Source organism: Syngnathus typhle, linkage group LG14 (genome assembly GCF_033458585.1).
Source record: "Syngnathus typhle isolate RoL2023-S1 ecotype Sweden linkage group LG14, RoL_Styp_1.0, whole genome shotgun sequence".
Classification (NCBI taxonomy): domain Eukaryota; kingdom Metazoa; phylum Chordata; class Actinopteri; order Syngnathiformes; family Syngnathidae; genus Syngnathus; species Syngnathus typhle.
This window is the reverse complement of record NC_083751.1, coordinates 7742663-7885673: the sequence shown is the minus strand read 5'-3', so window position 1 is coordinate 7885673 and position 143011 is coordinate 7742663. Positions and strand designations below refer to the sequence as shown.

General features: G+C 41.4%; 8 protein-coding genes and 2 long non-coding RNA genes across 18 annotated transcripts; 5 read left to right on the top strand and 5 right to left on the bottom strand.

Moving 5' to 3' along the window:
• Window positions 1-252: 252 nt before the first annotated feature.
• On the bottom strand, window positions 253-16829 carry tsc22d2 (TSC22 domain family 2). The gene is made up of 3 exons (XM_061297262.1): window positions 14711-16829; window positions 2447-2498; window positions 253-2237 (listed from the first exon to the last, which is right to left on the bottom strand). The coding sequence occupies exons 1-3, from the start codon at window positions 16159-16161 to the stop codon at window positions 1953-1955; spliced, it is 1788 nt and encodes a 595-aa protein (XP_061153246.1). The 5' UTR covers window positions 16162-16829; the 3' UTR covers window positions 253-1952.
• Window positions 16830-28233: 11404 nt separating this feature from the next.
• LOC133166942 (profilin-2-like) lies at window positions 28234-34212 on the top strand. The gene is made up of 3 exons (XM_061297360.1): window positions 28234-28534; window positions 30604-30793; window positions 32801-34212. Exons 1-3 carry the CDS (start codon window positions 28409-28411, stop codon window positions 32896-32898), a joined length of 414 nt encoding a protein of 137 aa, XP_061153344.1. The 5' UTR covers window positions 28234-28408; the 3' UTR covers window positions 32899-34212.
• A 253-nt stretch (window positions 34213-34465) lies between these two features.
• On the bottom strand, window positions 34466-56082 carry rnf13 (ring finger protein 13). Of its 5 annotated transcripts, none has more exons than XM_061297355.1 (10): window positions 56005-56082; window positions 52401-52588; window positions 52230-52310; window positions 49828-49950; window positions 40669-40756; window positions 39831-39921; window positions 39649-39754; window positions 39450-39543; window positions 35516-35596; window positions 34466-35232 (listed from the first exon to the last, which is right to left on the bottom strand). In XM_061297355.1, exons 2-10 carry the CDS (start codon window positions 52512-52514, stop codon window positions 34883-34885), a joined length of 1128 nt encoding a protein of 375 aa, XP_061153339.1. In that variant the 5' UTR covers window positions 52515-52588; window positions 56005-56082; the 3' UTR covers window positions 34466-34882. The 5 variants fall into 5 exon arrangements, with proteins under 5 accessions (XP_061153339.1, XP_061153336.1, XP_061153338.1 ...); XM_061297352.1 differs by lacking the exon at window positions 56005-56082 and adding an exon at window positions 53423-53658; XM_061297354.1 differs by lacking the exon at window positions 56005-56082 and adding an exon at window positions 52917-53057.
• Window positions 39860-46605, top strand: LOC133166943 (uncharacterized). Its single transcript, XR_009717879.1, has 3 exons — window positions 39860-42879; window positions 44065-44126; window positions 44608-46605. It is a non-coding gene; the product is annotated as an uncharacterized LOC133166943 (long non-coding RNA).
• ppp1r2 (protein phosphatase 1, regulatory (inhibitor) subunit 2) lies at window positions 54518-59623 on the top strand. Its single transcript, XM_061297359.1, has 6 exons — window positions 54518-54931; window positions 56675-56782; window positions 56957-57040; window positions 57743-57852; window positions 58080-58253; window positions 58494-59623. Exons 1-6 carry the CDS (start codon window positions 54801-54803, stop codon window positions 58511-58513), a joined length of 627 nt encoding a protein of 208 aa, XP_061153343.1. The 5' UTR covers window positions 54518-54800; the 3' UTR covers window positions 58514-59623.
• Window positions 59624-59807: 184 nt separating this feature from the next.
• Window positions 59808-92017, top strand: LOC133166939 (arf-GAP with coiled-coil, ANK repeat and PH domain-containing protein 2-like). 2 transcript variants are annotated; one of them, XM_061297350.1, is made up of 24 exons: window positions 59808-60888; window positions 65273-65330; window positions 66332-66451; window positions 66682-66735; window positions 67499-67557; window positions 68090-68273; window positions 69664-69708; window positions 69794-69889; window positions 72558-72632; window positions 75567-75679; window positions 75934-75985; window positions 76180-76280; window positions 76373-76478; window positions 76566-76777; window positions 84126-84195; window positions 84355-84449; window positions 84595-84797; window positions 85340-85441; window positions 86047-86139; window positions 86326-86567; window positions 86634-86743; window positions 86812-86922; window positions 87289-87350; window positions 90973-92017. In XM_061297350.1, exons 1-24 carry the CDS (start codon window positions 60836-60838, stop codon window positions 91074-91076), a joined length of 2520 nt encoding a protein of 839 aa, XP_061153334.1. In that variant the 5' UTR covers window positions 59808-60835; the 3' UTR covers window positions 91077-92017. The 2 variants fall into 2 exon arrangements, with proteins under 2 accessions (XP_061153334.1, XP_061153335.1); XM_061297351.1 differs by lacking the exon at window positions 85340-85441 and having other exon boundaries at window positions 60440-60888.
• Window positions 77115-84001, bottom strand: LOC133167269 (uncharacterized). Its single transcript, XR_009717934.1, has 2 exons — window positions 83395-84001; window positions 77115-78759 (listed from the first exon to the last, which is right to left on the bottom strand). It is a non-coding gene; the product is annotated as an uncharacterized LOC133167269 (long non-coding RNA).
• Window positions 92018-96332: 4315 nt separating the features above from the next.
• Window positions 96333-114450, bottom strand: psmd1 (proteasome 26S subunit, non-ATPase 1). The gene is made up of 25 exons (XM_061296564.1): window positions 114263-114450; window positions 113825-113868; window positions 113671-113744; window positions 113080-113249; window positions 112750-112958; window positions 112517-112660; window positions 112170-112393; window positions 111977-112037; window positions 111759-111887; window positions 111502-111590; window positions 111305-111383; window positions 111010-111183; window positions 110813-110924; window positions 110496-110692; window positions 110307-110402; window positions 109852-109916; window positions 103107-103221; window positions 101983-102099; window positions 101295-101397; window positions 98463-98632; window positions 98214-98306; window positions 98027-98113; window positions 97387-97584; window positions 96593-96744; window positions 96333-96481 (listed from the first exon to the last, which is right to left on the bottom strand). Exons 1-24 carry the CDS (start codon window positions 114276-114278, stop codon window positions 96598-96600), a joined length of 2913 nt encoding a protein of 970 aa, XP_061152548.1. The 5' UTR covers window positions 114279-114450; the 3' UTR covers window positions 96333-96481; window positions 96593-96597.
• htr2b (5-hydroxytryptamine (serotonin) receptor 2B, G protein-coupled) lies at window positions 104833-109204 on the top strand. The gene is made up of 4 exons (XM_061296566.1): window positions 104833-105123; window positions 105422-105970; window positions 106970-107170; window positions 107620-109204. The coding sequence occupies exons 2-4, from the start codon at window positions 105712-105714 to the stop codon at window positions 108591-108593; spliced, it is 1434 nt and encodes a 477-aa protein (XP_061152550.1). The 5' UTR covers window positions 104833-105123; window positions 105422-105711; the 3' UTR covers window positions 108594-109204.
• A 1423-nt stretch (window positions 114451-115873) lies between the features above and the next one.
• Window positions 115874-135393, bottom strand: LOC133166574 (uncharacterized). 4 transcript variants are annotated; one of them, XM_061296568.1, is made up of 7 exons: window positions 135257-135393; window positions 134038-134162; window positions 131488-131555; window positions 119885-119968; window positions 117431-119232; window positions 116899-117003; window positions 115874-116446 (listed from the first exon to the last, which is right to left on the bottom strand). In XM_061296568.1, the coding sequence occupies exons 5-7, from the start codon at window positions 118074-118076 to the stop codon at window positions 116355-116357; spliced, it is 843 nt and encodes a 280-aa protein (XP_061152552.1). In that variant the 5' UTR covers window positions 118077-119232; window positions 119885-119968; window positions 131488-131555; window positions 134038-134162; window positions 135257-135393; the 3' UTR covers window positions 115874-116354. The 4 variants fall into 4 exon arrangements, with proteins under 4 accessions (XP_061152552.1, XP_061152554.1, XP_061152551.1 ...); XM_061296570.1 differs by lacking the exon at window positions 131488-131555; XM_061296567.1 differs by lacking the exon at window positions 135257-135393 and having other exon boundaries at window positions 134038-134358.
• Window positions 135394-143011: the final 7618 nt, after the last annotated feature.

Below are 143011 nucleotides of genomic sequence, written 5' to 3'. Positions count from 1 at the left end.
CTCACATGTTCCCTGTGAAACCAAAGGGCTAGCAAGTTCAGGACAACACATAAAAATACTAAAAGCAACTTCAGGGCAAAAACAAAGACAACATTCAGTCAGAGTGGTGATCCGGTATTAGGTAATACTTTTTGTGGGTGGCCCGATGCCATTTGGTGTTTTTACTCTTCCATGGGGAAAATCCTCAATATGCTGTGTGTTAAGAGGTTTTTATGCTCGGTAAAGCGCTCGGTCAATAAATACATACACACGTTCTTAATAAAACAGTCATTTATTATAGTCTGAAAATTAAAATGTCTGAACAGCACATTACAAGGGCATCGTTAAGATTCTTCTCCAAGGCTCAGTGATCACTTCCGTACAGTACACTTGGCATGTACGCGAGATCTCCTTCAAATTAATCACAAGGAAAACAAAGAGAGGAATAAATGCATTTGTGGTTTAATAAAGAAAAAAAAAAGGCGTTCATCTTGTAGTAAGATAACTCGTACAATCTCCAAGTATTTTGGTTTGGTTCTAAGCCACATAGACCGCATCTGTATCACCTGACGACAGCAGGTGACGCAATGAACATCCCAAAATGTCACCGCTGTCTGGGTTCCAGCTTCAAGTTAAGAAATGTTTCATAGTTTCCTTATGGTCTGTAAATGATGTAATTATGGAAGTTATTTTAAGGGCGTGTTGGTATGCTACAATCAAAATTGAAATGCTAACTTTGTTAAATACATTAAACTCTGTAATGTAACAAAAAAATGGCGCATTTTCTCTCTTCTCCGTCAATTCCGCTGCATTTGTTCCCTTTCATCACAACTACAGCCACAGACAGACGCGCTGACAGAGAACACAAATTGAGTGCTGAATTTAAAAACATGACTTTAAGAAAGTGGTTTGCGTATAGGGCATGCAGGTCATGCAAAAGAGCCAAAAAATAAAGGGGGAAGGTGTGCCTTTTAAAAAATAATAATAATAATGATGATAAAGGGGTGAAAACAGAAAAAGACTTACACAGCGTTGCGTCTTTGGTTATAAAATAGGTCCAACAATTTCACAGCTTTTCATCCCCCAACCAAGCCCCTAATCTTTTGTTTGTTTCTACCCATTTAGACAAAGAAGAATTAATAGTTCACTTTATCAAAAACCTCCCAGCACATATTTCATTTCTTGGCAGATTTTCCTCTCCTGTACTGTACATACCGTGTTCACTCTGAATACGTTACAAAATATACATTCAACCTGGATTTCAACTCATGCGAGTTCTGCTTTAGTGTTTCTTTCCTACCCTCCGCTTCACTCACTGACACTTTGCTTGTTTGCGAGAGACTACCAAAACGTCCAGACGAGATTCTAAAAAAAGACAATAGACTTTTTTGTCTTTTGTGACATTGTTCGTGACATTATGAAAATAGCAGCCCTGAAATAAATAAATGCAATTACTAAACGTGAACTAATAATGAAAATGTTACATGCCAAAGGATGGTGGCTCTGAGGAAACAACAACCAAAGTAAGCTTTATGTTGCAGCATATCTTGAAGGAGGCACTGGACTTGCTCCGCCGGACGCCTCTGCTGATGATGACTCATCCCTTGGTCACTTCCGGCCCCCGTGAATGATGTGGCGTGTGGACGCTGACATTGCAGGAGCTTCACTTGCCACTGGGGCCATCCCACATGTCTTGCACTGCCCTTTTGGACCACTTGTTGCCCCACCGCCACCGCCGTGCTCCTGCTTCCTTGTGCCACCATCTCACTTCAGCTTGTCGCTTTCAATAAGACTTTGCAAGGAGTGACGGTGGCTCTCTTTCAAGATGATGTCCCTATTTCCCTCAAGTGGAGCACAACAAACGCAGCGCAGCGTTGTAGGGACGGTATGCTTTTGTCTATGCTCGACAGAGATGTGGAATTGAGCGTATGGATTGGTGGATGCGTTTGGGTGCGAGCCGGGTAGGGAGGGGATCACGCCGAGGTGATGTTGGGCTGGTGGGGGATGCTCTGAGCCCCCTCAAGGTGTGTCAAGGGGGTGTTGTTGTTTGTAACGGCTGCATGTTGCTGCTGCTGCTGCGGGGGCGACGTGCTACCGTGGCTGGAAAGATGGTTGAGCTGATCCGAGTTGGCCAACGACTTAAGCACGGCGTTCTCGCGCTCCAGCATGGAGTTGCGCTCGTACAGCTCCTTGATCTGCTCCTTCAGCACCTCCACCTCCTCGCGGACGGCGTACATTAGGTGGCTCTTAACCAGATCCTGAGGAAACAAACATTGTTATCATCAGGATTATAAATACATTTTAATCAAATTTGGACCAACGGGGTATTTTATTAAATTTGGTACTACAACCGACATCTGGTTTGTGACAATCACCGAAGATATTGTTGTACTTCTCGTAAGCACATGCGTGGTAATGTGTTAAATATTGAAATAAGCACAACCCACTCACACTAGGAAAAACTCACCATGGCCTGTTCAATCTTGTTGTCGATGGCAACTACGCTGGCACCGGATGCACTGTTGAGAAGAAGAAAAAAAAAGCACATGAGAACCACACATCATACCACATGCTTCACATCGACACACCACGCAATTCACAATCATATCACTTCCGTTAAGCAGCTCGTGGCAACCAAAGAGTGACACAAATTTCATCACTATAATTTCCTGGAGTTGTTTTACATGCTGTCTGGCAGTGGCCACCAAGCAGCTGGAAACTAAAACGTCAAGCCAGGCCATGTGATGTGTCATAATCACCAATTCCAGAGCCTATCCCAGCTAACTCCATATAGACCCATATTTAATCACATTTACATTGACAATTAACTAGTGTTGTGCTGTTAGAGTTGTTGTCTATCTGTGCTTAGGCTCAATAAAGAGAATATTTGCTTTGAGCAAACTATGGAAAAGCCCATTATAAATTCAATGCGTTTTTATTATTATTTATTTGCCCACTAGGGGAAGCTGTAATGGTGGTGATAGTTTAAACAACTAATGTAACAACACCTTTGGGGAAACAAAAAAAACGAATTTAAATGAGTGGCTGTGAGCATCGTTTAACAACAACAACAACAACAACAACAACACGCGGCGTGCAAGCGCACACGTTCAGCACGCTGGACGACCACCGCACGTAACGCACGTAGACGACCCTCGCGCAAACACAGAAAGACTCGGGTTACGTGACGCGCGGTACAAATCGGGTGAAGAGAAGAGTCACACACACTTAAATCCAAAAAAGTTTCAAATGTAACGTTTCTTTTTACCTGCCGCATCTCGCTCTGTAAGGCATCAAGCGCCCGGAATATGTGGCAGAAGACCCCGGCGAACACGAAAGACTGTAGCTCATTGTGCAGCGCATCTTAGCAACTCTCCACACACAATAAATAAGTCAAGTGTCCAGGTAGTTTTCAGCTATGACTGTTTCTACTTGGCCGTCCCGTCGCTATGTATCCAACAGGAGAAAACAAGACAAGGACTGTCTTAAAAGGCAGCTCGCGTGGTCACATGGGAAGCCATCACAGGGGAGGAGTTGAGCAAGCAGGACGCCTACTTGTACAGCGAAGCAGATTTCTTTGCAGGCTATATTTTTAATCAGGAGCCTGACAGAAATAGTCCACTGAGACTCTCGAGGCCAAGAGTGAATTATTATTATTTTTCCCCCATTTCAAATGACTGCTTTATTTTTCTTATTTCCATAAAACAAACAACGTTCTAGGTGAACAATTAGATCATTCACTTGACGTTTAATTTCAGATGACATTGTTCACAAGAAATCTTCTGAAGCCCTTTTAGACCATTCAAAGTTTGTGACCCATTTCAGTCTCCTAAATGCCACTGTCGTACAAACAACCCACTAAAATCACATTCTGCTGAATTCATACACTATACTTGCATTAAATACAGGTCAAATCTTTTTTTATATTTTCAAATAATGTAAATAGGAAAAAAATCTAATCAATCGCCTAATCATGAATTACAAGTAGTGTTTCATCTCCCCTGAGGTTTTTTATTCAGAGTCCATGAATGCTGAGAACATTTTGAATTTGTGGCATTCCACAGTAGCCGTGTGATTTGAGGCCCTGATAAACAAGGCGAACACATTCCACCTTAACACATTCCCTTAAAAAGACCAACTGTTCACAATGAGAGGGAAAACTTTCAAATCCGACTTTGCTTGAAATGTGTTTTTGTTTTGTTACACCGGCGAGAGACAAGGCCGGCTGGATTCATATTAGTTTACTGACTGAGATTCTTCTTGCGCAAAGGCAGACAAAACCCCCTCATCTAATTTGTTTTCATTCCGTTTCCAACAAAAACAAAACACCCGGTACATCTTATTAGAGAAGAAAGACACGTGGTGGTTTATATAAGGACCTCTTGCTGCGCTAACCTCCACATGGGCCTGCCCCTACAGATTGCAACGACGTCCACACGCGCATCCTCCGACGGGACCTTCAGCACATTCCATCCACGGACACCTCCGGCCTCGAGGCCAGTTTTTCCCGAGCCAAACATCTGTGTCAGAGCCAACATCATGCTGTGACACGACACAGCAAGAACGGGAGGGTGTCCAGGCAATTTGTTTCTACAAGCTTTTGGGTTCAGTACCAACTTTTCTGTGGAACATCTATTCATGGGGGGGGGGTCCTACAGGCACGCCCCAAGTTCACCACTGTAAATAGACTTCACCTAAAGATGGCATGAGACAACAAGCACATGTCACCACATCACATGACTCACCATGGCGTCACATAAATCAATGAGCTCGCCACTCGCACACAGATGGACCGGCACACGTCCCTGTCCCAAATCATACAAATACTCCCAGTGGGGCGTGGGGGGCAGCTGGACAAATGAGACCTGAGTGGATTTCAAAACAATAGTTGGGAGCGAGAGGACTACAACGCTCACCGATGACTTACTGTTGCTCGACAAGTTCTGTTTTCTTCAGGGTGCAGTTTGGCGTCATCACCAGATGGTGTCAGCAACGTTTCCAATTTCAAGTAATAAGTTAAAGTACTAGAGTACAAGTAGTGGAGAAACATGCAACGTTTCCACAAAGTTTTTTTTAGGTTTTTGGGTTTTTTTAAGAAGAGGGTTTGGTGGTGTGATCTAACTATGCTTAAGAACTATGTTTTTTAATTGTGCATAAAAAACAAATTGTTTTTGCAAACAAAATAGAATCATCAATTGCTATTTGAAATGGCTTCTCGTGTTTTCAGTCATGACTGACAATTTATTCTTAATTGGCAGAAAATAGCACATGAAAGACAAGTTTCAGTTTATTTGATTTCAAATCAGATCTAAAATATGTTTGAGTCTTACAAAACATCATTAAACACAATTCAAATCCCCTGACCTTTGTTGAATAAATAACGTGGACAAATAGTTGCTGTCCTCATTGTATCATGAGGTCAATGTTGACAATTGCAGGATGTCGGAATAATGTGAATATGTGCCCAGGCACAAAAAGATTGGAGGATGTGTTGTCTACCAATAGGGAGGCTCGCGTAAAGACAACAAAGACTAAACAAAATCTGACTTGGATGAGGGACGCCTTGTCTGTGGATTGATGTTTTATTTTCCTAACATGAAACTAAGAGTCATTAATAGGTGTGTGTGTACAGCCCCCATAGCTTCCTCAAAAACATACAGAAGGAACAAGGCCTGATACTCATTACATAATCCCCAGACTCAGGATGGCGGAGGTCATGAGAAATAATCAAAGCCCTTAAGCAGTCCACGATTTGCTAAAAGTCAACATTTTTTAGCTTGAGCCACTTTGTTGATTGGGATATGAAAAGTCTTATTTTTAAAGCCCTTGCGTAGGGACAGCAATGTTTGCAGTTAGCACTCCACCACTTGGCTGCTGACGACATATGCGAGGTGTTGTGTGACAAGGCTCAATTTGCCAACACACCAGGAGTCCATGTTTATGGTTGTTCAGTCCAAAGTCATCCGAGTCAAAAGCAGCTCTTAGCATGTATCCATGCAGCGCTACACCACTCTGCTCCTCAAATCATTTGGGGGATTTAAATATGCCCCACTTACTTGTTTTAATGGTTTAACTGGAATGCAAGTTTGCCAGGGTTCATGGTGAAGGAGCATCTGTATTCCACAGCATATGCATCACGAGATCAAGAAGGTTCTCTTTGAGTATTGAAGAAGATGCTTTGAGTCCATCTAATATCAATGGACACGGCGCTTTTAAAAGCTTGCACTGACACGTCAGCTGGGATATTACTTCATCGGTCACATTTTGAAATGGAAATTGTTTTGCTGCCGACTAATTGCCTACATCTACAGCTTTAGGCAATTTTTTGTTGATTTCTACTTGCCCAGTGACGGAGTTTGCTGAAAGCTGAATAGAAACATTGATGCTTGTGATAGGAAATTCCTGAGCATGACAAGCCTTTAACTGACCAAGTGTGAAGCAACAGGACGCTGGTCAAAGGAGACATGTGTGCTCAGTAAACGCTCGTGGTATTAATATAGGTCAAATGCCATCCAAGTTTCCAAAGATAAAGTTGACAAGATGCAAATGTTACCTTTAGAATAGTAGGAACTTTAAGACCTGCTGGCAGTTACATAAGAGGACCACGTTGGGGAGGAGTTTAAGATAGCGCCCCATCAATTCCAAATGATGTACTCAAAGTCTTTGAAGAACAAAACAATTGAATTGGGTTGGGTAAGGTACTTTATGCTCCACAGCCTATTGGTTAACGTGGTTTTGATTTTTGGTCAACAATGTGATTCCAATTGATTCTGTGCCAAAGACAGTATTTTGGGAGGGAGAAAAATAAAGCTTCAAAGGGTGTTACGTAAACGGTTGGTACTGTTGGAAACATTTAATTGAATGTTAGTGACATCACTTATTCCAGTCACATTATTAGTAACACTATGTTTAAACAGTGGGGACCTCAGCTCATAACTCTAAAGGTACATTTTGTGACTTTCTTATTGAAGCGCATTTTAAGCCCTTTTCGACAACATTCTCAAATCCCTAATTGAGTTTATGGGAATGAATTCATTTCATACAAAACAGGAAAAAAAAGAGGTGGCTGAGAACAAATGTCCGTCCCACTGCAACCCGCGTACTTTGAGGCATACATTATGAACATTTGGTTCGACTCTGCTAAAGTGGACACAACTCAATCAACACTTCCAACTGCCACAATGTGTTTCAAGTTTCCCAGAGGCGTCTCTCCGTTCTGGTCCTTTTTAAAAACACGTGCCCTGTCTATTTATGATGGCAGCCGTACCCGAGCAGAAAGTCAATCAAAGCAATGGCCTATAGCAGAACTATGTAAACATCAAGGACTGGCAGCAGTCCAAAAATCAACTGCTCAGGTTTTATTTTTCTTATCAACACAGCAGCAATTATTCAACTTATCGGTCATTCATAACACAACTTGAGTGTGTGCAACTATTCTGCAGGCTCCACCCTCACAGCTTCAGTTTAATTGTCTTTTATACGACGCAAAGGAACCTCGGCATAGGTACAGGCTGCCTCACTCAACAGGCCAAGAATGCAAAATGAATACTAATCAGATTTGCGTCGGAGAATGTAAATGACAGACTTCAGGGGGAATACATCACCTACCATAGCCTGGTTGTGTTATTTTAGTATGATCTGCTCTGTGCGGTGCTAAAATCTCTTGACCCTCAGCTATCCCGACCACCAGTGGCTTGTGACTGACAAAACGTTATCACTGATGTCTTAAAAGCTGCCAGGACAGTTACCAATTGCATTGACATTTACGAGAGCCTAGTGCTATTTATCCATTTATCTCCAAGCATTATAACAATTCAGTGACTGAAATACCCACAGTGACAAGTCATTTGATTTGGCAACTAGCCCTTCAAATAGACCTGAAAGTCTATTAGGGGAATTAAAGGATTGCTCTGTTCCAAACAGTGGCTGAGTTCCAAAAATTATGAATGTGAGTTCTAAGAATAACTGTCCGTTCATTCATCGGGTAACAAGAAAATACATATGTACTTATGTGTTGTTGCTATTCGCCAAAACTAGAACCCATGGGCATGTTGGTAGCCAATGCGCATTGTTAAAACTGTATTTGATTCCAGGTGAAAATGACGCAACTGTTGACATGTAGCGTGATACTCCCAGTTCAACGATTGCCGAGTGTCAACAAATTACATAACCAAGATTTATACTGATCTGTCCTCACGTCATCAAATAAACTGAACTACAAGTTGGGAAATGGCACCTTTGCATCACATAAATGTCAATGTAATAAAAGAGGACTGATGGACTAATTTTAGTAGGTTACTTGAGTGCGTCGACTGGGTACTGAGGCAGCCACTCCAGGCCACACAAACAAACAAGCAAACACATCCTAGCTCATACCTATTGTTGATAGGCTTTGACCCTTGTTATCCGCGAGGCCGGAAACCCTGGTGGAAAGTAGTGGAAGGGTTTCTGCTTTTTTTTAGAAAGTGAAAAAAGAAAAGAAATATGAGGTAAAGGAACGGAACGAGATATTCTTTGAGTGGGAAAGCGAGGAAATGTCAATAATTGAGGGTGCCAGAGGTCAGTGGGGTGATCATTCAACCAGAGCATGGGTAGTCAAAGAGGAACAAAAAACCAAAAGCAGGAATCGAGAGAGAACTGTTCTCGCTTTCTGAACTGCCGGTTGGTTTACAGAACCAATGCAAGCGTTATCTATGCCTGAACAATTGTACCGTGACCAGCCCCGGGACCTTGTCCTCACACATTGGTGAGGCATGTCAATGCTGTGAGTTTTAAGATCTCCCTAACTGCAACTGCTGTGAGCTTAGCCATATTAACAAGGCAAAACCTTGGTTTTATTGCTACAGTGGGGGAAGTTTGTAAGCACAATGACTTGTTTGCAAATGCATCGGTGGAATCTCAGTTGAGGATCTTCCAAGATGCTTTTCATACACTGAAGCAAGTTTTGCAATTAAAATGATTAACAAAAATGGAATGAATGCATTGCAGTCAGAGAATCAAGTCATCTTGCTGGGGCAGCTCCGATGAAAGACAAAGAGCAGACATGAATATGAAGTCTACTCTGCTAAACCGCAGAGTACCCTCAATGTACGAGCCACCCCAGAAAAAGACAGCCGTGGGGATAGAGTGAGATACTTGGACTAAAATCCGTCCAACAATATACTATGAATACAAGCTTAGTTACCATGGTGCAACAGGGTGTCAAGAATGGGCCTCTTGCGAGATGCCAGAAGCTACGTTGCACCCAACTGTCACATGTGAAGGACCGATCTATGGTCCTATGATGTGTGCTTTACAAGGGATTGAAATTAAAATGCCTGTCAATCAAAAATTCCATGTTTGTATTGCATAACAAACCTTTCCAAACAGGTTGTTAAGCAGAGCCTAAGGCACTGTAGGATTAGAAGCAATATCTAATTTGACATGATAATGGGGTTGTACGAAGTTTTAACATCAGGGGTGCTAATAATTGTGGCACACACAATTTTTTTCACTGAATAAAACAACTTGGATTAAAAGTTGTTTTTTCCTCTTTCTTTCATATTATTTGGGGGGGGGCGGGGATTTATTAGAAACTCAAGACTACATCTTAACAAGGGGTGCCAATATTTATGGCAGGATATCAAAACATGGACATGATGCTATGTTTGGAGTTCTCATCCTGTTGTGATTTGAGTACATACCACAAGATGGGACTGAGACCCCCCCCCATAATACAACTAAAACAAAACAAAAAAACGGACGTGACCCTCTGCAAGGGTCCAAGCTTACAGACCTGACTAAGTCTAAGTGCTTGTTATGCAGCTAAGGATGGAAAAACTCAATCTTTCTCATTGCCCTAGATTGCACCATGACAAAATGCTTCATAAAGTGGTGTTGTTTTGGTCATCATTTATAAATAAGCAAAGAAACAAAATAAGCTTGGGTTTGCAGGAAAAGTAGAGTGAAAAGAATGTAGATGTAAATCTGAGCATTGTCATTCAAAAAGAAAAAAAAAGAAAGGTTTTCATTACAGCTTTCACATAATTGTTAATGTGACTTATGATGAGTCAGTGTATTACCATCAAGGGTGGATCATTTAGCAGAATGCCAGCCTGAGGCAGCAAAGTCACCCTGATTGCTCAATTTCCCTAAACATGGTGAATATTATTGAATTATTTTTATTTGAAAATATTCTAAATACTACACACAACAGCGACAATCTCATGTTTACAGAATAAGCAGTAAGGGCATAATGAAACGTGATTTGAATCAGAAAACAGCTTTTGATTGATTGATGCATTGGTACACAAACAAATTAAACTAGCTCGTGGCCCAACCAAAAAGATCCAAATGGTGCGGATGATTGGTTGTTCCTTTGATTTTCATTACCTTGAACAGATTGAAACTTGACATGTTGGTACATGTTAACCACCGCTTAAGTGTGACGAATCTCTTTGAAGGAATTGCCACATTTACAATACGGAAAAGTTCATCACTATTGTAAGACGTTTACTTTCAACAACAAACTCATTGCATCATACCCTATATAAATGACCTGTACCATATCAAACAGAATTGAAATCAATATTCAAAACCATTTCCGAGTTCCAAACTTCTAATGTCTAACGCCAGATCCTGGCTTTGGTGCCGTTTCTTGCAAACAAGCCGTCTTCTTACTGGTTGCCTGGGCATTCGTATATCTAGGTCAAGTCCAATACTAGCAACTTCCTGTGACAAATTGCAGCCAACTCCTTTGACACTGGGTGTGTCTTTTGGACATTGCATTAATGACCAAAAGTTACCTTGGCTTCAAATACGGCTTATTAAGTCTTCGTGACACTCTCCTTTCTTTTGCCAGAGTGATGTAGTGTATTTGGCAGCATCTCAAGGCCATAAAATAAAGAGTAATAATACTGAAACCTGATGCCCGCCAACAGAAGGTCATTCATGCTTTAAGATTCTTTGATGAAACGTGCTCCTCGATAATAATGGTAAAAGGACAGACAACGTGCATTTTCAGACTTTCAACGTCAGTCGAAACCACATTGTAAATGACGGCGGCTGACAAGTTAGAAATAAACAGATGGTTTGGTTGGTGAGCAGTAAGCGTACCATCTATTTGAGGTCGCATTTATAGATATCAATCAAGTGTTAGTAGGTCATCTAGCCACAATGAGTCATATCCACTTACTCACTCAAACTTACATTCTAAGAAAAAAGGAGCAGAAATTGTGAAATGCTGATGACTGGAGATGGTTTGAGAAAAAGGGGAAGCGGTTATTGAAAGAACCAGTTCACTTAAATATGTGTCTCTTATAGGTAGAGAGAGCTTTTGACTTGCAACATGTTCTTAAACAAAAATGTCTGTGGAAAATCCCACACTATTCTACACCGCGAGCAGTCATAGTGAATCAGAACAGTGGATGACACCCAACGAAAGGAAGCGAGCGAACAGAGAGAAGAATGAATGACTCAACTGCAGCTGGCCGCCATGCTTTCTTCACATCCTCATTAGTAACGATTGAGACATCTCGAAGGCACTGTAACGTCCTTGTTCCAGTCTCAAGTCCCACTCTCAAAAGAATGCATGGTTACGACAACTACATATTTCAAAGAGAGATGGCTTAACCGCATTCTTCATTAGACCTAACGAGGTGAGGCCCAAGACCAGATAGGCGGCCATCCTTTAGAAGTCTTAAAAGAGGAAATCATTACTTTGACACAAAATCTATCATCTTGTTTTCAAACATCGAAAAGCGCATGCGTCACAATGCTGCAGATGCATCAGGCACAACAGTAGCAGCCACATGTGAGTGACACCAAGGCAGAATGGCGGTGAGCTACGGGTGTGTCGGGTGCTAACAATTGATCACCCGACTGACTGTGACCATACCTTGGAGAAACTGTGACACGCACAAACACACGGGAACGTCACACATGGCTCAACATAGCAAGTACAGGCTGGTAACAAGCAGCTGTCAACAGGTTTGAAATGAGCTTTGAAATGAGCTGTGCATACTTAACATACTGGAACTCCTCAAAAGATGGGTCGAACCAGTTCGGCCTTCAGAGTACTTTGGAAAACCCAATAAACACCAGCAGTTTACGCACACTTCTCATTCCTGGAACAGATGCAACCTGCCACCATATCTTATCCAACCACTAACCTGTTTGGAGTTTGACTGTGTACGGTAATTCCATACAGGGGACAACCCTACCAAGCGTGTTTTTGGAATGTGGGAGGAAACCAGAGTACCCAGTGGAAACCCACGCAGGTATGGGGAGAACATGCAAACTCCACACAGGAAGGCCGAATCCGAAATTGAACCCACAATCCCTGCACTGGGAGACGTCCTAACACCTGAAAAAATGTAAATTTTGATATGCTTTTTGGTTGTATCAGCCAGCCCTATTTTGCAACTTTATAGTGCCATTCTTAACAGTTTAACCTCTATTATTTTGCCCTTCGACTTATTCTGAAAGAAGACATTTCATTAATTAATTAATTTTTTTTAGCAATTCTTCCTAAATTAGAGTGAACTGTGTTTTCTTTTGAAATTAAATTCTATACTGCACAATATGTGTTCAGCCTTTAGTTATAAGTATAAAAGGGATTCCTTTGAAAGTTTGTCATTGGTTCTACAGAAATTAATTGTTTAAAAGTTTTAGTCACTTGGTATTTTGCATACTTGAGCATTGATCTCGGTCTGGAAAAAAGGTGGCATTGAACATCCCTAATAAATATTGTACTAAGCACCAACTGGAGTTAAGTAGGGACTGGGGGTGGTGAGATATTTCCATGAACAGCTAGTGAGCGGTCCAGTGGCCCAAAATCAAGCTGGCAGAGAGCCAGATGCTCAACATGACAATCCAAGCTATTCAAGGCTCCAAGAATTTCCCCCTTGGAAGTTAAGGCAGCCCAGCTATCAGTGGAAAATAAGCTATTCCCTTGTGTCCAGGCCATGGCAGCAACCCATTTGCCACCAGCAACACATGGTCATTGGAGCCGAGACACCCCCCCCCCCCCCCCCCCCCCCCCCCGACTGTCAAACTGCCAAGTGGGAGAATGGAGGGAGGAGCACCGCGACACTATAAATACATAACACATGTGCACATCCTGATATCTCACAATTGTGGAAGTCTTTGTCTGATAAAATATGGAAAATATTTTTCGGGGGTTTACTGGGAGTCTTCTTCTAGCTTAGAAGATATAATCATCATAGATAGAGGGTTCTTGTGAACTTGAATACAATTCAATTTATTTAATTCAATTAAATCGTTTATTTCTCAGATGTGAACTGTTGTAAAACATTTTAAATGTATACACAAATAATTAATGGTAGATATATGACAAGAATTAAAAAACAAATGAAAATCATTGGAGGGACACTGGATTCCTTGTGGCCATATTAGTCGGATGCTGCCTTAAATATAGCCATAATAAAAGATCCCAATGTTTTCTCCCTGATCATCATTCCAATTAATTTCCCGTTAAACTCACAATGGTGACAACCTGGCATCTGTGATGCAGCCCATCTTGCAACATGACATTTGAAAGTCCGCAACTTTCCCTGACATCAAGCACATGTATGTGTGCAAGTTTTCCATGTGACAACGCACGTCGACTATCACATATGTCTGGGCCCAAGTTCATTGGCTTATTTGCTTAAGAGGTGGCAGATTGTCAAACTAATCTCAATAATGTAAATGTGATTGTGCTGATTATAAATTCCATCCCACCTTTTAGTGAGAAGGACTCCACACATATTGATAGCGCTTGATAAATAGCTGGCCAAACACGTGCTTGCTGGGACACTCCATGTTTAAATGAGTTTTTAATTATTAATATAACTAATATATTCAGTGTAAATAAATTGTAAAACTTTGACAAGACCGGCAAATTACGACAGCTAGACAATTTAAAAAACAAACAACTGAGTCAAGAAACAGGTCAACACCTAGCTACGCTGTCGTGTCAACAAAGACACTGAAGACTTCAGTGCCAGACCAGAACACACAGTCATCCTGCCATGTCATCCTACACACACGCACACATACAAACACACACGCCTTAAAGCTCTCTGTGGTCCTCATAGGTGTGTGCATGTCTGTGTGACTAATGCAAAAGTGACCTTCTTCATTCTACATCCATTAAATGTCCTGCCCTGCTGCCAACATCGTCATAGCGACACGGGCGTGCAAAGAAGTCAGTCCACTTTCCATCACTTTCGTTTCTGTCTTCCCAACTAAGAAAGAGGCTGTTCATTTTGTGATTATCGAGGACAACGAGCGCACACGCACTGTTCCTTACTTGTGCACATTGACAAGCCAATTGCAGTGTAGTTCAAGCAGTATGAGAGCCTGCTGACATGCCCCTAAAAATCCTTGTTTTGTGTATGTGAAGGGGTACTGTAAGCAAGACTCAACATTCACATGGTTTTGGAGCTAAAAGGGGCAGAATGGTGTGTCTCATAGTCACACTCGGGAAATAAAAATAAAAATCAGGCTCTTACTTAACACCTTCCTAACGGACACCCTTTCATGGCTGAAAAGACTTTTGTCAGGGGGCGGACAACATTTAAAAGGATATATGAACCCCAGGATGCTTCAAACTCCCCAAATAATGTAACTGTCCATAAACAGCATCTATTCACATTCACACCATCCTCGAATGGGAATTGAACTCACGCCGGCCACAACGGACAAAATCGCTCTTTAGAATAGTAGCGACTGCAAAACATCCTCTTACCTGTCCTCATCACCATCCATGGTTATATGGATGCCAAAGAGGCTGTTGACAGCAGGACTGGGAAGGCCGAAACCTTCTCTGATGAAAGGCTTCATACTGTCTTTCACTGGCATCACACTGCCACTGGGCTGAGGTAGGACTTCAGATTTGGGCCAACCATCTTCTGTCTGCTTGCTGAATCCCGGGAGAAGGCCTGTGCTGATTCCTCCGGTGCCAGGAATCAGACTCGTCCCAGCTGTAGGGGTAGTGGTGGTAGTGGCCACTGTGACAGGCACATTCAGGCCACCGCTGGCGGCAGAGGAGGTGGCGGCAAGACCTAACCCACCCGAGGGCTGTGTAGGGTTGAGCAGGTGCTGCTGTTGGGCACCTCCTGTTGCCATGTGGAGCAGGAGGCCCTGGGCGGCGGGTGCATCGACACCTAGCCCCTGGGCTACCGAACCAGCTAGCATGATAGGAGACAAGGGGCCCACAGAGTGAGGCGTTATGAGAAGAGTGCTTGAACCCAAGCGCTGGTAGTCTAGCTGGCTTGTGGGATGGTTCGAATAAGGAAAGTGCTGGACTTGTGTAACGGGCGGCACGATGGGAGACTTCTGCTGCAGGGAACTTTGCTGCACGCCCTTGAGGTTATTGGAGAGAAATTGGGGAGCAGCAGGTTGCATATTGACCTGAGCGTGTTGCGTTTGTTTTGATGCTGTTGAGTACCCTGTGGGCTGGAAGGCACTAGCTCCACTCCCAATCTGGGGGACCAAGCCAAAGCCTTGCTGCACAGTCTCTAAAGAAAGAGTGGCATGAATGCCGTCGTCCACGGCATTCTCCAAAGCCTGTGAGGAGGAAGTGCTGGTGGAGACTACGGTGTTACTGTTGGTCCCTATTCCACTGTCCCGTTCTGTACTGTGATCGACGGTTACATTTGGCTTGATGCTATCCACAGTCCGATTACCATTGGAATCAGAGTCTTTCTCATGGAACTCAGTGCAAGTCCATCTTCCTCTTCTGAAAGGCTCACCCGTACCATGGTCGAGTTTAATGACCCTGAAGCGAGAGCTGCAAGTATTCGCAGGTGCAACACTGGTAGAGACAGTGGCAGTGGGGGGCGGAACAATGGGCACACTTGTTACCGAATGCTGTGGGGTCGCACGACCGTCGCATGCATTTTTATTATTGGCGAGACCCCCGTTGACAGGAGCTGTCAAAGCAGCCTGTGCATCCAGCGTGTCTCCCACGTTGTTTAAGGTTTCCTCGGACGAGCTCCTATCGCACACAGCAAGGTCAGCCCGTGACACATCTTCTGTTCGGGACTCGTCCGGGTCGTCCAGACTCTCTGTGTCGTCTGCGGTGTTGTTGGCCGCTACCTGAGCCTGCGTCACACTCGTGATCTGGAAACAACTCTTCTTCTTCGCTGGCATTTTCGACATGTTGGCTTGCTCCGTCGAGTCAGTGTATTCCCACATGAAACGAAGCGGCGCACGTCCCGTCTTCTACTGATAAATTCACTGGAGGTGGACACAACACGGAGACGTACCACCACAGCACTTTTCCATACCATTTACCTCTCGCTCAGTCCACTCGGAGAAAAGTCACAAACACGGTCCAAGACTGTCCCAAACTCCTGAGACCTCACGCGGTGTCCAGTCACTCCACTCCTCCCCGGCCTCTCTGGCACCCGGTCAGCCGTCCTTGTGTCCTTGCGAGCCCCGCAACAAGCAGGCCCTTGTCCGAGATGTTCAGCAGCTGTCCCCGGGACTTCAGTCGGAGGCAGGCCCGGCCCGGTTTGTGAGCCCACTTCTCTCTCTTTTTCGATTTGCCGACTAGCCGAGTTAGCTCAAGTGAGCTAGTTTCGCCAACAGGTGTGGAATCATAATGTAAACATTCCTCTCGGACCCTTCAAGTAGAAAAGTACAGTCCAGCGGCGGTGAGAGAATAAGACGTCAGGAGTCGTTGAAGTTTGGCCTCTGAGTGTCGTAAGTTACTTGTGACTGTTAGATGACAGATAGCCACAAGAGCACCGCAACTGGAAGCTCGGGTGCTGGCTGCCTGCTAGCTGAAGCTGCTGCTGCGTGCCTGCTTGCTTGCTTGCCTCTCTCCCACCAGACAAGATGGCAAGTGCCAAGTGCATCCTGGGTAAAGAGGTCAAACACGTTACTCCAAGCGTAAGAAATATTTTTAAATAATCGAAATAAAAATTAATATCGTACTTTTACTCTGAATAATTTCCTTTCGTAGGGATTTTGACAACAAAACGATTCAGCATTGCTCATACATTACTAATATGGGAAAGTATTTCAGAGGTCGTCACTTCCGTTTTGTTTCTTAAAGCGTACTCCGGAGAACTTCATATTCCGGGATAATATGGAGTTGCCCTGTAATGTGTGTGTTCTTTTTTTCTTTTTCCCCTGGTATCGTGTATGCTTTATTTATTTATTTATTTATTTATTTATTTATTTATTTATTTATTTATTTATTTATTTATTTATTTATTTATTTATTTATTTATTTATTTATTTATTTATTTATTTATTTATTTATTTATTTATTTATTTATTTATTTATTTATTTATTTATTGCCTGTCTGTCTGTCTGTCTGTCTGTCTGTCTGTCTGTCTGTCTGTAGTTGATATGTGCAAAGGGATGTATATTATATCTAATGTGTTTGTGTAAAATAAATGTTTAGTAAAATAAAATAACAAGAAACGTAATATTAACAGTATTACGTGAAATAGAGTGTTTAAAAACGGATGGTGCTTTCAAAAAATGTGTAAGGGTCAATTCTGGCTATGGTTATTATTACGTCCCGACATTATTTTCTTACAATCAACGAATTGTTTATTGAGAAAATGTTTTAACATTGATTGTTTTTCTTTTAACATGATCACAAAATGTCTGTAAAAATTTGTTTGTTTGTTTTCTTCACTAAGAAAATGTAGATATTAAGTCCGGATGTCCCTTTAAATGATGCCCCAAGGCAAATGTTCAAAGACTTCTAGACACATGCGATTGTAAATCAATAAAAATGCAACTTCATTATTATGTACATCCGTTTTCGACATCACTTATTTTCCTGAGGGCCAAGGCTGAGCTGGATCCAAACCCCAATGATTTTGGGCACATAAAGCCAGACAACAGTTCACACTTATGGACAATTTAAACCTACCTACATGCTTTTGAAAATGTCATCCAGCCATCCATCCATTTTTTTTATTGCTTATCCTGTTCAGGATCACGGAGAGCTGGAGCCTAAGCTGTTATATTGCATTTTTGTATAGAATTGCAATTGTTTGTTTAATTGTGAGATGGTAGAAGTTGATTAAGGTGCAAGTAAATAGCTCAAGTTATTCTATACTAGATTATACTAGATAGTTATACTAGATTTCCCTATGTTTGAATTAGTTGGTAGGGTGATTGTTGCAATCGTGTTTGGCTGGTGGCCAGTGTTCATTCAGTCACATCCAGGAAATTCTTCATACATGGCTCATGATGACCCTTGAGAGGAAGGAGCAAAATGAAACAGGCTGAGGTCTTGAGAAAAAAATCTAATATTTGTTCATAGTTTTTGCAGTATTTTATGAGTATACTTTTGTATTTACATATGTTTTGTTGACAACATTGCTGCTTACTTACAGTCACATTGATTAATTTGAGACTACACGGGAGCTAACAGTTTATTATTTTATCATTCAACATATATTACAAAAGCCTCAAGTCATGACTCTCAATCCAAGACAAAAAAAAAAGGCAGGAAGTGGAACATAGTCCTCTTATTGAGCGTCTGTAAGGTCACCATGTGGTGATTTCACAATCAATACTTACATTTGTGTGACCATACCATCATCACCATCATCTTTCACTATCACAACTGGTTTAGAACAGCACCATATGTTATTGCTGGTATTTGGGCATATATACATATACTGTATATATAGTATTTTGGTATAGACAACCGGCTCTTGACTGCTGCTAGTTTATTGTGTAACACTTGACCGCAGAACATTTTGACACATGATGGGGGCATGATATACATAAAAAAAAAAAAGGAACGGGTCATACTGTTGGATTCTGGTTGTGATCGTCATATGAATAAATTTGTTGTTTATCTCCACCACAAAGGTCATGTTTTCATTCCCCTGTCTCTTATTTCACAGGGTTCTGTTGGAAATACATGAAGGTTTTATATTTTACAGTTTATTTTAACATGAATATGCATTTGATAACGATGATATTATGAATATTTTTGGGCTATGAAGTGGATGTGGGGTTCAAATCTTACCTCCGTCCTTCCTGTCTGCATTTAGCATGTTCTCCCCTGTGCCTGCATTGGTTTTCACCGGATCCTCAGACTTCCTTCCACATCCCCATGAATGGATAATGAGTGTGGGTTTTGTTTTTTAGGATTGTGCCAAATTATTAAAATAGTCCAATGGATGTTCATGTAAACACATGCCTCATGAATCTGAATTACTTCACTTCAGCCAGTTCAAGGGTCCAGAGGGTTCATTGTCATCTATCCATTTGACAAGTGGATACACTCAAATACAGCTATTATTAATTTTGCCAGTATGAGGCAATTAACTATATTCTAAATGCTGTGGACTTTAGTTGAAGAAGAAATTGTTATTATTACCCGACATGACTCACTAATCTTCAAATTACATGGTTACATAAAGCCCGGGTGGCAACTCACAAGGTCTGTCTTGACAAAAAAAGAAATTCATGCAGTCCTCAGATGTGATATTGGAAACTGAAAACAACTATAGACTTTTTGAAAGCCCATTGTAAAGAGATCTAAACAGGCATAAGCAAAAGAAAAACAAACAAGATTTACATGTAAGTATTTGTTCAAATGAGCTTTGGAAGACCTCACCGTGTAGCGTAATAACAATATATCATAAAATCAATTGTTTTATGACCAAATCAGTGGCTTGCATGATCTCAATCCAATAAAAACATGCTGTTCACTTAAAAGAGACAAAAATTGAAAACAGCAGTAAGTTAAAGTGGCGCTGATAAAGTCCTGTCCAAACACTCCAGGGATGAAATCACAGTATTACTATTTAAGTATTATGGTTGTATTTACAATTACTGCATATCAAGTATCCAACTACATGCTACCAACAAAAACATAAAATATTCAAATAGAATACATCATCCTCTGAGTAATGCTGATTATTAAAAGTGTTAATTTGTGCAAATCATCAGAGGCATGTTTTGCCATTCAAAGTTGGCTGCAACAAATTTTGCTTTGCTTTTCTTCTTGACCAATCAATCAGAGGATGGAAAAATGCTGATATCATCAGCCAGCACTACTGATTCTGAAGGCCTTGGTCTGAATAGATGAATGTGGCAACACATGAAGACCAAGAAATAACAATCACAAACATGTACAGGAAGCAGTGCAGTCAAGAGAAATGCTATGAAATGAAGTGAATGGAAGTGAACCATTTTGCTTGCATTTAAAGATTATATATAAGCCTCATCCAATTGTCTTCACCCCAACTGTATACATACGTATGAATAAATAGCTTGTAAGTGAACATGTAAAATGCCGGAAAAAGCAATATTGCAACATCATATCAGTCTGTTCATATATATTTAGGATCCCTGCTTGGTGTTGCCTTTCCATGCTCCAGACTTTGTGTTTGTGTAGCTGCATGTGTTTATTTATCCTGTTCCGAGGCTGAAGACTACCAGGCTGTGTTGCACCGCGTTACAAGCCGAAATGGCGGCCACTTTCAGCACACCACTGAAGAAACAAGACAAACGTTGTCCTGTCTGTATTTTGGGGCCCAAGAGTCCGGGGCCAGTGGTCACTTTCAGCAGTCCCGACATGGAAGACCTATGGCTTTAAGGAAAGCAGTTGTTGGTGCTCGATCAATAAACAAAGTAACCAAACATTACTCAGCACTTGCTAAAAAGGGAGAAAAGTATACATGTGCTCGGTTCAGGGTTTTCACCAGTTACACTTAAAATAATGAGGGAAATGCACGTGAATATCGAATGTGGTGTTATGGGCATGTTTTCCAGTGAATTGACCTGAATGATTCATTTCCCACTGTCTGACCACTATCAAGTAGGTAAACCTGAATTCACCAACGCGCATATGCGTCAAGGTGTGTCTCTGGTCACATAAGCTCTGAATACACATGATTCCCGAAACAGGCTTAGTTAAAGTCTGGTGTATTTTGGAAGATCATCAGGTGTATCTTTTTTTTGTTCAACAGTGACGTGTTCCCTCAGATTTTTGAGAACGTCATGAATTCTTTCACTTTCACAACAAGCGTCTGTTACATAAAACTGTGTGTGATAGTAATCATGGTATTATTTAGCATGAACTTTTAACTTTCAAGGCTTTACCCATTGATTTTGAAAACACCCTGAAAATTGTGTGAAAACAACTCACAGTTGCCTGGCAGTAGTCATTCCATTCAAACATCGACATGGTCTACTGGTACCATGTGTGAAGTGCTTTTATTAAGTTCAATGAATCATAGCCAGCAAGAGCACCAGCTCGTCTGACCTGGGCCTGCACTCCCTGCAGTAAAGGACTGAGGATTCAATTATATATTATTATTGTTATTATTACTATTAGTAGTAGTAGTATCAAGAGTATATCGCTGTAAATATATGATATTTGAATCCTACAAAAATACAATAATAACAAAAAATAATAATAATGATAATAATAATGTCAGCTTCCTTATAGGATAGATAATGGCAGGGTGAACCGGAATTGACAATAACGCTGACTCTGACTCTGATCTAACGTTAGCACGTCACTTAGCAACATGACTCCAATAGCGAGCTGACTCCATACTGATTAAAACAAATATATTTCATATTTTTGAAAGGTTTTTAATGAATTGATAAATCACTTTCACCGTGTGGTTATGATACGCTCAACAACATACTACACACGTCATATGATGAAAGTAAAATTCAAATATTTACACAGTTTCAGCCTGTGTTGAGGAAAGACCAATCATGTCACTGAAAGAATCAGAGGGCCATACACACATATGAAATATTCAGCCATCCAATTTTTGAATTATCATCAAATAGAATGTACAGAACATGAAGAAGATGACTCTTTTGAATCAGTTTACTTGATGTAGACAATAAAATAAAAATAAAATTGATTTAGTATCGTTTAACCACTTATTGAACCAACACTGTAGTTAGCAGAGCAGCACATCACATGAAAACATGTATGAAATGAAGAAAATACATTTTAGTCATTGTACTGTGTCTGTGCAAAATGTGTGGTCACTTTTAATAACACCTCAAAGTTTCAATATTTATTCTGCTGCATTTTCCTGATGTGTGTGTACGTGTGTGTATTGTGTTGAAATGCAGGATTCGTGTAGATAGGCATAGAAACAATGGGACTACACACCCACAATGTAATATTTCCACAGGAATGTTCAAAGTTGTGGCGCAACAATATAAGACTAAATCTAGAAAAAACAGTTTGAGCTGTTTCCTCTTTGGATTGCTTTGATTTTAAGCTTCTGTGTGATGTAATTCCTCAGATCCGAGATCCTAAACAGGTTTTAGCGGTCAGGAGGAGTGGAAAGATATAGACTTGCAAGAGAATCCTTTTGTTCAACCTGTTTTGACAGCAATGATTTAGTGAAGTATCTCTTGACCCCTTGCCTCAAACTGCCGTGTTGACATGATTTAACAAGGATTGTCTCCTGATCGATTACCCTTTCAACACCATGACGTTGAATTACTTAACACAACGCATTCCGCAGACATCTCGACTTGCTAAATAAGGAAGCCATTCACAACCTCAATTAATGCTTTCTGTTTAGTGTTGCACTGCAAGATATATCCCGAAATGTTTAGGGTTATATTTATTTGCTGAAAAGCAAAAAAAAAACAAGCACAGCCTGAGGATGACAAGGATGTTTGTGAAAGTCATAAATAGTTGTACAGAGAAGATGGCAAGGTTTCCTGGTAGTGGAGTAGCCATTTCGGAAGAGGTAAGATGGTAACCAAACATCCATCATCGGGTTTGTGGAAGATATTTTCTCACAGGCATTTTCAAAGACATTTTATTGCATTCCAGCATGCCATGCATTTCACCGTCAAAAGAGCACGTAAGTGCCATTTATCAAAGCGACAGAAAAGTCAAGCTCAAGCAATCAGATCCTTCTTAGTAGTTGGATAACAAGGAATTAGTCTATTGACTTAACTATTTTTTAAGTCAACTTAGCTACTAAAATGTAAATTTGGTCTGTCTTTGGGTCTCTCTTCGATTCAGTTTCCCTCTTGTCGCATCTTTTTATCAAATTCCACTTATATTCAGAAGACTTCCCAAATTGATTAAACTATTATGGCGTTCGGTATGTTGCTGTTGGAGAAGGAATTATGAGCATTAGCTGAGGCCAAGGGTCAATTCTTCATATCCTGCTGAGGGTGAAATTAGAAGTTGCCCTTGGAGATAAATTCAGTATAATACATTTTAAATTAAAAAAGAAGTTCAATAGAATTAATGTGCTGGTATTCTCCTGGTCTGTAATCTAACTGCAGAAGCCATTCATTTATAGGTTCCAATTAAACATTATATAGCTGAGTTTCTGTGAGACACAAACACCACATATGACATTCTGCCTGGGCCAGTCCTTTTTACAATATGTCATTTTCCATGGCTTCCAGTTGAAACAATAAAATCCTGTCAGGGTAATTTACTGCGCCAAGTGGGAACAAACCGAGTCTGTTGATTTATTTCTGAAAGAACTAGCTAAATGGTATGTCCCTTGAAGTATTAAATCATATGTGCCACTTTGAATACCGTCTTGCAAAATGACCCTGAGCTATGGGAATGCCAAATTCAAGAATTAGTCTCAATGGTATTTCCAGGTCAAAACAACAAACTTACCAAAACAAGTGGCTTACTGGTATAAGATTTTTCTGATGTAGTTTTACTTTTACTCCTTATATTTGAACAAAGAAAACCAGAGCCGAATTTTGAGTTTAACAGGCAGTGTCATGGCTTTTATTTTGTAATAGCTGTTCCCTCTTCTTTCTGAATCTTTACTTCCTATCCTGGTGTCTCATCTTTATTGTTACTGTCTCCACCATGTGGCTCATTTCCTATTCCTATTTCATATACAACAGCAACTACCCCGTCTAGTCAAATTCTGAACCAGCAGTCCAAGCATTTGCGTCTTGTACTTCCTGACTTTATTTTTTACCTCCAGTTCATCTGAGATTATTTTAAATGGTTATTTTTCTGGGTTTTTTCCCCCCCCAAAGCTTTAGTAGGATTTCTTTTTCCCTTTTTGTTATTTAACTGCTCTCCAGTTAATTGTAGGACTGTTTATTATCATATCGCCAGTCAAAGCAAAGTATTTTATATGACATATGTACACTTGTATTTCATATTTCAATTTTATTAAAATAACTATAATCTCCTCACACGAGACAGATAAAAGGCTATTGTATTAAAATTGTAATAAAAGTTTGTGTCTTTGTGTATTTTCCCCCTTTTACTAAGTTTTCGTGGGACGTAGGAGTTTTTTTCACCAAAAAAAAGAAAAAGAAAAAGAAGAAAGACGCTGTAGAGAATTATGGCCGCAAGATGTCACCAGACGTTAAGCCACATAACAGCCCTGCATCCAGTAAACAGTCATGATAAAGACGCTGGGAAGTAAATTTGTGTTCATGCACAATCTAAAAATCTATCTGTAGCTATACATAGGTAGAGCCCTTTAAAAAGTAGGCGTATACACAAACTATTGTTTCCTGCATCGTAGAACTGAGTTGGATGTATATACAAATAACTTCAGAATAAAGCTGAAAGGCAGTATTTGAAGCACATCTGGTTTGTTTCATTTCATATCCCTTTTGGTGGTGTTTAGAGCCAAATGTATGAGAATTGTATCGATGTCCCATTGTTTATGTGTCTTGTGTGACTCAAACAGTCTGGGTGTGGTGTTCCAAAGAACAAGCAAGGGCTGAATACTTACTTTGACTTTTGGACACAAGGTCATCTCCAAAGCAAAAAAACAAAAACAAGTGAATGACTCATTAGGTGCCAAGGTGGCCACATGAATTATCTGAATTAATTGTCAATGAATCATCTAAGTCTAGAATCTATATATCTGTTCTGTTACGATTTGTTGCTTTGTTTATTTTATTTTATTCTTTTTAAAGAAAACATACAGCAATTTAGCAGGGCCAGACTCAAGCGTTAGAAAAGGAGTGCTATCTAGTGGCAGGTAGTACAAAGTGCGGCAGACGTTTATTGACTGGAAGTCCGTACATTTTTTTTAAATCCTGACCCTCGGATTTCTGAAGCTGTCGTGCTAGCCACTTGCATTACTGCCCAACTTTGTAAGTAAATATCACTCGACTGTACTCGTTTCCTTGACAGTAATAGTAATATCAAGTCCATATATTCGTCTCAAGCTGTAGGAAAAAAATGCACAGAAAATGCTCTCTTGTACCTCATCCGCTAAGAACCCAAAGCAGGCATGTGTCGGCCTAGTTTTTTTAAAGAACTATATGAACAACGCCTTTGCAGGAAACTCAAAAAGGAAGCTATATGCGAGAAATGAACCGCCAGTTTCCATGAAGCTGTGAAAGAGCACGACGAGAGAAGCATCATAAGAATGCCCCTCTAGAGACGAACTCACTTCATCCTACTCTGTGAATCATGACTATTCATCATCCAGAAACACTGCGGCCTTTCTCTCCATCCTCAACATTATCATACAATGATGTCAGTGCGAGGCAAACTAGACAACAATTAGCTTTGCTGCCAAATGAAGATGCCACTTGCAAAAATGTCGACACGAGGCGGGAACATGATATCGTTGCATTTCCTGTTTCTCACAATCAAAAGGGCTCTGAACTCAAGAAGTAATAGGAAGTAGAAAGAAGTTCTCGAATCAGTATCAGGCCTTGTATATGCAAGAACATTGTTTCTGTTGACTTACAGTCAAGAAGGAATAATGTGCTATTTACAGATGATTTCAGTGTGTGTGTTTGTGTGTGTGACATCCATGCATAATCAATGGAAGTGTTAATGGACAGTGTAGGTTCAAAACTGGCCTGTGAAAATACTTAATTGTGCATGCGGATGAGTGTGTGCGTGTGGAACACATGCATACTGACACTGACATTCAGATGGGCCATCTTTGATCTCAACGGTTCCTCAGGCCGCTTGACTGTCACATGTTTTAGTCACAGCTTGCTATGCACTTTCCAATTGATTATGGACAAGCTCAGGGTACAGTTCGCTTTTACCCAGTTGGAAAAAGGTGTTAAATTCTTTGCTTCATCGTAGATTTTCTGTGTGTCAGAGTCACGGACCTTGTGAGACATTTGCTGAGAAAAAAGAGGAACAACATGCTTCCGCTTCCCGTCTCGCTAGTTGATATTTTATGCATTCATTCTGAATTGACACCTTCTTTACTTCTTCCTTAATAACAGTTTAAAAAGATTCACACTTTTAACACGCGTCAATGGGCAACGATTTGTGCACCCCAGTCCAGTGATGTGCCATGAAAAAAGATAACGAGAGCACAAAGAAACACTTTCACTCATTAGATACACTACACTGCTCATCTAGAAATAAATAAAGCCCATTTGAAGCACTCTCTGGTAATCAGCATGCAGAGTAGATGTATCAAAATTAATTGATTAAGCAACAAACTTATTTTTTCTTTACAGGCTTGATGTCTGAATTGTAAACATTTAAATCTGTAGCGTTTCACCTTGAGTACGAAAAGTTTGAATTTGTTCTCCCTCAAGAATGTCTTTTTCTTCACTGAACGAGCCTGAACACGAGATAAGAATGTGTCAGCTGAACTCTTCACAGCCCATTTGGGGATGTGAAGTATGTGTGGCCTTGTTTTCATGCTGTCACGGGCTGTTCAGGCTTGCCGTCCTGATTTCCTGCGGCTTTTTGATTAGTCCATGTATTAAACACCATAACATGACATGTGTCCCCACCACTTTGTCCAGTCCACAGGTCACACTTCTTCCACAACAAAACCAAAGAATGAGGAAGTGGGAGGAGTTAAGAGAACTTATTGGTTCTCCAGATGGACACTAAGGCCTTAAATGTTAACTTTGGCATGCAGCGCAATGTACAGTTAGCTAGAGATTCACGATATGAACAAAAGGAGCTATAAAAATGTTATATTTTGTTTATAAACCTGTCTTGTACGTTTTGAAACGACACTGACAACACAGCCAAATGCTGCATTCCACTGAGAATGGGGCAAGCTCATACAAGGTGCTTAGGTGTGCCCCATCCATAAGATTTAAAGGGAAAGCTTGAGAAAATTTCCAAACTGCACAATTACATTTACGGATGTTTCACATGATCAGTCAGCATCATGTAAATACTTAGCATCACAGTTCTGTCTCTGAGGGTCCTACGTAAGTAGTCCTAATTCAACTCATTTCGTGAAGTTAAAAAAACATCAACAATCTGAAATGATTTTTTGGTGTCAGTTATTGCCAACACGCATCTTCACAAATTGGTCCAAAAAATTAACACCACTAGATGGATATTCTCTACATTTTGTACATTTTACATGAATTTTCTTCCAATAATTTTTCCTCATTTCATGTAGAATTATGACAAAAGGGTAAGAAAATTTAAAAATGATCAAATTGGAATGGTATAGATGGATCATTTTCAAAGTCAAGAAACAAGCTATTTGTAGATTGGCACACATCCATCACAAATAATTTTTGCGGTCAACATAAAACAATTCTCCTAATAAGGCTTCTCCCAATCTATTGCATCAGAGTGCATACTAGTTTACCCAAATTAATGATGATGCTGTCTCTAAATTCTGCCCAAGTCTCCCATGATCTCGCTGTATATTTATGCTATTTATGTTTTTATGTTGTTGTCACAATGGAAGTTGAAAAAAGTAACGCAACTATTTTGACAAGGACATAACATTGCAGATATGCTTTTAAATGTACATGATTTCATTACAAATCCACGTTGGCAAACAATGCATCAACTAAAACCATGAAATGATCACCATAACACAAACGTAAAACCTATCATTGGTGACGTCATGCTTACGTCTGCACATTGGTGGCAACGTAACCACACTGCTTTTTACCTCGATCAAAGCGTTTAGTTTTGCCACGTAAGTCATCTTGGACGCGACGTACATCGATAGAATTTCTGCGCTGTTTCGTGTTTATGAAGGTATGACGTTCAAAAAGTCGACTGGAGTGTTCACTTGTACTTTTCACGTTGGACTAGGGGTAGCTGTCGCCTGTTTCTGACTTGCGAATTCTGGAAAATTTGCATACTCTTAAACCAGTCACATATAGTGGTTTGGAAGTTCAAAGTGTTTTGAATACAAACGTAGATTTAATTGATTTTTATTCCAGAAAAATTGCAGGTCGTTAGAAGTGTGCGCCGTATGAGAGAGCCACACGATAAAGTAGGTCGTGTATCCATCCGCCGGATGCAATATTACGCAATGACGCAGCGGGCCAATCACCACCCTCGCGGAGTGATTTAATGAGGACTACACCCAAGCCCTTGTCTCGACGCTGTGGCTTCTCATGGGTGGTGACTGGTGAGAGCAGAAGAAAGCCGGGGTACCGGAACGTGCAACTGCAGCTCAACTCTCCCTTCCTTTGTCGCTCCGGAGGCGTCTGTGCAAAGTTTCTTGACCCAGCTTCTCTTTTATCATCCACCAATTATCAGAAACCATGTCTTGGGACGGCTACGTGCAAACTCTGATGGCTGAGCACTGCCAGGATGCGGCCATTATTGGGTACCCTGACAACAAATACGTCTGGGCATCACACGAAGGCGGTGACTTTGCCAAGATCACGGTTAGTATGCGCAATAGCACCTTTTCGGAGTTACGGTTTGGATTCATGTGAATGGAAAACATGCACAGTCGCACATGTGCTTCCCTTCTGAGCAGGCCTTGTCGGTCGGGGTAGTGTAGTGTAGTAGTAGCACATGGTGTCCAGTGATTGGTGTTACTGTTTAAAAACCTGGCTTTGATATAATGTCTGACGTAAATTAGCCATGAACCAGGTTAACTGTAACAAGTGTTAAAGTGACTAACTCGATTCTCGAGGCGATTGCGGCGAGGCTAGCGAGCTAGCGGAGGCGTCAGCTATTTACCGTTCGGGACCGCGCACTTAAACCGGAAGCTCACAGGCGTGACTGGATTCCAGAATCTATCGAATTGTGATGACTTTCAACTTGACTTTTGATGGTGGACAATGTTTCAAGTAGTTTGTAACTTGAAGCGAAAGCACAGATAGTCTAAACGTTTACGCAAAGTTGTCGAATGAACGTCTGCTTGCCTTCCTTCCGTCTAGTCGAAGCGCTCCGGACGGCGCTTCTCCCGTTTAGTCATTTGGAGTGGAGGGGCAACTGAAATAGTTTTCACTCCTGACAGTTTTTGCGTGTGTGGGAAAGTTTAAGTCACTACCTAAAGCCTTCCATCGATCATTTATTTTTTTAGATTGATCAATGATGAAAAAAAAACCGCGTAATGATTAGTTTTGCGTTCCTATTTAACGCAGCAAATATTTCTCCCGTTTTCAGTCAATATTGGGATCATTGCGTTTGTCCCGGTTTTTTTCCAATGGCGTATTCTTCGTCTAAAATCGAAATGGCAGATTTGCACTAGCAGCTGTGAAGCAACCTTGCGTTAGTGGAAGGAACAGGGCCCCACCTCGAAGCTTGTTGGGAGGCTTGAACGTAGCGTTTCCGCTTCCTCAACGCACGAAGCATGTGCTGAGCGGTGCAGCTCGATGACTCTGCACTTCTGCAGATAGGCTTGACCCCGTATAAGTCTTTTCTCACAAGGGTTGCGATGCACAGTAACTATGGGTCAGATACTTATTTGGCAGTAATGAGGTAAACTAATGACATCACAGCCATTGATATCAACAAAAACGGACTGATAAAGAAATGTGCGCTAACATTGGTCTGGTTCCTATCACTTTAAGAACATCACGAGCCAAACCCCCGATGCATGACGTAGTACATCAACATGGCTCACCCTTCACCAGGGTGGACTTTTTAAAGTTTTAAAACTGCAATTTGTCTTGAAGACTCAATTATTGTGATTACAGCTGTGTTGGGATTAAATGGGTTCTCAGAATTTGGGTATCTAGTGGCTAACTTTGAGTGGTGTCTCAGTACTTTTCAAAAGTTGAACTGTAATCATGCTCCAGATCTTGCTGATGAGCTGATCATTTAAGTTGTTGGAGTAAGGAGACCTTTACAACGGTGCAGGACAGCGGCCTTCAAAGACCAAAGCCAGAGACAATGACATTTGTCTTACAATGTCTTACAATTCCCACATTGTTCACCTGAATTGTATGTACATGCCCTCAAATTAAAGTTCAAGGTCTGCACTTAAATCATACCTGTTCAACATGGCAGTAAAGGCTTCATCTAGGGGCGAAAGTTTTTTTTAGGAATTCTTTTTTTCCACCCCCAAACGATAATTTGTTCAGCCTCAGCGCCATGCAAAGATATCTATGCTGGCAGATGTCTGCCTGATGCCTGAGTCGTACGTATTTACTGTTTCTAAAGGATTAGCCTGCATTTGAATTATTTTAAAACATTTTAGGAAGCTTGTTAACTGGTTGAATTGTTGGCCTGGTTCAACACGTGCCTTGGTTTACTTTTGTCAAATCACTGAATAAGACTTGCAAGGTGCCACAATTTTGTTTTTGCAATTGGCAACAGTGTACCTTATGCCGCATGGTGACTTTCTTACTCGGCAGATGAGTTTACTACGTGCTGTTTGTAAACCGGAAATCTTGGTACCATCCTAAAATGAGAGCACCTCTAGTTCTCGTTTTTTTTAACCCAGCAATCTACATCCTAGCCCACCAGTTTACACACTTATAATTCTGTATTTCTTTTGCAGCCTGCTGAAATTGATGCACTCATGTCAAATGACCGTCAATCCTTCTTCATCAATGGATTGACCTTAGGAAGTGAAAAATGCTCTGTGATCAGAGACCGATTGGAAATTGAAAATGAATGGGGAATGGACCTCCGGACCAAGTCCTCAACCGGCCCCACTTTCAACATTGCTCTATGCCGAGCTCGGAAAGGTACGTGCTTTCACTGTGTTCACTGCCCACACTTTAGGTAACAAGCAATCACAGCCCACCTCTTTTCCAAAACCAGGCAGCGATTGCCCGTTGCCTCAGCCCTGAGCAACTGTGATGTCATATTCAGTCGACAGTGTGTGGCAAAATGGCCGCCCCTGAGATGGTTAAAAACAGGTGGACCTTTGGTGCTAAACATCCATCCATCCATTTTCTGTACCGCTTTGTCCCCACGGGGGTCGCGGGAGTGCTGGAGCCTATCCCAGCCGTCATCGGGCAGTAGGCGGAGGACATCCTGAACTGGTTGCCAGCCAATCGCAGGGCATATGTAACCATGCGCGGATGGTTGTTTGTCTCTGTGTGCCCTGCAATTGGCTGGCAACTGGTTCAGGGTGTCCCTCGCCTACTGCCTGATGACAGTTTGGATTGGCTGCAGCACGCCCGCGACCCCCGTGGGGACAGAGCAGTACAGAAAATGGATGGATCTTTTGCTGTCTGCAGATAAGTTATTGCAAATGAGAATCTGTTAATTGCACTACCAGAAAAGTTCAAGATTAGAATAATAAATTGAATACAAATGAACTATTTTATGAAAGTTGAATGAATTTCTTTATTAAATGTATTAAGTTTGTTTTATTGTTGTATTAATAAGAAGGGTGATATTGGTGTTTGTGACTGCAGTAAACAGGCCAGGTTGCATTGTCAGATTTCTAATCACAATTAAATCCGTCTCCATTTTATCTTTTATTTCAACTTCATATGCAGCAAATTTCATAATAAAATATTAATCCATAGTCTTTCTGTTGTTTACGATAACAGAGTCTTTTTGTTGTGGGCGGTACGGACGCGTAGTCGTGTGGAGCAGTGTTTCCCATCGAAAGTGCTGCGTCACACGGGTGTGCCGTAAAAAAATGTTTAGCTGTGCTGCAGAAAATTGTTTGAAAAAGAGAGCATTGGAAAAAAGATTGCCAAACCACTAGTCAGTTAGCGCAAAGCCTGGTAAGCCACTTGCTAATTGCACAAATCTTGATTTCATGTTCTGATTGTGCTGCATCGGCACACATTCAGTTTGTGTGCACTGCTGTCAGCTTTTCATAAGAGCTGATGGCCGTGGTGCATTTACGGACATTTATAGAGCTAGTCTAAAACAGCAAACACAGCCATGTTCTTTTGGCTTTTAATCACAGAAATACAATAAAAAAATGTATTTTTTTTATTTCATTATTCAACTGGCTCTCTACCTATAGTACTTTATTTACATATATAGCATGTTCACGTCTTTCATCATAATAGAATTCATTCTGTTATAGAACCTGGTATAAAACTTTTGTAACATGATTTTTGGCGGTGGTGTGCTCCGAGGTTTTTTTCAATGGAAAGATGTGCCGCACATGAAAAAAGTTTGGGAAACACTGGTGTAGTTAGTACAAAGTAGACGGTTCTCATCAGTATTGCTTTTTTTTTTTTTTTTTTTTTTTTTTTTTTTTTTTTTGCGCCTTCCCCTGTGTAGTGTCAGTTGCGTCTCTGTATTTAGCATCGCCTTCCGCCCTTGGTGTGTGGACATTTGAATGAGGAAGTGTCTGTCACTGATTATCTTGCAAACAGACACTTGTGTGCACGTGAACTGGGAAGGGACGGCGGAGACGCGCTCGCATCCGATCATGAATGCTGGCTCGTGTGCGTTCCCGTTAGGACGAGCTTCATTTCTGTGGCTCACTCTGGGGTGCTCAGGCCCCCGTGACGGTGCCACCAGGCCAATTATTGATTTTATGACACAATGTTTTGGGCCAGTTTTTAAATTTAAACGCGGGCCAATATTGGCCTGCGGGCTGTACTTTGGACATGGCTGGGTTAAAGTATGCCAAGTGACTTTTGAACTAGCTGATGTGATGAATACCCAACTTGAAAGAAATCCCAAGAGTTGAGTAATAACAGAGTACAATCTGAACCTGTTGAATTGCTGTCTGTATTTATGATTTCATGTCTTTGTTTGTCCTTTGTGTGTTCCAGTATTTGTTCTAGTCAAGGGCAAGGAAGGTGTCTACGGAGGGACCCTTAACACATTGGCCTTTAAGACGGTTGAATACTTGAGGAATGCTGGCTATTAAAGCATCCCCTACCAGGCCACCCACCCAACCAGCTACCTGTCTACCACCCAGTTGCATTTCACACTTCCTGTCCTTGTTGCTCCTTACTATCTTCTGCTCCTCCTCCCCAAACCGTCTCAGCCCTTAGTTGATCCATAGCCAAGATGAGCGTGTGACTAAGGATGTCACTTGATTAAGACCAGCAGAATGAAAGACAATCACTCGATGCGTCTTTGGTGCCCATTGACACGACAAGTTCCACAACATAAACGTTCCCCGAGAGTGGCCCTTACCTGTTTTTTTTAGATTGATTGGACCACTGAAGCAGGAAATCGTCCAGGTCTACCTCTTCCCCCAACAACTTCTTTGAGGATAGACGGTGTGATCATCTGTCCACTGTCTTCCATGTCCCTCCCTGATAATGAAATGCTTGACCCCCCCCCCCCCACACACACACGCACATACGCGTCCTTGTCAAAGTGTTGTCGTTTGGCTCTGTTAATTGTCATCAAGCAGAGTTACTGTTCCTATACACACACACACACCAACAAATCAATGGACATTCCACAGTTACTAGCTCAGGCACTTGTTACTGTCTTTCTTTTGCCAGTACCTGTAATTTGTTTTCAGAAAGGCTGTCGTTTTGGACCGTAGATATTTCTCGCTCTCTCACCACCTGGAGGTTGTTCTTTATTTTTTTTGCCCATCGCCCCCCGTAACCCCCCCCCCCCCCCACCACCACCACCCAGGTAGGACCAAGTGTAGTGAAAACTCAGGTGTTGCAACAAAACACCAAACAGGTTAAGTGACAGGGCAGGTGAGCATGGATTTAGTCTTTATCATTTTTTTTTTTTTTTTTTGTCACCCCTATCAGAAGCTACACTGAATTTGAAAAAAAAAATAAAAATCCTCATTTAAACTGTGGAATTAATCGCCTTTTGCCATCCATTGAGCACAGACCCTAAAATTGTAATGTCTGTACACTCTTTGGGAGATGGGTTAGATGAAACCAACATGTACCGTTCATCACAACCCGTGTATCCTGTGCCATAATGTCAAGAGGTCTGTTGCTCACTCTTCCAAGATTATTTTTTCCTCCGTATAACCTGTCCTTCATTTTCTTTTCTGTAGCTTCAGTGCCACTGTTCAGGCCTTGTATAATCATCAAATCTGTTTCCAAGTCCTCCTCACTGATTTGTTCTCACTTTAGTTCTCTTGGATCTGGGATAGTCTGTCAATGCATTGAATTCCATATGCATACTATCAAGAATGCCATATATTGATTTATCACCTTGTTTACAGACAGATCAAAATAAATTTATTCCAACCAGAGAAGTGTTTCCTGTTCGAATTTGTTCAAACGCGTCGCGTACTGCTAGCCGTAACAGGTCCCGCGTGTTCGGCGTTTTTAACCGATAAACAATTGACAACACCCTGGAAAAATCAGCCATTGAATTTAACTCAATATTACTTTTCTCCTATTGGCAAATTGTTATTTTGGTATTATGGCATTTACAAATTGACTTTTGTATTGCACGCTTGTTTGCATTAAGGTGAAGTGCAGAACGAGGTACTACAAAATGACAACTTTCATGATTAAAACTTTATTCTCAATGATTTCCCAACATGACACTTTCTTTACAATGAGAGCCTAAACTGCTGTGTATGCTTTTTTTTTTTTTTTTTTTAAATATACGCCACTTCATAAAAGGCTGCATAGTAGCTGAAAGGTGCATCAGTGGGTATGTACAATAAAAGAAACGACAATGACTGAACCAGTTTATACGTGCGGTGATTGGTGTATTCACGCAGTGCTCATCTGGATATTGTCTCATTCCTTAGGGAGTGTCTTGTTTTTGTAACTCGCACAGTCAAGATGTGTAGTCCTACCACAGGTGCACAGCAGACTACCTTCAATGCTTAATTTGCCAGCTTGCAATCAATGTACATATGAATATGTAGGGGGATGATATCAAGGTAAGCAGTAAAGTCCTTAATGACAAAATCAAGCTTGAAGCATGTTATTGTTGCCTTCCGGGTTTGGCTGCGGCATCTGGACAAACACCACGCTCTCCACGGTGACCTCCTCCGTGTCGCTGCTTTCATACAGCGAGTCAGAGTCCGAAGAAGACTCCTGGTCCCGATTGGCCTGAGACGCAGCAGACATGGTGCCAAAGGAGTGGGCGCTGGTGGAGGCTAGTGAGCGCAGCAGCGGGGTGCTTTCGGACGCCTCATCGTCACCGCCGCCCTCCTCAGAGTCTGAGTCATCCTGCGAGGGGACCACTTTCTGCTTGCACACGGGACAGGTCTTCTTGGTTTTGGTCAGCCATGGGTCCACGCACTTGCTGTGGTAGGCTGTGGGGACAGCAGTTCATTATGTGTGGTTCATAACGAGAGCATGGTACCATGGAACCTTGATTTTCCTATGCTCGTTTTTTGTTGCCGTATTTCCATACAAAACGTAGTTTGTGATTTGGGGGGAGGGCTTGATTTACCATCGCTCCTCCATGCATTTCCATGAGTATCAATTCTGTGAGTTTTTGCTATTTTTGGGCCAGATCAGTCCGGGGGTCCACTGTAGTTGGTGCTAAAAGTGTTGAATCCGTTTCACTTGTGTGTCCATGCAAACCGGACTCACCATGAGAACATGGCAGGACCCGCAGTTTGTCACCTTCTTCGTACTCATCCAGGCAAATGGCACACACGTCATAGATGTCTCCTGAGAAACAAATTTGTTTATGACTTCCTGGCTTCAATTAACACTTTTGTTTCTCAACACCAAACTCGCCAGGAAGAGTTTTCTTTTGGTCTTTCATACCAATCTTTCTTAATTCAGCTTCCGATTAACAAAAGTATTAGAAAACCTTTGTGTCCAAGGTGCATACTGCCTCTCACTAACTCAATCACCAGGACAAGCGCTCCAGAAAATGGAAATGAATGAAACGTGTTTTTAAATGTATTTGCGTGTTTTAACATTACTGACAAACAAATCGAAACTAATTCTGCAACTGACTCCACACCCTTCATCCATGTTTAACATTCTCCTCGCAATCTTGGCATGACTTTTTCAAACAAGTCCTGCCAAAGAGGTCACTTGAGGAATTTACCAACGCACTCCTTTTTTAAATTCCACAGTCCCCCGCCCCCCCCCCCCCCCCCCCCCCGCTTCCTTCCAAGCCTGTGCTTGAGGGAGGGTGGACACTTGCGAGCTGCTGTTTACATAAGCTCAGAGTGAGCATGTTTTCTTCTGATGTCTACGCCAGGGCTGCATGTGACCTTATAAGGACGCTCAGTCACATCCACCACTGCCCTTCTCATCTGCCTACTGCCTTCCTCCTCTCTCACTGTCACCAACTGAAACTTAAAGGCAAACTTTTCACTTCCTCTTTTATTGTCAAATATTCAAGACCAAGTTTGGGTAATGTAAAGAGATGCTTCAATACAATTACAGACAGACCAGCCACTAGCCTAAGTTAACGGATTTGTTTGTTTGCCACGTTTCAGTCTCAGTTTCATTTCCTCATGACAAACAAAAACGAGCGCAACTGCATTGACACGTTCACTTCCTTTGTGGACCAAAGGATTATGAACACAACCTGAATTCTTCATGTGATCAGTTATTTACTAAAGTTATTAGACATTTACTTATACGCATACTTGTACAATATTGACTATCACAACACATTTTCCCATCACAAATGGGTTCAAATTTACCCGAGAGACGGTTTAAGTGCTTCCATAGGGGCTGCTGTTTTTCTTAGCAACATTGTTCCCCTGAACTCAAGTCCTTAATGTTTTTATACGAACAATAGAACCCATGAACACAAATTCCCCCAAACCGTGGCCTCCACTCCAATGGATGCCAGGTCTCATTTAATCCCTTGTTACGTCATATGCTCGAAATAGGCACATTTATCCCTAAAGGACAAAAACAGGTGGTAACTGATATCTCATTCATAAGTGCTTTTGTTCATACACATCCATTGAAGAGTTAGCTGAGGAGCCCATTTGAACCATGTTGCTAACCAGAAGAGAAGCACTTAAACAGTCTGTCAGATCAGATACAGACAGGTACAGACTGATTTGAATCAATGCTATAATTTTACTGTACAAAAGTAATAATGTTGATCAGGGACGTGCGGTCAGAGGAGGCAAGGGAGGTGTAGCCTCCCCCTGTCATGAAAAGGGGGAAAAGAATTCAATTGTTTCTATTATAAAGTCACTGATGTTGATTTATAGAACGATACGCTAATTGCCTATATTCTATACTTATACTATAACAACTATACTAATACTTTAATCCAGGTGGTGAAAAAAATGAATGGTAAAATTTTTTGGGTGTATAAAATTGTGGATTTAATTGCCAATACATGTCTTGTGCAAATAGTGCTTTTTGCCATTTTTAAACACAATCACCCAAAGGCAAATACAGCAAGTGGACAGTCATGAAACCTGCCCAGGCTTTCTTAAGACTTGACAAACTGGTCCGGTGCCTTTTTTTTTTTTTTAGATAGGAAAGGAATTATAAACTGTGTGCAAGAACACTTGTGCACGCCTCACTGTCCTTGCGTTGTACACTTTTGCTCCTTGATAGCAAGGTTGGGTGAATTAGAAAATATTCGCTCTCATGGGAGAGAAAGTTTGTGGAGTATTCTATTGGATAATCAATTTTTACCATGTTTTAATTTGACAAAAAGTTGTTCTTCACCCTCTGTACACTCAAATGGCATTTTTGGTGGCATCTTAAATTCCTGTCATGCTTGAAAACAGACAAGTAAAAAAAAAAAAAACACGTTCCCTCCCATTTTATTTCTTTCTTTTATTAATAAGCTAGCCTTGCAAGCAGCATTCTCGCTTCTCGGAGGAGCCTCGTTGTCCCACTGAACTTGATGAGCACCGTGAAGTGTGTGAGCAAGGAGACTCAATGGAAATAGTGTGTGGTGAGTCGCTGAATTAGAGCGTTTCTCTGTGCCCAGTCCCGAAACACTGCAGCTGTTCTGTTCACTGTGTGCGTGGCAGCATCAAGTTATATATCAGCACTGACAAGGAGGGACCTCCAAATATGTGCCACAAGCTCTTGCCATAGACAGAAGGTGGTGATTGTGTTCCGACACTCAAGGTGAGCCAGGATGATGCAAGACTTTGCAATCACACTGGAACCGAAGATATTAAAATGGCAGCACGATGCTGACAGGCGTTGCAGCTGCTGTTACATAATCCTGTGTATTGACACAGATCCCATGTCTCACGCCGCTATTGTGCACCAATTACATGGGCACTGTAGATTTCACTGTCCACAACTGGACACCAGCTTTGGAAATGTGACATGTCCATTTTGCCGACTTAATTCAAGCATAGCATGCAAATCCTATTCTTTTGTTGAGTAAACAGAAGCGTTATACACTGGAAGGTCCAAATTCTTACTACTGGCCTAAAAAGACGAAGTGAGTTTCCATTTTCTTGGACTGTCTTGTGGCATTTTTGCGACACTTATTTTACACATGGTGGTAAAGACAATTCCCTCACAGTTGGGAGGTTCCGGGTTTCAAATCGCAACTTCTGTATGTTTATTTTTTGTGCTTGTTGTTTGTACGTCAGCTAGCTCATTAAAATGTCATATAAATAATCAATTTACTGACTTAATTATATTGCCTAATCACAAACAGTGAATACTTCAATTTAAGGACCCTCCACTGAATAATTATGACTGTTTTATACTAGCTGGCTCTTTTAGCAGTCTTCTTCAAATAAGCAGTAGCTGATGAATCCCATCACACTGCACACTTGTGCTCCCCCTACATACTCTTAAGTCATTGGTTTGCTTCCGAGCAAGCCTGCCATGAATGTGATTAGATACACATTTGGTGCCTCCCTGTCACCCAATGACTCAGCTGGCAGGACCGCAAAGAAAAAAAGAAACTTCCCACCGCCCGGCAGTATTGTTGGACCAGTGCAGGCTAGTCCCTGAGCACATGTGATGTGCCATAACATCAAGCTAATACATTTGGTTTGCATGGGAAGGAGCCGTGGCAATTTGCAGATTTATGAGGGAGATCCTTAAAATGCGTCTCGCATTTTTCTCAAACTTGTTGTGTGGAGTTCAGTCACCTTGTTTGCACTTAGCACTCCAGGTCGCTACACATTTTCTGGGTAGTGTCTGATTAAGAAAGAAAAAAACAAAACAAAAAACAAATGCAAGACTTTTAAAGACCACTAAGGTCACTTTGATTGTATTAAAGAAAGTATTTCTGCTATGTTTGCTATGATGTCTGTTTACATGACACATCAAGCCTGATCGGTATTGACCTGAGCTGAATCGTGATGAACTGAAGTGTCCCACAAAGTAAAAGCTAACCATCATGTGTCTACTCAGAAAACCTCTGATCACCCAGGGCGAGCTTGAAAAGAAACAAAACATTCGAGACGATAATAATCCGATTAGCGCCAACATGGAAGAACGATATGTCAGAGTGCATCGGTGATGACGCTCATCTGGGTCGAATCGGGAGAAAACCAATGCTGGATAGCAACCGACTTGACAATACAGGAAGAACAACAGAAGAGGTATTTACCTTTTTTGTACTTGTGGATCGGAAGTTTCTTCAACTGATCTTTACGGAGGCGGCTTCTTCGAGCCCTGTGGCGATCTTGGACAAACTTTGTGATCTAGGAACAATCAAAGTGTTCACGACTTCATCATTGTAACAGTACTCCAGTAGTGATCTATTAGCCGAGCTTTGTTCCGACCTGGACTCTGGACAAGACACCTACCATAAAGACAACAATGAGGATGAGGCAGATTCCAACTATGATGAGGAAGGGGATCAAGTAATACTCTAGCGGAAGGCTGAAGTCTGGCATGAGGAGCACATGACCCCTGAAACGTCAGTTAGAAATTCAAGGAGTGTGATCCACAATAATATGGCAATTGCAATTAACTTTAAGTTACTTACCCTTTGTCAAACAGGTAGTCCTCTTTCAGAGATTTGGCCGTTTTTTCACTCACAAACACGGAAGGAATGTCAATCTGCTTCATTATGTCCACTAGAAACCAAAAGAATAGAAATTTGAAGAAAAAAAATAATAATCAAGACTTCTTGATTGCTAAGTTTGGCTATGTGATATTATTGCAAAGTGAAAACCCAACTCAAACCAAGCTGAGGATAGCCGAGTTGAGTTATGCGGTGCCAAGGTGGCTAAAGAGGATCTTCTTATTTAATACTTGATTCAAATGTTAGTGTTGACCAATGTATTCCACCACCATCCGATGTAAGGTTGGTGTCATAGCTGTCTTGAATGCATGCTTAATTGTCAAATATGACAAAGGTTGAACATAATTGGAATGAAAGTCAACCTGACCGCAGCAGTGCTTTCAAGAAAAGTGAACGCCAAGGGATGAGCAGCTGTAATTGAGCTGCCATTCTTAGCTGACCAGTTATCAAGTGTGATTTTACAGCTATTACAGGAGCTTCACCATGGAAAAATATCAGGAGCTGAGCTGCCAGCCAGGTGTGAAAAGGAGATATGGTTAAATGGGGCACGTCTCAACAAGAAGAAACACGCCCGGCAGGTCTGTAAGCGAGCGTACGGCGAATTTGCACCTCGTGGATGATTTATCATGCTGCTCCCCTTCAAGTGAGGACAGGGTACAGATACTATCATGGTGACTAAAGCAGGCTGTGCTCAGCCACCGTAGGGCATCGCAACATTCCGGGAAACATCTTGGGACTTGATAGGGAGTCCTCAACTCTTCTCGGGCTTTGTAAGCAGGTAGCTGTTGAGGAAACTTACAATCGTTGGAGCCCATGCTGATCAAGTCATCGGAGTCCACATTGTGAACAATGGCTGCCTTGTACCCAGCTTTCTGTGCATTGAGGACCTGGGAGAAGACAACATTTGCATCCTGGTTAGCATAGATTCATTTGGAGTGCATCAAGAAAGCTTCCCTCATTTTGTTATGTTCCAGCTGGAAGCATCTAAATGTATTATCACATGTTGCAGAGAATGAAGTAGAATGGTGACATGGTGGTGCAAGCAGCCCATTCCCCAAGAGTCTTTACAAGAAACAACAAGCTTGCTTCACACACACCCAAGGCCCATCGCATTCCCTCGGATACGATAAACACACAACTTGCCCATGCAGGTTCATCTAAAACTCCAAGGAGACTTTCATTCAAGAACAACCACGGTTTTTCATACTGCAAGAAAAAACAGGACTTCAACATGTTTGGTGGGTGGAGCATTAGCTATGATCTCCTAGCATATAAATTTCATTTGAAGTAATTTTATGATTACTTCCTTTTATGACTGTGTTCTGTCATAAAGTGACGTTTTGGACTGTGGTCAGTCATAAAATAACGGCTTGGTGCTCTGCCCCTTTGCACGGCGTTCTCACAAAGGCGAACCAAATTTTGGGACGCCATCCAGTCAAACTGGCCAAGGTGAAGAGTAAAGGACAGTGAGTCAGGACTTTGTCATCTAGTCTGAGAGTCCACCACAAAGACCACGGAAATGATGGTGGACTTGAGAAATCCAAGACCTCATGTACCCTATTAAATTACTACAGTGGTGTGCGATTAAAAAAAAAAGCATTTTATAAAGGATGTTTGGGGGTGCAGCATCTCAGCTGCCCATGTTTGCTGCATCATGGATGTGCAGGAAACGTAATGAATGAATGGGCTCCCATTCAGGACAGAAGCTGTGGTATCCTGTTTAGTTATTGTTATAATGGGCTCGCTGACAGCAGATGTTGAGAAGGAAATAGGATGTGACAAAATAATCTTGTAATAATACATTTGTGTTCTGGCCTTGATAGACTTGGAACTAAGGAGTCAAACAACTGATGATTCACTGTCCTTTGACTTTCTAATGAAGATGAACAAAAAGGAAGGACTATCAATTTGTTGGAATGAACTCAATGTTGACAACTTTCATTTATTATTATGACAGATGACTGACAATCAAGGTAGTGACACTCATGTTGACATGTATCTTCTCTTGACTTACATGGTGTGTGTATATATATCATAGAATGACCAAGTTTATCATCTCAAATCTTCAGATTCTGATTCTAGGAAAAAGAAAACCCCCCAAAAAACGCAATGCTTTGACACTGTAGCTGTCCACTGTAGCTCAAACCAGCTTCTCACCGTAAAATAACTCTGCCACCATGCAATCCATTTAGATCTGTGACGAGCCAACTGTGTATGTGTGACGCTTAAGGCAGAACAGCCCTGTCTTTTGTCTGCGTCATGTCATTGTGATTCTATGAGCGTGCACGCATATGTTGAATCGGTGTGTATGGCAGTCGAACCAATGTGACTGGATGTGTTTGGCTATGAAGGTGTATTGTTTGGATGTATCAATAGCCATTATCTGGAGGAGGGACATGCATGGACAATTATTGGATTTGTGTGATAAGAAGAGCTGACTCTAGCACCCTAAGCATTGTATCAATCCATAGACTGCATAAAGATTAGATTAGTGATGAAACAGTGACAGAGAACGTTCATTTGCATACCATTATTGTCTTTTGTCATTCGTTAGATTACAAAAGCACCGTTTGTGCGATCTGTCTGTGCAAGAGGAATTCAGCCACTGCAGAAATATGGACATTTGATACATTCCTGAGACTAAAAGGGGGAGGAGGGCTCAAAAAGGAGAGCAGAAGTGAGAGAATGAGAAAAAGAGAAGTGCAAGGTCTCAAAAGAGGGGGAAAATAATGCATGGGGGACTAGAAACTGTCACGCATTTCTGCATTGCTCTTCCACTCATATGGTCGCTAGTGGTACATATCTTTTGCGTAAAGTTAGTAAACAATGTTTCTGAGAACCCGCAGCTGGGAAGACATGGAATCATTTACATTTCTAAAGTCTGTCAAACTAGGACATACCTTGCTTGACAGACTAACCGGTTTCCCTAGCTTGGTTATTCATTACCACATTCGGGCTTGTGCTTCCCCCCCTCCCCCCCCTATCTACTTTCATCTGCATTGGAGACCAGGTAACACAAAGATTGCACTTTTTACCATTAATGAATGAATTACACTGCCTTTAATGTAAAACGCTTTGATGACATTTTGTCAAAACATGCAATTTTACTTCAAATACATTTTTAAAACAGCCCATTATTATGTGGACTACTTATATAAGCTTTTATGAAAGTTATTTACATTAAAAACAAAACAAAAAACAAGTCTAGCCAAAGGCACTAGTCTAATCCCTTTTTCACCAAATGTGGACACATTGACACACCACTTGATTCTGCTGAACTCTACAGGACATTTATAAAACAGTTTGGAGGGCAGAACCACATTCAGGCTGACTGAATGCATCTAAAAACAACAACAACAACAACACTGATTAAACTGGAATACAACTTGCTGAACAGAACACAATACATGTAGAAAAAATTGCATATTTTCTCCAATTAACAATTACGTGCCCTACCAGAGAAGTACTGACAGCCCACTGCCTCGTAGACTTATTATGAAAGTAATTCTACTTTTAGCACATTCTTTGAACTTTAAAAAAAAATAAATCCCAAGTCACTCAAGTATGAAAGTGCACACGCTTGGGTGCACACATTTAAGTTCTTCAGGTTCTTCAAGTTTATAATATGCAAAGTGGCAATTATCCTCATTAACTGCTGCGAGAAACAAGCATTCATTATTCTACAATTTATGAGTGAGAGATTACTCATACTCAAGGCCCAACTCTTTCATTTGTGTTTGAGTCAGGAAAGTGATCGGGATAGACTTTGTATCAAAGTGCTCGCACGGGTGAAACAAGCAAGTTGGGCAATGAATGGGCCCCTACGTGATACGAACAATTCTTTAGTCCCCTCCCACAAGAGCTCCTTTCAAGCGACACCGTTTCCCACAAAAAAACTAAGTAGAAATCAGGAAAGGTCTGCTTGCGGGACAGACGTGATTACACTTGACCCAGATCAGATCCACGGGATATTTTGCATTTTTTGCACATTTTCCAGTCAGTCGTAATTTGCTGACATCACTGAAAACATTCCAGCTGCAGTGTTTCCCACAAATCCACCTGAATAGAATTCTGAAATTGATTATATTCGGACTCCCTTCTTCTTCACACTCTGCCCACAAGTCTTAACCCTAACCAGCAGAAAAAAAATGCTCTAAAGTAAATTAATTTCTCCACACTCATCTTCTGCCCACAGACAAGACTGAGACGAGTGGATTTACCATATGGTTTCCATAAAGACTAAAAACACGGCTAAAGGTAAAATCTGTATTGATAAGTTTTTAACACACTGATGAATGACCAACTAACCGAGACAAATTTGGGAACCGGAGGAAAACGACACCATCTGCAGAGTAACTGCCGTTCCAGTGTTTTATAGCAACACCTGTGTAGAAATAGATGGCCACATTGATCATTGCTACATCAGCACTTTGTGTGTGCGTGTGCGTGTGTGTGTGTGTGTGTGAATAACCGCAGATTCCTCCACTCAACAAGATCTCTTTCTTCCCTGATGCATCACTGCAGCTAAAGCAGTTTGCCACATGTCCTGTTTTGTTATACCATACTATCAAATCCCTCCCCTTATTCTCATTCCACTCACATTCTCTCAATTCATCTTCCCTGTGTATTTTTTACCCTGATTGCACTGTTTTGCTTGCATAAAAAAAATAATTTGGTGATAGATTTGTAAAGTTGGTACGTTTGCTAACCATAAGGCATTTCTCTCTTCTCTGACTAGTTTCAAGAATGCAAACAGGAGGGGAGTGACTGAAAGCGGATATTATAATAAATATCCACTCATCCTTTCTGACTACATCTTTACATCTGCCCAGTCACAACTCTGATGTCACTACACTCAAGCCTTTCTTCCTTGCCTCCCGTCTACCCCCCGCCCCTTTTTTTTGCCATGCACTCACTTGTCTTCCTCCGAAGCACCCAACCCCCATTCCCCACCCTCTCCTTGGGTTTCAGAGGAATCTCACAAAAGGTTTTTAGCACCAAGGTCCGGACGGCTGATTAGATAAAGCGTTCAATAAACTTGCACACTGCAGGGGAGGAGTCCAGCACAATGATAATCCTGCACAGCTGCAAAGTTATTTTATTGTGTGCGAGATGATCATTTTGTTTGCTGTGTAACCATATGGGTGTGGTGAAATTTGTCTCTGCATTTAACCCATCCCCGAAGGGAGCAGTGAGCAGCAGCGGTGGCGCGCCCGGGAATCATTTGGTGATCTAACCCCCCAATTCCAACCCTTAATGGGAGGGAGTGGGTCCCATTTTTATAGTCTTTGGTAGCAAGTTCTCTTTCTTTCACACTTGTCTTAGGGAGAGAAGCTATTGTGTTCATTATCATATCGAGAGACCAAATAGATCATTCGCTTATCAGATTTGGCACGACACATTACACTCAATACATAAGACAAAGGCTGACTCGTTTTAAGTACAAGGACGTATGTCTTGTATATAAAAAAACATGCTGTGGAAATTGGAAATATTTAGAGCAGGGGTGTCAAACTTGTTTTTTTCACGGGCCGCATTGTAGTCATAGCTTCTTTCGGAGGGCCATTATGACTGTCAACCCAAATAAATGTATGAGCACCTCATACTATATACAGTAAAAGCTACAAAACAAAATCAGAGGAGTAAAAACTGGTCAAATATTTAAAATATAAATTAAAAGTGGAGACAATTTGCAATTCTAGTAGTGACACACGAATTTGATGCACAATTTGTCTTGGCGGGCCACCTAAAATGATGTGGCGGGGCCGTATCTGGGCCCCCGGGCCTTGAGTTTGACACCTGTGATTTAGAGAAACACTGTACAGTGTGTGTTTTCATATGTGGAGCAGTCTGTGCTGTTTATTGCCACAACACATTGCAAGACAAATGGACAACTTGAAGAATCAGCACCCACAAACATTCAGCAGTCATACATTCAGTCAGCCGTAGTCATGAGACTGCGTGCGGAAAGCTAGCTCATCAAGTTAATAAAGCTAGCTCTGTACGTGTGGTGTTTGTTATTGTGCATAGCTCCAGGGCTGTGAGGTCAGTGAGGCACAAACAGAATTTGCCTTACAACCAGCAGACCCTGTAAGATGAGTTTTTTTTTCAAGATAAGAAATGGTCAATTCAAATGGTGATAAAACTGGTGCTGAAAAAATTACCTCTGAAGGCCACACCTTAGTCAGCCAGTGTTTCAAACATGTTATTTCTGGTGGTAAAAAAAAAAAAAAAAAAAAAGATGAGGAAGTAACACCGCCACACCCAAAGCAAAGATATGCCTAAGTACTCTTTTTAATTTTTGTTACCCTGCTAACATCTCGATGGGCCATATTGTCATGTTGAAACGTGCTGTGGCTAGCGATCTTTGTATGATTTCATTTGATAAAAACTACTGAGATTTAGAATGAAAAACTTTATAGCGAGCAGTGTGATTGGTTCGTTTATTACTTCACTGGGTGCGGCCCCTTTAGGGGTAAGCGAGAATGAAAGAGAGGAAGAGAGAGAGCGCCACCTTGAGAGTTATTAAAAGAGTCTTTCACTGCATTTATGTTACCATAATTAATCACATTTTTACACTCACTAAAAATTGTCCTGTATAATTAAAATCATTCAACTTCCTCTGTTAGCCACTGTAAGCTGAAATGGCATTCATTCCCAGGCAAGACACTGTTAAATCCGCTAATTATTGGCTCATCAAAATCTTTTAAAGAGAAACCCAGCAAGAGAAGTGCAAACAAAGTTTCCAAAGTGTCAAGTGATTCAGCTGCAAGATTGGGGGCAGCGCAAGTGCAGAACTTGTTCAGAAATGTCAGCGCCCACAGTGACGACACGACTTCGAGGGTTGCCTGCTGTCAAGAAGAGTAACAAAGATGCTATTTCTCACAGTGACAAACGGCTATTCAGGTTAAGGGACTGGAAGAAGTCACTTTCTGGCAAAATAAGTTTGTCCAGAGAAGACAAGGGATGGTATTTGGTCATCAATAAGGGCTTGGCCTTTGGAACCAACCTTTTAGTATGTGGTGTGATTAGAGCATTTGTGACAGGCAGATATCAGGACTACTGAAAAATAAAAAGGGAACAGTAAGAGAAGAACAGAAGTTAGGCTTATCTAGTTATTTTAAAAAAATCATGTTGCTTCCCAATTGGCTAAAGTTCGATTTTACATCACAATCGCTCCACCAGTATTTACCACACACAATCAGAAATCCAATCAGGTTTAATATTTACAATTGCTGGCTGTGACCATTTTCTGAGTAGATCATGTGGGAAAAAAAAACTAAACACAGGCCATACCACAAGATAAAAATCATTCAGGATAAGCTCTGAGACATCTGACGACTCTAGCTAGATTGTCAGTCCAGTGCCAGCAAATGTGTGTGTCAAAACCTTTGGCCTCGTATCTATGTGTTGCATAACTAGAGCATTATGTCTCAATGTGTATAGACTTGAAAACGCATGCAGGGGCAACAAACAGCGTGTCAGTCTGCAAAGAGTCTGACAATGAACGAAGGGAGGCGGTAGGGTATCCAGTTTCCTGTTCACCCCTCCCCCCCCGCATAGAGGTCAATGATGCCATGCGCTGCCCCGCCTCTTGCAAATACATCCAAAAATCTCAGCAGACAGGAAGTGTGAGACCTCTTTCTCTGGAGATTTGTTTTCTAAAAAGGAATCAGGAGGAATGCCATCGCCTTTTCTCTCTCTCTCTCGCTCGCACACACACGCACACACACACGGTAAAGAGTGTCACCCCCTCACTTGATCCAATTTTCCCCTCCCCAACTCAAATGCTTTCTCTTGACATTCGACCTTTTCTCTCTGATAGCGCCCCCCACACACACGCACACACACACACACACACACGCACACACACACACACACACACACACACACACACACACGAGCGCTTATGTATAAGTGCTCACACTTCATAGAAGTTTAAGTGGGCACAAGTCTCTTTTATTGTCCATTAAAGCAACAAACATATTATGGGTGCTAACAGTTTATGTATTAGGGGGAGGCTTGAGTCTATGGAAATAACATGGGCGTGGCATGTTGAATGCTGACACATGCACAAAATGTGTGACAGAATATAGATATTGCATGCTGTGTCTTTTGCCACATAGCAAGCAGCAAAAAATGTACGCTCGCTTCCAAGTTTACACAAAGAAAAATACACATGTAGAATATTAATACAAACACAGCTGCAAGCTTAAAGCTCACACACAAGATGCACCAAGGAGGCTAAGAAATAGCATGGCAGTAGCAGAGCAAACTTTTAAACAAATATTTGAGAACAAACGGTGCTGCAACATATACAAAAAGATGAAAAATATGCACACTGCAAAAAGAGGCGCTAATCTCTCTGAGTGTTTTTGTCAAAGTTTTCGTCCATCCAATAGCAGACTATAAATAGACGCAAAAGCATTGATCTTAGTAAACGGGCGAGGAGTTTAAATGACAACGATAATGTGCGTGTGTGATGTGTCTGTGCACACAAGATATGTGTGGTGGAATCTGGTTATATTACAGCCAGTGTGTCTGAGTTTCAGGTAGTTCTTGGTCTTGGAAAGATTTTTAGGAATGTGAGGCCATTTTGTGTGTGTGCAGGCGTAGTCTGGTGAGGATGGGGGGTGGGGGCCTTGAGTAAATGGTTTGGAACAATAAATGTCCTCACAGGCAAAAGACACGCAAAAAGCGTGTCTGTGTACTGTGGTAGGACCTTATAAGGCTGTATGGTCGGTTCAGTCACAAAAGACAAAAAGAGTGAAATGGCCAAACAGGCTGTAACAAAAGTACCTTGTAACTGAGTGTTAAAAAAACAAAACAAAAAAACAGAACAATATGGATGAGAGGTTGGATGAAGCTCATCCAAGTGAGAAGGTGCAATTGAAGAGTGGATGCAACCCAGATGCGACAGGGATGGATGGGGAGAGGCTGCCAAAAAGCAGCCTGCTCTGTTCGGCTCTCGACAATTATTCACACCTCTTCTTCCAGGCAGTTCTTCACCCGCACCCTTTCTCTCACTCCTTTAAAATCACATCTCCTGCCTCTCTGTCCCTCTTACATCACTTTTGACAGAGCATGATTAAGAAAAAGCAAGTAAAAGACGAACAAAGGGAAGAGTCGATTATGGAAAATCTACTTTTTAATTGCTTGTATGGAAGTATTCATCCAAACTTGACTAGTTTTAGCATTGGTGGGGGTCTATGATGAACTTTTTGGTTATATAACATTTTCACTGGTGTTTAAAAATGACTCGTGTTCAAGGGTTTGCCAGTGTTAAAAATGTTTTATCAAAATAATTCTAATTGGTATCTTTATGATTTCCTGAATTAATACCAAAAAAAAGAAAGAATGTGAAGTTATTCAGCAGTCACCTAACTTGTACGTTAGTCAGTCACGAACAAAAAAAAAATGTATTGCACATGTCAGTTTGACAGAGAAGCCCACTTCCTGTTTTTGTGCTATCGTTTTAGACAAGCTATACGTCAAACGCCGTGTAATGACAAGTGGAACATCACTGCTGTTGAAATAACTTTTTTTTCTTTAAACATTTGCTTTTCAGTAACAACACGTTAAAGCTTTGAAATTTGTGTGCAGTTGCTTTAAGCATCTACTGATTGATAAAAATAAAACTCATAATTCAGTCAAGGTAGCAGTAAATATATTGTGCAGTGGTATATTGACTTAGAAGTTTAATTTGTTCCATAACCAAACTCATTTTCCTCATATTAAATCAGTTTTCCCCACTAATTGAAAAAAGGGACTATAATATATACAATTACAATAAAATATATATTTAATATAGTGTTTTTTTGAAGCACAAAAAACGGTATGTTGTACAACTGTGTTACTCGAGATTGGATGATAATAGAAAAGCATCTTTTGCTAAAAGTCAAGACACAGCTGCATTTCACACAGGCACATTCTGTCCAAGCAGCGACAAAAAGCAAACCTTAATATCGAAGTTGCAGTCAAAGCGCTTGATAAGGACAACGAAGGCGCCCGTCGCGTTGTCCCTGGGCGGGGGCTCGATGGGCTGACATGCATTTGCTGGCTGTGCGCCAATCAGGAAACCCTGTGGGAATGACATTATTAATATCTGTGACATTATCACATCAGTAATGCTGGGTTCAAGATGATCATAAAAGACAGCAGCGGACAGTGGTTCATTTTAAATGCTTGTAATTTGGATGTAAGTTAAGGTCAGGTGGATTTAGTGGTTATCATTTGTGTCGCAGTTATGAGATTCTGCATACAAACTTTCCGTTCATGTTCTTTATCGATCCATCGTTTGGTTATCAAATCTCTAATCATTTCCTCTATCTAGCTGTCTGTGTTGTTTCCAACAGTTTGTGAAATTTCACGAGTGATAGCAAGAGAGAGAGAGAACAACCTAAAGCGAGAGCGTGTGAAAGAGAGACAGAGAAACAAATACACAGAGTAAGACAGAAACTGACAGTGATGAGGTGAAAATGGAACCAGACCGGACCAGGGAGACAAATATGGGGGTGAAGATGATCCAAAGAAAGAGGGTGAAAAATAAGGACTAGACTGGATTTTGCAAAGGCCAAATAATGAAGAAAGGATCTGCCTGCATAATAAGTGTAGATGCTGTTTCAACAGGAAGTGTGCAGGAAGTGTGGTGAAGTCAAGTACCCTTCAAGATAACGGCTCAAAAAAACACTATCTCAATCAGCACTTCCCCTCTCTCACATCACACACAGAACACTTCATCTAACCACATTAAGGTAGTTTTTCATGCATAAACTCACTAAACTGTACATCAAGCACAGGATGTGAGTAATTACCCAAACACTATGGCTCCCTCACCACTGCTGCCTGAACTGCTGGAGCTCCATGACGTCACTGTGCTACTGCCTTATTGCCCTACTGACTGTGGAACCTATGGCAAGCACCCCATCTGTAGGCCAAATAAGGCTCTACAGTTGGTAGAGACGATATGCCAAAGGGCTCTTGGTTGGCCAAATAAGGACATACAGGATGTGGCAAGGAGATGACGAGGAGGTAGGAAAGTCTTGCATATTATAGAGAAAAAAAAAACCACTGCATGGGAAAAAACAAAATTAAACCCACAACCATTTTCCTGTTTTGATCAAAACTAAATATGCCACATTTGGGTGGATAACTCTGAAGTGTGAATGTACTAAACATTCATCGGACAAGTGATCTGAAAATTTGACTTTAAATGACAAAGTCAATATGACTCGAATACATTTCATTTAAAATAGTTGGGTCTTTGCTTTTGGTGATGTCAGAATGCGCCACATTAACATTGTAGTGCTGCTTTCATGAATGAAAATAATTCTATTGTCTTTATGGCAGCCCTTTTTTGTACGTCTAAATGAAAAAATAAAACGAAAAACAGTACTGCTAGGACTTTGACACTCACTTCTCCCGCCATTGTTGCATTGAAAGCAATGTCCCAACTTGATGTGTATTTGATTCTTCACATTAGACACCGTATAAAATCACACACAGTCACGGCCAATACTGCTCCTTTGCAGACTTGTGTGTGACACGTGTAGTTCCTCTTAACTATGGACTTTCTGCTGCAGCTCTGATGCGGCTCTGATGTGAGGTCTCTGTATGAAAGAGGCTGGGAGCATGAAACAAAGAGTTCATGTAGCTGCACTGGACAATCATGTTAAGGCACTTACACACAGTTTTCACAGAGGATGGAACGGGGACGGCAGCCCAGTCAAAACGTTACTGCTGGTTGCTAAGCGACTGAGCAGGAGCTAGCTTGATGTCTTTTTCAGCTGGTTAGGATGTGAAAGAGGTTGGTAATATGTATTTGTCACTGGTTAAAGCCCAGGCAGCTGGGGGAAAAACTCAATTCGATGCGGTGAGATGTCACCACAGCCATCAGTTTTCAATGCATACAGCATTAAACTGCAAAAATAACCAAATGCCACAAAGGTTGGAAATTGCCTTCTGTGGGTTGACACTCGTGGTGTTGTTTTGGAAACGTGTAGCAAGCATACACAGCAACAGCAGCAGTTGTGTAAGTGAAAACAGAGAAAGCTTTGTTAGACCCGACTTTTGCCCTGAGGGGAATCCTCAGTCTTGTGTTGCCTTGTGATGCAAGATGCAGTGCTGCGGGCATGTTTCTGATTCCAAAAAAGTAAAAATGTTGCAAAACTGTCTTTTCTTTGATGGGAGTTACGACCACTTGTTGCTTTGGCATTTCACAGCCAATAGAGCAGTTTCCTGCAAATTTAATTAAAATCTTTGGATGACACCAGGTTGACTGACCATTGAACTTGTTTTTTTTGTGCTTCCATTATTTCATACGGGATTCTTTTTTTCCGGATTGGGTGCTTTCAAACTCACCTTCAATCCATCGCTAGGAAGTCGGTATCCAAACCTCGATGGGAGGTCATCAAAAGTCTTTGAATTGTTGTCAAATGAGTACTGAAAGAAGGTTAAGAATTTTGTATTTACCAAGGCTACAAATCACCAAATGTAGTCCTACGTAAGATATTTGCATTGTGAGTTACTCACAGCTGCAATATCAGCTTCCACAGGCAGCAGGTTGAGGAAAGCAAAGAGCTGGACAGTGAAGATGGTGTAGATCTGCGTGGCCGACAGCATCAGCATTCCCAGGGACAGCAGCATCTTGGCATCACGTTGCAACTTTCAGCTGCTGCACCTCACGTTCATAAACACACTAATGCAGCGTGTTGTTGCAACTACAAAAAAAAAACCATACTTTTTTTTCTTAAGGAAAAGTAAGGAATACACAAGGGCAAGATAATTGCCAATTTGTCATTTTATTGCTTCAGTGGTGATAAATTGGTTAATCAATTCCATATTAAAGAAATTTAGGCTGATATGAGTACATTACTTTACTATAATTTAGTTTGTGGTGATATGACAGAGGAAATTATCTTTATCAATTATCTTTGCTTTAATTGATCAGAAAACACAATAATTTTTTGTTCATTCCGCCAGTGTCATTGTGACAGGACAAGCGCGCGCGCGCGCACGCACACACACACGCACACACACACAGAATACCTTAAGCTACGCGCCTTAAGTTATTGTATACGAGTAATGCAGAAATCAACGTGCGGCCATCATCCAACAGACTGAATTAATTTTGTGCCACAATGCTATAAATGCGGAAAAAGGAAAAAATAACGGAAGCGAAAGCTACACTGCACATGACAGCTGAGAGCAGATGACTAAAAATCAAGTGACTTTCAATTCTAAAATACAGTAGATGTAACTGATTTCTTTAAGATGGCAAAACGTGCAAACAGTCCAAATCAGAATCGGATGTATATTATGAGGTGACTACGGTAAACAAATCTCAGTCGCCCATTACCAACACGATTGCACGTGTAAATACGGAATGACAAGCAGTGTAAACCAGATATGACGAGGCCAGACTGCTTATTCTTGGATGGTGCACACAAATAAATGATTTGATGCGTTAATCAATGTGAGTTGAGCAAAAAAAATAAAAAAACGCGCTAACGCTGGTTAGCTGTAGCGGAGAATGGGGGAGGGAGGGGTGTTACCTCGATTTCGCCGCGATGCTTTTTTTTCTTGTCCTAAGGAGGTTCCAAGCAGGGACATAACTATACGACTCTTCAAGTCATGTGAAAAACTGAGTGCAACGACATCGATCGTGAATGCACGTCATCCCTTTAGAACGCTGGGGCCGAACCGCTAATCCACTCCAGTTTGCTGTCCTCTTGCTTCAAGTGATCGTACAGTTTCCACCATACGAGCGCTCCACCGATCCTAGCTCTGATTGGACAGAATTACTGTCAATCAAGGTTCTTTCCGGAAATGATTCCAGATGTAAACATCTCACACGTGACAGCTCCAAAACAACATTTTGAGCTGCGTGCACCTCCAAACTGATTCAACAGCAGACAGTTTATTCATTAGTTTCTTTTGTTTATTGTCCGGTAAGGTGTGATTTATTTATTTTTACTTTAGGACAGGATGAATCCTTTTACATTTTCTGTCCGGATTTTTCTCTCCGGCATTCCAATGAAGTCCGTACGCTTTATCTCGGGGCGAAACATCACAGAAGCATTACGTGACATGAGCAGCTTGGATTGTGTAAGTGTGCGTATGTGCGTGTATTTCTAAAAATGCGTACTTCACCAGAGTAAGACATGAAAAATAAATACTGGATTTTTTTTTCGTGTTTTATTTGATTGAACAATGCAGTATTGTGGCCACCTATACGTGCAGGTTTGTTTTTTAAAATAAGAAACATCATCAAGGGCGTTCAGAAAAGCGCATTGACCCGGAAGACGTTCTTATTTTGCTGTACTTCTTTTACCGCTGCTGCAACGGCATCTTGCTGCTCCTTATAGTTTATTTCAAAGCCTGCTTTGGAACCAATTCTTCGGGACCTAGAAACATGGCTTTAGCTCCAGAAGTTAAGTCGATTTGAAATCTGAGAAAAAGCCTAAACCATCATTCCTAAATCAGCCTAAATCATTTTATTTTATCGTATTTTATTTAATAAATAATGGGCTACTGTGACCACGTATACATGCAGGTTTGTGTTCTCAAAAGAGAAAACACGATCGGATGAATCGGATGAATTTCAAAAGATGAAATGTAACAATGTTGTCCGAGGGTTGCAAATGTTACACGGCAGTCTCGTTTTCAAACTATCGCGATAAGTTGTCTCGAGTACACCAGCTCTCAGCACAGTTACTACGCCAGTCGTGAGCCAACAGAGCAGAAATGTGCTCTACCTCTGTGGATCATACCCAGGATTTACCTGAACGCATTGAAGAGCGTTGAATAATCAAAGCGAGCATGTTTGATCTACTCTTTGACTACTGAAAGGAAGAAATCGACTAAGGAAAAGCGATCGGTGATCAACACCTGCGCGAGCAGCCCGTTTTGACAGCGAGTGTGTGGGAAGGAATGGCAGCTCCTCGGCCGATAAAAGGCATCCTGAAAAACAAGAATAACGCCGCCAGCCTTAAACCTGCGCCTGGCGAGTATGTGGTGGAAAAACCTGAAGAAACCCCTGGACTTTCCGATGAAGATGCGCAGTGAGTGTCCCTTGTAGCCGTCTGTTGGGTGTGTATGGTTTACGACAGTTAGCTTAACAACAAGCACGCTTGTTGACGCAAACTAGCGCAACTTTTACCACCGCGGAAGTCGGAGCACGAAGTTATTGCGTATCAGCATTGTTTTGGATGGAATGCGCTTGTTTACAGATGCTTTGAATGTAAATCATCTGCGTGTTTTATAACTATATTCCTCTTAAGCCTTTATTACTGACTTGTTACATTCACGTATTGCACTAATTCTGAAGGCATGTGTCATGCAAGTCATAGAATCACGCATACCACATGTTGAATGAATGACAAATGCACACAACCAATTCAAAGTTGATATTAACACCAAAGGTATCAAATGTCACTTTAATGGCCCACTATTTTATTTTATTTGAGCCCCCATCTTGTCTCATTGACTTTACTTACTGTCACGGTGTTATCATGTTACACCCTCCTTTCTTGTCTTGGTAACTCAGTTACTAATGAACACGGAATCTATTATTTAACATTATTTTGCAACCCAAATCGCATTTGCGGTTTTATTCAAAATACCAATTTAATTATATTCGTATTATGGGCATAGCCATGAAATGTATTAAACATTAATTGTATTAAAAGCAAGGCACCAAATTGGGCGGGATACGAGACAAAATAAAGACTACCAGGAATGGACTTCAACAAAGAGTCTCTTTGCTCTATCAGTAATTTTGTGATTAGTGCGTATCACCCATTGTCCCTCTGCTAACCTAGCCAGGAGCTCTAGATATAAGCCAGTAATGTTAGAGCAGCACTCAGTAAAATTAGGCCAGAGATGACAGCTATTAGTGAATTCCATTCGCGAATCAGGCTTTTTCTGTGTTGATCCAAAAATAGCCTCTGCAAGAGAGTGAAGATGTAAAAAAAAAAAAGGGGGGGGGGGACAGAGGGTACCTGCAATGAAGTGGAGCCTTGCATCAAAAAGTCAGCACCATGAGACAGTTTTTCCATAAAGATTATGAGAACCTGCCTCAGCAATGATAATTTAATATGCTCATTTAGTTTTCCAGCAGCTAAAACATATTTACCCGCTTATGTGTCAGTCATGGAGCAAATCCCTGTTCGCTTTTCATTGTACAAGCAAAGGATATCCTGGCTAAGCCACCCAGCGTCTCTTCAGCTGTCGACCGTTTAAACAATACAACTTTGCTGTGTACAGTTTAAACAAGGACATAAAACCTGTCCCACCCAAAGAGTGCAATAAATTGATGGCACTGCGCATGATCATTCTTGAGGAGCATCCGAGCAGACTTGAAATTGCTCAAATGTTACAAACTAGTGCACACTGCTGTTGTTGCTGGGTCACAGAAGTGGGTAGAGGAGCACCTTTCGACTCTGTCACCCGATAGCGCTGCTCAGCTCGCTCTCATGACTCACTTTATTTAATGACTTAGCTCCAAGTGAAATGTTGCCAGTTGTGGACGACCTCTGGGTAAAGTCATTAGTATAAGACCCTATATTTATCTGTAGCTTTGACTGGTTGGCCAACCCTCCCAGATATTTTTCATGCATTTGATCCTGAGTGTTCCCAAAAGAATGCAGTCAAAAATAAGAATTGGGACATGTTCAGCCCTAGTTTAAATATGATTGCTTTTGGGACTAAGGATAATTGTTTGCGGTGTGTCGTGGTCACAATGCGCTCGTCTGTAATTTCCTGCTCACTGCTTTTATTATTTTTACTTTTTTTTTTTCTTTCAGAAAGAAAAGCCAGAAGTGGGATGAGATGAATATCCTGGCCACATACCATCCAGCAGACAAAGATTACGGCCTGATGAAGATAGACGAGCCCAGCACACCTTACAACAGGTCCGCCTTCATCAAATTTTCCCAGTCATATATTCATTGAAATAAGTCGACTGAATATTTGTCAGACGTTTGCAACTAATCAATTCCAGTGTAGACAGTTTTGGGAATGTTTATCAGAAAGTTAACTTTTAACCAAGTTTTTGTCTTAAGCAATTTGTCTTTTTTTTTTTTAAGGATGGTTGGGGATGATGAGGACGAGGGGTCCTTGAGTGATTCAGAAGGGCGGGGTGCACTCCCAGCGGATGACTTGACATCAAAGTAAGCATTTAATGAGCATGCAAATGGGTTGAAATTGTGAGAAGGTCAAAATTGGAGGATTACGAAACAAAAGGTTAGTTACACACACGGGCAAAATTGTCGGTACTCCTCTGTCGGAGTGCTTGTAGAAATAGATCCAATCTGCTTAAAGTAATAATAAATGAAAGGTGGTTAGCTTCAGACGACCACGTCAATTAGCCTCCTTTGTCTGTTTTATCTTGAGGCCTGGAAATATGAGTTGCTTTTTTTTAAGTTGATGAGCCTAATCTCTAAAAACAGTCTATCGTCTTGTCTTCATCCACATCTTGTGTGAAGATCCGATTTTAGCTGGCAGGCTGAATCAGGCCGGTTCTTTTGGAGTAGTAGCACAGTAAATGGGCTCACTCCCCGAACCATTCACCACCATCCACTTAGCCATGAACCATTCATTTTGTCCTCTGCTGCTTTGTGAGAGATAGCAGTGGGAAATCTGTTATTTTTGCTTCACGCTCGAGTACTTGCATGCTTGCTGGTTCTCTTTCTCTCTCCCTCTCAGTGCTTGCTCTGTCCTCCCTCTGATCTCATCCGCATCTTCCCCCCATCTGCTCTCACTCCAAATATGGCCTGTTCGAAAGATATTTATAACCAAACTACAGCGAAATTGAGGTGCGATAGAATGTCAAAAAGTATTAAACTGACAAATCTTCTACTCTCTTTGTCAAGGCTGATAGCAGCAGAAGGCTCAGAACCTCGATTTATGAAAGAGGAAGAAGAGGAGGAAGAAGAGGAAAGTAGTGAGGAAGAAGAAGAGGAGCTGTCCCCCGAGGAACAAGGTGAGCCAGACATCTGCTCGACCGTGACCTCATTATTGAATATACAGAAAGTGTCGTCATTGAGATGCTCATAGTTTTTTAGATTCTGCTGCTCAAGCAGAACTCAGCCATTGGGTCACAATTTAGTGAATGCTGTGTCCCATGTTTTGTTTCATCATGGCATCTATTGTTTATTTTTCTACAAAACGTTTTAATTTTTACGCTGATGTTTCCGCTTTGCTCCACAGCCAAAAAGAAAAATTTTCAAATGATGAGGAAGAAGCATTATAACGAGGGCCTCAACATCAAGCTGGCTCGGCAGCTCATCGCTAGCGAGCTCGACGAGGACGAGGACGAAGACGAGGAGATGAGGGATGAAACGGAGGAGGCTGAGGAGATCAGCGTTGACCCGCCACAGGAAGGTAAAAAATATTCTGGGTTGGGTTCAAGGTTCTCTGAGCCGCTTCTCCTCACGATAATCAGTTTCTTTTCATGAATGACTACAAAAATTGGATTTGGACAATTTTAAGTTTCAACAAATGGCTCTAAACAACTACTCGATTATTAAAGTAGTTGCCCATTAATTTGATAATCGGTTAGTTGTCAATTAATCGATAGTGTGACAGCTCTAATTTACTTTTGCCTTATTTCGTTCCCTCTAGCTGATTCTTTGGACTCGTAGATGAGCCGACACCTCCCATTCGAGTACGTGTGTCAACTCACCTTACTGACTGACGACATCACTGCGCCGCGTGTTTTCAATGTCGCGCCAAACACCAGCTCCCCCCTCCCGCTTGATCCATTTAACTCCCCTAAACAGACGGTAACCTTCAATTCATCTGTCCGCACTGCTCCAAAAAATGCAATTGAACCTCAAACCTAGTTGCAATGTCCTTCCCTGACACCATGAAGGTCTCCATCTCCCCTCCTCGCTGAGCTGGTGAGCTCTGAATACAATATGAGTGTAAAAAGATTTGAAGGCCATTGAGGAAAAGAAGGTCAAGCAAGGGGAACCCCCGCCCTCTCATGACTGTGCTTGTACCAGCTGCAGTTCAGGTGGACTTTGAAACTGTGACACACATTTCTGGTTTGTTTTGACACGATTGACAATTTTAGTTTGATGTCCATAATTGCTAGACACTAAGGATGCTGCAGTATCACACAAGTCAAAAGCGGATTTTTTCTTTAAAAAACAAACAAACAAAAAAAATCTACCAACACTGATTTTTATTTTTTTTCACTTGATTTCTGGCTTATTACAAGGCACAAAACCTCACTTATCATCTTAAGAATATCTCTAACCTCTTGAATGACTTTTATTTTAAACACTGAAAATCATGGTTATCTTTAAAAAAAAAAAGCACTTTTCCATGTACAGTTTGTTTCCCCCCCCCCTGCGCCTCACAATAACGAGTGTAAAAGGCAAGACTGATTTAGGCTCCACCTCTCTGTTGTTCTTGAGTGGAGGAATGTTATCTAACGTTCAAGGACGAAACAGTATTAAGTCATACAAGCGGTGCACTAAGTGCATGTCCATAGGAAGTCAGATGTTGAAGGAAATACTGTGCTTTTTCTTTCACAATGGTCCTTTATCAACTTGAACACAACCAATGTTCACTGCGCTTGCTTAATTTTGACTTTCCATAACATCTTAGCTTTATCATACAGAATTTAACTGTAAATTCTAATGTGGGACATGCATTGAATGGCCTAGTTCATTTTGTGCTTAGCTAATGTTCAAGCAGGAGGAAAAAAATGCTACTGATGAATAAAATAATGAATATTGGCGTTATTATGGGTTCCTAATCCTGTATAACGTTATTTCAAATATTGAAGTGAAGGTTGATGGTGGTGTTTTATTTTTTTTGTGACTGATGATGTGCTCAGCATTGTTAAGGAAATACAATAGAGAACATCCTGAACAGGTGAAGTATGAACAGGTTGTGTATCATGTTGTTATTATTTTTGTTTCATTTTCTCCACTTGTTTGTACTTACTGTGGGTATGCAGTGAAAACTTGACACATGTAATCTTTCTACCCGACAGTTGGTGGCAGTGTTCAACAGTAGATTGGATTTGTCCCCCTGGACTACTAGCAATTTACAATAGGATAAAAACCACGATCGAGGTCATGCTCAAATTATTTACAATTCTTCCGCGGTCGCTGTTGAATCTGCAATTTAAAAACTCACGTTACACGCATAAACATGTCTCATTCGTCATCAGATTGCATTCATTACTTTAAAACAAGCGACCGATGGAGATATCTATTTCATCTCGTAGTACAGCAAGGAAAGAACTTGCTTATCCCGGGGACTCATCAACAGCAATTCCAACGGATCAGGAAGCCTGTGACTGGGTGCAAAGATAATAAATATTGAGATAACTCACTCGTAATGCATGTGTGTTTGGCGAGTTCACTACAGTTGTTGAAAATTTTTCGATTGGTATAACAGGGCTGTTAACGCGGTTTCGGGTTATTATTCGGTTATAACCAATCTTTAGTGGAAAAAAAATATTTGACCTAATAGCGCAGATTATTCATTAGTTGTTGAGTTATATTGTGAATGGCGGTCCGATCATTACTGTGTAGTCGGTCGGTTGCGTCGCATCACGTCTTGCGTATATAGACGATCTACGTAATAGTCCGTAGTAAGTGCGTGGAAGAAAAGCTTCTCCCACTGGCTGCCATGAGCGAGATACTCGGCGACACTTTCCGTTCCCGTGACCGATTGCCGTGTCCGGAATAGTCGAGGATTCTGCGTCATCGCAGCCCGCTTGCTCTCGTTTATGGTTACATTTGTGCCCCTTGTAAAACGTAGCTGCTGGCCTTTTGAGGCTAGCTGGCTAGTTGACTGACGGACTCGGCGGCCAGCTGGTCGGACAGCGCAGCGGTACACTAACGTTAGCAAACAAGCTAATTAGCCACAAAGACTCAACCTGGATTACCGTCTTGACGATCAAATAACGCTCGGGTGTTTAACGATCACGCTTACGCGGCAACATGAAGATAACTGTGGATTTCGAGGAATGTTTGAAGGACTCCCCTCGGTTCAGGTGAGCGATGACAACTGTGTGAGTGTGCGTGCGTAAATGTCCATTTCTCCTTCAATGTTTATTTGACATGCTAGTTTTATGCAGAGCAGTATTATACTGCAAGCGGCCACATTACTATTTTGGTCTCAAGAAAGCTGAAGCCAGCCAAGCAGGAAAAAAACCTCACGAAGTAATTTAGTCGCAAGTGGGGTCTCTTTAATGCCGATCAATTATGTGAAGATGACCTGCAATTTTTAATGTGGATTATTATAAAATTATTTTGGGACTTGATCGCATTGTGTTAATATCCTCACAGGATATCGGAGTCACAATTAAATAGACGCCAGCGTGCGCATTATTACCACTTCATTTGAATTTCCATTCGCCTATCGGATTCCCACACGTCGTCATTCATGTTTTTATGTCATCGATTGTGTATGATGCCACCCGATTTGATCAGGGTGTAATCGTTGCGTGATGACTGGACACATTTCACAGCCCCAATGAGTTTCGGTATGTGAAAGGCAACTAAAAGTCTCTTTCAAATGTTGATTTTCTGCTCTAAACATCCACATTTGCTCTCGTTTTCCATTTCCCAGACATCTGAGAAAACGCCTCTTGCGTTCCTTTCTCGACCTCCTCATTTTGTGATGCAGCAACATCCTCTTTTCTCATACAAATGAGGAACAGATGTTAAAGAGTCATTTGATGAGCACAAGAGAGTGTCTTGAGCTGTTGCGTTTGTTTGAGTTGCTGGTCAAAACTAGTGTGATTGGTGCAGCATGTCTTAATTCTTCAATTCCTTTTGACAGCAACTTTTTAAAAAGTTGTGTACAATCCATTGCTGGATGCAGGTTAATTGAGTTCTGTTTTTTTTTTTTCTGCGGATTCAAAGATAGAAATAAAAAATACAAGAAGTATTTGGCTTATGACAGAGTTTTGTTTCTTTTGAGGCTTTGGTGATTTAACACCATCGTCTGAGATGCCTGACATGCTTGTAGGCTGACTCATCGTTTTCCCTAGGTGCAAATTGTTGATTGAGTGTTGTGGTGTTTGGGTTAAAGAAATAATTAAGCAGATTAGAGAAATAATTTAGCTACAAATTATTACGCATCTTTTGTTTCAATAAATGGCTTTAATGAAAATGTTTTTTTTTTTTAGATTTGCCGTCAACTGTCATTACAGCTCATTAATTGTGGACATGAATGTGCCGTGTCGCCACTATCCAATCTGTAGCTTCGATGTCATGCTAATGTATTTCCCAGAATGCTGTGCAGTTATCACCACATTCATCCATGACTTGTGACCTTTTGGCCATTTAGTAAAGTCATCACTGCAGGTTTATCACGTGTGGATGAATCACAGATTATTTCCAAACCGTTTTCCATTCTTTTTCCACCGCCTCCCAACACAACTGTTTTCCATTTTAGTGTTTGCTTTCAACATTGTGCCAGAGAATATGGACCCCCCCCCCCCCCCCCCAAAGATAGAAAGAGAGAGGCTTTTTTTCCAAGTGGGAATTTGGCACAAGATGCTTCTTTTTTTTGCACATATCCTAGCTGTCTATGTGCATAAACCATTTTGATTTTCCTTAATTTGACAAATTTACAAGAGGCATGAAGTAGGTTATATGAAACATGCTTTGCTGTCTTGGTTACAATGAGTATGGAAATTTATAGTTTGGTTTAAATTTTTACACTTGCGTGATGGTGCGTATTACAACATCAGATAAGCTCGAGTGTGTTCTGTTATATGAAGGAATTGGTCAAACGTTCCTGCTTTCCCCTTATTTACCGACAACTGTCGAGTCAGCAGATGACAGGCACTGAACCTGTACCCGGTGAGCAGTACGCAAATTGCCATAGATGAGCGTCACTTGGGAGGCAACCTGTACGCTTGTTAGCATGCTCGCCCTGTTGCTTTCTGACTTAATTAAGCTGCGGGCCATTTCCTTTTAATTAGCATTTGTTATGGTGATTAAAAGTAGGGCACTGACAGGTTTCTTGCTAATGTCATCATACACCTTGAAGAGAAAATGGCTGCTCTAAATGTTCACCCCTTTTAAGAAAATGTTGTTGATGTTGTGTAAACCTCCATTGGTGTGTTCCACAACAGCGGGACGCCTCGCCAAAGAACCGCTGCTCCACTTTCAAACAATTACAGGATCTCCGTCATAGCGTTGCGCTCACCCCATTCTCTGCATTTCTATCGACAATAACCATCTTATACTGTTAATTGTTTATTTATTTATTTTTGCCACAGACTCTGTCACTATAATGTAGTGGACTTCCTGTCACCAATCAGCATTTTTACGCTGTACAGAAAATCCCTGCTAATCTCAGTGGTGAAAGAATGAACCCGGCTTCAAATAGTCAAAATACATATGTTTTTGATTTGGATTAAAAATCTGACATGATGCATTAATGGTGTGCCTTATTGTTTGGTGCCCCTTATATAAGGACAAAGTTTTAAAATGGGCCATTCATTGAATTGTGCGCCTTATAGTCCAGAAAATACGGTACTGCTTTAAGAGGCATCAAATTTGTGTTTTGCTCAATTAGTCTGGGCCCCTGTGAGTGCACATGGTAGGCTGCAATTCTGACATGAATTTCAAACTAGAAGTAGGGGATGAGTCAGTTTTACTCGCTGCCCTACAAACCTTTGCACGGAAAACTTGGCAGCACAAAGCCAAGTACAAGTGTCATTACTGTTCTCTGGCAGGTCCTCACAAAAACCAACAGAAATATAATTTTTTATACGGAACCTTATTTTGTTATGGATTTAATACAACTGACTAGTGGGGATGTTTGTTTTAAATAGCGTAACTATCTCAGTTTTAAGAAGGAAGGCCCATCCTTACTGTGGAGAAATACCTTTTCATTGAGAAGAGGGATCTAAACATTCCTTGAGTGCTGATTTGGCCTTTTCTTTGCTTATGTGGTTTTGCATTTTCCTTTCGATGGGATAGAAACTACAACAAACCACACCTCAGTCTTTATCTAGCCCTAGCGTCAACCTCACCACCCAACTTTTTAACCACAAGGTCTTGCTTCTCACATTTGTTTTGTCTCGGACAGAAAAGTTAGAGTAGAAGACAGAAGGCTGCACTGCTGCATGGTTCTTGTGTTAGGTTCAGTCATGACATTTCTGACGTTTCTAACCCTAACCCTCACATACAAAGTCTAATGTAGAGTTTATTGTCATGAAATCAAAGCAAAGTGATTGTGTGCCTCGTGGCAACTTGCATGACTTTTTTCTTTGTTTTTGTTCTGCTAGAACCAAACGTCAGATGATTTGCCAAAAGTGCTTTTTACTTGAAGCAAAATACCTGCATCTCTCGCTTTTCTTCACAGCAGCATGTGGGCTCTCCTCGGATGGCTGCTTATTGATGCCACTTTGAAAAGATGTGATAAGCTTGTGTGTGCGCAACTATTTTTGAGAATATATATTAACAAAAATACTATTGGACCGTCTTTATTGTTGCCATATATTCGAAGACACAATCCACTTATGTTTTCTTGTCAAAGGTTAAAAAAATATTAATTACATCTGTTCTATTAGCAATGCAATCTGAGCACCCCAACTTCCATCCCAGTGTCGTTTGCAGTTTACTTTGGTACTCTATTACTATCACTGAGTCCTTTATAGGCTACTATACACCACTTGACCATTAGTCAGTTCGACTCAAGAGTCTCCGATATGAATGGGCCCATGTGATCATCATGATTATAGTTCGGATGATGAATGAATACGTATATAAATATTTGCAAGTAGCAACTAAACATAGTTGGCTAAATTAATTGATTTGCAAGTTTCTACTGGTTCGAGGGGTATTGTTTGGAATGTCTACAGACAGACTACAGCTTCACTTGCTGCATGTTTTTCACATTAAATACACATAATAGCTGTTTTGCCTACATTCCTGGGCAGCAGTACATTCACAAGCTTTGAGGTAATTGTCATGTTGTCCTTGGTTGAACAATGGCCGCAGTATGTTTGTGGTCTCATATTGTTCGCATTTAACGCAGAAGGATTCTTGTAGACGCTAGTATTGTATGGTTTCTGCAGTAAAAGCAGAGCGCTACCCGAGATGTCCTCTTGTACTTTGTTTGACGTGATGCCAGATGATGTTGTTGGCGGCTGTTGATGTGACTCAAGGGACAAACAACAAACATCTGTCCCACTGCTATTACAGTAGGGTGTTGCTTTTAATCCTTCTGGCCAACACCCATGCGTTTCTGTCAAGCACTGTCGCTGACCTCATGCATTTCTTTCTTAAACAATCCCATGCCTTGAGTATGACAAATGATACATAAAAGATAGAAAATTCAACAAATCAAATGTATCACAACTGACCAATAAGTAAACCAAGCTGACATTTATCTTTTTAATATTTCTTCTGCAGAGCCACCATAGAGGAAGTGGAGGGGGATGTGTGCGAGTTGGAATCGAAGCTCGACAAAGTGAGTACCATGTTTGTAGATCGTATTTTGTTTATTATTGTTCATTTAAGCCTTGTAGTCACCAATGTTTTTGAAACTGAGCGCTACTTCTTGGGTACTGATGAATGCAAAGGGCAATGAGTTTGACGTACACTTCTGAGGTTACAGGTCATACATGGCAATGACAGGTTGTTTGCTAATGTGTATAGTGTTTGTCTAATATAGTAAATGCTGTTGTAATAACATAGCAATAAGACTTGTTTTCTCCCCTCATTTTTTTTTTCTTTTTCACTGTGGATGTAATACTAATATTTCTGTCCTCCCCATATATAAGATAATTATATTTACCTCGAGACATTGGGCCCAAACTATTCATGGTCATTGTTGCTGGACTTATTAGAGTGTTCTCACTCCCCCCTTTAGCCCCTTCTCAAAATCCCACCTCTGTGACTCAGCCCAGCCTTTACTTCCTTTCTTGCTATAAAGAGGAAGGATCTACTGGAGAGTGGGAGTGTCTCTTACAAGTTGTGTGTGTTTCTGTGTGTGTGTGTGTGTGTGTGTGTGTGTGTTGATGGGTGGAGTTTTTAAAAAGCCACACATCCATGTAGCTACACATTCAAAACAAGACAATACAAAAGGATTACATTCTCATAATTGTTCATGAATTCTCCAGAGTCACTTAAATTTTCTCTCATGGTCACTACTCTGTTCATTCTTTATCCCTGTGAGTGTCTTGATGCAGTACATTGCAAATATTTTTTTGTACAGAAAATGGACGAATGAATGTTGAGTTAAGTTTTTTAGAAATGTTGGCTCAGACATCTCCGTGGGAGAGAATGGCGTATAGCCAGGCCCGGTTTATGTTTGCATAACCTAAAACTATCGGTGTCCCCCACCAAGTGACCCAGAAGGTCAACAAGTTCCTTTTTTATTTGAAGAAGCTAACAATGCCTTAGATTCCTACTTGACACCACGTTACCTCGTCTTCATGGCATGCTTTTTTTGATGTTCTCTTTCTTTAGCTGGTGAAGTTGTGCATTGGGATGATAGATGCTGGAAAAGCTTACAATGCTGCCAACAAACAGTTTGTCAACGGGATCCGGGAGCTCGCTTTGCAATCTACCAAAGATGAAGTCATCGAGGTAAATACTTAGTCTGACTCACACCTCTTTTGTGTGCTTTCAAAATAAAGCTTTGATCCAAGGTGGATTTGCTTGATTTGATTGAGCCACAAACATTCAAACTCTTGTTAAATTCGCCAAAATCCCAAATTAATGTGGAGTTAAAAAAAAAGGTTGAGCTATTAGGCCATGATTGTATGTCATCTGAACAGATTTTTTAACTGATGTTTGTCCCCCTTTTGTCTCCACAGTCCAGTCTTTCCAAGTTTGCAGAAAGCCTTCAGGAAATGATCAACTATCACACGGTAGGTTCTTCCATGTGAAACGGGATGTGTTCTCAGTGTTTGAATCCCCTTGTTGACAGCTGGCTGATGACAAAACCCATCTGGTATGGCAGTCTGTGGCTTCAACTCTGGCCACGTCAGCTGATTCTCAAAAGTGGTTGTTACCACTTAGCGATCTTTTAGCACATGATCTGAAACAGTGCTTTGTTTGATAGTGCTAGGCTATCCTAAGCACACTACTCAGATTGTCCTCTCTGCTTTCCAAATTACATAGAATTCATAATAAGGGTGAAGTGCCTGTGAGAAATCGCTGCCTATTAGCATTTGACTAAATAGCAAAAAAAAAAAAAGTAAGCAAGTATCACAATGACCAAAAATCTTTTTTGGCAAGTCACAGAGAAGCGTAGTTTTCCAATGGGAGTGTTCTAATCAGTGTTTTATGCTAATTGCTCAATACAGATTACAATCAACGATGATATGGAATAACGACATTTCAAAAATTAATGTTAGAGCTGCACATAATGATTATTTGAATAAATGATTAATGTCGTTATTATTTTTGATGAGCTTTAAAAAATCTGATGCCGTTATTATTAAAAATTGCCACACTGCAGTCGCTATTTTTAAGCTTTTGCCTCTCTCTCCAAGCTGTGAGTGATATTTTTTTGGGGTGATTGGCAATATAAGGCATTGATTGACATACGCCTTCGACTTGTGACTTTCTATCTTGTTTCATACATACAACCATTGTTCATCTAATTGGCAATCATCTTTTACTGTACAGATACTGTTCGATCAGGCCCAGAGATCAATCAAGACCCAGCTTCAAACATTTGTTAAAGAGTGAGTATTAAAACAATAATGATTTATGTAAGAAATGGATTTTTAAACAGAGACTTGCTTCCAAATATAGCATTCAGGTGGGCTTGTTTTTTGAAGAAGCAGTGAGGCATTAACCCTAGTCGATTAGATTTTGTGGGTATTAGCCTGTTTTTGCCCCTGGCTCACCAAGGCTTAACACCCACATCAGTAGTCACAGTGCTTCTCAGATCGAGTAGGAAAATACGCTTCTCCACAATTACCCACTGCCTTACAGCATTCGAATAGGACTTCATCTCTCTAAGCCAAGAGACGAGAGAACAGAGGTGATATACAAGAATCTTTCACGTGGGTGCACTGCAGACACTCTCAACCACACAGCCTCGTTAGCATAATGAAAAATGCAAAATATTTCATTTCACGTAAGCAACCCTGCTGTGGATCAAAATGAATGACAACTTGGCTTCTTTTTAAGATTCACTTACATCCACCAAGAGACTTTGGCAAAATCACTTCACACTCTCTCTATCTGTCTGTGCACCTTATCAATTGCCAGTGACCTGCGCAAGTTTAAAGAAGCCAAGAAGCAATTTGACAAAGTGAGTGAAGAAAAGGATGCAGCGCTGATCAAAAATGCTCAGGCTCCCCGCAACAAGCAGCACGAAGTGGAAGAGGCTACCAACATCCTCACTGCCACGCGCAAATGCTTCCGACACATCGTGCTCGACTATGTTTTACAGGTAGGTAAAATGTATTAATCAATATATTTGTTTGACGCTTTCATTTGAGGAAATTAGATTTTTTTTTTTTTTTTTTAACGGACAAAAGTAGAGGCACACATTTCTTTACTGACGAGTTTGAAAATGCTGCACCAGCAGTCATAAATTTGAACTGAAAGCCTAATTTGCTGAGTCAGGGTTTAACATGCTGATGTGGTACAAGGAAGAATGAACCGCAGATGTGTTTGAACCCACTAAATACAAAGTAATACACGCTAGCTACCACGTGATAGGGATTCAGTTGTAGCAGTACTATTATTAGTGATGAATCGTGCGACAGATATAGTGTGGAGATGTGTACATGCAGTTATTGATACATTTCAATAAAATTGGCGAGGAACATGTAAAAGAGGAAGTGAAGAATAGAATGTGCATGAATCGCCTCACAGCTAAGAAGCTCCTTAGGCAAGAATTAGAAGCAAAAAAAAAAAAAATGCTGATAGGTTTGGTAGTGTGCTCCTTTGGATCTCTGCAGGCTTGCTCTTTGAAGACAAAGCTTTTTCCCTTGCCTTTTTGTCTGCATATTGGAAATCTATGTGGCAAGCTGCTGGCACAGCAGAAAGAAATGTTCCGCTTATGGGTCTTGTAGGAAACATTTAAGACTTGGAATTTAGCTTTCCTGCTGTTTCTCCGACATGTAATGTCATTATACATTCCACAGTCTTCAGAGACATCCAAGATAGAGGCAGAGAGAGCCTGGCACGTTTATGAATGACATTTGTCTCTTGTGCAACATAAAATTCACTTCATGAAGCGACCCCATTTAATTATTGACAACTGTTAAATGAATTATGGTAGTGTTAGGAACAAATAGAACCTCATAAAATATGTTTACTGAGTTAGTGTAGCAATCTCTATTCTAAACGTCATCACCCTGGACTAAGTTGCATTTATTTAATCTTCTAGACATGCACTAATCATGCCCAGATCAGTTGGAAGTTTGGTGCCACAATAAATACATCAAGGATGTTCAAATCTGGTAAAGTTGCAGTCCATTTGCAGCTGTTAATTGGAGATCAAGATGAGTTTGGAAAAGACTTGCTACACCATGAAAAAATAATTGTACATCTCTCCTCTCTACTTGGTAGCATTAGCTTTGCATGCCCAGCTAAATATATATATAAATAAAAAATAAGATATTTTGAAGAAAGAAGAAGCCAGGCTGGGGCACATGAGGATAGCAGATATCTAGTGAAACTGAGACAAGGTTTAGAAAAATTAGAAGCTACTGGTGATAACTGCCATCGTACAGAGCTCCCCCTTGTGTCAATCTAAGGAACCTTTGGTCGTGTTCATGTTAAGTACTTTGTGGCCTCCTTCACAACTTTTATTTATCTAATTCGTTTTGCAGATAAATGTGCTGCAGTCCAAACGAAGATCAGAAATCCTAAAATCTGTAAGTACGGTCTCCTACATTGGTTTCATGATTCCGAGCGACTCACCTGGTTTTGCTCAACGTATAAGGACTGTCCTCGCCACAGATGCTGTCCTTCATGTATGCCCACCTGACCTTTTTTCACCAAGGCTATGACCTCTTCAGTGAGTTACAGCCACTAATGAAACATCTCGGAGGACAGGTACCGCATATGTGCATACACTACATACCAGATTACGAAACCTTACCTTGCTCATACAATGATTATAAAATTAGGTACAGGTAATATTTCCTGCAGAGATGGCGGAATCCCCCTCTCAACCTTTCCTGTACAGCAAAGGTGTCAACCTCAAGGCCCGGGGGCCAGATACGGCCCGCCACATCATTTTATGTGGCCCGCGAAGACAAATTGTGCAACAAATTTGTGTGTCATTACTAGAATTGCAAATTGTCTTCACTTTTAATAATATACATATATATTTTTAAATATTTGACCAGGTTTTACTAGTCTGATTTGAAAATGAGTTATTTGTCAGTTTGTTTTGTAGCTTTTACTGTATATATGAGGTGCTCATACATTTATTTGGGTTGTCAGTCATAATGGCCCTCCGAAAGAAACTATGACTACAATGCGGCCCCGAAAAAAAGAGTTTGACACCCCTGCTGTACAGTATATTAAATACTTGGCATAGCAATTGATGAAAACTGCAACATGAAAAAAAAAAAATTCTTGCCAGTTTAACGTAATACTTACACAGGTACATCAAGTGTGTACCACGTATCACATGCGAACTTTGAGCAGCAGACTCACTATAAAAAATGTTTACATACCATTACCGTGGTGTATAAACATTCATTATTATGTTTGGAGGGGAATTTGTAGTTTCATTATAACAGCATTTGTGGACTCATTAACATTTTGTCTTAGGCACAGACTGCTTTAAATGTGAAGTCTATTGTAGCATTATTTGAATGAATTGAAGTGAATCTGTTTGTTTTATTATAAACAACCCCTCCTCCTTAGCCCATGTGTGACTCTGAGATGGTGATCTCAGTAGAATGAGGAAGAAGGCAGCCAGTAATCCCGAGATGCATTTTCCCACCGTCAGTCTCACTTGAGTTTCGAGTCAGCTGAGAGAATGCGGTGGAGAAACTCAAGAATCTTACTGAAGCCTTGTGGATTGTTAGCGGGTGGTTCTGAGGCTATGTCAGGGAAAGAAAAATCCAAATGAGATGTAATTTTTCTGAAAGTGGGGATGGGAGGGGCAATTTAAAGAAGAAGAAGAATGTAGTGGAGTGCATTTGTTAAAAGAAGCACGGAGCAAATAGCAAAGACTTATGAGTAAATTCTGAACGGTTCAAACGACATTCCTCTAAACTGGAGTGGTGAGACAAGTGTTTTTTATCTATTTATTTATTTATTTTATCTCTCATGTGCTGAAATTGTAACCATCCTTCCCAAGAGAGAACAGTATCAAGAAAATAGAAACTTTTGTTGACACATTTAGGACAGGATGAGAGGCGGAGTTTAATCTCTCATAGTGATCGACGCAGAAGGAAGAGGCACATATGGAAACACGTGGCTTCAACAGTCAAAGGACAGAAGAGGAAAACTAGGAGAGAAAAAAATTCAACCATGAAGCATATCCCTGATGAGTGAATCTGGAAGGCTGCATACACACCGTATTAAAGTGACAAGGGGGAGAAAATCCGCATCCAAACAGCGGGAAGCAAGGACAAGAGGATTAACTCTACTTCTATCATGAAACTGAAGAAGGTTGAGCGACTGTGCAGGGAGGTGTGGAGGAGCTGTCAACAGGTCTGTTGTCAATGTATAAATAAGAGCAGGAAAATTACACTACAAACATGAAATATTCATTGTATTTTTATGGGTTATTGTCGATGGGTGAGGAAACGAGGCAAGTAAATAAATATACCTGTGAATTTTTCTTAATTAGTCGTTGGTAAGGTATTTTTCAGTGTGGTTATTATGAGAATGCTTTGTAGACATAAAATGTGAGTCACTCTCTAAAAGTTTGTGGGGAGCTTTACAGGCTCTTGAATAAAATGTATGGAGATAGACAATCGGGACTGGACTGGACTTGTTGTTATGGTTGTGACAGCCGGAAAATATTTCCCATCCGATGCTATCATACTGCTGCTCTGCCGTCCACCCATTTCCTGCCCAAAACAAGGAAAAAGGCGCAGCTCCCCCAGAAACAAAGCATCTTTCTCCACAAAATATATTTTTTAAACACCGGATAGCTGCATATTCTTAGTATCTTCCTCCACATTAACATTATATCATATTAAAGTACCATTCTCCCCCTAAAATAAAAATGCTTCTTCCCCCTAATTTTTTGTAAAGGTGATTCTCTGCCAAAACAAGCAATTTTCATTCTCATATAATATTTCAAAATAATTCACACAAATGTTGATTAAAATAAATTTAAATGTCTCTTCTCACCTTCTGTTCATTTTGCTCTTTTTGCCCATCGACTTATAACCGGGGAATAATTTTCTTCTCTTGTCCTCATTTTTACGTTTTTTTGTTGCACCAAATTATGAATAGACTCAAACCTCAACGCCTTGAAGCTAACTGGCACATTTGTGGCATTCGCTATGAAAGCAGGCATTTGTTGCTTTCGTCTCCAGTCAGAGGAACATTTGTTTTTTTCCATGAATATAATGTTGGAATGGAAAGTTGAAGAGAATCATTCATTTTCCCCTGTACCCCTTTGCCGATGGGTCAGTTTTGTTTGCGGGAATCAAAAGGGATTATGAAGCATCAATTTTCTTTTGTAATGCAATGCAATGTTGAATGTGGCCAGGTGGTTTAGCATGTCTGACTAATCTGTTGTCCTTGGCAGTTGGACCAGCTGGTTGTGGATGCTGCCAAAGAGAAGCGGGACATGGAGCAAAAACACTCCACCATCCAGCAAAAGGTACAGATTGGTCTAAAAAGATGGCCCTGATTTTTATCCAATGTTCGACGAAAATAACTAAAATAGCAGTCGAACATGCTTGGAGTCAATGAAATGTTTGGAGTTAGGAATGCCCACAAATGTGAAAAATACAAACATGGTCTACTCATGCATACATGCTTTGTATTTGTTTGACGTAATCAAAACAATTCCAAGCCTAGACTTTGTATTGACTTGACACCTAAATTATGTAAAAGCATTTTTTTTTTCTGGATATGCACATTTACCTATAAGATCTTTTAAATCCAAAATCCAAAGGAAATAAGTTGTGTAAAGCTGAAAGTAGTGATACGAGACAAGATGGCAGCCACTCACCGTCCTGTACACCGAGGTCACGGAGGTAGTACTGCACTCTCAGGTGTGTGTAATGTGATACCACTGGATGAGCTCAAGCGCACACCAATGCATTATTAAATGTTGACAGTAAATAGCATAACATTTAAGTGGGTCACATACTAATGCTCTACTGTGATAGGCCTTCTAGTTATATTCTATACATATCCTCATTACGATACAAAAAATACACATGTAGCGGTATCTGTCTGGTTGTATATGGTTTGTGAGATGAGGTATAAATATTTTCATGTATTGTCGTTTTCATCCTGTGCTGTCGTCTTGGCTCACTAGTTGTGTTGTTAGCATATCCATTCTTTTTTTTTATGCAAGGTCATGTTTGTACCTTAACATCCTCTCCTCCTCTTTCAAATGCTATCTGCCTGCTTGTCTGTCTGGCTGCCAATCAGCACTTCGTCGTCTCTATCTACTCTACCATCCTAACCAAATGTCTGATCCTCTTTTTCCCAATTTCTTCTTCTACTTACCTCAGGCTGCTTTACAGGTAAGCACCGTTTGCTCACCTTTTTGCTACCTTTGGCTTCCATTCTGTGGACTACTATTTGTTTCTTGGGCAAAAAAACGAGAAACTCTTAAAGACAGCGGCTTTAGTAGACCACAAGCATCAACAGAAGATTTTTGCATTTCATAATTTAATCATATGATCATCAAAACTGATTTATAAGTTATAACATTTTATTCATAGATTTAATGCCTTTCAATAATCAATCAACAGTTTCATTTCAACTGGCATTATTATTGGAACCCATTTTCAGACAACTTTGATGATACACATTCAGTTAGAGATTACTTGGCGCGATGTTATAGTTGTCTCCAACCGTGTGATTTTCCTTCACGTCTACACATTTCTATCCTCACATCCATTGTTTTCTGAATCATTCTCACTGTCTGCACTACTCACCTATGACAGTCTGGCCACAAGGGAAAGAGCATGACTGCTTTCACGACAGATTTCCACTGCTTGTCGTGAGGAAAGGCTGAGTGTGTAGCTGCTAAGCTCAGTGGCACATAAATGTTTGATGACTTAGCACGGTCCCCTTTAATATCGGATTTCTAACACACACACACACACACACACACACACACACACACACAGAAAACACAAAAATTGGCACACAGGTGACCTTCTGAGCGTAAGGCCTTGATAAAAAAAGCAGGAGCAGTAAGGGCTGTGACAGATGCAAACACACAGCCAAAGGATTTATATTTGTTTAGGAAATGGATATGCTGCTTGTAGATGCCTCACTCAAGCTTTAGATTCAGAAGCTTTTTTGACCCCATAAGGATATCGAAAAATAAGCTTTCGCCCACTTGACTGGATTGTTGATCATGAAGATTTTCAGTCGTTTCCACTATGTTTGGTATCTGGTGAGTGAGCCTGTTCTGTGCATTTGTGTGCATCTCTGTAGATATTTGTGAGCTGTTGATATATTTGTTTCTGGCTTACATTCAGCTTTTTTTTTTTTTCTATTAGCAGCAAATCTTTGCCAGGGCCAAGAAGTCCATGTTTCTTTTCTTTTTGCTGTGTGATGTTTAGGAGGTGACGGCGTTCAACTCAGACCACCGAAACTTTTGTGCTTGGAGGTCATCCTCCGTACGTAGTATCACTTGCATTTATTTCTGTTTGGTTTCCGTTTTCTAACCCAACATTTTGCCATCTCGCCTTTGTCATACTAATCAACCAAGACCGCATTGCAGTTTGTGTGTGTCCGATTGCACCGACGACTGCCCTTTCTAGAGTGCTACACATGATCCACACGTGTAGATGTTTTCATTTTGTGGTGTGTTTTGTTGTGATGCCCCATCGTTGATGCCGTTCACTGTGAAGCCCTGTCATCGTATTGAAGTCAGTGTAGCATAGTGCACATCATGCATTTATTTTCTGGGTCTCAATAATGCTTGAGTTACAGTTGTCATCAAGAGGCGAATGTGACTTTCACTCTTGCCTTCCTTTTTGGTGTCTTTGTTGTGCGCCCAAAAATAAACCCCAGCTGTCCTTGTGTGTTTTATGTGGACCGACCGTGGTATTCATTCATCCATGTGCATGTTATGAAATGGTAGTTTGACTGGGCTGTCAGAGTTCCAACATATTTTATCTCTCTTTATTGGAGTGAACTTTGCAGATGAGAAACCTACTCCAAGTGTCAATTCTGATGATGTCACGGCCAGCACTACATTTGTCCCTGAAGTGTAGCTTACCTTAGCTGTAGTTGGTTGACAGATCACTTGTCCTAGTTGTAAAGTGAGTCCGCAAGGATATACGTACTCACACACACGTTGCAGTCATCCCAGTGTTCAGTGTAATTTGAAGCGGATGAGCTAGAGGGGTTTTATCACAGTGTAACAATAGCTCACTGAGGTAGTTGAAGTTACAACACATTGGCTTGTTTGACAGCAGCAGTTGCTTAGCAATAACATTTGAATACAGTGGATATTATTGTTGAGTTCTCTGAATTTTTTTTGTAAGGACTGTGTCTTTTTGTTTAGTTTTCCTAATTTGTGCTGCTCTCTACTCATCACTTCCTTTTCCTCTCACTGTAGGACTTCTCAACCGACGACACCAAGTTGGAATACAATGTGGATGCAGAAAATGGCATTGCCATGGAAGGTTATCTTTTTAAAAGGGCTAGCAATGCCTTCAAGACATGGAATAGGTATGACAGGATCGCTTCAGATAACATGAATTTCAGAGTATGGAGGCGAGACGAGGCTTGATTTGGATCTCTATGAATGAAGAGATATGTAAATAATTGATAACTGATATTTTAGTTGGTTTATAGTATAGTGAACATGATCATGGGACTACACCATTTATTTGAGTAAACCGAATAATATCAGAATCAATTTGCAATTGTATCCAACAAAGGTCTATATTTTCCCTGCTTACAACCGCGTGATCTCTTTTCAGACGGTGGTTCTCCATTCAAAACAATCAGCTGGTTTACCAGAAGAAATTCAAGGTATGCCCAGTGGCTCCCATAGCACCAACCTCAACCAGTAGACTTTCATGTCTGGTGCTTATTCATTTCTCAGCCCTATAGGTTTCTTGTGAAAGGGAATAATTCTGATCATTTTGTAGAAAGAAACATGTATGCATATTATAAAAAGGAATATAATATATTCAAAGTATGGTCTGCTTTCGATGTTGCCCCAGGACAACCCGACGGTGGTGGTGGAAGACCTGAGGCTATGCACAGTCAAACACTGTGAAGACTTAGAGCGACGCTTCTGTTTCGAGGTGGTCTCACCCACCAAGTAAGTAAACGTCCTGTACATCAGTCTATAGAGCAGCCACGCCCGAGCACATTATGCAGGCAGCAGTTGTGTGACCTTGCTTTTCCCAACAGGAGCTGCATGATGCAAGCAGACTCCGAGAAGCTGCGACAGGCGTGGATCAAAGCGGTCCACAATAGCATCGCCACTGCCTTCCGTGACAAGGGAGATGATAATGAGGTGAAAAAAATAAATAAAGGGTCAAGTTTCAGTAAGGAGCATTTTAATAAATCATGACTGTTTTTTTGGGGGGGGTTACCATCACAGAAGCTGGACAGCAAGACTTCCACGTCAACGGGGGGCAGCTTAGACTCTGGTGGGGAGCCCAAGGAGAAATCACTAAAAGGGGAAAGTGCCCTGCAGAAAGTCATCGCCATCCCGGGCAACGCTTGTTGCTGTGACTGCGGCCAGCCAGATCCACGCTGGGCCAGCATCAATCTAGGCATCACTCTTTGTATCCAGTGCTCTGGAATTCACAGGTAAAACTATTGTGATTTAAAAACTCGTGAATTTGTTGTGATTTGAAGTTTTGTGGCGACAAAATGTTAATCTCAAGGGATTTCTGAGATAATCTTACTGAGATGACTATCCACGCTTTGAGTTGAAATATATAAATATAGAAAACTTAGTTCTTTGCCATACCAAAATATGTCTTTTACACAAGTCACACATGTATTTTATCTATTTACTTTACCACAAGTATTTATGGAAACAAAATTGAACAACATAATTAGAGATCAACATAATGCTGCTAATACCTGTTAGAGTGGTGCTCACTCTAACTTATTTTGCAAGAACCACTCGGAGACAAGTTAGTCGTTTTGGGCACCTGCAGGCGGAGAGTCCATTCGTCACTGTGCGTACAGCAATGATCGAATGACGTCTGACTCTCGCTTCCCACAAGACCATCTTTATTAAGAGAAAAAGGGTGGGGGTGACAGTAGACTGAATAAACAAGTTAAAGCTCTTGCTTGACCTCTAGGTAAACAGAGCAGGGGATGTTTTACGACATTGTTTAGGATGGGACAGAGTTAGGTGGTTTATTACCGGTTACATACCAACGTAAGCATAAAACTAATCCACCTAAGTTATTTATTACCGGTTATATACATTCCAAGATAATCATAGATCAAGATAGTTTGGAAAACCCTGACATATCCCTCCTGTTTTATCATATGATTATGTGAACCCGATCAATCAAACATAAGTAAGTAAGCAAATATAAAGAAGAATAGCAAAAAACTATAATAAAAAAGATCAATAAAAAACGGAGACGACAGCGGACGGGTTGGGGAGCGTGCAGGGTGAAACACGACAAAAACAACAAACAATGATAGCAACAACTTCCAGTGAAGATGAGGTTTTTCCTCAATACTCCAGTCCAAACTTATTGTGTGGTCTAAAAACCTGCTGGCCGATGTTAAATCGCAGGAAAAGTCTCACACGGTCCCTCTGCCTTAGGCGACCATAATGCTATCAATAAGAAAATATAAATAAAGCCACGATCCGTTCCGAATGAAGTAGGACCCGTCCAATGGTACAGCCATGTTGGCAGGAGAGCCCTTACACCTTGAAATGGCTCTCCCATCCTGGCACACAGCGGTGATGTCCAAAGCTCCCATCCAGTTCCCTCCTGGAGAGCAGTTGTCGTGAATGCATCCGTGGGTCTTGTTTTCTTGGATGAAACACGTGTAGTCCATTCCAGGTAGCGTCCTGGTTTAGGCCACTTGTGGCATCTGTCGTCCTCCAACAGTCACATTGGGATTAATCCAAAATAGTTTGATCACAGATTCATTCCTGCGAGTCCAGGGCGGTAGGGGTAGCGTCACTGACTGACAGTACGGTGTTGATATCAAACTCCTCCCATGAATGCCATACATTTCGCTTCAGTGACATTCATTGCTCTGGCCTCCAAGTGAACTTGTGTGGAGCAAGGGGAGTTTTTGGAAACACAGATAACATCCCCCCTGTGTGCGCGCTCCCACAGTGACCTTCACATACCGGTACCAAGCGTTGGTTTTGTATGGGTTTCTGGGGTCTCATGACCAGTCCTCAAAGTTCTCATCGTGTGACCATCGTTTCCCACGGTCAACATTATCACTTGGTCTGTTCAGATGTGTCCATAGACTATAGCATGCTCCAACCAGAACGCAGCAGAGGATCCACCTGGCATGTGGAGCCCCGTTGCTACTAAGATGACAAGAACACCGAGACATACCCCCGCCTAGCGGAGTTGGGATCGTTGTTCGCAGACTTTGTCACCGTCCCGAAATGAGGGGTCCAGCACTCCTCGTAGCTTGCAGTGGCTAAGGTGAATCCAGTTGGGTCTTTCAGCGATCTTCACTGCGGAGGGGGGTAGTCAGCAAGACTTGGAATGGTCCCTCCCACCATGGCTGGCCCAGTTCCTTCTTTTGATGACCTTGATGTAGACCCAGTCTCCTGGATTGATGGGGTTGTCGACCTGTGAGGAGGAAAGATCAGGCGGCAGTAAATTTGCATTGGACATATCTTTCGGTTTGAGGGACCTGATCATGCTACCTATGTTCTTCATCTGCTTTTTGCAACTCTTGTAGTCAATTGTAATGCCCTTTTTAACGAGGCAGATAGGAGTGTTTGAAAGAAGAGTTTGAGCACTTCCTAATGATTCCTCCTAACCAAAGACCGTTTATGACAGGGGCTTTCCCATTTATTGCCTCCTGTCTTAAAGGAGATTCCCTTATCCATGCCGTCTTCTTCCTAACACAGGTTGTGCACATAAACGCACACACACCGAGCGCGCACCCAAGGCTCAGACAAACGACAACAGCCTGACACAACTTTACAGAGATTACGCACGAACACAGAACACAGACAAAGGGATTCTATACATCTCTCATGTAGCTCCTTTTGATAGAACCTCCTATTGGTAACTGTATAGCGGACTGTTCCGCATATAATCCCTTACTCAACTCCCTTGCTTCTACTTTTCCATGTCGGTGCAGTCGTAAGTGATCCCTACTGCAGTCATTGTCTTGTTAACTGTCGCCTTGTGCGACTCCTATGCATGATTGTGTGAAAGTCAAAAATTTAACGTATCCAACATTCTGACCACCCAAACTCCACCGTGGTGCAACGAATTTACTATTTTATTGAGTAGGTACATTGAGCAACCTAGCTTCCTCTTGACTGAATCCACTTTAGTCCAAATGTCCTATTCTAAAATGTATCTAACTCAATTTCTACTTCTTATGCCTGATGAGCCAAAACATCAGATCTCGCTCTTGTTTCTCTCCGTTTTAGCCTATTTGTTTTGTCCAATCTGTTCAATCTCTGACCATGATGCTTCTCTCTGTAGCTCTACGCATTATTAAATTTTTATCAAATCTCCTCAGTTCTGTCAAACCCAGTGCACAATGAAGCTCCTTTCCACTTTACCCCAAGCCCCACGAAGTTTCAGCACGGAGTGCGATTTGGCCGTTGGACATTTCAAGTCCATATCTTTTGCCGCACCTCACCCTCTCAAGATGGTGTTCTTTTGTTGTTGCTTCAGAGCCAACACATCCATCACTCTCGAATGAGTCCATTGTTCAAATGTCCATTTTGTCTTCAACATTGTGAGTTCCTCCACTTCTCACTGTCTTTTCTCGTCCCCGAGGATGTCGTCTTTTCTCCGGAGTGTACTTGCCCCTTCCAAGCACAACAACAGTCTTTCTTTGTCCTTGCCAAAGGTCAAAGGTGCCTCAAAGCCAGGCACCGTTTTGTAGACGTCCATGGCTGCAGGCAGAGTCTCGGGATTGAGTTTTCAGGGATCCTGGCACTGAGAGTGACAGACTGGGACATCAAACTTGTAACCAAATGTAGCTGCTGCCATCAATTCGCTAGTAACGTTTGTTTACCAAACTTCAAATTCTCCTAGTAACAGCGATCTCGTCTTTATATTGTAAGTCCTGTAAGTCATCCTATTTTCGAGCTACGTTCTGTCCATAGTTCCTATTTAATGAGACAGTACATTGTCTTCAGTATCATTATTTAAAATTAACTCAACGAGGTCTGCGTTCCACATCTAGCCCTGATCTATGTCTTGACCTCTCAAACGTTATTACCTGTGTCATGCTTGCTCAAAAATGTGACTTAGAATATGGTGTTGTGAATTTCCAATCTCCCTGATCAAATTGGATCCCGCTTCTTAGCTCTTCTTTCTCATGCTCCTGTTAGCCCGCAACTATCCAAATTAATAATGTTGTTTTCTTTTAACTGTCTTTCTGTTGAACCTCTAAATCTCTCTTGTTGCTAACCTATCTGCACCAGGAAGGGTCTTAAAGAAAGGACCAACAGATTACTCCCAATATCTCCTCATTATTTATGAGTTAGCCTCCCTTTCCTCACTCGGGTGCATATCTTGTCAGTTGTTAATGGAAACCAGATGTCTCGTGCCAATGAGATCATGGACCAAGGCCCAAACAATCCCGCACGAACCTGACCCGAAACATGACCCGGTCACACTTAGGCTTACTAGTGAGATATACATTGCATGATACCAGAATAGAATTTTACCACAGTATGACACTAAATGTATTAGAAAATCCATATGTCGTAAAGGTTTGTATTATTACTATCTTCCACTATCTGTCCTATTCACTCCCTCCTTCTGAGGCTTGACAACGCCCATGCCTCACACCTTGACAAACGTTTTGGGAGAACGTGTTCTTCACTACATATGATTCCATCATTTAATTTGACTTTCTTTTCAAAACGCTTCTAAATTTCCCAGTTCACACATCTTCTGCATGTGTTACTGGTTCTCCAGTTTTTTTCTCTAGTTAATCATTAATCCAAAAGCTATGTTTTTCATTTTAGCATTCAACTTACTCAAAACCACTCTTTCAGCAAAGTTGCTCTACTAATTTTCCATAGTAGTCGCCAACAGCTTCAACCATTCAACCTGTATTTTCCTATCATTCAAGGCAATCATTCATCAATGCTCATTTGCATCTCACACACAGTCTCCAAAAAGGAGTCTTACCATCACATTGGTCTCAATTCATCCAAGCTCACCACACAACATCCATATACCATTTTCAACTCAAGGTTCCTGATAGAACAATCCACCAAAAAAAAACTCAACTCATAAAAACTGCTGGCAAATTAATCTGAATTTTTCCTTTGTTTTTAAATTTAAAGAACTCAATTTCTCAGATTTAGCTCGCATATAGCAGTTTGTATAATTTTATAACACCATCAATCAATTATTCCTATTAAATGTAGCATTGCAATGTCTTAAATTCACAATTTTGCTTCTTCCAATTCCTGAAAGCATGTTCTGTCGTTTCTTTTTCAAATTTCTCATGAGGGCTCAACACTTAACATGCACTAGTGTGGATCAATTTCTGCTCGCAAACACATTTTTCTCTTTTCCTCTCATTTTTATCTTTCCAAATCGTTTCTGTTCTGCGGTGCAAATTGGATAGACCACAGTCTAACAAATTTCTTTACACTGAAAGTTTAGCCAATCTTCATCATTTTAACACACATGCACAGCTCTCGCGCGCGTAGGGCAGGTCCCAGCACCAATGATTCGTCACAGGCTGGCCATTTCCTGTGGTCGATCATGAGCTAGTCCCTCCCACGCACACAAGGACAGTACATTCTAATTTTTTTTATTTATCTTCAAGTTGCATTCATTTACCACTTGATTTGCAAATTCTAACTTTAGTGTACACACACAATTTGATCTCTGGTCATTTGTCATTGGGCATACAAACAGCATTGTCATACTTCTTGCATGGACAAGAGCTCTAATAATCCAAAAAATGTTCCAATAATCTGACAATGACATGTTTTGCTGTCATATGGGCATCTATTCTTTCTTTCTCTGTATTAGCATGAGGGGTCAAAGGAGAGGAAGCTTGTCATGCTGTAAATGTGACTTTTCCTCTGCCTCTTCCTCTGCCCCTTGACTGGCACCGTTTTTCTTTTTCTAAAACACTCTCTTGACCAGTGTCCACGTTTCCCACAGTTCCAACAGTTGTCAGAATCTGATGGGGGTTTTGAATTATATGGTGGCCTTCGGCCTTGTTGGTCTCTCTCTCTTCCTCTCCCCTTTGGGAACTTTGGGAGAAGATCGTTGTATCTTCATTTAGATCATTATCATCATCTAGATGAAATACATCAGAACATTTGCCTTTTTGGATCACTTTTTCAGCATGCCTGTCCCACTGCATAGTTGTTGTATACAAGTTTTGCACACGAGCGGAATGCCTCTCTTGCTCTTCTGCTTGAGCTGCGGCTGGAGCCGTGGCCGGGACAGTGCGCCTGCGCACTGTGGCCTCATTGTCTTCCGGCCTGACAAACATAGTCGCAGTACTTTTCAACTTTGTCTTTTGGATTTATTCTCTTCTCTCTTGTGAAGCTTTCAACCACAGTCTAGCACAATTCAACTCTCTCTCTTTTCTTTTTCCACTTCAGCATGTATTACATACAATCAAGAAATCTACTCGCCATGAACTCATCTCCTTCAAGAGCTAGAGATTTATCGTTCCTTTTTCTCATCTTAATTTTAATTTTTCCAGTGTTTTTTTTTTTCCAATCTCTTTTTATTTTCTTTGAGGATCCTCAATGCAGGTTTAAATTGACCTTCTAACAAATTACTAGCCTGTGTTATTGCCGTCGATCAATGCTAGAACTGCTTTTTAGTCAATTTATCCTACCAGTCACACATTCAACCACACAAATTTCTTATCCCTGCCTACGCGAAGTCCTCTTTTAAAAATAAAAGAGCTGCTTCATCCGGAGAGGGGACTCTACAACACCCCTTCCTTCCCTGGGAACTAAAGACAACAGTCCTGTTACCCAGCCCTGCCAACGCGAAGTTGTACCCCTTAGAACAGTGGTTGTCAAATGAGGGTACACGGAGGTACATGAGATTTTACAAAAATATATAAAACAGTTTGAAAACCACTGCTCCAGAAGAGCCACTTCATCCGGAGGGGGACTCTACAACACCCCCTCCTTCCACAAGACTTCTTATCTTCTGTCTTGCCTATTTTTATTCCTGTGCACTTTTACTTTTACGCGTTTCACAACCACACAATCCCACAACTTTAGGGCTTTAACTTACTTGTCCCCTGGTTCGTTGCATTTCCGGGTCCCGTCAACCACCTCTGTCAGACGAAGGCAGACATAAGATGCTGGCCCAGCGAAGAAGTTCTCTTCCCAGGACTTTCTTTTCCAGGTCCTCCTAATGGACGCTGGCTTGTCGACAATGCAGCACGTCTTCCTCCGTCAGTCAGATGGCGGGTATGAGGGTCCCGGGTTTCGGCACCAAAATGTTAGAGTGGTGCTCACTCTAACTTATTTTGCAAGAACCACTCGGAGACAAGTTAGTCGTTTTGGGCACCTGCAGGCGGAGAGTCCATTCGTCACTGTGCGTACAGCAATGATCGAATGACGTCTGACTCTCGCTTCCCACAAGACCATCTTTATTAAGAGAAAAAGGGTGGGGGTGACAGTAGACTGAATAAACAAGTTAAAGCTCTTGCTTGACCTCTAGGTAAACAGAGCAGGGGATGTTTTACGACATTGTTTAGGATGGGACAGAGTTAGGTGGTTTATTACCGGTTACATACCAACGTAAGCATAAAACTAATCCACCTAAGTTATTTATTACCGGTTATATACATTCCAAGATAATCATAGATCAAGATAGTTTGGAAAACCCTGACAATACCTTTGCAACAATTTTAATTGACAGCATCTTAGACCTCTTAGTAATGGATCTTCCTGTCCTTCAAGAACAGCAACAAAAGACCAATACTAATCAACCTTGTGTCAATATTTTTTCATCTGCAGGAGTCTGGGAGTTCATTTCTCAAAGGTCCGGTCACTGACTTTGGATTCGTGGGAGCCGGAACTGCTCAAGGTAAACGCAGTTGATGTTCTTAAACTAATTCACTAAGCGTGTATACACTTTTAAGTCATTTGCAATTAAGCTTTCTTTCATTCTTATTTTATGATGTTTAACAAGTGCTTGCAGGTCAACCCCAAAAATGTTCTCTCTCTTTTCACCCGTCTTTCCCAGCTAATGTGTGAACTTGGAAATGGAGTTATCAACCAGATATATGAGGCGCGGCGAGAGGAACTGGGAGCAAGAAAACCACAGCCAGGAGACCCAAGGTATACTTTTGAGTCTAAGTTTTATATTCCTTTAACGCTTTTTTTGTTTTGAAGAATCATCCAATATTATTATTTCGATTAGCCAATATCGGTAAACAACTTTTGAGAGTTTCTTTATTTGCTCTTCCCCTTTTCGTTTGAGCAGACATGAAGTCGAGGCCTACATCAAGGCCAAGTACGTGGATCGCAGGTTTGTGCGCAGGCCATCTGACGAGGAACTTCGGTGCAAGGTGGTGTCCCTCAGCAAACAGGAGAAGAGACTTAGCAGCAGCTCCGAGCACCTGCCACCGAGACCGCCGCCACCCACCCCCAAACTCCGACCTGGTTCCAACACTTCGGGACAATCAGGTGAGCAACTGAAACGATGCATCCTTGCTCGGTAGGCAACATTTTGGGCATGTCGTAACACGGATGTCTTCAACCTTATTTGAGTGTAAGTGAGGGTAGCGGGTGACAGAAATGATGACACAAGCACAACATCTTAAGAGTCACTCTTCCTTCCCTCATCGCAGCCTGTCCTATTCCCCTTGCGCTCACTGTGCTTTCCGCACTGTTGTGAACAAGTCTTTTGGCATAGTGTATGTTCTCTGTGAACAGCATATGTCTAAGCTCTGTTTGCCTGCCATTGCCTCTTGTAGTCTGTGTCCTCCAGTGTCAGCTGAGCTGCTAGTGAAACTATTTCTGCCTTCACGCTTCCTCTCACTCTCCTCTCTTTGCTTCTTTGTTCCTTGTCACATGTTGTCCCCGCCCCCCCTCTGGCTGTTTTTTGCTACCGGACTAATACCTGCTCCACCCGCCTACCTTAAATCGCCCTTCCCACCCATCCTGCCTCTCAATACCCCGCGCAACCCGATACCCTATTCCCCAAACGGCATCATCCCTTTGCAAAGCTGCTGCCGGTGGCTCGGAGGCCCGGCGGGACTCTCTCTTCTGTCCTGACGAGCTTCATTCACTCTTCTCCTACTTTGACAACTCCTCCAAGCTCAGGAGCAGTAAGTATTCAATGTTAATGTTTGGCTTGCTTCTCCATCCCATTTGGTCCATTTGGCTCTTGCTAATTGGAGGCTGTGATCCTAACAAACCTTCATCCTCTGACCTTCTCCTCCCTCATCCAGACTCTACTAATAGTGGGTTTCTTTGTGTGTTGTCTTTTTCCCGGGGCAGGGAATGATGCACTCACACAGTTGTTGTTCCTTGATTAATATCTTCATGTTGTTGTGCTGTACAGAGATGATTGGTGGGATCTCTCCTCATGCATCCCATCTACTATCTATCAGTAATGATATCAAGAATAATGAATACTGTATACTGTTTTATTCATAAGCACAAAAATAGAACAAAGTGATAGTTTAATCAGTACTACATCAACACAAAATTGCAAATGAATAACAATAATAATAGTAATAATAATATTCAAGAAATCATTTTATTGAGACAATACTCAGTCCAAATCTTAAAAGCAGAGTGATAGCGTAAAATGTATCGGTATTCTCAATACTGAAGTTATGAAAGAAACAAATGAGTTCATCAAACAAACTCAAATTTTCAGATTGTTTACATCCATATTCTTCATTGATGGTCTTTTTCTCCTCTGCAGTCAAAAGTGCAGACAGTGGAATCCAGCATAGTGCTGATGGCAGCAGGGAGATGCTGGCCACCACTCCCTCTAGTGGTAGTTTGGCAGATGGAGGTAAAAATAAAAAAACATGCAGTCTTCTCATCCACTTGTCAATCAATTGTAAACTAAACTTAAGCCATATCCACACTAATTTGGGTTTGAAAAACATGTTTGATATCAGTTTGTGGATGTCTTAAGATGCTTTCACTCATTCCGTTTAAAAGCTGTAAATGCAAATATTTTGTCCTGATTATTAAGATGTTGCTGAGACTCCACCCATACCCATGGCAGCCACCACCATCACCTTGCCTCCACCATCACCTTGTAAGGAGACGGTGTTCTACGAGCCCAAGGAGTACAGTTCGGGTCTTCAGCTCTACTGGGCTTCGTGCGCCTGCAGTCTACCTGACATGGCTGAGGCGCTGGCCCATGGAGCTCAAGTTAACTGGGTCAACATGGAAGACGACAAGAAAACACCGCTCATCATGGCCGTGCGGGGGGTAGGACATGTATAAATATATTTTGCCTTTAGATTTTGATCTTATTTCACTCATGTTTCATTCCAGGGCTCATTGGTGACCTGCGAGTTTCTGCTGCAAAACGCGGCTAATGTGAATCAGCAGGATGCTCAAGGTCGAGGACCTCTGCACCATGCCACCATGCTGGGACGCACAGGGTTGGTTATCAGCACTGTTTAACTGTGAAACTTTAGAACACGGTACATTTAACTTGTCTCACTTTCAGGCAAGTGTGTTTATTCTTGAAAAGAGGAGCCAATCAGAATGCTGCAGACATTGAGGAGAAAACACCGCTGGCCATGGCTGTGGAAGCAGCCAATGCAGACATTGTTACATTGTGAGTATCATTAGGTTTTGCCTTGTCATCACTTTCTTTATCTCGTGTTTACAAACTGTCTCCAAGCTTGAGCTCATCAATGAGGACGAAGGGGTCTCAACCATCATTCTTAAATCTTATTTTACATTTTCTCCTGTCAGTTTACTTGTCTGTGTGAATGCACAAGAATCCACCACAAGGTGTCACTATATGATCACATTCATCTCATTTGTTATTTGGCGCTCGGATTATTGCATAGATGCAATCTTTCAGCGGCCGGTTAAAATCATCTCTCATCCGTAAAGCCACATTGTCCAAAAGTAGATTGTTGATCTCTGATGAGAATATTTCAAACGTCATTTGGTTTCCTCTCTCCCTGCTCCGCAGGCTGCGGCTGGCCAAGATGAACGAGGAGATGCGCGAGGCCGAGGGACCCTACAGCCAGTCAGGTCAATATAACGCCAACAGCCCAACTGAGATGCAGTACAGGAAGTGTATGCAGGAGTTTATCAGTCTGCACCTGGCTGACAGCTAATGTATAGTACGAAGGTGTCACAAAAACAGGCTCAGCTTTGGGGTGAATACAGAGGCCTGCTTGTACAGTTTTTTTTAGGAGGCGCATTTTTAACAGTTTTGTGGTTATCATAAATCGCTGGAGTTTTTTTCATTTGAGTCTTACAAATTGGAATTCTTGTCAAGACACCTCCAGGTAATGGAAAATGATCTGGGACGCTTCAGTGCACAGCACTAATGTGACACTCCGCACCTTGCTCCAGTATTCTGTTTCAACATAGGAAACTCAACGTTATGCTAAGATATTTACTGATGTCGCACAATGAAAAGCTGCTCTAGGATAATCAATCGAGTGCATCCTCCCTTTAAATTCAAGGAGACCATATTTGCTCATTTTAGTCACACCTTAAAGTACTACAATACGTTTTCTGCTAAGTCACAATATTAAACATGTTCACTTCAATCTTTGGGCAAATTATGCCCATTTAGTTTATAAAGTAGTGTATTATACTCTATACTAGGGTGTTATTTTTTTAAGTGTGGATTCACCTGAATTCCTTTTAGTATCTTTGCAACTAGTGAATTGTCTCTTAAACTTCCAATGCCACTTTGTTGTTGAATGTCCCAAACATGAAGCATCTTTCTGTTACGATGGTAATATGCAACAATCTTGATGTCTTAGCATTTTGTTTTTGGGCAATTCTGTAGTGTATGCACATCAAATGCGCATACAAAAATCTTTTATGCTCGGGATTGAACAAGAAGGTTTGAGTGATGTTGTTGGACCAACGTTTCGCAAGTAATGAACCTGATGTTCTGGTCGGTGTCGAAAGCCTGGAGCATTTGTGTATGCTCATTCAATGTTATGGCAGGAAATCCAGAATTGTACAAAAAGATTTATGGTCCTGATTATTGTTTGGATTTTCATGCAAATTAGCACAGATAATTAGCTTTTGATGGTGGCATTAGAGGAGGGGGCTGTGGACTTGTGTACATAGGACTGAGTTGTAGAAATGTACCCCATTTTCATCTGGTGTTGCTGCTCCACGCAGCCCCAAATATTTGGACAGAGCACAAGCACTTTGATTAAAGGAGCAGTGTGTAGGACGATGGAGTGGCCCTCAACTCGCACACACATGGGCCTACTTTTCTCTAAATCCTTTTTCTCAAACAACAGAAATGGATGAACTCAGTTAAGTCTCACAGTTTGTTCTGTAAACATACAAACTCTGTTGACGACATCTTGAGGTTACAAATGGCGCCAAATGAGTAAGAATATGACGTCACTTGCACGCGTGATATTTGGTCTATATGTGTTCATTAGTTTCTCTATGGTGCCTGTTTTTGTCAGGGGCCTAGCTGACGACATCTTGGACTGGTAGCCAGTAAATCAAAACAATTGACTTTTCATATGAATATTTTACTATAATTGGACATTTATGATTGTTAGTGATTGCCAATGGCACATTCAAAGTGTTTTTGTCGCTTTCATAAAATGGATCAAATATGCTTAAATAAGCTTCAAATATGCTTTGTGAATCAGTTGTAGTTTTTGACTACTTTAGGTGACACTCTGTTCAATATTGGACTGAAAGCACACAGACTTAAACCCATTTACATAAACCAACAGAGCCATCTTGAAGAGTCAAAAAATACAACAAAGCTTATTTGAAGCTTTATTTTCCCCATCACTACTCTACACACTGGCCCTTTAAATGATTATGACCCAGGAGCGCCCTCTGGTGCTTTTTAGGTAACTGGTGGACTGTCGAATGCCTTTGCACGTTGCTTTTTATTTATATTTTAAAGAAGAAATCATTTGTCACTTTTGGAATGTTCTTGGACCTATGATGAGAGAAAATTGTAAGTATTTACTTGGTGTGAGCTGTTGAAAAAAGAAATGAAATCGATGATTACTGACTACGGTGCTTGCTCGTCTCAAGAGCGGTCCGCAATCACGGAGCGAGGAACACTAACAAGTGATTTGATGCCATCGTCATCATTTTCACATTCGCTCTTGGGTAGATGAGGGCCTCATCAGTCAACCAATCAAATAATGAATGACGTTGCTCATGAGAGAGACATCACTTTGTTGTTTTTTTCAAGTAGGCTTGCAATCAGTAAAGCTGTATGATTACAACTTCACAAATGGTCACTTTTGGAAAAAAAAGTATTTTTATGAGTGGCAAATTAAGAGCTTTTGGTTGTTTCAGTAAGTGTAAATTCCCACTCCAGAGTTTGTGCCTTTTTGTGTTTGCTTCTTTCTTGCCCCAACTGTATTTGTTGTCAATACAAGACTGCACTTTAAATACAATACAGTTGCTCATAATAAGCTAACTTCTTGTGTGTGCGTGAGTCTCTGCTTGCTTCTCGCTTCTTCTGCTCCATCTTTTTGGGCCTCGTTTCTCTTTTATATGTCCAGCCACGCCGGCGCTATGACAGGTATGGCTGACGATTCTTCTTTTCCCTTCTGCTTCTTCTAAATGTGACACTTTTTGTTTCCATTGCCATCTGCTGACTGGCTGATCATTTCTCATGTAATGCCAGGTCATTTCTATTATGATGTGATATTGCCAAAATGTTCACATAGGGATCACAGTAAGGAGATGATCTCACAGTGTAAGGAACAATGTTCCACGTGCTTTAGATGGCATTGGCAAAACTTTCCACTCAAAATGACTCCTACTCAGCTAAATGTCTGACTTCCTGTTCAATTTCCCCCATTGGTCCTTGCGACTTTTTCCTAAGTGCTGCCAGGATAGACATCCTCTCCAATTTAGGCTGGAAAGTGGTGCACCGAGTGGTTGTTTGGGACCCGTAAAAAACGTTTTCATCGAGGTGTACATGCATGCAAATGTTTTTTTTAGCCAGGTTGTTTGTTCTTCACAAGATTAATCAGAAACAGCGATTCCACAAAGGCCTACAGTAAATCAGTCATCATCAGTCTGTCATTTGTTTTAAAATTCATTTTAACTTGTGTCATTTAGTTTCACACATTTTATCATGTGTATTCTTTATACTGAATTGTTTGTATGCTCATTCATTTAGCTTCAAATTTATTGCAATGCTTTTACTGTATATTCATCTAACTGATGACCATCTTACTCAGGGGTGTCAAACTTGGCCCACAGTGTAATTATATTTGACAAATCGTGCATCGACTTTGTGTCAATACTAAAATCGTCTTCACTTTTAAAAAATAGATATGTTTCTAGTAATTTTTATTACCATTATTTGTAAAAATGTGATCAGTTCTTACTAGTCTCTGATTTCAAAACTAGTTATTGATTATAGTTTGTTGTGCAGCTTATGCTGTGTATAATATGAGACGTACATTTACATACATTTATTTGGGTTGACAGTCATAAGGGCCCTCGAAAGGAACGATGCGGCCCGCGACAAAAATTAATTTGACACCCCTGATGTAGCTGTTGATGCATAGCTCCATCCATCCTTACTTTCTCTACACACACACACATATCATAAATATGAAAAAATAGGATTCGGGGATTTTTCAATTTTTATTGTATTTATTTGTTTTGGTTTTGCATGTTGCAGGAGATGAAACCTACCAGGACATCTTCCAGGACTTCACCCACATGGCCTCCAACGACCCGGAGAAGCTGAACCGCTACCAGCACTATGACCCGCAGAAACCTTGATTATGTCCCCCCGAGCTCAATGTTTGATATCCAATTGGACTTGGCGATGCCTGCTTGTAAAAAAAGGCTACGCGTTAAAGTGAAGGACCAATGTTGGGCGACAACCTTGAAGTCAAGCAAGTAAAAGGGTACCGCAGGTTGTTGAAGCCAGTTCAGCTCCCTCGCGTCACCTGTTTTCTTTTTCCAGGCCTTAGTTGGACCTTTTTATCAATCTTTTACTTTAATTTGCACAAATCTATGTCTTACATGACCACCAGTATTTACCTCAAGGTAAGATGTGTGTGTATGTACAGTCTTATATGTATGTGTATGTCATCATGTTATAGATGAATTTATTGACATATTTTTGTGTAGTGGTGAATGCCAGTGTTTGCTGATGAAAATAGCGTCCAAGCGTGACATGATTGTTCATTTTAAACACTTGTAAAGAACTTTAATTACAGTTTATGCACATCCTCTTTGTTTTTAGTCAGTTAATGTCATTTATTTTATGATTGTCAAAATTTCTATTAGAATTTACAGAATTTTCTGTACTTTTATCATTGTGGTAAGTTGTCCACACATTTGATTCGTTTTGAACACTTTTAACAGAAGGTTTTTCAATGCAATGTGTAGTCTGACAAGAAAAATAGAAAAAAAAAATCTCCATGTGTGACAGCATAGTATTGAAACAAGTCATCTTCATTACTTTTGTGCAAGTCTCCTGTGTATGTTGTGTTCAATGTTCTTTCACTTCATGCAAAATGCAAAGATAAGTTGGGATAAAAAACAAATATGTATACTGTACATAAACATTGAAATTGCTGACTGGTACTTGAATGAAATTTTTGTATATTCTCTCTACCATTTACTCTTGTAGTCCTTTTTATATTGTCCAGTGTGGCACTGTATTATTAGTCTTATTATCGCTGAAATTCAATACACACAAACTAATGAGTCAATTGTGTTGCTTTGTGAGTGAAGAACAACTTTTGTCCCCAAGTGAAATATTACTTGCTATTATGTCAGGTGCACATCTTTAAAGCAAAACACACATTTAAAAAGTTTGTGGAAAAAACATTGTAAATGTACACGTTGTCGCACAAATGGTGCATGTTGAATGGAAGGAACAAATGACCTCAGACAGAGACAGAATTATTAATAGGAGCTCCATGCAGGCATGTGCTCTTGGTTGGCATGTGTGTCGGCCCACACACACACACACACATCTCTGGGCTTGGTTCTGCTTGTTTTCCAGGAAGTTTGCGGTGTGCTCGCCTGTGGTGAAATGAAGGGCCACCACAGGAGATGTTCCCCTCCATGAAAATATGTTGGAGTCCAGAGCTGACTGACCTCAAAACTTCCACTTCATGTTTGTAATGGTTGGATGAAATGAAAAATGTTTTTATTAGATGCAAGTTTCATAATTTTGGTTGATGTTAACGTCAAGAGATGTATTTATATACACAGCTGACATAAGTATGACAATGTTACTGAAACCTATTTTAAAAAAAAAAGAAACATGATGTAAATTTTTACAACATCCTAGAACAACATCAAGGTTAATGTCCACAAGCTAAAGGTTTTTAAAGAGAATCTTTTTTTTTTTTTTTTACAAATGTAATGTTCTTTTTTAGACTTCTAGTTACCATTACCATATCTAAAAAAAAAAAACTTTCATTTTTGTAATGATGGCTTTTATAAACGTTCAATCAAATCTGTGCTATGAATAAATACATTTACTGTTCTTGTACTTTGTGGCTCATAATAATAATTATTATATTATTATTATTATGTGATCCTTCTGGATCATTTCAACCTGCAGCTATTTGCATTCCACCTTTTTCCAACAGGCATTTTGCCACTGCTCCAGATGTGCCGTGTAGCTGTATACAACACTGTGGAAACTTTTTTGCTCTGCTTCTCTTGTGATGACAGAAAGGACATTTAAACACACACAAATTAAGACTCACACTCATTGGATGGAAGTAGGTCAAGTAAATGCTTTCAGGTGTTGTGGGTCCATGTCTTTATTGGTCAGTGGATATTGTCCCCTAACGCAGTGCTTCTCAAATAGTGGGGGGGCGGTGCTATTCCTGGGGGGGCGCGTGTGACCCTGGGGAACAGGCTTTTTTTTTGGCAGTACTAGAATAAAGTGTAATTGCGGGTTTACTACAGCAGGGGGCAGTGGCGCTGTCATTGTTACTTCTGTCACGTTTGCGACAGTGCAACATTTTACGACTTACAAGACAAGTTAGGATAGTCACGGTGGGGAGGGGGGGCGCGAATAGATTTCTTCTTGCTAGGGGGGGGCGTAACAGAAAATAATTGAGAAGCACTGCCCTAACGCCACTTTTCCTGGGAGCTGTGAATTCTACTCCGCCAGTTGAGCCCATGCTGCAGCAACCTGGTTCTTCAGCACCACCTAGTGGACAATAGTATGAAAGACATGCAGCCGCAGTATGTGTGTATGTGTGTGTATATGTGTGTGTATGTGTGTATGTGTGTTTGTGTCTTCAACAACGTCATGTGATCGTGGAAAAACATAATCCTGGAGAACCAATAACTACATTAGCTGATGAATAAACAGTATGGCCCATCTTCAGAGAGAAGCCATTCGTCATGTTCGTGAGATGATGAGTGGAAGTACATGACTAGGAAAAGAAGAATGAGAGAACAGAAAGTCACTTGGCCGCAGGATTTAGTGATGTGCATTCCAGTTCTTTTAAGTGAACGGAATCTTTGGAATCACTTCACTCAAAAGATTCGTTCAAAAGAATCACCGAATCGTTCGCTACACTTTCTTATTTATTTATTCTTTTTTTTTTTTTTTTACCTCGTGTGGTGTACCTATTAAAGTGTCCATGAGGTGTACCTAATAACAGGCCACTTCATTAGGGAAGTGTCATGGTCAAAGCTTACCTGAAAGTGAAAAGTGCCACACCCGCCCTCACCCCCACTTTCTGATTGGCTGTTTGATATGTGACGTCACTCGGACACTCCATTAGGTACACCGCCATTTTCAAGTGTACCTAATAACGGGCCACTTTATTAGGGAAATATTATGGTTAAAGGTCATAGGTGTCAAGCTCTAGTCCCCGGGGCCGCGTTCCAATATGTTTTCCAAGTGGCCCTCGTTAAGCGCACCTGCGTGAAAAGTTTTAGCTCTTTTCACGTTCTGCAGTAGCTAAAACTTTTCACGCAGGTGCACTTAACGAGGGAATCACACAGACACTCCATTAGGTACACCGCCATTTTCAAGTGTTCCTAATAACAGGCCACATTATTAGGGAAATATGGTCAAAGGTCACAGGTGTCAAGCTCTAGTCCTCGGGCCGCGTTCCAATATGTTTTCCAAGATTCCCTCGTTAAGTGCACCTGCGTGAAAAGTTTTAGCTCCTGCAGAACGTAAAATGAACAAAATCTTTTCACGCAGGTGTGTTTAACGAGGGTAACTTGGAAATCATATTGGAACGCGGCCCCTAGAAGACTGTAGGTCGACACCCCTGGTTTAAGTGAAAAGTGGCACACCCGCCCTCACCCCACGACCTGATTGGCTGGTTGATCTGTGACGTCACTCTGAGACTCCATTAGGTACACCACCATTTTCCGGTGTACCCAATAACTTTATGCATTTTGGACGTGTCAAGAATGTGTATTTGACTACTTGCTCTTTATTTTGGGGGACACCAACACATATACACAACGTTAAACACATGTACATATTATATACATATTACATACATATATTACATATATAAAGCAGTTAACCAAATGTCAGATTTTTATGTTTTCATGGCCCAAAAAATAAAAACAAGGAATAAAACACCAGACAAGTTTGAACATAAATGTTTATTCAAATAATAATAATAATAATAATAAAAGTACATCTCAAACCAGCAATCTAATGTGAAATTGCAGATGATATACTGGATAACAAATTTTAGGCGTGTATATGCATACACGTTATTTTAAAACTACTGTAAGTGTTATAAAATAAAGATTACCCAACGAGAAGCATAATCTCCTCACTGCGCATCCTTTCATTCATTCCATGAAGATTTGTTCTTTTGAACGAATCGTTCACTCACGAGCCAACACCAGCAGGATTGGACCACCTACTGCACACTGCTTCCAGAAGCCTCGAGAATTTTAGAGTCGCAGTCCTCAGTGACTACCACACTTCTGGGAAGAAAAGACCTTCCTGGTTGAAGTAGCATGGTTGATGGGAAGCTCCTCCACACTAAACTCATCACAGCGTGCCTTCATACCTTTACACACGCAACTGTTCCTCATCTTGAAGCAGCTCAACAAAGAAATTCCACACGTACACACGCAAAACCTAACAATGACTAAAGTTGGAGAAAAACAAAACAAAACTTTGAGATCAAATAAAAACATGTTTATAAACCTAATGGAACCCAACTGTAAGATGTTAAAGCAAAAACGTATTTTATTTTCATCTTTGTCAATTAATTTCATACATGAGCTTCATACATTTCATACAAGTATTTGAGAATGTCAAGTCCAAAATAAATTGAATCGTTTGTTACACTACTTTTTCTTTTTTTAAATCTCAAACTGACAAATACTCCATGCATTAAAAACTAAAACCAATACCAAAACTAAAAACCAAACTAAGATGAAGCACAAACCTAATAAAAACTGTCAAACCTGATGTAAAAAAACCCATCAAAATGAAATAAAAACTATAACAAAAAAATAAAAAAAAGAATCCTGAAACGTATGGGTAGGATGAGTTACAAATCACATCTTGACAAATGTTGGCCCTTTTCCCAACTTAGTCTAAAATGAACAATGTGGTGCGTCACGCGGGAAACATCTTCTGCCTCTTGTGTTCATTCCCCCACATTAAAAATGAGACCGCATTCATCCAGCGAACATGAGCTGGAAACTTGGCGTGTTGAAAGCAAATAGAGATGAGAATAGAATCAATTCCTGCATAGTTTTTGGTCTGTTAACATGTAGTCAGTCGCCTGTGGGATTGACTAAAAAGGAAGAGCAAGAGTGCTGGAAGGGAAAAATGAACTTTTTCATAGACAGTCAAATGAAGAGAAATTGGATGATCTTAAAAGAAGCTCAAAGCACACTGAAAACATTTTTTTAATATCTATTTTTGTCTTAATTTAAGTCTTAAATTCATATTTCATCCACCACCTATTACTACAACTAACCGGCGACCTGTCCAGGGTGTAGCCAGAGTCAGCTGGGAGAAAAAAGATGGCCAGACGGACAACTGTAACATATGAACAAAAATCTGTTGTAAATATGCCTTTTTATTGTATGGACACAGGAAAATACAAGGTGAACATGTAAAATGGCTTTTGCCTGAACAATGCGAGCCACAGGAGGAACAAAGTGAGAAAAAAAAGTGGGCGTGAACCGAAGGACATCTCTTCTGAGGCCTACAGACACAAAAAAAACCACACACATACATCCATATCAACAGAGATCCAAAGTAACCATCTTTTATATTTTCTTAGTATCATTTTTCAAGGTGCTAATTTGTTTTGTACCTGAACTACTCGTCAATGTACTCAAAGGGCTCGGGTGGTTCCGGCTCTTGCTCCTCCTCTTCGATTTTGGGGCCGTGAGCTGAGACGGGCTCCACCAGCTCCTCCTCTTCCTCGCTAGTGTCCTTCATGATGATGATGCCACCTGTGTGTAGCTAAACAAACAAACAAACAAATGAATGTATGGCCAGAATAATATACTTGGTGGAGTCATTGGTGAAATGAACGAGCCGAGAGACGTTCCAGTGCACTGCAAGCAAAATGGTGAACTCATGAATGAAAGCTGATGCGCGTGTTTAATGTTGAAGTGTAGCTAAGATGTCCAGCAGCCAGGTCTATAAAAGTGTGCACTTCCTATGAATGACAAAACAAAGCCTTACAAGGAGAGCGGACCAATCAAGAGTATTTCCTCTTTGCTGGCTGGCTGGCGCTGCGTTCTAGTGTTTAATGCAGGAACCATTGAGTGAAACGCTTTTATTGGCCTAACGTCCTGCTGCTGCACCTCATCTTTGCATCTCAACACGTGTAGACAAAACCAACCTCCTTGGAAAGGGCCGCAGGAGGAAATGTGAAGACAAATGAAACAATACGAGTGGTAATAATGTTCAAAGATTTTTGCCCAGGCCTATTTTATGAGTTTGATTTGAAAAACAATTCTGTTGAACCGTGATATATAAGCAATGTCCAACTTTCAATGATTAACTTTGTTTATATTTTAATCTCCTATTTTGTCAGATTCAAGTTCTTTCAGTGACCGTTGACCGATACTGTGTCCACCCGGAATAGAAGTGTGTTACCTGTTTGAAGGGCTGGTAGCGGCACGTGTCAGGCATGTTGAGCACTTTGAGCTGGGCTGGCATCACCCTGGCTGGGTTCTCCAGCAGCTGGAAGTTGGGCTCCGCCTCCTTCTTCTTCTCCTTCTCCTTGTCCTTGTCTTTCTCCTTCTCCTCATCCTTCTTCTCTTTCTCCTTCTCCTTCTCTCCCTCCTGTACTTCCTGTTATGACAGACAGAGGAGCACAGCCTGAGCTTTGTTGTCTTTCTTGGACTTAGTAGCTTATTTGTCGGCCAGTAACAGGCAAGAGAAGGTAATTGTTGTCTTTCAACAAAACAAGGAAAGGATGGGTGATTGATTCATTCGTTTAGCTTGCCAGTTTTCCTCCATTCTTCTCATTTGACATGTGGCTGTTGTTCTACTTGGCCAAAATGGAAATTTTAAAAATAATAGTCCAGACAGATGATCTCATTGTACAGTTGGCTGTGGAAAAGGGTCCATACAGTATGGCTCCCTCCTTCTCCTAAAGCCAAACATCAATCAAAAGGATTGGACCAGAATATGTCTCATTTGACGATGAGCACCAGAGCTGAGATACCATCTCATTGCACGGAGAACTAAACAAGAAATGTAGAATATCTTAAACAATAGAAATGGCACACACCACTTCCATTTTCTCCTCCTCCTTCTCTTTCTTTTCCTTCTCCTTCTTCTTTGCTTTGGCTGTTATGGAGAGAACAGCAGCAGAGACCTGTCAAGCACACAAACACACGCATCACATACACTGTATATTATTCGAAGACACATGTCAGAGGAGAGACGAGACGAGTGTAGGTGTGGTTCTGGCTCACCTTCTCCTTCTCCTTCTCCTTGGGAACCTCCAGAGCTGGCGGGTAGGCGAAGGTGGAAGGTTTACAGTTGGAGCGATACTGCACCTTGGGCATCTGAACATTATCAAGTGGGGGCATTGTTATTTGACATTCAGACAACATTTAGTGTTTAATCTAGTCTTGAATGTAGTCGACACCCAGGAACGAAATCATAGAAGCTATTTTAAAGACGCTTACAATATTCAGTGGTGCTCTGAGATTTGTCAGTACCTTGAGATCTTTATTAAGGCCGATGATGGCGGTGGGTGTGAAGGCCAAGGACAGGAAATGGGAGAGGGGGAACCAGAACCAGAACTGCGTGAAGACGAGCAGGCCCACTACTGACGGCATGTGTGTGTGACCAGTCCTGGATTGAAGCGAGATGCTCACATTTCGTCCACCTATAACACAGACAGAAGTGCTACTCTGAGTTAAAGGGGACAAGTAGAAAATTGTTGGCGTGTGGTTAAATACTCATTTGCAGTCTACAGGCTTCCTTTATAGTCCAAACGTCACCAATCACAACTCAGCAAGCCGCTAGATTTGGCAACACGGGCCAGTTGCTTGCTTTGTTGCATATGTAAATTCTTTCCCGGTTGTCATAAGAACCAAAGCTGCATGATGCATTAGTATGAGACAGAATGGATAATAGATTGTCTACAACTGTTTATTTGGACAGAGTAAGACATCAGGGAACTCGTTCGGTAACGATTGCTTCCACATCGTAACAGTGGCACAAGGTTCAAAATTAAAATCTGAGTGCTGGTGATGAGTATTTAACACAAGGATGGCACACTTACACACCAAGTGTGACAACAAAACCATTTGCAAGTAAACATCATGTGGTGATTCGTGACTGTGGACTAAACCCTTTCAGACTTGCCATGACATACGGGATGGGAGAGGTTAATGGGAGAGGGACCCATTGATCACCTTGCAGCTTGAAGACAACACAGACATATTGTATAATGGAAAGCCATAAAACCAAAGAATGAATTGTCTGTAACATCCTGTATTAAATAGGACATGCCTCATGTATGTTTATGTTGGCGTCTGCTTGGTGGTCCAGAAATAATCACCGGATCAGAAAAATGCTGAATATGTTATTAGAAAAAATAGAAGAAAACCAAAAAAAAAAGCTCATTTTAGGAGCTCATCGCAAAATATCTTGATGGTTGTAGAAGGAACATTTTTAAAATGTTGAAACACCTCAACTGGTGACTTCCATCTCGTCAGTGTGAAAACGTTTCAGCGCAAACGCCCTTGTCTATCACAGGGAAACAATAGGGTGGATTTGGTCAGAAGCAAAGACAGTGACAGGAAGGACGGATAGGAGGGAACCAGGATGAATTTGTCATGTCCAATCATGATGAACACAAAAGATGGTCCAAGGGAGTTGGTCTTACCATTTCAAATGAAAGCAGCCAAGACAATAAAAGCTAAGCAACTCTGACCTGGTGTCAATCAAGTATATTCATCTTGGCAGAGTGACTTGACCCGTTGTTGAAACCCTTCCAATCCACTAAATGAATGCTGACCCAAATCAGTCACACGACCAGCAACAGCACTTAAGAGTCTCTTCAAAATGTAGCAGCAGGTTAAGAACACTTGACCGGTGAGTTCCCCAGACAGGAGTTACTTCCAAGTACAGTGGGATCATTAATAAACTAATAACATCGGTCAACTTATTTTTACCCTTTCCTGTGGGAAAATATGATCTACACTCAAAGTAGTGGGAGATGGACTGGCATCTCGGAACGGACCTTAGAGGTTTCAAGTTTCAATCAACAAGTCTCTGGGAAGCCATCAAAATGCTTCGAAGAGTTAAAGTGCAAATAAATGGTTTCTTTCGATTGGAGAAGGACGTTGGGTAGTGATTAGATGTGCAAGTGAGATGTACGGGGTATGAAGGTACAAGAAACATTTCCTTGGTAATGAGGCTCCGTGATAATGAAGCTGAGTGCTAATCACCTCCGCCTGTCAAATTAAATACAAGACCGACCAGGGCACCTCACGAGTTCCAAGAAGATTTAGACAACAAAATACACACTGAATAAAGAGGGGAGTGCTTGCTGCCCCAAAGTTTCAGTTCCAGGTGCCACAACACCAAGTGTCCCGAATGCACATGTAATCTCTGCAAAGTGGAAAAAAAGGTGAGGATGTCTACAGTGTGAAAAATGATCCCAGCCGTAAGGGATTGTCTGGACGCTCTCACGCGAGCTCATCGTGGCGTGCCGATGACTGCACTTACTGTGCTGCGTTCGATCTATGACTTGGCTGCTGTCCATCAACAACAACTAAAAGCGACCAGCAACTTTCTACTTTGGCACAAAGACTTTTATGCTGGCGCAAGATAATGCGTCGAAGGCCTCGTGCATACGTGAAAAATTGCTGTGTTCTGTGCCAGTGTGAGAGCGCAGCTAGGACCTCACACATGTGAAGCCATTTTTGTACGCTTGAGTCCACAAACGGCACAAAAGCAATTAGCAGCGGGACACCGGCGGTCCATATGGCAGAGAGCGGAGTGGAGCCGTGCTAAACGCCGGCCGCTAATGAACCTTAATGTGATCTGTTCCAGAGTCGCAATGCACGGGTGGTCAGGGATGGAGCGGAGGCTAACTCTGCTTGCACGAAAAAACTCAAATTAGGAGACGCGCAGACAAAACCGCCGTCTGACTGATGTTAAGGGTGCTTGTTTTACATTGAGAGTACACGGTCTTTACAGTCACCGAAGGATGAAAAAAGGGGTATCATGTGTCAGTTTGATCCTCCAAACTGCACATTGTGGCTACAAAGTGGCACAGAGTCAGTATTCACTGTACGTGCCAATTATTGGGGCTGGTATGCTAAATTTTGGCACCGTTCAGCATCAGATTTTTATTTATTTTTTTAAATTCAACGGCCGATAAGCAAGCAAGCAATTTTTGTATTTTATTTTTGTCAACTTAATTTTTGTCAACTAAAATAAAGATAATGAGTATAAGCCAAATATATATATATTGAATTACTATATATTGAAATTCTGTAAGGCTTCATTTGAGGGACATTATATGATACACTCACCTGCATCGAGAATTCCCTGGGCCAGGATGGCACCGAATTTGGCCATGACATCATCATGCTTGTCATTGATTACCTTTGAATAAAGCTGTCTGAATTGATTCACCTGTAGGCAAATGGAGAAAGTGTATTAATATCTAAGTCATAGGCTTGAACACTGACATCAACAGTGTTTCATTTCGTTGCAGAGGTTTGAGATGAAACCTGCAAAACATGTGAAGACTACATAAGCATTTCCATGACCCTGGCAGGGAACGATTCCAGCAAGTGCATTTTTTTCGGGGATATACCTTACGAGAGATAAAGCTGCTCTCTCCAACTAGAAACGATTTGTAGATTAAAAAGAGTCGCTAAAAATAATGGCTGCATTACATATCACTGTTTGGAAAAAAGCTGCTCTGGCACAATTCTGCATATGACCTTAGCTTTACAAAAAAAAAGGTTTTGCGGTCCAGTCTGCAAAGGTGTCTGGCATTTCTTAACTGTCTGTGACAATATATTAGGTGCTCTCAGGGCGAGTGTGTGAAGTTATGCTAGGACGAGTTATTTTCCAGTAGCGCTGTGACACATTTCTTTCCTTCCATCTTCCAGAAAACTGATTCCTACAAGTTTTTTGAAACAATTTTCTCCCTTTTCTATTCTTTCATACAAAAACACTAAGACTGTGACAATTGTTTCAGTGGAGCCAAACCTTGGGGCAGGTGACTTCTGTTTGCTGGATCATGATGAGTGCAGAGGCAATGAGAGCACCCTGTCTTACGTAGTTCACTGGGTCATTGGTCATGGGCTCCAACAGATTGATGGCCTCCTGCACAAACAACCAACATGATAAACAGATGTGTTCAAATCAAGAGTTTTTACTACGGCAACTTCAAATCACAAGGGCTGGTAATAGACACATTTTATATTTGCCGTTTGTAGTAACTGCAACATCGGTGCAACAGGGGGAACATATGTGCAGGACAAACATTATTAACAGCGGAAACAAGACCATACTAATTAATGAGATTAGCGGCATCCATATCTGGTTCCCCAGGACAACAGTATTCCAGTAAAAACAAGGACCGCCTTCCACGATTTGCTCCTATTAAGACAGATGTTTTTTCTAGTTTTCACTCTGCAGCTCATTAAGGACTGCAACATTTATGGACAAGTTTGGGGGAGGCGACCGATCCATCCATCTAGCTTCACAACATGTCACCTCATGTCAGTCATGTGACAACCACTTAGGAGCGAACACCAACATCAGTTAACCATATGATGTTAGTAAAGTCATGGCTTCTCTTGACCGAAGGGTGTCTACGAAATGTAAATTCATATGGAATCATTGTTTTTGTTATAAAATAGTATATTTGCAAATATTACTAACCATCCCCTGATCAACCACCCTCCTTTTTTTTATGCACGAAAGCTACAATGTTGCAGCAACAATTTTCCTAAGAACAAGGTGTTTAAATGACAACCAAGTAATTCATTCCTTTAAATAGGTGACCTACTTCTCTGGCCACAACACCATCACTCTCCCAATAAAGGGCCTAATAAGCTGGGGCAGCGGTGTATATACACTCACCCAGTTCTTCTCGAGCGGTTGCTTTTAAAAGCGGACATCAAGACTAGTACTAAAACAATCATTTACTTTGGTGTATTCTAATCAGGACATTGTAAACCAAAGACTCTTTGTACCTGGACATTGTGAGACATAGCCTGAGGATTTGTGCTTTTCTTTGATAACAACTGTGGGTCAACTCATTCAAGATTCCTCATTTGTTCAGTATCCTGTAGTTGTTCACGTGGAAAATGTACTTGGTAGCTCACCTTGTTGCCCGTTCCAGCACAGCAGATGCCCAAAGCCATGGCAGCACCACAGCGAACGTGGGGGTTGTAGCTCTCTGACAAAAGGGACACAACACTGGGACACTGCTCAGGAGTTCTGAAAATACAAGATTTTATTTTTTTATTTTTAAAGGCTGATTCAAAGAGTCGAACAGAATCAAGAACAATATAGTGGTATTGGAATCGCAAGGTTGTTTTGATATTGACTTTTGTCAAAATGAAGCTTTGTAGTATGGAGATTCTGTCAAGATGATTTGTTCCAAAGAATGCGTTTCAAGAATTGAACAAATGAGTCACAAGAACTGAAACCAGCACAGCCAGATCTACTGTAGCTGTGTTAGGGAACAGGATCTGTTCAAGCCATCTTTCAAAAAGAAGGAATTTGATTCTGTACACAACTGTGACAAGAAAAAAAGAAGGAATACTGTGTTTGGTGTTAAGGAAAAACACAATGGGATGTGCTTTGCAAGTCCTGTTACACTTCTCTATAAGAACTCAAATGGTAGATGTACAATGGAAAATTCTCATTGTTTCAGAATAATGGACGGACATTTAAACGGGACTGCTAGACCACATGTTGAAAGAAAGCAACAAGAGAAAATTAAAAACGTTATGGTTAGAGGCGTCAAAATTAATTGATGATCAAATTTGCTGTCGTTGTTTTGTTGATCCCAAAGGCGATTCCGAGTTTATATTTAATTGCCATTGGGTTGCTGATGTCAAGTCCTGCATTACTATAATTGAAGACATGTTTTCGGCACATGCTCGAAACTGGTTCTGGACTCAAAAGATGAGTGTGAACACACAGACAATTATCAAACTTGATTTACATGACAGCTCTAGATGGCCTTTTGATTTAAGTTAATTTATAGAGATAAAGTTTTCTATTCTGGTAGTCAGATGACGTCCTCCAATAGTGCCTGTGATGTCTTCTGAATGTATCATTGGCCTGTTTAATTAGGTACTAAATCATAGTGTGCATGCCTCATATGCGTCAAGAGGAGTGGCAGCAGTTGATACAGCTGTGATTTCATCGGTCTACATATCCCAGGCCTTTGGAAGGAACGTCATGCGGTAAACGAAAGTGGCACGAAAACAGATTATCGCTGTATTTGTGGCAATACTTCAGAGATAAGATCTTTTAACCTGCTTCCTGACTGTGACACATTATGATTCAAATACAAACCGAAAACACCTGGACAGTGTTGTAATAAACAAGACATGATATAGTATGACTTTTATAGGCAAGCTCTGCATGTATAAGAAAAATATTTTGGCTAAAGTGGGGAGAGCGGACACTACTCTTTAAGGACATATAGGGAAACACAAATTTACTGTTACCATTTTTCACATCTCCCTTTGTGGAAAATACTCATTCACCATCTGTGAAGTCTTTTACATATTTCAATACCTCGCATCTGCTTTTAACATTGACTGAGACGGCAAAGGCTTTGTTGGCTTCATTCAAAAGAACTCAACAGTGAAAATGGAATTTTAAAAAGGTGTACAAACAGAAGTGAAAATGTAGAAATGCTTGACCACTTCATCCAATACACTGCTCGTGCTTGAATAACTTCTAATGGAGGGCAGAAAAGAAAATGACAAACCTAAACATTGGGGCGACAGGGTTGCGAAAAATGACCCACTGGCACTTGGCCACCATAAAGACATATGTTATGCACATAGTGTGACTCACCAAGACTGAGAGGAGAGGGGAGAGAGGAGGAGCGATTACAAGCTCTTTCGAGGCTGGAGAGCGAGAAGGAAAGAGGAAGGCAGAAGAAGCCACAACATCTGAAAGTTCTAAAGCTGTGATCGTGGGAGGTGATGCATAGCCAGACATTTTGGACGGAAAACCAATCGCGCATCATAGACATGGAGAGAATTGTCTCATGTTCGCACATGGGAGGGCTACAAATATAATGTTGCCGTGCTCCAGGTATTTTTGGAAGTGCAACCTCAAGAGCTGAAACATCTATGAGCAACTCCCTCAGGAGCGGTAAGAAACCTTTGCAAAGTTATACAGTTGAATTGCAGTGTGTTAAATGACTTGTTTTTGAATGTAGCGCTAAATAAGTTGCAACTTGATTGTGAACTTTGATTAACTTGTGTTGAATCAATTCAAAGATTCACATGAATTCGACAAAATGTTTTTACATTTTACCAGCTTACCGACTCAGAAATTCTCAGAGACACTCCTTTAACATTTGGAATTTGTTTTAAAGAATAAAGCTATTTTTACAATTGTTTTGGTATTATTGAGGAATTGACTATTGCTGTTCTGTTTGCCCTTACAGGTAATCTGCCAATGGAAAAGGAACATGAGGACTCCAGCTGGTGTATCGCCGTGGAAATACTTCACGTCTATGGCTTAACAATACAGCAGATTTTTTTCCCCACAATTCGTTCTCTTTTTTAATAGTATATTTCCTGAGGGTATGGGCTATCCGGTGCACGGCCCCTGAACTTTTTGGCCTGCTTTCCTGCCCCTCTCAGTGGCTACCAGTGACAATGCTGACCGAGCCTGCAAAACCACAGAGATCAGAGCCCAGACCACAACGAGGCCCGCTGGAATCTTCGCAGCACTATGTCCCAGTCAGACGTGGCTCCACTGGAGGCTGACAGCACGCTATTCGAAAGCCTCACGGTTCAGTTAAAGTGGGCTGCCCTGCTCATTATTCTGGTTATCATTCCCACCATTGGTGGGAACATCTTGGTCATAATTGCAGTGTCACTTGAGAGGAAACTGCAGAATGCCACCAACTACTTCCTGATGTCACTTGCTGTGGCTGATTTACTTGTGGGACTTTTGGTGATGCCAATTGCCTTGGTCACTGTCCTCTACAGTAAGTTAAACATGTGGACTCTTAGCTAAGAAATATGGTTATAAACAAATGCGGGCGAAACAGGAAACCCTAAACAGCACTAGACAAGAGGGCGAAAAACAGGAAATTAATGGCGTACATTTTAATTGTGCGTGTAAACGTGCCATGCAAACATTTCGCTGCTTAAGTGTGGATAGTTTTATCTTTTAACACAAATAAAACAATGGCTTTGCTTGCAACTCACCCTTCCTGCTTTAGTCATCAAACAAACACGGCCCAACTGGAAATTTGAGTTTCGCTCTTCAGATGAAAGTCAAATGTTGGCAGTGATGTCCGTTTTTGCATGGAATGCCAAATTTATTACTTAAGAGTAGTTAGTTGTAGGGAAAAAAGATCAAATATATTTATATGTAATACAAATAGCCCAAGGTTCGAAAAATCTATTCACTCAGATAGTATAATTTTGTCAATGTCACTTCCACACTAGGAATGGCAAAATAAAAAATATAAACTGTATGAACAAATAACTCTGAACAGATACTTGGATTAGTTTTGTGTCTGACGTTTCTTCAAAATTCATCACATGCGATTATTAGACTTTACTCGTATGGTAGAATGTCATACAGTATCTGTAAATATTAAGGTTGAAACCAAGATCAAAAGCACCATTAAAAATAATCCAAAAATACCCTCTTAAAAGTACAAAAATGTCTGGAATAGAAAACTTTAAGTGCCAAATGAATGCCTGGAACAGAAAATAAACATTACTGCAACTCTCCGGGACATCTGGATGAAGAGCTTTTAGTGCCATCAACAGCCTTTGACCACTTAACTTTCCAGCACAGTCACACCTCACATACATTAACAAACACAGATGTTCTTCTCGAGTGCCACTTCTAATCCATTGGTGGCCTGACCAGACCAGACCAGACCACCGCACGAAACCCAAAATATGCCAGAACTAATGTACGGGGAAAATAACAGTCAGCTGTGAATGCTATTGTCTTTTATTTTTTTTAGATTCTGATTGGCCCCTTCCGGACTTCATCTGTCCTATTTGGCTTTTCCTGGATGTGCTGTTTTCGACTGCATCCATCATGCATCTGTGCGCCATCTCACTGGATCGCTACTGTGCCATCAAGAAGCCCATTCAGCACAGCCAGTACAAATCCAGATCCAAGGCCATGGTCAAGATAGCACTGGTGTGGCTTATATCCATTTGTAAGCATATCACTTCACATCTTCTTTGATACATTTTGCACATCTGTACAAATGGCAGATTTCAAACACTGGCAAGGTTTTGAAATACATTTCTTGACAAAAGATCCCTGGCAGACCTGGTTTATAGGCTCATAAACACAATCCAGATGGAATAAAAGCAGATGCAATGTAAACAGTTACATTTCCTGCAGCATTAGGAGGGACACGGTGTGGGTTAGGTGTACCGGAACAGCAAAAGCAAAGTATATTCGATAAAAATCAAACATTTAAGACGTTACCAACGATGCCAGTCTAGTGCTGTAGCACTGGTGTGTTGCATCCACTTTCTGGAGAAAATTTTACGTATTAATTTTCAAAATAGTATTTTTTTCCCTTTACCTGAAACACTGAACTAAACTGCCAAGTGCCTCCCACACCAAAACTCATGTATTTTTGTTATTCTTCATTAGGTATAGCAATCCCGATTCCAATTAAGGGACTCCACAACTACCAACCCGGAAACAACATCACCTTCAACAGTAACCACACATGCCAGCTTAAAACGGACACCTTCCGGGAATTCATCATGTTTGGCTCCATGGCAGCATTCTTTGTTCCACTGATAATAATGATGGTTATCTACCTTCTGACTGTCCACGTGCTGCGCAAAAAGGTTGATTTACTCAGGTCTAAAGTGATTCAGCGCTTTAGCCACCCGGCAGTGTTCACAGTATTCCAAAGGGAGCATCCTAGGACTGCGAATCAAGTCGACCAGTTTCATGTGCTGGACAGGATTTCCAAGATGGAAGAAACCCCTAATGTAGGCACAGCAAGGCCTCCTTATGTTGGTGAAATCCCATTCCGCAGAATGTCCACCATGGGGAAGAAATCAATGCAGACTCTAAGCAACGAACAGCGTGCCTCAAAGGTGCTGGGCATAGTTTTCCTCCTGTTTGTGGTCATGTGGTGTCCCTTCTTCATCACCAATGTCACCTCGGTGCTATGCACCAGCTGTGATGTGAACATCATCTCCCGGCTGATGGAGATCTTTGTGTGGGTGGGCTACGTCTCATCGGGCATCAACCCGCTGGTTTACACGCTCTTCAACAAGACGTTTAGGGAAGCATTCGCACGCTACATTACCTGCAATTATAAGACCTACACGGGGCAGCAGCTGGACAGAAATCCAAAAGTCTCAAATGTTTCTCGGACTCTTACGAGGATTTCATTCAGATCTTCCATGGCTGAAAACTCCAAACTATTTATGAAGAAGGGCATGAGGAACGGCATTGGGACAGTGAACCACCAAAGTTCGCCAAGATGCCAGCCACCTGCCCATTCATCTAGCGGTGTTGTGTTAAACACAATTCATTTTGCTGACAATTATGATGCCAATCAGGAAGAACATATGAGCAATCAGGAAGAAGATATGAGCCGCCTATGAATCCAATCAAAACAAAGCAGCAAGAAGCGGCTTGGATTGTGCTGAAAACCTTCCATTACAAGACTGCAAAATGAGGAATTTTGCCATCTTATATCGTCAAAATTTGTTTACACCACTTGTGATATAGCGAAACAAAAGAGACTGTAACCTTTCAGAAATGAAAACTTCTAACCATCTAGTATATCTTATGCTAATAAACAGATCGTTCACTATTACGAGAGACCAAATAACATTCGAAAGTGTTTGAAACAAACAAATTAGATAATCAGACAATGCATGAAATTACTTGAGTGGGTTTAAAACGTGAATGTGATGTAATGTATTGCGCCCTGTCAACTGTACAGGAAAAAAATGCACTTAATTTGGGCAATGCATTGTACAGTACAACCATCTCAGATCAAATGTAGCTACATCTCTAGAGATGATGCATTTTGTACTGCCAATATCGTACTGATATGATCAAATGTTTTTGTAGAAAATAGCTCAAAATATGAAAGGACTACATTACTAAGAACACGGACGGACATGCTGAATAAAATGTATTGCTCAACTGGATTGTGTCTTCCTTAAGGAACATTCATTTTCTTTGACTGCTGATGTTTACACTTTATATGAACTGTTAAATAAACTCTTCACATACCAAAGCGTGAAACGACTTCTAGGACAGGGGGCTCAATGCGCATCGACTTCTGCATTGCTGGAAATATGGCTCGGTCTTTTCTGATTTTGAAAAATGGCTAGCGACAGGCCATGTTTACAGGACTTGCCTACAACAACCAACTCTGACGTAAAATTTCCTTAACCCCCCACAAAAAAAAAAAGAAATAAAAAGATAGCTCTTCCTCCCAAAGGAGTGAGGAGTGGAATATTTATTTTCACCAAATATTTTTGGGAATAATGTTTCCCCCATATTTTTCATGGAAAAATGGTTATCGATATTTTTGGAAAATTAGGGGGAGGGTGAAAAACATTTTATCATTATATTTTTGGGTCAGTTGTACTATCTAAACAATATCATGGACTTTAATAAAAGCTTATAGACTTTAAAAATGCAGACTACAGACAATTATCTACAGAGGAGGGACCTTTTACAACCACAACAATAACAACAGAGCAAAAGAATCCCAATATAAACCAATGAGATAAATGTGGGATAAATAAAAGATAGAATCCATGAAATGCAAGCAATGGAACCACTGGTAAATGAGACAGAATTATAAAGGCATTGCCATTTTAATTTAATCCATCTGGTCCTTACCTGAACAAGATGAAACCAATGGACTCGACAGCTGCCCTCCTGACATCATCGTTTACGTCACTCACCTTAAGATAAAGAAAGCGGTCATTTCACTAATGCAAATATGGCCCTGTTTCAAACTCTGCAAATAATCTTCATCCAGACACTTTCCTCAAGTTTCAATACGGGAGACCTCCTCCTATTGATACTAACGTTCTGATGGTGCCATCTAGAGGGCGGATTTTTAAAAATGCTCTGAATATCAGCACACCACCTCTGATGGGAGAACCTGAAAGTTGCAACTAATCCTGCAACTGTTGATATGTACAATAAAGTGTTAAAAAGTATAAATAAATTCTGAATTAAACATCTATATTATAGTATCATACTTCTATATCGCTGAAATTTGCATCACAGCTGTATATGTATATGTATATGTAATGGTCGGTGAAGTGGACCAAGCAATATACACTTACAGCGACATGTAGCAGGCGTCGGATGGCCTTGTTGTTCCCAGAGCCGCAGTAGGCCATGCCTACGGTGTACATACCAGACCTCCGCAGAATGGGGTCCTAAAAATCAGAAAGAGAAAGCGGTGCTTTGAGAACAGGTGTCTGAATGTGCAGCTACAATTTTATGCACATCAAACTCTTTGTAAAATGTACCTTGTCTCTGCAAAGACTCTCAATGAGGGCATCAGCCTCCTCCATGCGTCCGTACATGACCAAAGCGATTCCCACCGCCAGACCACGCAAGATTTTTTCGTGTTGGGTCTCCTGTGCATAGCCCACCATGTCCTCAATGGCCTGAGCGGACTTGGAGCCCAGCATGACAAGACCCAAGGCTAGGCCCGCAGCCTCACCTGGCAGGACAAACGTGATAAGTAATTCTTGATGTGAGCAGTATTTTTGGATAGGTCAGATGCCTGTCAGGTTTTTTTTGTTTTTTTTAGAACATGACATTTTTTCTTGGTTCCACATACCAGTGACAGCATCATCCTGATACAGATTGGACTTGAGGAGGTCATACACATCCTGTCTCGCGGTTCCCAAGGCAGCCAGACCAAGACCAAGAGCACCCCCGTGACGAACAATCTGTTCAAACAAAAGAAAAAGATGAAGCACATCGTCAGGTAGGAAGCTCAATAACTTGTCACTATTTGCATGTTCAAGCATTTACATCATTGCTGGCATTTTTGAGCTGACTGAGAAGGTAGTCGATGATGTCTCCGCCATGATTGGCATGGATGAGGCCCAGAGCGTAGAGACCTCCTCCCTCCTGGTAGGCAGAGCCAGGGGAAGTGTCCTTTGGCAAGTACGTGGCCATTAACTGAAGGGCCTCTTTTTCATGACCCTAAGGAAGAAATAACAATAACTTAAATAACAAGCAGCACTAGAGACTTCAATTACGTTTATTTACAAAAGTGAAATAGGATTTTCTTTGTTCTTGATTGATTACTCTCATTTTGACCGACCTTGTGAATGACACCGAGGCTTGCTGTTGCTGTGAATTTTGCCCAGTTGGTGGCTCTGGCAAGCCATTCAAGGTTTTCTCTGCATTTTATTTATTTAAAAAAGAAAACAAAAAAAACCGGAGGGGTGGTGGGTTAGCTAGAAACATCACTATTTGTGAATATATTTCTCAAGATAACATTTTGAATAAAATGCTTACCTGAGGAACTGGTCACTTGTGGTACCAGTGTGCATGAAAGAGTTGGCTATGACCGTGGCCGTGTGGCACACTGAATTTCGCACCGCATCCTGAAATGAGATGGGAGAATTGCATTCAAAAAGGACACTGCATAGCAACTATTTCTTTCTAAAATATGACCAAGGCCACACAAGCACAGGCATTTCTAGGTAACCTTTTTTTTCTTTTTACACAAAGTGCCTGATTTTTTTTCCAGATGCTCTGGACTTGGATCTTACCTTAGTGTTTTTGAGGATCATAAGATCAGTGTTGTTGTTGCGAATTAGGAACTGCAAGTGCAACTCGATGGCCATCTCTCCGCTGAGGATTTTGATCATCTTGGCGTTCTGGTCTTTGGGCTCGTCCTTCTATGAATGTAATAACGAGCGAAATGATGAGTTAATGTCCAATTTCGGGTTTCTCAGAGACCGACAACAGATGTGGCAGGATCCTTTACCGTCTCTGCTGACTTTCCTGCAAGGGAGCTGCCAACTTTGTCATCGGTCTCCATTGCCTCGCTGGGAAAAGAAATTTGTTCACTTGAACAGGTAACTAAACAAGATGCTTTAAGTTTATTTTTATTATAATGCAAACAATAGGAGAGTCATTCATATTTATTCAAACTCTGTGTCATTTAACGTCATGCTCACCTGTCCTCTGTAGTGGACACAGTGCCTGTATTAGTGGAACCAGGAACTGCTGGGATTGGTGTTCCAACTGTTCGAAGGTTTTGGATGACAGAGGAGAGAAACTGCTGGCTGGCACTCTCGTACAAATCAAAGCAGATCTGGTAGGCCATTAGCAGATTATCTTCCTTCACCAACTTTTCCAAGATGTCGCTGACAGCTTGAGGATCATCCAGGAATATCAGGCACTATAGTAGTAGGAGGAGGAAAAAGTATTTGGAGCTGACTCAGGTGTGGCAGAACATTGTAGACCTGAGTGAATTTGGGAAGATCCACAAAAAAGGAGTTTTGAAGAGAATGTCTGCAATTACCTGACAGACGTTGATAAAATCAGGCTTCTCCAGGTTCATATAGAGCTTAACCAGAACCCGCAGTACCTCATTACGGAACTTCTTGTTTTGCATAAGGGACATGCACACCTTCAGACTGTAAGCAAGAAGCCCACTGACATCATTCTGCATAAGAGGAAACAGGAAAAAACCCCGATATTTAATTCATCATCCATTAACATAAATGAACGGTGAAGTGTAAGTGTCAGCATTACTGATTCTAAGATGGTCTTCTCAAACATGTCAAGGCGCCGAGTTTCCAAGGCAATTCCGATGGCCTGCTTGTACTTGTGGTCATTGAGGCATCGCAGGAACATCTTGTTGACAATGCCCTCAAGGCGAGGGTCGATACTTTTCCTCTCTTCATCCTCTGGCAGTTCAGCGTTCTCCACACGCAGTTTGGTGTAATGATCGATGCATTTGGCTAGCAGGAGAAAACAAAAATCATGACAGGTGTCACCATTGTTCCGCCGCTAGAAACAGCCAAACACCATCCCTTCAAACAATAATAAGCGATACTGTCGTGATAATCTTTCACCACTCACCAATGATGGTTTCCACATATTCAGTGTCATCAGTGACATTGAAGAGATCCCCAGCACCAAGCGCGTAGTTCAGAGATTCTTCAAATGCTCCAAGATGATAAAAGACCTTTGAGGCCACCAGAGCAGCAAATTCTCTGTTGTGGAATGTCTCATCTTCATATAAGACCTCACTGCACATGTAGAACACAGAGGGAAAAAACCCCCACACATGATTACAAAAGCATACTGATTTATACTCAATGATGTCATCCACAATATTGAGCAAGTTTTTGTTCTTCTTGCTGGTCCTAAAATACATTTTGAGGTCACAAACCACACGCTACATCAGAATGTTCACCCTGTTAACAGCATAATTGCTGTTTTCTTTTTATTGTATGATAATTATAGTAAGTAAGTTATTTTTATACAAATACTGTAATTATGACTCTAGTACTGTACTGCGTACCATAACAACATCTTAACTACTTCATGCTTTATCATCCAAACTCAAGGTACAGCACAACCATTGAAACAGAACTTCATCATAAACTGAGGACGCCTTGTATGTTATTGGCGCATTGCTTAAATAAATACCAAAAGTGTGCCACTTACATTTTGTCAACAGATCCTGAAATTTCAGCCCAGAAGTCATTGACAAGGTAGTCAAGCTTCTGAAGTGCAAACACCTACAAATAGAATTCAAACAAATGTTTTAAACAGAACTGTTTATTTGAAACTCAATGGTGTGCCTTGTTAAGGGTCCTACCTTGAGCTGTGGTTCCTCCTCATCAAGGAGGGAAATTATTCCAGCTGAGAGGGGAATTCAGTACATGTTTAATTGCAGACTTTTAATAAAAACAAACCGTATGTTAAAACGTATGTTCCATTACTCCTATGTTGCTTGATTTTGACAGCATTTGTGTTACTTGCCACTATGATGGATAGCTAACAGAGTCCGCATTAGTAGGGGTAAAGAGAAATCCCTCTGTACTATATTTCCAACACGTTGCGTTACATTTAACGTGATGTAAATATTCTTGCATCATTGCAATATACGTGTGTAAACTATTGACAAATAATCTAAGATTTTCGGGGGGTCTTTTAGGCTACATGCTAACTGACAGATCTGTGTGACTCAGCTAATATCAATGGCAGCTAGCTACACTTGAGGCTAGTAAAAATCATTTCCGTCATCACAACTTACCAGCAGATGTTATCATGGTTAGCCTGTAGTCACCTCTCCGTTCCGGGTTAAGTATTCAACAATGTATATACGCGTAGATTCTTTAACAAATTACCTATAAACTATCAGGAGATGCAAAACAGTGCTACCCTACGTAGCTTAGGCTGTTGGCTGACTTCTTTTTGACAAAGCCGAAGGTCCCCAACGATAGACCTGCACTTTAGCTGCCCTCGTTATAGCCTGACGAAAAGAAACTATAAAAGAAACGTGTGTAGTCTGTTCTGCTTTTGAAAACAATACACGCCCATAAAATACGTTAAAATATGTCACATTTTAAACATGAGAGGCTAAAACTAAGAGAAATGAAGATGGATGAAATATGAAACTAATTGGAAGATAGGCTTTTCCACAAACGCGCTGCCGTGCATCAGTTGCATGAGTAGTACTTGTTCGCGTCAAAACACGAGTAAATATATTAAATACATACCAAGACAAATGTTGTTTGTGTCAAAACACTAGCAAATATATTAAATACATAAGTACATAATGGACGAATAGATATTAGAAATTTGTATGCATTGATAAAATATAATATAATATCAATTATAATTGATCCAACTCACCATCTCATCCATCAGTGCCTTTTGACTTAATAGAATATAAAATGTAAAGCCCATTTCATTCAATAATTCATGTCAATTTAATTTGACCAATTTAATCAATTCGATTAGGTAAAAACAACATACATATACCAAATAAAAACAAACACTGATTATACATGTGCTTTTGTCAGTGTATCTTTTAATATTATCTTTGTCTCATGTCCAATTCAGCCCCCTGTTCAAATCATTTGTCATTTTCATAATAGTGCTTCTGTAATCCTCCCTAAATGGTTCAATTGCTCGATTTCTTTTAATATTCATTATGGAAATAAATTGGCCTAAAATGCTTAATTCCCAATTTACCCTTTAATAGCAGCTTTAATGTATTCGCATGTTCAAACATTTTCCCTATTCCTTGTTATTGGTCCATTTATCTCCTACATTAAATGACCTTCTAAATATTTGTTGTTTATCTTGTAGCTGTCTACTCTCTATTAGCTGTAAAGATTTATCACCGTTTGCACTTTGTCTTTAAAAAAATGTTAAACCTTATCATCCCTAAATTGTTACCATGCAATGTATCCATTCCAGGTTGTTGTCTCTCATTCACTTCCTCCAACTCAGCTTATTGTCTAGATCCAGAAAATTCCTTGAACTCCCAGCTGGAGCTTATCTGATTCCTCCCTTCCTCTCATAACTTATTGTTGCAAAAGCCTATCTGACCTTCTTTAAGATAAAACGTTATAAAAAAAATAATGTGGGCCTTCGTTAGGTTTTATGTTCCAATGGACACCAAGTGGTATCGAAAATGGATGGATGGATGGAAAATTATGTATATAGTATATAAAAGTGGGGCCCCAGGCCTCCAGACCGCAGAAGAACTTGGCCTTGATCTCTTAGCAACAGATACACTTGGTTACAAAGTACTCAGACATGTTTACACTTCGTTACAAAGTACTCAGACATGTTAAGTTCCCAGCATCAGTTCTTAGAATGGGAAAAAAATGAATCTCTTGGATGACACAGCCAAAATGGTGGACATTTTTTATTCAAATAGTAATGCAGAATCTATAAGTCTAATAAATAGTTATAACATTAGAACAAATTTGTTAACTTCTACAGTTGTCAAAAGCACAAATTTAAGGCACAGTATGTTTAAAAAATAATAATTCTGTGAAACAAAAGACAGTCATTCAATTCTGAGAGGCTTTTTAACAAAAATATAACTGTTGATAATGAATTTTGGAGACTATCAGTAGCTCAAATACCTTTAACACAAATTCCATAACAGCAGTTTTGTTCAACTAGTAATAAAATTGTGCATGATAACTGATCGTACTTTCTTGAAAGTGTGCACATATGCAAGGTGGCATTTAAATGTCATGATAAGGCATGTCAGTATTACATTGTAGCCGTTTGGCTCAGGACTGAGAAACTTGAGCACCAGACAAACCGATGTCTCTTGACAGCAGCTTGTTCCAACATTATTGTTCACAGTATTGGGCTCTTGGTCAAGCGTCTGTTGTGACTGATTCTTCATTAGGTCCAGCAGACTTGTAATTACTTTTCAAGGGGATGCTCTCATCTACACTTCTAGAGTCACCTAGAAAATAACAACAGAAAAAAGGTGCTGTGATATGGTACCCAATGTGAATCAGTATATTGACTAGTGGGGGTACAGAACATTATTATCAGAAAGATTTTATTTTTTAACTTGATTTCCCCCTTGAATGTTTACCTATTGACGTGATTTTGGACCTGTAAGTGAATTGCCCACCTTCGATCAGTAAAGTTGGTTGAATGAGAATCAAAGCATCTGAGAATTGTTGTGAAAATATGCACACATCTCTTTGAACAAAGGAAACTCACAGGATGAACAGCATGTTGTCTAAACTGGGTGTGGGTGCAGCCTGCTTTTCTCCCATGGCGTTTAAGATGGAATAAATTTAGAAGTGAAAGTAGCGCGGCGATCAAATGAATCAAGGTTGCAAAACAGATGGTGTTGCTGTGGGAGTGTTCATGTTGGTCAAGTCCTGTCATTGACATGTTGCTAACCTCTTCGCTTGTTGGTTGGGGGACTGTTGGCTGCCCCTCCTCTATTAGACCTGAGCAAACACTGGAAAGGCCACAAAAGCGGGTTCCTGTGATCCTGGGTAATATCTGGAAAGAATTAATGAGCATTTAACAAATTTGCAAATTATTTCTAAAGTTTTATTATCCCATTAAAGCTCCTTTTGTTCTTGGACTTTTTTTCTTAGGGGGAAGTAGTGGTCTTGTGAATGTCATGCTATGACCTACTTTCATTTGTCTGCCGGGTGTTGGCACTCATTCGTGAATTTATGGCTGACGGGCCTTAAGTTCAATCAACATTATCACTTACAACACAGAGAAAGCAGCCGTCATTGGGGGAAAAAAATACATTTCTTGTTAAAAATATTCCTAATAAGAAAATGCACCCGCAATTGTAATGAGGTGATACTTTCATTTTCATTCTACATGTCCCACGACGTTTAACATCGCCTCTCTGTTTTAAAAAGCCGTGTTTAATGCTCGCTATTACGACAAAAACATACTAATGGGTGCATACCTGCGGTTTGAGAATAGGCTATGACTCGACAGAGGTTCTTCTTGATGTCGAGTACGTTGTCCGGAGTACCAGAGATGAACGAGCCCACCCAGACCGCGTCCGACGGATGCTGCGGGAACACCTTGCGGATGAGCGTCTCCAGTTGAAGGACGCACCGGCGGCTCTCGTCGCTCTCCCCCGAGTTGAGGCGCACTAATCCAATCAAGGCCGGCACAGCGCTGCTGGCTCCTTTGGTCCGCGCCCGGACGTCTTTGAGAACCTCCTTTAAGCCCAGGTTGCTGATGAAATTCTGTCTGAAGACGAACATGATAGCGGGACAATCGATGGTTCTGCGCCGGCTGGAGCTGCTTGTCTGTTTGACAATTGTCCTCTGAGTGCCATGCGGGCGGGCTCCCGAGTTTATATCGTCGGGGGTCCCCTGGGGAGGCTTGTCCCCGTGGCCCTTTTGACAGACGTGGCCGAGCTCGCCCGCACAGAGGGTTGGAAGGGGCCTTTGGTCGCCGAACAAATCGTCGATGAACTCCCGCAGGACGTCGGCATCGCTCCCTCCCTCATCATTCCTTTCTGCTACATCGCTCACCAAATAGATCCTTTCTTTACCTCCAATTGAAGCGAGCGTCTTCTCAAACTCGCTCTCCTCCGACATGGCTGCCTGGTGTGGACGGCGACTGGTCAAACCGGACTCGAGGAACAAGCTGTGAGTGACAACTCAGTGCCATGCGTACAGCCCCGACACGTTCGCACGGTTGTCGGAGGCAATTACAGTGGGCGCGTCTACGGAGCGGAACTCAGAGATCAACGTCTATTTCTATTGGCTACTTCTCTTGGTAGGCGTGACCAACTCGTGGAGTCCAAAAATCAACCATAGACACATCTACCTAATATATTTATACCCCAATCCTGCGAATAAAATGATTGATTATTGTTGTGATAATTATTATTGTAGCTACCAAAGTAGTTTTCCGTTTTCCATATGATATCACCATATACGAAAACTGAAAAGTTATCGTATGATCCGCCACATCCAATATGGCGGATGGACTACCTACTAAGGATTTTATGTATAAAGGTATGGAAGCCCACATACCACACAATCAGATCTCAAAATGAAATAATGGTTTTATAAGACAAATAAAGTTATTTCTGTAAATGAAAACACATTATGTGAATGTGTGCAAACTCCAATAAAAATCACATGTTGTGGTGTAGTAATAATTGGCATAAAGTTTAGATGATGAAATGTCATGGTACAGAGGTCACACTTTTGACTGAGAGTATCCGCATAGAGAAAAGTCCTCCCTTTCTTCCTATGTTGTAGAGGCCGGCCTTTGCGGTGAAAAGAAGGGACAGAATTACGACTAAAGCAACACTTTAACTCAAGAGCCCTACTTCTATGCAGGATGGCGACTGGGAAAGCTAAAGCGACCCTTGACTTTCTATGATGATAAAAAGAAAAAAAATCCTTCTGCTGAGTTCCAAAGAGCCTAATCCGTTAATCCACAAATGCCTTTTCCTTCATTAAAAAGGTGCTGTCAGTTTGAAATACCATGGCGCACTTCACAAATAGTCTCACTAGTAATGAATCAATAATATAGCCTGCAGGTCTGACAAAAAACAAATACCTAAACAAATACAAACCTTTGTACCGGCGTTGATTATTGAGTGAGCTGTGTTTGTTTCCAAAGTCTCTGTTGTGTTAGTAAGTGAGGTTCATGTACTCACCTCCTTGTTTAAGTGCAGTAGCATCTGTGGGTCAAGAATCCCTCTTGGACCAGTCACAGTGATATTTAGTCCCAGACGAACTGGCAGAGAGAAAAAAAAAAACCCAACAAGCTATGAATAGCAGCATGACAATATAGACATACAATATACATATATATATATATTTTTTCTATACATAGTATCTCCACATAAAACAATTTTTTACCTTACAGGCACCCTTTTAGTCAACAATTTTACACTGTTATACAAGTTTTAGAAAAGTCCATTTTTACATATGGGTCAACACCAACGTTAAATGCAGCTCACTTAATTCATTGTTGATTTAGCCAAACAGGATTGTACTGAGCAGCCTGAACAGAGAAGCCATACTTGCATAGTCAATTGCAAAGCTGCCTCGTTTTTCATTAGCGCTTGTTTATCATTTTTTCAATTTTTTTGGAAACAAAATAAATGAACATATTCAATATGTTCATAATAGGAATCAATTATTCATAGTTAATTCATAGTGATTTTGTTCTCTGACACCAGAACTCTGAGAGTGGAGAGATGAGCAGAAGGTTAAGCCACGTTTCTCCTTCCTCTTCTGCGGATGCTTTCTTCCGTCACATTCATGCGCTCTGAAAACTGCTTAGGCAAGACTATGGAGCAGAAAATACTCCAAAACAGGAATCATAATTCTTGTTGTGTATTTTCAGCCAATGATGCACAAACACACAATTTAATAACAACCACCTGTCATCAAAGAATGCTGCAAGTGCGGTTGCCCCTTCTTTGGCGAACAGGAAGTTTTTCTCCATGCCGTGACGTCCCCGAAACCTGAGAAGATGTATTTGGTGAACCGTAGACATACAAAGCAAAACAAAAACATGGAAAACCAGAAAGCCTCGTCCAACAAACAAATGAAAATTCCGTCTCTTTATTGCAAACGTTCGTTGAAAAACAATGTGAGAACTCAAACACACATGGTGAGGGCTACAATGGCTTGTCACTTCAAAAAAGAAGGGGGGAAAAAAGCACACCACTGCTAAAATATCACATCACTATTTGTTTTAGTTTCATAGTTTCTATTTCATCTCACTTGCTACACACCCACAAGTCTAAAATAGGGCTGGACAAATTTTGGCCTCAGGGCCACGTGGAGCTTGCTCCATCCAGGGATTCATCATCAAGAGTCTTCAAATAGTTGACACAATTCTTTTTTTTTTTTACGTACTTTACCAAGAACCTGTCCTGTCTGCCTCTTTTAAATTTCAATTGTGCCACATGAGCACCAAAGTTTGGCCACTCCTGGAAGAAACATGTGCCAAAAAGCAATTGAACTACTAAGAGTCAACTAGCTGCATAATCACAACAATAATCACGTTGTCATAGTTGCATCGCTCTCTGATTTACCAACACAATCATTCCAAAGTAAGCAAGCAAATAAAGCAACACTTCATGTTGGAAAAGCGCCCAAACAAATTTTCCCGTTTGTCATGGCAGGAAAGCAAGAGTCGCAGTCGTGGAGTGGATTGAAAAGTATAGGATGTGAATGTCTGTCCGATTCTTGAGAATCCCAAATGGCACAGATGGGAATAATAGGTTTGAAATTACAGCTGCACAAAGTTTTGGCTTGAAGGAATGGCTGACTATTGGCAGGAAAAGAACAAAACATTTATAGAGCTAATCCCAGACATCATCTGCACAAAACCTCTGACCAATAAAGCACAGTAAAACTTGACACATCGTGCATTTCCGCTCAGTAATTTCCTCTAGATGACGCTCGTGCACCACAATTTGAGGGGGAAAACAATTTCATGTGCTTGACGTGCAGTTTGTACCCGCTAGGTGGCAGCACATCCCCAATAATAGTGATGTGAAAGCAGTCATCCAGCATTCTCGCCACCTATTCATCTATCTGATTGTTTTTAAACAAACAAAAAGAAAATCCTGGTTTGTTAGTCAAAAATAAATGATCATTATTATTATTATTATTATTTTTTATCATTTAACGTGTTCAGTGTACTTTTATTGACAATTTCAGTTAGTTTTCTTCTTTAAAGGTGGGAACTTATGATTTTAACGATAATAATAATAAAAAAAAAACAATGCTGAATTTGATGACAGGTATATAAGACCTGCTGATACTAAATCATTTCAGAAATGGAAAGTAAAGCAAAAGAAATTGTAAAACTTGACAAAAGAAGAATCCTATTAATAAATAAAATTTGACCTGTGAATGGAAGTTGAACATCTGATGTTTTGGGTCTAACAAAGAAGTAAAGGTGGTAAACATATATTTTTGTATGGCCAATGTGTGAAAAATGAACACACAGACAAAAAAATGGAAGAAAAGAAAAAAAATACTGAGGGCGTTTTATCAGCCGTGTGCGGTCAGCCCTGAGACGTAGACCAAAAGCAAACAAACAAGCAAAAGTAAAGCAACCTTTCCAGTACAGTGAGTCTAGACACAGAGCACTTGTTCACTAAAAATACATCAGGACTCAGTGAGAGTAAGTGTGGTTATGTGGGGGTGGGTGGATTGTCACAGATGGCAAAATCTTGAATGTCACATGAAACCTGCCTTCCGAGCTTGCTCAGAGGTCACCAAGCTGACAAGCTGCACAGTCCCAAAAGGAGGATGAGGTGTTGTCATTCAAGTCAATATGTTTTCAGGCCCTGGTGTTGTTACCAGGGTTGACTTGTGTACGCTAAATTGTAAGAGTTGCAAAATCCTTCACAATGGCTTGTATAATTCCGTATTGTTCAAATACAGCCATGAACTTTTTTTTTCACTTCTTGTTCTGTGTCGTGATAGACAGCTGACAGTACAATGCATAGAATATAATAAAAAAAAAATTAAGCACCCCCTGCTTGTATTCATGGCATTGAACAAACCGTGAAGCCTCAAAGGGGTACATCTTGTTTCAAGTGGGAAGAATTTTTTTCATCTGGCCGTCACGGTCAAATATTGAGGCGGCTTTCTATGATGCAAATTAGGCCACATTTGAAACGCGGACCTTGGTTGCATTAATTGAATCGTAGGTTCCGATGTGCAGGTGCACACATGTATTAATAAGAATAACAACCTTCAGTTCAGAGGCCCATTAGTCAGATGTAGCCAAAAGTTGTGCTCAGAAATAAAATATAACAGATGGATGTGTTGAGAAAACGATTTGGAGATCAACAAAACTCCTGGTGTGGAGATGTCAGTTTAAAGAGAATCTCAAAGAATAAATCTGCTTTGAATCTGTTATCACTATTAGTGACCAAAAGTGAAGAAAACTAAAGAACCAGAATCATAACAGGAAAGAGTCAGAAATCTTGAACTCAATTTTGGGACATCTGTCAAAAATCGTGACTGCTTGGAGATTAGTCGACTTTGAAAGCTTGATTGATTAAGAAACACAGCTATGTGGCTCAGTGGGTTGAACGCTGACTTTGGAAGTTTTGAACTAAATTTTCGCACCACTTATGCGACTGATAAAAATCTAGAAATGCGTTCAACTTCACCATATATTAGCGCTTGGCCATCGTGTAAATAAAGAAAGCTTTTGTAGTATCAGCATTAATTTTCCAATTTGGGGCTCCTGAGCAGATGACAAATTGGCTTCCAGGGTACTGCTGACTTCACATCATCCATCCTGATATCTAATCAAATTATCATATCAACAAATAGTTGCATCATGGGCTCTAAATGGAAGACACCCAAAGGAGACGACACATTTCTAGCAGCGGGACGCTCGGAAGGTCATGGAGGGAGGCTTGAAAGGAAGTGGCCCCCCGTGGGGGATCCCTCTACTGGCCCCAGGCACTGGACATGGCCAGGAGGTTAGCAGGGGGAATGTACATGAGTTAGCGGTGCCCCCCCCCCTCCCAACAGTCACAATGGGCCTTCCCAACACAATGAGCATTTTGCAGAGGGGACAGCGTTGACTAAGGGCCCACTGTAGTGGTGCGAGGGGACGCGGGTCAAGGTTTAAGAGGCTCATGTACTGTTAATGTGAGGTCACACTCGTACATCACCGCTGACAGGACCCATCTCCGGTGGCTCTCCTCCGTGCTAAACACCGCACGGTTGCCATAGTGACATTAGCCGCCTTTGTGCACTCAGGAATGTTCATAATAAAGAAGAGAGGATCACTCCAAAAAAGGAGGAGTTTAGCAATGATGTAACCTGTGTCCAACAAGGAATTATGCTCCCTTAGCATGTCTGGATAATGGAGACGAACATATTCTAAACAATACCGGCAAAAGAAGGAAAGACACCTACTTTTGATACATCTTCTAAGTATGAATTATTTGTCTCGTGATTGCAAATCAAAACCTTATCTGTACTGTATACTGTAGATGGAAGAGACCAATGAGGGACTCTTAAGACCTCTGAATGGGTTCTTGTGTCATACTTGTGTGTTTATGCTGATGGTGCATGGAGGCATGAGAACCCGCCAGCATTCCCTCCATGCACAAGGGTGTCCAGATAAGCAGATAGGGGGGATCTCTGGCTCAGCATAGATGTAAATGTTTGACAAGCTCTTTCACCATCTGAGTTATCTTACTTGCGCATGGTCACCTGTAGACACACACGCAAACACACACTTGTGATTCATAAGCCCACATCAACAACGATGGGATGCCATCAAAGCTCTTTTGGTGTTTTTGTTAGATTTTAATCCTGCTCAAGTGCTGACATCTGGTAAAGTGCACACGGGAGCTTGTGACCTGCTCTGCTCGTTAGTCCCTCAGTTAATTGTATTAGCCATTAGTAAAAAAGTGCATTGAATTAGTCCCTCTGCTACCTCTCAATGTTAAGAGTCTTAATTATGCGTCTGTGTTCCTGCGTGGACGAAAAGGAAGAAGACAAGCGTGGCAGGTACAGAGCAACCCGTGAGTAAGTGGGGGTTCAACTTTGACCTTTTTGCAGAGAGTGACGTGGGTCTCTGCAGCAGCACAATACTTCCAGCACGCAGCCCTCTCTGGCTGCCTGCTGCGACCCACAATGAAGTCCTTTGGCGTGGGCTCTGCGTGTAGAAAGGCCCCCTGGAGTGCTGACTGCTATCCAGGGGTCTTTCAGTGATTTTGCTTCTCTCTAGCTCAGCAAGCGAGGCAGGAAAAACTCAATGAGAGAGAAGCTACAAGGGGAACAATGCCCCATAGAGGGCATCTTAACCCGCAACAAACAGTGTCAACATGTGTGCGGAGCGAATGGAAAGACCGACACAGAGTCCGCCAAGGACAGAAAGGACTGTTTCCATGTAGGCCGGCACACTGAAAGGGCTACAGTGTTGTTTTGTTGCATACGAGAGGGATTTGGGCTCTTTTCAGGGGCGGCCGGCTAGCATTTTGGGGGCACCAGATAAAGTAAAGCGTCGAGAGCAGGGCCTTTCTTCGCCCGGCTCGCTCTATTGGAGGGGTGAAGAAGATTATTGTTGTACACGCTACAAAATAAAGCCTGCATCAAAGTCGGCGAGGAGTGTGGCCCGGATTGAGAGAACCAAGGCTAGATGTTAGGATGAGGGGTGAACACGGGCACATGTGGCGCAGGTCACCGTGTGTGGCCCAGACACGTGCGAGTGTATTACATCCTCCATTCTGCCCAGCGTGTGTGATCCTCTCATGTGTCCATAAAGGATCTGTTCATCTCGATGCATGCAGTCGTGAAAAGACTTCATTCACCACTTCCCTGCAGTAATGCTAGCCACCGCTCCAATTGACCAGTTTAGCACCAATTGGGGCTAAGTGGCAGCGTGCGGGAGTCCAGGTGCTTATCATTGTGGTTTCTGAGGAGGACTCGGGGAGGGATGTGCCACGCTCTTGCACGCCTGTGTCGACAACATGCACATACATGCAGTTGCAGGTTTTGACATTAGCTGCTTAGTTCTGAAAAAAGAATCTACACTACTATCTGTCATCATTATTTGGCTTTAGTGGAGGTCTACGCTCCGCTGACTGCTCTAGTTTGTTTTTACAGATTATGAAAATATTGTGTTATCATTAAGGTATTTTAACTCGAAGTAGCTCCACAGCAACATGAAAGGGAAGAAAAGGCTAATGACAAACAAAGACAGTCGGTGGCCGAGTGTATCATCACGGATGAAATTCCTCCAGAAAAACCCACATCCTGAATATTTACCGCCTCGACAGACGACCGGCTCGCGCTTCCCGTTGGACGTTTTTGGAGGAGACACAAATAGACGCGTTTACTACTGGGATCAAAGAAGACATTCGGTGGGTGTCAGAGCAGCTGGAGTTTGCCTTTTCTACACTCAGCATCTTTACGGTCGCGTAGAACCACTTTGTACATCCTCCATGTCCGTCCACAAAAAAAAAAGTCTTGTAACATGAAACTATGCAAATATGCCTTGATAGTTTAACACACCTGTGTCAAACTCATGGCCCGGGGGCCAGATACGGCCCGCCACATCATTCTATGTGGCCCGCAAAGACAAATTGTGCATCAAATTCCTGTGTCATTACTAGAATTGCAAATTGTCTTCGCTTTTAATATCTTTTTTTTTTTTTTTTTATATTTGACCAGTTTTTACTCATCTGATTTGAAAACGAGTTATTTGTCAGTTTGTTCTGTAGCTTTTACTGTATATATCAGGTGCTCAGACATTTATCTGGGTTGTCAATCATAATGGCCCTCCGAAAGAAGCTATGACTACAATGCGGCCCGCGGAAAAAGATAGTTTGACACCCTTGGTTTAACACAATAACAATACATACATGTGACTAAAGATGTTATCGACGCAGTGAGGGCTGAGTGTGTTTGTGTCTGCGTATACAAGTAATTGACATTTGGCAGGCCTGGTGTTGCCTTCATGAAGGAAAATAGAATCAATGCTCTCTTGTACGGCCCCATACACTTGTACGACAGTTAAATGTGATCATCTCGCAGTTGCAAAACTTTTCATTACGCCTTTGGCATTGACGTTAAGACTGTTTCATTGTAGTAGAGTATTTACAATTTACTAGTAGGTGTGATTAACTTCTGTTTTACACTACGACAGTTAAGGATGCCGAACACTGCACGTACAGCTAATAAAGTTTTATGGTGGCAACAGTTTGACCCCTGGAGCGGACTGAGTTATTATTTAGTGCTTTAGAATCAAATTTAAATGTTTATGCTTGTTATGGTTTAGTTTTAATGGAGTGTTTTTTGTTGTTGTTGTGGTTATTGTGCTTTGGTTGTTTTGTATTGCACTGCAAACGACAGATACCTGATGCTTATTGGATTTTGATCAATGTCTGGAGAAGAACTGATTCTGAAATATCTATTTACACTGCTGCGACACATCCTGTATCATACTTATACCATTTGATAAAAATAAAAACACCTAAATAAAAAGCTTTGTTAGGATTCACATCCAGTCTTAGCTTAAACAAATTTAAGCTTCATTCAGTGTTCATTTCCCGGCACTTAAACGTGGAAAAAGAGAGGCGTGTTTTTTCTGTAAAGGTGGGACCATCCTGTTTCCGCTCCCACAAGCAAAAAGATGACAAAGACCAAAAGAAAGATTGTATGACAAAAGACTTCCTTTAAGTGGCAGTGAGGGAGTGAAAACTGCTAGTGAGCATCTTTTGCTTGTCTGTGAAATTCTCTGTAATATTTGTTAACAGCAAACCTCAACTAGAAGTGACAAAATGAAGCAAGTACTAGTTGCCTTTTATTTGGAGAATTGTTTGAGTTGTTTTTTCATTTCCACAATGTGTAAGAAAGGCTCCTTTTTGTTGCCACCAAAGGTTTTCTGTCAAACAAAACTAGAGTATTAAATTAAAAAAATAACAAGTCTAATTCACTTAACAAACAATGCAAACACATTACTGTGTCCTAGAAATGGACTGCAACACATTCATATATAAAACATATATCTAAAATACTCAGGCATATATTCTTTATCATTTGGGAGGAACAAAAAATATTATGTCAGTTTACTGGGTACCTGCGCCGATCAGTATGAATTAAGGCAAAGTAAGCCGGTTTACTTCTTTGCATCCTATTTCATTCTTATTACTAAATGTTTACAAATTACAATAGTGCTTAACAATTAAACATTTTACATTTTTGTTTGTTTTTTGTGGGAGGCTGGAACGGATTAATGGCATTTCTATTGATTCCAAAAAAGAACGATGATTTGCATGTATTTTGAGTTGTCAAGAAACAAGTTGAACTCGCATGCAGGCATCACTGTATATATCGTATTTAAAAAAAAAAATGTGTATACAGTCAGTCGTATCACAGGTTTTCATCTATTGCATGTTGGTCTGGAACATATCCGGTGAGATAAATGGGGGCTCACTGTATTGCATTTGATAAACCCCTGAGGACAACACACAACGTGCACACACGTGTGCAAACACACACACGCACGCACACAGCCAGAGGAAGTCTGAATCAGTTGGCTCTCCACACACACTTAACCATTCAGGAAAATGTCAGACCGCATGCATGAGCTCAACACCACATCAAAGATCATTTGGATGGCGTGCTAATACAACAGACCTGAGTCTGGGACAAGATGTTGCAATAAATGGTTGCTTAAACAACAACACAAATTAGGTGGTTGTGATGGTGGTCAACGCCAGACTATACACTCGTATAAAAAGCCAATAAACGGGTGTACAGTTTTGGGGCGTATTTCAAATTCTAGCCAGCCGCCATCTCACTCAACTTGTGTTAGCTCGTTTTCCAGGCAGCCTTGTGGTTTGGCATGGCTACGCACACAAACGTAAGCACACCCGCACACGCAGGCAGTGCCTCAACAGCACACGGGCCAACCTTGTGGCTCAGGCTGACAGGCACCTGGAGCAGCTGCTGGCAGCTGCTGGCCCGTAAAGCACAAACACCGTCAGGGACCATCAAAACCCCCTCATGGGCAACCATCTTTCTTCCCTCCCTGCAAAAAGAGTGAACAGCATCCTTCTATTTATTGGCCCTTTTTGCCTCTAAAGTCACGGCACACTTTTTGCACATGGAGATGCAGAATTAGAATGTTCTCACACACACTACAAACCACAAACACACACATGCCCACAGGTGAGTCAAACACGCCTCTTATTTTCTTCTATTTGCTTTCCCAGAAGCAGACAGCAGCCCTTGTGTGTGTTTGTGGGGATGGGCATATTTGTGTTTATGCTGAGGTGGTTTATCAGGCATATACTATAAAATCTCCTAAACAGAACTCACAAGGTTGACAAATCAGTGCAATCAACAAAGATGCGTCTATGTTTAATGCTGTGCAACCAACTTACAATTTAAGTATAAACTTAGTAAAAGGTGGCCTGACCTGATCATGAACAGTTGAAGGAGCTTTCAGTGGCGAAGTAATGTGCATTGGAATTTAGTTAAGTTCTAATGTAACTATAGTTGGGGATTGGCAGAGGTATTCAGTCGTACGCTATGCAGCGGAAACTCAAAGATAGAACACTGTCTGTTCTGAAGGCTAACATATATAGCCCTTGTAAAATAAGAGCCTGTTAATAAAAACAGTCATAAGGAAAATAAGGTACATTGTAAATAAATACAAAATAAATCAACATGTATTAATGCTGGTCCAGGATTAAGATTTACTGTAACCACTGTAGAAATATGGTACATAGCTGCCTACCTTCATAAGTCTATAGTAAAATAAAATAAAATAACATTTGGATGCTTTTCTCTTTCATTGGTGTGGTTTTTGATAGGGTTGCTCCAGACCAGACTCCTCCGAGAATGCCTTTAAGGACCTTGCTTGCAGCAGGAAATTTACTTTGCAAACTCATCCCACAAAGAATATATATTTGTTGAAAATATCTGGATAAGATTATGAATCAAGACACGGGGGAGACTCAAAACTTGATTGATGATGATTAACTAGTTAATGTGTGTCTCTATCAGCTTGTTACCACACTGTGACATGTTCAGCAGCTCAGCTGGATGTTGGCCATCCGCAAGTGAATGTTAGGGCAAGTGAAGATTGACTTCCTCCCAGTCAGGGTCCATGTAATGTGGGAGTGAGAGGCAGATTGAGAAAGTATGTGTTGGATTGCGAGTGTGCGTGTCAGTGACAGGGCATCTGTTTGCACACTACAACGGACTACTGGCATCTATGCTTCAAAAACTCCAGAAAACGACTGCATTCCACCATGTGTGAGATTTCCAAAGTTACAATTGTCATGGAAGTTGTCAAGGCGCTTTGGGCTGGAGCAGATGTAATGGCTACATAACAAACTGATGAATTAATTTTGAAATCAGAGACTAGTAAAAATTTAAAGACAATTTGTAATTTTAGTAATGACATAAAGTCAATGCAAAATTTGTCTTCGAGGGCCACATAAATCGATGTGGCGGGACGTATCTGGCCCCGTGCCTTGAGTTTGACATCTAGAAAGTCTTCCCCGAAGTATGAAAGATGTTAAGGCTACAAATGCTATCAGCATATTTTCTTCCACTTTTCAGTTCCACATAATGTAGTACGTATGTGAACCTCCTGAAAAGAAGATTATCTGGACATTTCTCCAAAGAACAATTCCCGAATGTGATTTACGACACAGCTGCTGAGTGTCAATATGGATAGGTTCTTGTAGGATGAGAGATGGGTCTGAAGCACAGCTGCTGGAGGTATATCCGCAGATTCGACCGTCGCCAGCGTGGCCCTCTCGGCACCATCATCATTTGTAACTCAAGACAGGTCCACAGAGAAGACGTGGAGATCTAAGAGATACTTAAGTACAAGCCCTGATCTTATTGCTCCTATTATTTTCATGTCAAAAAGTTAATAAATGATTGAGCAGACATCCTCTTCAGTTTAGTTAAGCTTGCGGTCACATGACTGGCCAAAGGACCGCACAGATCTAAGAACTTCCGGCTGTCAAGTCCTTCAAAAGAGGCTCTTTGTGGTGAGAGCGAAGAAGAAAGAGACACAATCCTCTTACACATAAAAAACGCAGAATATGGAGGAGGGCTTCTGGAGCAATTTCCCAGCAAAGCGTATTTGAACTTCAGTGCAAGACTTGATGAGGTGATTCTCTTTTTTTTTTTTTTTTTTTTTAAGGCTCTCGTTTGTGTGACATCTAAAAGAAAAGTGGTGATGAAAAGGATGGAGAAACGTCCGCGAAGTGACGGAGCTGGCGTCCGTCAACAGCCCACATGTCAACGCAAATAAGGCGATCTGACTGGCCAGCCAACGATAACAACACGGCTCTTTGTTTCTCAGATGGTCAGATGGAGGTGTTTTTACCCGCATATCTCCTCAGCCTTTTAATTACAATAAGTTGATACCATAATAGGATTTTCGAGCAGTAAGGAGTGACAGCTTAAAAGGAAGGCTTTCCAGTTGAAATGTGCCTTTGAGGGCCAATTTTCCAGAGCTTTCTTGCTTCACTTTAAAGCTCCATCCAATTGAGCAGGCCTTTCAGTGTAGCCGGGATACAAATCCATTGCCGATGCGGCGATCACAGGCCCAGAATGAGCTGCATTACATCTTTTGCTTGCAGGACCCTTCAATAGCGCAAGGCGGCCCACTTTGGTGTGCCAAATGACTGTGTTACCGGGATTGGTCATAGGGAAGTCAAAGAATTGCTAGGAAGACAATGCAAACGGCCCTCCATCTTACAGTATCTCAGAAGGCCAATTGTCATGCAGCCGCCTGCCAAGCTGCTTCCTCAAGGCCAGCCACCAATCAGACATTTGCAGAGGCTTATTTCTCTCCATTGTGCCGTCAAGGTACTCCACTACTTTCATTTTTTGTTTGCGGCTGACAGATTCCATGAGTGCCGGCGTGTCACTCGCCATGTCTGTGAGCGGGAGGATTCATGGAAGTGATAATCGGGAAGTAAAGCGTCACTCTCTCTCCAAATGATAAGTAATGCCGGGTGGATATTTCATTGGGACACCTCAGTCTTACTCATAAAAGCCAAAGAAAAGAAAAAAACATGCAGAGTTAATTCTTTGATGCTGGCTGAAGTTAACTCCGTAGGTTTTTTTCGTCAACCGCAGTACATTAACGCAGCCAAGATGACGTTGTATGCGGCAGCTGGCAGCCAGAGTGTGCGTGAGAATGCGTGCGCACGACAAAATGATTGACACACTATTCGGTTACACCTTCTGTCTGATTGACCTGTTTTTCTGGCGCTTTAAATTCTAAAATAATAATTAAAATGAAAGCATAGGAATCAGATGGGACCAGAGAAAAACCATTTTTGAGTGAGTGAGTGAGTGAGTGAGTGAGTGAGTGAGTGAGTGAGTGAGTGAGTGAGTGAGTGAGTGAGTGAGTGAGTGAGTGAGTGAGTGAGTGAGTGAGTGAGTGAGTGAGTGAGTGAGTGAGTGAGCGAGTGAGCGGTGCTGGAGAGCAGCCAAAGCCTGCGGCCCTCACCTCAGCCACATCTTCATAAGCTGCAGCGCCTCCCTCCCTCTTCTCTCTTGCCAGAGCAGCCTCTAGGCCTGCAATAAATACATTTTCAATTACAAGCACCGGGGAGCACTGGAGGAAGAGGAGGAAGGAGGAAGGAAGGATGGAGGGCCCTCCAGGAGTCCGACACATTCCCTTGACTTGACACCTCTGACCATATCATGATGTTTATCGGAGCGTATTGACGCATGCATGTGGTCTTAGTGTCTTATTTTTCACTATGTATATAAGAAGATAAGACTACAAATTAGTATTGAGAGTAAGTAAGGTTTCAAGAATAATCTGGAAAAAAATCAATTGATGAAATGGTGTCAAACAACTAGATCTGAGATTGTAAATATGAAACGGATTTAACATTTATGATGGTTATCGCATACCGTTTTACAAGCATGGATAGAAAAAAAAATCACTCTGAACGCGTCTCGCACCACAGGATAATCGTTCAAGATAATCTTTGAGATATTCGATAAATGGGCCTTTGCTGAGTTTGATCGGAAATGGTGCAATTCCTCAAATCTGGCCTGATTCTGGGGTATGTAGAGAAGTAAGAAGAATATTTTCATTTTGTGGGAATGTTGGCTATTCCCGATACAACATATAACTCAAGTCGGCAGGCAAAAACCACCAAAGACCAAAGGTGGTGTGTTTTTCCAGCACAAAGCGAATCTGCTGCCTCAGCTCCTGTCACTATTGCGCCGCCCTGGGTGACGCTCTCTTTTCTGAGCACCGTGACCACTGTGGTAATTACCTGGAAAAAAAAAAAAAAAGGGGAGAGGGAGGCCCAGCATTCCGGTAGTGTCACAGAGGCTGTGTTTGTGTGGGCTGCCCAATTCCCTGATTCCAGGGTGGATGTGAAGGGATTTAGTGCTGCGAAAATTCCCCCCACGCCTCATGCTCGCCTGACGCTCTTCTACGAATCACCCCACCCACTCCTTGATCTGCCCTTGCCTCCCAACAGGGGAGGAGAAAGCGGGTGGGAGGGGAGCGACGTGCTCGAGGTCAACGCAAGTATGTGGCCAGGCCTCCCTGGCTGAGAAAGGTCAGTAGGTCGGGCGGACGAACGGACGGACGGATGTTGTCATGACTGCTGATGCTGTAACGAGAGCAAAGTGGTACAGTTTGAGGTCACATTCAAAATTGAATCATGTGTGTGAAGGTTTCATTGTCTGGCAGTGGCGGTGCGGTACGCTCCCCGGAGACGGCCGGTTTGCTGGCGTCATCGGCGCTAACGAGCAGCACGCTGTTGCTGTTTCCACTGGGCTTGCCAACAGCTCCCACACAGGGCCCCATTTCACGGCTGCGTACTCAAGGTGTGGGACCCAGCGTGGGCCCCACAGCAGCTGAGAAAAATGATGTTTGGATTGTGTGTGTGTGTGTGTGTGGGTGCGTGTGGACAAGAGGCGCCCGCCACAGTGAAACTCCACGCCGTTCTTCCGCAGCGATCCAATCAGGCCGCCTGGGGGGGCACCGGCCTCGCCAGGCAGGGGGTTATGGGAGATGAGGTCTGACTACAGGAGTCGATATGATTGAGGTCTCACTTGAAGAGAACACACAGCTATTTTGACAGACGCTGGCCTGCCGCTCAGGCTGAGGTCTGCAATTACGCAGGACATAAACACAGTGAGCAGAGGCCAGGCTGGAGCTCCGAAAGCACCCGGGGGAACAAAAAATGGCACACAGTGACATTGCCGAGCCAACTGAGGCTTTGGCAGGCGAACACAGACGGCTGTTGTGTGACTAAGGCATGCTGACCAGAGCGTAACACTGAATGTGTCCGAGGAACACACCCACTATTACATCCAACAGGATTGTCTTGTGAAGGAGTCTGAGATCATCCCTTGGGTTAATGCAGTGCTTCTCAATTATTTTCTGTTACGCCCCCCCCTAGCAAGAAGAAATCTATTCGCGCCCCCCCTCCCCACCGTGACTATCCTAACTTGTCTTGTAAGTTGTAAAATGTTGCACTGTCGCAAACGTGACAGAAGTAACAATGAGAGCCCCACTGCCCCCTGCTGTAGTAAACCCGCAATTACACTTTATTCTAGTACTGCCAAAAAAAAAAGCCTGTTCCCCAGGGTCACACGCGCCCCCCCAGGAATAGCACCGCGCCCCCCCTGGGGGGCGCGCCCCACTATTTGAGAAGCACTGGGTTAATGGTATTTTCCAACCCAACTTCCCTTTTTCATCCACATGATGACTTACCTTTCTCTGTCTTAAAAAAAAAAAAAAAACCTCACACCCATCCACCTAATCATCTTACCTGGCACTAGAACTATTTAGCCGTTTAAAACGTGCAGAAACAACATGCACCACAGAGACAATGTGGTGGCTGCCATTGTTATTTAGTGTCATGAAGTGAGGCCCTATTGTGAGCAAAGTGCTCTTTGGAGACTTGAAATCTAGCGTAGTTGAATGAAACGCTCGCTGAATGCACGTCAGGCTACATAAAGCGTTTTGACCGGCAGCCATAGTGTCGCACTGAAAGAGAGGAAAAAAGAGATCATATTTACTCACCATTCAGACTGCTTTACGTGCGCCCATCAGCCACATCCTATTCGGATAAATCAAGGACACGGGGAGCGGCCGGCAGACTGGAGTATATTTTCCACAGTCAATTCACAGCGGGACCCAACACAAGCCTGGGAAAGCAAATAATGCGGATTAGACTTCTTCAAAGGGTCATCCATGAGAAAGATGGAAGCAGGAGGAGCAGACAAAGGTGGGGGTTAGCGAGACATACGTATCTTATCTTTTATGACAATAAGATACACAAAGAAAGCTTGGATGGTGTATGGAACAACCACACAAGCGAGGTGTGTGCCTCAGGTGGATCAGGAAGGAGGAAGATAACATGTTGAGGCAACGACAGCAGCAGAACGCGTCACCTCACTTTGCGCGTTTGAGTGTGTGTGTGCAAGGAAACCGCTTATCTCCAGTTTGAGTGCACAAAAAGTTCAACTGAGGATGTCTGTGTCACATTAAAACCATCAGTGTCCCTCTGCAGCAGACAAACATGGATCACTGGGAAGACCGCTTCCCCTGTAATGTGAAGGAATTTGCATTGCAACACACAAAGACATCACAGCACACACAGCACGTGACCACCAACCGCAACCATAATAACAGGGAATTGCGCTAATTTCCAGGACATTAGGCAGTTGTCATAAATTATGCGCACACACACACACACACACGTTAGGGTTTCAAAGTAGGGTAAGAGTTAGGGCTACGGTTAGGGTTACAAATTCGTTTTAAAACTAGGGTTAGGGTTTCAACATAGGATTTAAACTAGAGTTAGCGTTTCATAGTAAGGTTTAAAACTAGGGTTAGGGTTTCAAAGTAGGGTTTAAACTAGGGTTTAGGGTTTCAAAGAAGGATTTAAAACTAGGGTCAGGGTTTTAAAGTAGGGTTTCAAACTAGGGTTAGGGTTTCAAAGTAGGGCTTAAAACTAGGGTTAGGATTTTAAAGTACGGTTTCAAGCTAGGGTTAGGCTTTCAAAGTAGGGTTAGGGTTAAGGGTTAGGGTAGTAGTTTTGTGTGTGTGTGTATACACAAAGACACGCATCAGTCTTAGTGTGAATGCTTGTCTCTGAGCATTCATAAAAACGACTTCCTCTTCTTTTCATCTTTCACGGCATTTCCCCTCCCCGCCTAGCGTCATTTCCCAAAAGTAGCCCCCCCCTTCAAATGTGAGCACACACAAGGCATAAACACACACGCGCAAAAATACTTACACATGCAGGCACAGCGTACTTTCCCTAAGGTGGTTTTGGCTGTAAGATGATACCTCATCTCAGAGCATTTCACACATGCCTTCCTGGACAGTTCCCACACTCCCGGCTGCCTCAGCCTGTCTGACCTTTGCCAAGCCTGCCGCCCCACCACCCCCGCCCCACTGCAGTGCTGCCTCCCCCGCCTCCCCTCTCCGCTTCTCCCGGGGTCTGCGGTTTGGACAGCTGTGACCAAGCTGGCTGATCAGTGTGTGGAAAACATCCGCCACACATGGCGGACTACACTGGGATCTTTTTAGTCTGGGATTATTGGCTGCCTCTCAGCCTTTTGAACATTTCATTATTTATGCATTAATTTTTTTTGGACCATCTGACGCGCACCTCCACATGAGTTAAAAGGAATCCGAACCAAATGTTGTCTATTTACTAGAACAAACAACCAATAAAAAAAAGAAACACTTTTTGTCTGCTTTACTTCATCGCTGCCACCAAAAAAAAGCCAGTCAAACTCAGACTGTGATATTTTATGAAAATGTAACATACATCATGTCTGTAGGAAAGTAATGTTACTGAATGTAACTACTTGCAATGCAAAGCACCACCACTCTCATGTTATTAATGCACAATGTGAATAAATTCCAAATAAAATGAAGATGTGAACCTTTCATCTATGGTTGCATCAACTTTTTTTTTGTCTGATTGCATCGGTTAAAAACTATTCACGTATATAAAACTTACAAGTCATCAAAGCTATGCTTTCACAAAGTAAAGGTGCACAGAAGACGCCTACTTAGCATTTGCCAAATTATTTCTCTTCACATAAAGTCTCCCTCACACCTTGTCAGAAGTGATTAGGGAGGGTGACGCTCCTCTCACGAGCGTGTGGAAGGTTTGCATTAAGACCACCAAACTTGGAATTTTGGCCTGGAGCCAGTTCACTGCGGTAGGTGAGCGATTAATTATGTTTCGCCTCCGAGGATATTTCAGTTGTTTTCGCTCTATCCTCAAGATTCTACTTGACTCTATTTGTGCTACAAGTGAGATATCTACGGGAAAGATCTCTATTTAAATGCTTAAGTAACTTTATAGCCTCATGCCGCTTAATAAATCTGAAGAAAAAAAAAATGTATATATGGTATTATGGCTTCCTACTGCATTCCAAAAACATGCTGGTCCATACTTGACCATAGACGTGTTTAAACAGTCTGCTCAAACTAATAAACAAACAATTAGATGTTCACATCATGTCAACATTCACAGCATGGGTTGGAAAAATTACACAAAGACCAAAACGAATGTTAACTTGCATGAGGCCGTATTGAAGTCAAACAGATTTTTCCCCTCATATATATTTTTCTCTTTTCAGTGTGGCTCTCACTTTCTTGTATATAAGGAACAGTAAAAACATTATTGATGTCCCTTCAGTTTTTCCCATTTCTTTTTATTTTGTTTCATTTTATACTGGTTATGTTGTTGCACACCACACACAACCAGACATCACACATATGCCCGTCTCCTCCCAAAGCCCGAGCAAGTCCTTACAGATAAGCTACTGCTACCCAGATTTCTGATTCCAGAGTCCTGAAAACTCGCGCACCAACAATAAAATAAGTTTGGTTCCAGCGTAGTCCTAATCCCCTGCAGCATGGCTCCAATTTAAGGTACCACATAAACAGGCCCAGTCACACCCAAGGAAACACACACATCCACATACTGCACAGTGTCCGGACCCTCTATCAGCATCAGCACCGCCAACGCACACAGCCTTCACATGTGAGATTGATTTGATTTTGGATTTTTTCCAAGACTAATACAAACAGACAGATAGAATGTGTGCATGACCGAAGGCAGTGAACGGAATGAGAGTTCCGAAACGGACAAGATGACTCACACGGCGTAGACTGAATGCGTGTGTGTGTATGTGTGTGTCTATAGGTGTTGACGTCTCCAGCAGAGGGAACACAAAAGCAGACACGGTGTGTTCTGATCCAACTCCTCCTCCCAGTCTCAACTCTGATTGTGTGTCCTCGTTCGTATATAAACACTGTGAGTCTTTCCTCCAGTTTCCTCACCTTGGCTTCTTTGCACCGGAATGAAAAATGAAGTGTGATGAATAGACAGAACACTAAGATGGAGGATTACACCCCTAGATATAATTTGTAAAAGCTGTACTGTTAAAAAAAAAAAAAACGCACACAGGTAATCTTGATGGTGTTGCTGACACCTTGCGTCACATTTCCATGCAGGATTACGTTAGGAAATCGTTAAGAAAGTCTCGGCAAGGTGCTCATAGCCTGACCTGGGAATTGGGGGATTGTGTCTGTGTGTTTGAATTCGGCATTGTCTCAAGCACACAGTGGGCACAAAACCAGAATAAAGCTCAAGCATGCAAACCTTTGGCAAATTCCAACAAAGCTGTAGCTTTTGCCACTTCCAGCCAAGTCTTCTATTGCACAGCAGCTCAGTGTAGAAGGAATTGACTTGGGTAACAAATGAATAGTGCTTTAGATTTTTTGTCTTTCTGATGATATGACAGATATGTTTTCTGTTGTACTGTGATGATCCACCTATTAGTTCGGCTGCCATGCATGACACCAACCTTTCTCATTCTCTCTCTCTGTATACTGGAATTTCCCCGTGTGGGACTGATAAAGAAATGTCAAATCAAATCAAAACCAAATCAAGGACCAACTGCAGACTAAACTTGGTTAGGTCAATCGGCTGGGACAAAGTAAATGACACGGCTCTGTTTGCTTGACCTTCAGACTGACATTTTTCAACCCAAACACGCTGAAAACATAAAATAAATAAATTTCCCTTGACTTTTTTTTTTTTCTTTTTTACCACCAGAGACAGCAATTCCTAAAATAAATGTTGACAAGTTGTGATTGTAAATCAATCACCCATTATACTGCGATTGTTTAGAATAGAGGTCACCAAAATTTTAAAGTCTGAGAGATGCATCTTGGGGACAGATTAATGGTTCGTTTGCATGTAAGAATTGCTCACCCACGTTCAAATTGCATCCCCACAATCCACACATACACACACCCACACCAAAACTCAATAGCCTCCTTTTGGCCTCCTCATGCTGCTGCCCCTCCTCCTCCTCACTACTCTCATCCACTGGTCTCCCACGAGGAAGTCTTGCTCCAAGCCTCTGGTACAACCGCTCACCCAAAAAAAAAAGAAGGAGAAGATAAAGCAGCAATCGCTCAACCCAATGATGGAAAAAGGACACATACACACACGCTGTGCCAAAGAAGGAACGCGCAGGAAAAAAAGCATTAAGTTTAAGAGTGAGCGTTTTCTCTCTTGCTCTGAGCTTTTGGTCCAGGCCCACGGTGTCCCTGGATGCCAGAGTCTTTCATCACTTGGCAGCCTGGCTCTGCTGTTCACATCTAGCTCGGCTTGAGGCAAGCGAAGCACTGCTTGCTCTCCACACAGAAAACATGAAAAACAAAAGAGAAAGGAAGGCTGAGACAAAGAATGTGAGGTAGGCTTTCATACAAAAACCACCTCTGGACTTGTCCGTGGTTTCTTCACTGTGTGCCATCCTCCTCCTCTTCCTCTTCATGTTCAGATGTGCTTTAGCTCTACAAGTAAACCACTTGTTACATAATCTTCAGCTATGGATCGCTTCCAGTGGTGAAGACCTCCTTAAGCGAAACAAGGAAGGAGATGATCCAGAGAGTCATCTCGGAATTTTGGAAAGCCTCTCTGGCATCATCAACAAAAACAAAACTGTTTGATGCCTTTTGGACAACAGGCAGAGTTCACACGCTGATGTGCTCAAGGTTCCTTAAAAGTGTCAAGCTGAGGTTTTGTGATTTACTCACATATAATATAGTATTTCATTTTTATGTTCAGTTTATTCGGTATGATCTCTGCATTGTGGTTGTTACATATTTCAGCTATTTACATCTAAAGACAATTTAGAGTCTTCAATTAACCTGAGAAGCATGATTTTGGATTGTGGGAGGAAGCTGTAGAATCTGAAACGGCACGCAAGCACAGGGAGAACTCGAAATTACAAAATTAAAATACCTGACCTCATTTCATGTAGATTGACATTTTTAGTAGCAATAATAGAGTAAAGTGGGGAGCAGGCAAATGAGATCCCAAACCCTCCTGCGAGGCGAACAAACTGCACCAACTGTGCTGAACAATCTTTAATACTCTCACTGCTGAGCTTGAACACAGGCTCACACAGGGCTTTATAAAGCACCCCCGCCATATGCATTCTATGGCCCTAGATATGCCACCATGACCAAGACACTTGGGCATGTCATGCAGGGCCCTGAGAAGAAGACTGATGCGTCTCGTCATTAAAGGCTGGTGGGCTTCCCCCGCGGTGAGATGTATGTTCCCGCTGTGAGGGCCCAGCGGGAATCCCCTGGCACCCCGCTATGATTTCTGGGAGCGGAAGCATCTGGTGGATGACGTTTTTCTTCTCATACTTGGGCCAAGTAGGAAGACACACAGATGTGGGCATTCCGTCAAATTGTATATGTGCTGAGAGCGTGGTTGTAGTCCACAATCCCCGACGTGCAGAGACAAAAAAAAAGTCTGGAGCAAAATGTCTGCCACGTGGTCCCATGGGAGCCTGCCCGCTGTCCACAGCTCCTGCTGAGACTGCCCAGTGGGAGCTCCGCTGCTAGCGGCTAGCTGCTCAGCGGGGTGTCAGGGTGATGCGGTCCAGGAGACTATAAGCCTAAGTGTGGTTTGGTGACCATGAAGGCCTTGTGCCTCAAACAGGCCAGAAAAAGCGAGCATTTGTCAGTCCCAAAGCGTATGATCTTAGACATGGACGATTGTGTTAGTTCTTTTGCAAACGTTGTTCCCATGGCCTCCACCCAAAGGGTCCTGAGAAATTATTTCAGACAGCATGATCATCATTGGGATCGCTAAAAGCCCATGACTAAAATTGACGATGAATAGATCTCATACATGTGCGAGTACGTAATTGCAAAAGTAAATGTGTTATCAAGAGTCTTACTCTTAATGTGCTTGAACCACAGAGACAGCTGCCTCTCATTGATGAAGTTCCGGAACAGAAAGAAATAACTGAAAACAACCAACAAACATATAAGCCCTGATCTAACAATGATTACATTTCCACAAGGAACGCGCTATAAAACATGATTGGGATCCTATTAGAAAAAAGTAAAACTCCCGAAATTCTGGAAACAATGATTAAGATTAATTTGCTCTATTTTTTCTTACTGATCATGCACTCGTGGTTTTGTATATATCAGCTTTTCACAGTATTATGAATTATTCTTTGTGATATCTGCTGGTTCTGCACACTTTAATGGACTTTAATTTTTCTGTTTTCTACACTTTGATGGCACTTTTGTTATGTATGTTCTCTACTGATAGCATCTTTATCTGTATGAAATGGCATTTTGTGCAGGTGTATACTATGGATGTGGAAGAATGACATTACCAAATTTAGAGTTTGTGATAGTGAAGACGAACAATCACATTTTACCTTTCCAAATCCAAACTCAGTATGGTAGAACAAGCTCAAAAGTTTAAGTTTTAACTCATCGTTAGTAGAAAAACAACAACAACAAACAAACAAAGCTTGTTTGGTAAATTAAGATCAAGCCTGTCATCATTATTATTATTATTATTAAAAATTACTGTGGTTGTGGAGAACAAAAGTCCTAGCTGAGTACTACCTTACACGCATGTCATTGTGGGATATGTTAACGGGACATTATATTCAAGATGCAAGACAGGTGATATATTGTCTAGAAATCCAGTGTGAGAATTAGAGCTATATTTGTCAAGGCACACGTTTGATTACCTGCAAAGAAAACGATTTTACACACACATCTATAAAACTGACTAGAAGTGAGATAATGAATTTAGACAAAATGTCTCAGGTGCTTGTGGTGTAAAACGCCTCAATGCCAACACTGGAGTTGAGGCCTGAGCAAAGATTGATGACCCATCTCATGGTGGCTGCAGTTACCTGCCACAGTTCAGAGAGGACAAAACCTCTGGGCCGGGCCAGAACTAACTAAATTCGTGTCGTCCGCCCCTTTGCAAGGTATGGGAAAAATGGCCTCGACAGAAGAGCTTGAGAGATGAGAGAAGTGGAATGTGAATGGAGCCCAATAGAAAAAAGAGCTGAAAGGAAGAGGAACTTGGTCAATGGGAAGGGGGCAGGAGAAGTTGAATGCGCCACTGCGTTGTCTACAGTGTTGATATTTGCCTCAATGGTTTCTTCTAAAGTGAGCGCTTTAAGCCAGCTCGACACACCAAATTTAGCCTTTGTGCACGAGGAGGCCCCTAGCTATCGTGATACAAGGTGAGGAGGCACTGGGGGCAGATGGAACCTGCCTGTCACCTCAATGGTCTCCTTTTTACCCCCCTGCGTGGCCTCCGTGGCCCGATCCGCCCATTGCAACCATTCACGCAGTTCTCTAGTGGGAACGTTCGGGGACCCCGCGCTTTGGGACGGCCCAATATAATGAGCCCTTCTGCATGGCTTGAATGTGACATCATTGTTCGTTGCGGAGCCATTAAACCACCTCCTGGGCAAACAAGAGCGTCCCTTTTCCTTTATGGGGCCGAAGAAGGCAACAAAGAGAAGAGTCATTGAGACACAGAGGAGCCGCCCTTTGTTTGGTATCCTTTCTGCTACTTCTCAATGCCTGGGCTGGAAAGGGGAGGATACTGTTGGTCTTTAGCGCTGCTCATATCGCTACAATCCCTTGTTTAGCCAAAGTGGAGATGTGAACTTAATTGACTTGAGTGGCCCCTGTGCACCGTGTAGCCAATAACCTGGATGACACACAGAGAAGGTATTGTGCGTCCTCGTGTTTGTGGCCGTCCAGGTTGAGGATGCTGGGAACTCACGAGAAAAAAGGTCGACGGCTGATAATGAAACCCTGGAGAATTTGATCGCGTGTTGTTGAAATAGCGTCATTATATGACAGGGAACACCATTGTAGAAAGATAGGGATCACACCATGATGATTGAACTCTTGAGGAGCGAATGGAAAGTGGTACCTTGACTTTTTATTATTGTTATTATTATGTGCCATAGCTCAATCAATGCTTTGTGTTGAGAGCCACAATTTTAGTTGCTAACGAGCTTCGGGTACCCTGCTACTCATATGAAATGAGGAAAAAAGGCTATGGCATGTGGTCAAGCTGAGCCAAAGTCGCTAATGCACTCTCAGACGATTCTTGAACGCGACAGAAGAACACACAAAAACAAAATACCGACACTCGCAAGGCGCTGCACTAAGCCACAACCCAAACACAGACACTCAAAGAGACTAAAACTCGATTTGACAGATGAGGAAATTGAGTTACAAGCTAGGTCATGGAAGGAATTAAACTAACTAGTCCGCTGAAATCGGCTGAAAAGATTCAATGAAAACCTTGTGGTTTACGTCAATTTCCAGAGAATTAAAAACACATCGAGCAAAGTTGGGGCTACAGAGAAACAACTCTCATCCTTGGTATCCGAGCAGGCATCCAGAAAAAGCGAGGCAGAGTGATTGAGAGGTTAAGGAGAAAGTCATCACCTTCCCGGGTGCTGCCAATAGCCGGCGCGCCATCCATCTTGTCGTCTAATCAAGTTATCATATCAACAAATCTCCCCGCTGCGGCCCCAGCGGCTGACACTGCTGAGAAAGAAACTCCGAGGGGGATAACAAATTTCGAGCAGCAGGACACTGAGAGAAAGGCACTGGCCTGCCAGGCGCCAATGAAAGGTACCTGCGGCCTTCGGTC

Coding starts and splice junctions, on each gene's coding strand:
- tsc22d2 (XM_061297262.1), bottom strand. CDS start 16,161: ATGTGGGAATACACTGACTCGACGGAGCAAGCCAACATGTCGAAAATG. Junction 2,499..14,710: donor ATGGATGGTGATGAGGACAG/GTAAGAGGATGT, acceptor TCTTCTCAACAG/TGCATCCGGTGCCAGCGTAG. Junction 2,238..2,446: donor ACAAGATTGAACAGGCCATG/GTGAGTTTTTCC, acceptor TTGTTTCCTCAG/GATCTGGTTAAGAGCCACCT.
- LOC133166942 (XM_061297360.1), top strand. CDS start 28,409: ATGTCTTGGGACGGCTACGTGCAAACTCTGATGGCTGAGCACTGCCAG. Junction 28,535..30,603: donor GTGACTTTGCCAAGATCACG/GTTAGTATGCGC, acceptor TTTCTTTTGCAG/CCTGCTGAAATTGATGCACT. Junction 30,794..32,800: donor TCTATGCCGAGCTCGGAAAG/GTACGTGCTTTC, acceptor TGTGTGTTCCAG/TATTTGTTCTAGTCAAGGGC.
- rnf13 (XM_061297355.1), bottom strand. CDS start 52,514: ATGCTGCTGTCCCTGGGAATGCTGATGCTGTCGGCCACGCAGATCTAC. Junction 40,757..49,827: donor ACTGCAACTTCGATATTAAG/GTTTGCTTTTTG, acceptor GTCTTCTCCCAG/GTCCTCAATGCACAGAAAGC. Junction 39,755..39,830: donor GACTACCTGTTTGACAAAGG/GTAAGTAACTTA, acceptor CTGACGTTTCAG/GGGTCATGTGCTCCTCATGC.
- ppp1r2 (XM_061297359.1), top strand. CDS start 54,801: ATGGCAGCTCCTCGGCCGATAAAAGGCATCCTGAAAAACAAGAATAAC. Junction 57,041..57,742: donor GCGGATGACTTGACATCAAA/GTAAGCATTTAA, acceptor CTCTTTGTCAAG/GCTGATAGCAGCAGAAGGCT. Junction 57,853..58,079: donor GCTGTCCCCCGAGGAACAAG/GTGAGCCAGACA, acceptor TTTGCTCCACAG/CCAAAAAGAAAAATTTTCAA.
- LOC133166939 (XM_061297350.1), top strand. CDS start 60,836: ATGAAGATAACTGTGGATTTCGAGGAATGTTTGAAGGACTCCCCTCGG. Junction 86,923..87,288: donor AATGCAGACATTGTTACATT/GTGAGTATCATT, acceptor CCTGCTCCGCAG/GCTGCGGCTGGCCAAGATGA. Junction 87,351..90,972: donor GGGACCCTACAGCCAGTCAG/GTCAATATAACG, acceptor TGCATGTTGCAG/GAGATGAAACCTACCAGGAC.
- htr2b (XM_061296566.1), top strand. CDS start 105,712: ATGTCCCAGTCAGACGTGGCTCCACTGGAGGCTGACAGCACGCTATTC. Junction 105,971..106,969: donor CTTGGTCACTGTCCTCTACA/GTAAGTTAAACA, acceptor TATTTTTTTTAG/ATTCTGATTGGCCCCTTCCG. Junction 107,171..107,619: donor GGTGTGGCTTATATCCATTT/GTAAGCATATCA, acceptor ATTCTTCATTAG/GTATAGCAATCCCGATTCCA.
- psmd1 (XM_061296564.1), bottom strand. Junction 112,661..112,749: donor AGAAGACCATCTTAGAATCA/GTAATGCTGACA, acceptor CCTCTTATGCAG/AATGATGTCAGTGGGCTTCT. Junction 110,403..110,495: donor AGAGTCTTTGCAGAGACAAG/GTACATTTTACA, acceptor TCTGATTTTTAG/GACCCCATTCTGCGGAGGTC.
- LOC133166574 (XM_061296568.1), bottom strand. CDS start 118,076: ATGTCGGAGGAGAGCGAGTTTGAGAAGACGCTCGCTTCAATTGGAGGT. Junction 117,004..117,430: donor AGCCTATTCTCAAACCGCAG/GTATGCACCCAT, acceptor AATTCTTTCCAG/ATATTACCCAGGATCACAGG. Junction 116,447..116,898: donor CCCAACCAACAAGCGAAGAG/GTTAGCAACATG, acceptor GTTATTTTCTAG/GTGACTCTAGAAGTGTAGAT.